We start from the raw sequence: 121,288 nt of genomic DNA, 5'->3' as shown, positions 1-121,288 counted from the left end.
AATGGCTGAGATATCCAAAAACAAGGTGAAACACAGAGATCCTAATAAAAGGCATGGCCTGTTGCCTTTTACTATTATCACCTTTTTTTTGATATCTCAGCCACTTGAAAACCAATTTTCATCAAATAAACGTTGAATCCTTCTTAAAATTACATGCTCTTTCATATTTCATAAGAGGTTTCTCATTATCTCACTTAGGAATGTTAAAAACATGAATCCCCACCTCAACCAGTACTGTACCGTCCCTTTAATATGTAGTTTAGTTTTCTTGGTGGGTATGTGGCTCCAAGTTCTGGGTATTATGCAAGTAAGAAGACCACCCCCCCCCCCCCCCCCCCCAACAAAAAAAAAGGGGGGATATAAGTTTGAGAAAAAAGAGAGCAAAACAAAGAAATGCACTATTTTACATTCACACAATTCATATACTCTTGGAAAGATGACAAAAATGAAGTGCAGAGAAGAGTCTATAATATATGTGGCATGATCTGGGACTTTTTATTCCAAACAATATTCATCCATATTTATTATATACAGTCTTCGTCACAAACTAGCTTTCCACTGACATAGCAACCAGAAGAGCTTCTGCAATCTTGGGTACAGGATTCTATAAAAACTCTCATAAATTAGTTTAAAGACACAAATCAGTCGTATTCACCATGACAATCATGAGTACTATTAATCTTAACCCAAAACAGTCAACATTATGTTGCACCACATGTACTACGATAATAACACAACACCTGTTACCGCTTCAACAATCCCCACAACAACAGTATACTGCTTCCTAACAGTTCTGTGGGGTAGATTATTCCTGTGACATGTCAAACTAACTTGAGGACCACCCTTTTTATAAGACAGATAATGAAGAAAAAATCAGTAAAGGAATCACCAATACCGGCAACTGTGTTAATTCATCCTGGAAAGAGATCTCAATGCCCCTAGCTGCTATGGACCATCCAGGTGAGATGTCATTTAACTTTAATAAGAGGCTACACAAATTAAACCCCCAACTCAAGACATCTCGCCTTTGTTGGGGATGGAGGCCTTTTCGCAAGACTCCCATTGCACTTGTGGATTCTACACCACCAAACAAACTTAATCAACCTGTATGGATGCAGCAACTGCTGCAAATCCACATTTACATAACATGAAGCAGTTTGCACATGCTAGTGTATGCATACACTTCTTTTCACTGTCTTCGCCAAGAGCACTTCCATTCTTTTGGTTAATGTTTGAAAAAAAAAAAGAAAAGAATCTCTTTTTCCTGAGGAATGCCATAATAAAGGCAAAATGACAGATTTTAGCATTTCATTTCCAAAGAAAACAAAAAATTGATGTTTATATTTATATTGATGTATATATCAAATAGCAAGAGAAGTGTATGTATGAGAGCGACAGTGGAAGAATAATTTTGGAAGAGTAATTAAGTTTCTTCTTTGCAGTGTAATGCTACACTATGTTTAGTTAGAGTTAAACATTCAATGCAACCTCTGCCATTCTGTTTGTGCAGATTTTACTTCACTCATCCCAGCCAATCTGCACATGGGGTGGCGCTGCAGCACCAAGCAATACCTTTGTCACTTCCAAATGCATTTAGTCATCATCCAAAGTGATATATCTGAAATAACAATGACTTTCTTAGGATGTGACACATTCTTGGTTGCCGGCTAATGCATGTCAAGGTTTTCGTGTGATTTAAAAAATGTATGTAAAGCACACACACTAAAAAACACCCAAAAAACAAATAAGCAATAACTCACATCAGAAAGGGATGATCACAGTATTCCGGGTGAATGCTACATACATTAACAGCACACAGTAATTGAATGACTGATTGTAGAATGCATTCCTTCTCTCATAATTCCGTCAGACAAACTCCACAGTGAAGACAACAAAAATACAAGCTCTACCAGTTTATACAATACACGCACATTACACAGTCTGCTGGTAGTGACAACCAGAGCCCACCAAACTGTGGTTCACAATGACGACTGACTGGTTTGCTGACATATTCAAATTCTATGCCCATCTTTCTCAGACCACAGAATATTTAGTGACTGCAAAATTGATTCCAAAGTATTGTAATAAATTGAGTATGAAATGTGGTACAGGTACCGAGTAGGTGAAAAAGCTTGTCACAAAGTCTTCAAAGGATCCATAAGTTTGAATACATAAATGTAAGGAAGGCAGCCGAACAGAATACGATGTACAACACAATTACTTTTAGCATTCCCAAGGTGACTTCAGTGAATACACTATACAACAGTTGCACTTAACTCTATCTCCTTGCTTCGCAAGAATTGGTCCAGAAACAATCTCAGAACGACACGATATCAACCTGCCATTGCAGAGAGTCCAACTCTCACTCCTAGTCTTAGAAGTGTTTTCTGAAGATACTCCTGCTCTCCCGCTCGAGTTTGAATTCCTCCCACTCTACCTGTTAGGCTCCTGCTTAAAGGAATGGTATAGTAATGGTGGAGATAGGATTGGGCTCTTAACTTTTTGCGAGATACCCAAAAACCACAAATGAAATAATACAGAGCATACATGTACCATCATAAGAGGAATTCAAAGTTTATTAGACGAAAATCGGTTTTAAAATGGCTAAGACATCCAAAAACAAAGTAAAACAAAGCAATGATAATAAAAGGTGGGTCTCACCCTTTATTCGTTTTGGATATCTTAGCCATTTCAGACCCATTTTTTTTTATCAAATAAATTTTGAATTCCTCTTATAACTATATGCGCTTTCATATTTCATAAGAGGTTTCTCATTATCTAGAAAATACAAAATCATCAAAAAAAGCTAGAAACCCAAATCCCCATCTCACCCAAGACTATACAGTCCCTTTAAGATGTAGTTTCTAATACGTAAAATTTAACAGTCTCCCATTCAATTTTAATTTTGCCAAACTGATTCAACAATAAGGCCAAGATAGCACCAGATATCATCTGCATAACCCCAGAGAAGTGCTTCTCAACTAGTGGGCCCTGCAGCTCTCACAGATGGGCCACGATGTCTCCCCAAAATGAAAATATATAAGATTTATACTCAATCTGCACAAAAACTGGGCCTCAAAAAACTTTATAGGAGCCAAAGTGGGCCTCGGGTTAAAAAAAGGTTGATAAGCGTGGCCCTAGAGCTTGAAGGGCCCCAAAGTGGGCACTGGACCCCTGCAGCAAGGGACGTCACACTTCGCATGTGCTATAATTCACCTGATCAGAGTTTCTGGTTTGCTAGGGGGTCAGATTTGAGAATATCACGTTTAATGGATGCTTAACCCATTGAAGACGAATCCCAAGTATACTCGAGTAGGTGTCTATGGTATATGTGTGTTATAGCAAAATCAGCCCATCCTCAACGGGTCAAAGTTGGAGTCTCTGCCATCGGCGGCACAAACCAAATTTGAAAGCCACGGTGAATACTTCGAGATCATTTCGCACGAGCTTTGAGAATATCACGTTTAATGGATGCTTAACCCATTGAAGACGAATCCCAAGTATACTCGAGTAGGTGTCTATGGTATACACACTGTATGTGTGTTACAGCAAAATCAGCCCATCCTCAACGGGTCAAAGTTGGAGTCTCTGCCATCGGCGGCACAAACCAAATTTGAAAGCCACGGTGAATACTTCGAGATCATTTCGCACGAGCTTTGTATGTACATATGACATCATCATTTATCATGATATCATCATATTTGTAGGGGGAAATAATGCACATCATCGCTATTTCTTGCAATAAATAAATCAGATGACTCGATGTTTACACTTGAACAGTTAAAACAAACATTACATGATTATATATGGCACCACACACATCAAACACGGATATACAAACAAAAAAATTACTTCCAAGAAAAAACAAATTCTATTAACGGGCAACATTTCATGCTATCGTCAAATCATAGAAGGTCTTTCAAGCAGTAACTAGCCTTTTTTTCCTACTATTTTGCCTATGGGTTGGGGGAACTTTTATGACAAACACTCCAGCACACATGTTTGTTTGCGTAGGAGGTCTGTGTCATTTAAAAACAAAGAAAGAGCTGACATGGAAGTAGAGATAGTGTAAGGCCCTATCAACACAACACATCCGCTTCTCTTTCTCGTAATCATCTGCCTTGCAACCAAATTCCAGACACAGCTTGGAACAACAAATAATTACAAATTCTTGGCACAACCTCTTTAGGGCAAACATTAATTTCTACAGCGTCACATTAAATAATATTCTTTCTTTTGTCTTTTCTTTGCAATGATAGACATGAATAGGGGTATAAAATGCTCCTGAACTCCACATCCCCTCCCCAACCTTCACCACTGCCAAAATGCAGAACCGGTGGCTTATAAAACCTTTTGCCTGCACTATCTAAAATACAATGTACAATGACAGACATGAAATGTATGACAATCTTTGTGAAGGGGCAATGATTAACCCTTTCTGTGCCAGGGACAATGGACAGTGTGTACAATGCTATAAGGCTGTAAGTGCCAATCGGCACAAAAAATGCGCAAACAGAAACACATTTCTGAATCACACCTTTTCATGAATTTTTTTAAAAAGCATGTTTAAAAGCCATGTTTTTGATCAAGACTACCTTTTATAAGCAAATATAAAGCTAGAAACATCATGGTTTCAAAATAATTTTTCTTGCCAGAAAATGTTGCTATAAACGCACCCTATGACAACCATGCTTGCACGTTTGACTGGTGTTGAAATTAACGAGGAACGTGTGCTTGCCGAATCACGTGTAGGGGTACGAACATCCACTGTGCTAACCGCCTCCGTACTCATTTATTTAATAGTGTCTATGGACAGTGGCATGACTGCAAAAATATATACATATATATATATATATGAAGAGTTTGTTCGCAAAAACCGATAAGTCCATTTTTGAAGATTTTGAAGTACGGTCTCTGTCATAAAGTACAAAATCATACCTTTTAAATGATATATTGGTCACTACATATAAAGGTACATTTTTGAAGTTATGGTCAAAAGAAGCAAAAATTTTCTTATTATTCTCTTTATTTTTCTTGACCTTTAATCGCAAATATCTCCATTTGGCAAATATGGACTTATCGGTTTTTGCGGACAAACTCTACATATATATAAATAAAGAAATAAAAAGAAGTGGCTTGGTTCAGTAGACAACGAGATTAAGCGAGAGAGCACTGGCATGCACGAATGCACACTCAGGAGACATGAAACATCCTTGGTACATACAAATGGGCTTTTTTGTTTGCATGTTGTATGTGTGTCCATGTTTGTGTGGGAGGGGGTGTTGCTTGTTTGTTTGTTTGTTTCTTCTTCTTCCTTTTTAGGGGAGGGTCTTTTTTATGACAGACCCAGTACCGATTAACCTTCCTTTTAAAAATGTTTAGTCACGTCTGTGGTAATACAGAATGATAGCCTGTTCCTTGCACTCTGCCTACCAGACTGTGTCCCTATAGAACACCAGCTGTCTTGTCAATAACCAGGGCAGATACATCATTTCCTTGTTTATTTGTTGTTTTTAAACAATAAATTCATCGTTCTTTTCCCTCTGTTTGCATGACTAGATATCCAAATACAAGTACATCAGCCTTACTTTAATGTTTCTGTGTCAGAAGCAGAATGTTCACATCCCTATCTCTGCCCTACATGCCAAATGAAAGAACAGTTATGAGAATGAAAGAGTGGCAAAAATGATGTGGCAAGGAGAATAAGAGGAAGGAGAAGAAGTAAGAAAAACAATGTCTGAGAAGAGGAGAAAGGGATGAAGAGCTATTGTACCTTCAATGATGACATTGCATAAAACTTTGCACAAGGGGTCATTATGTAAGAAAACATACATTCTGTTAGCACCACCACAAGCAGTGTAAAAAGAGACACAGACAGAGAAAAGACAGACTGACAGACAGACAGATAGAAAAAAGAAAGACAGAAAGACAGACAAAGAGACACAGACAGACACGGACACACAGACAGATAGACAGGGTCAGAAAGAGGCAAGGAGAAACCAGCGTGAATGAAAACTCTACGAGCTAAAATTTTCGCGTACAGATATTTTCGCGAATTGCTACTTGGAGGACATTTTAGCGTGTTGTTAATTACGCGGTTGCGAGGGTCTTACTGAATTAACTTATTCTTGCGTTATTATTTTCGTGTGTTGTTATTTTCGCGGTTCAAGGGCGATTCGCGAAATTTGCGAAAATAAAACCACCACGAAAATTTCAGCTCATACAGTTTTCATGGAATGCACTTCATGCGCAAAAAAAAAATCCCATATCTGACTCTGTCCATACACAGGATTCATACATTATTGTTTCTTTTTGGGGGAGGAGTTTCTTATTTTCATAGTCATGAAATGACCAAACTTATTAGTGTGCTAAATCTCTTGGGGTACTTTTGCCATCTCATTCTTGCTGCTTTTCTACATGTCATTATAACTTTAAATTGTTCAATTGATTTTGTCATACTCATTGTGTTTTTCCCATGATCAAACCATTAAAAAAAAAAAAAAATGACTACTGAGGCTAATGTGTGATGTCAACACAAGATCATGTGACTATTATTTTGACCATTCAATGTTTTGGTCATAGAAAGACACTTTGCTCAGGTGGTCTGTGGTAAATACTAAACGACAGCACCATTTCTGGTAAATAAACACAACTAAATCTGAATGAAATTATGACGTAGTGGAATCTGCATGAGTCAAAAGTCAAACTACGACTGCACCTGATTTCATTTCTTTTTTTCAAAAGACACTACGATACATTTGTAAATTACAGCACCACACAGCAGTATCTAGAATACATGGGACTACAGTAGTCATGATCTTCCAGTCAACTGACTGATACAAAAATTACAGCAATGCTCTGATGAAGAAGCAAATATATACACATTACAATCAAGCTACAAAAGCATCATTCCCAAACAAGGAACATATAAAAACATTCTGCAAATATACAATACACATATATTTCTGTGTGTATATAATATATAAAACATATCTCTGATATATTACATCAACTCATTAGAATGGAATGCTAAGAAAAAATACATAAGGATAGTGAAAGCCATTATCTTGAACTAGGAACTACAACCCCCTACCCAACACCCAACCCCCAACTCTCCCAGCCCCCCCCCCCCTTAAAAAACACACACAAAAAAAAACCCAGAAATGGTCAAAAAATGAATGTGAATATGAACTTTTGTATTTAAAAAAAACTAAAACAAACAAAGAAGACACTGCAAATGATAACATCCATGGTAATTCACCATTAACAATTTCTGACAGAGATTACAGCAAGGTGTGTAATTTCTCTCTACAATGGATGGTTTTCTTAAACCAGTTCAATACTAGTGTAGCCTGGGTATACAGTGCTGCATGGGTTGTGGTGGCACAGCCACTAGGCCTTCCAGATACACGTAAGCACAATGTATTACTGCATTCTATCATTCATTTCTATAATAAAGCAAAGCAAAAACTTGGACCAATAGAACGGCTTTCTTCCATCGACACATCCTGCCATTTCATGATAAGAAGAAAACCAATAACATGCCTGGTTAATGATTGGGCAAAGCCAGGGGAGCTTTTACAACAAAAAGCATAAAATTCTACATTTTAAGTTTGTGTGTCCCTTTGCAACTCTAAAAATCATACTTCTTTTTAAGCTGGTATATTGCAGAGGTATGTATTTCAGACCTTTCCTCCAAACAATGAAACTGGAAACTTCCTTAAGATAGGGGGAGGGGGGGGGGGGAATAATACTACAAATTTCAAGTGACTTTTAGTATTCGGACAAAAAACAAACAAACAAACAGTTATTCTCAGTACAAAAGGGAGCATATTATTGAGTGGCATGGGCTTAGGTTTTTCATTATTTTAGGTGTATTGCCATAAGATTTCAGACATGATGTTGAGATACACTATTTTTCAACCATGCAAAATTTTGTGATGTTTGCAAAAGGATAAATGACCTTTAATCTTGTAAGATGGATCTACTCTTGACTTTGAGATGCAGAGAGGATATAATATCTAGAAGGAAGAGGAGAGAGGAAGATGATACCATGAATGGTATGCAAAAATTGACTACAAGATGGACAATACTGTGCTGCAGAAAAACAGTACAGCCATTCAAATCAACAAAATAACCTTACATAATAATAATAATAATAATGATAATAATAATATGAAATAGTGATTGCACGAAAAGTCAAGGATGATAGCATTCAGGCCACCGCATACAAAGAAAAAGGCAAAGTAAAAGCAACTATTCATTGGAGAAACCACACATGCCCTAGAGGGTAACTTGACTATAAAGCTCTAAGCTTATATGGTAAACCAAGGTTCTTGAATAAAGATGGATCAGGAAGAAGAGGACAGTGTACTGCTTAAACACATTTTATATACCTTTTAAAGGGATAGTACAGTATTGGTGGAGATGAAAATTGGGCTTTAACTTTTTTGCGAGATAGCAAGAAAACACTTATGAAATAGTACAGATCATACCATCTTAAGAGGAATTCAAAGTTTATTTCATGAAAATCGGTTTTGGAATAGCTGAAACATCCAAAAACAAAGTAAAACAAAATGATCATAATAAAATGTGGGTCCCACACTTTATTAGGATCACTCTGTTTTGGATATCTCAGCTATTTCAAAATCAATTTTCATCAAATAAATGTTGAAATCTTCATGGAATTACATGCTTTTTCATATTTCATAAGAGGTTTCTCACTATCTCACCAAAAAATGATAAAAACCTGAAGTTAAGTCTCAACCAAAACAGTACGATCCCTTTAACTCCATGAATCAAACATAAAGAAACCCAATTTTCCTTCACATGCAGGAAGCATGACGAGGTCATAGACATTTTCGCGAGATGTTGTTTTCGCAAATCGACACCGACGCTTACGTTAATGCTCTATTAACAAAGCACATGGAGACATTTTCGTGTGTTGTAAATTCGCGATCCACCTGTGATTTGCAAAATTCGCAAAAATTAAATCCTCACGAAAATAACAGCTTATACAGCATTAGCATATGGTTGCTGTCATACTTGTTTGTTTGTTTGTTAGGTATTCCCTTTCTTTAGGCTTTTCTTGTGCTGAGAAAGAAGGGGGTATACATGTGCTTCTAGGAAATGAGTGGGGAAACAAGAGTATGTTGCATATCATAATATTTCTTTCTCTTTTCCTTACCAAATACGGTGTATCTTAATCAAATTTACCAGCTTAAACTGAAAACATGGACAAACGAACCAGGAATAGCATAAATCATTGATCACAACAAAGCTGTGACCTTCTTCCAATCTCTCAACTTTCCTCTTTTATGAAACATTTATCCCACATCTCCATCCTACCCCCCCCCCCCCCAAATGGTCATACATAAGCAGTTTGAAGCAATAATGTTACATGATCTCCCTTTTATCATGCCTGAGCTGTGAGTGAGGGAATTTTAAGAAGTAACGATCAAGTAGGATATTTTGCTGTAATCTTTCACACTGTGATAGATTACAGAACTTGTTCCTATAGAGATGCCTTTCGGGTAAACTCTGGAAATCTTCTGCATGAGATCACGACTTACATCATTACTTCTGCCTGTCCAACAACCACATATTTACCTTTGAAAAGCGCTATGGAACCAATTTGTGTAAGAGCACTGTGTAAATAAATATACCATATTATCAGTCTTATCGTCGTTGTTGTTGTTGTCATCGTCGTCATCATTATGACCACTATCATTTTCATCATCATGTATGAGGGAAGCTATACTGTATATTGATGAGTTTGTCTTCACAAAATAAATGCAGCATGACATTCTAATGAGAAAAGGCAATGTGATAAAAAAAAAGAATAATGATAAATAATATCAAACAAAATCACCATGATCTCAAGCAGTACTGAGCGGTAGGAATACACACATGAAATTCATTACAATGTAGAATGATATAAATCTACAGCTCCGTCACAAATCCTTGTGCCAGACGTCAATTCTGCAAACAGTCTGCAAAAATGTTGCCGAAATTACAAAAATTAGGTGAATACACACTTTCTCATCCTGTGAGCAGGTTGAATTGTATGCACAGTAGAATATCTCAAGTGTTTTTTAGTATATCTACTATTCACATTAATATCAATGTACTTATCACCCTTTCAATCTAACTTGGACACATTTTTCTCGCCTGCTTTTTAAAGGACCTATTTAAATGAACATGTCTGATCTCAGTTTGCTTTCACTATGCATCCGAGTTCCAAGTTCATATCTGGTACTTGCTGCTACTTTTGAATACACACATCTACTTGCACTTTAAGGGAGACAAAATGACTGAACCAATTGCAATTGCACTAGATATAATCAAAGAAAAAAAAATCAGTACTTTACAGTTTTTAACTTGATACTGCCTATAGCATTGCTTTTGACAACACATCTTCTATTTCATTTCATCATATCTCTGATATTTCACAGTACCAGCATGCCATGATAGACACAACTAGTAAAAAAAAGAAGAAAAAGAGAGAGAATAATAGCACACTGCATGTCGCATGTGCACAACCACAGAATACAGCACAGGGAATGCTCCAAGAATTAGCCATAGGTACAATGTACCTCTGCCTCCTCACATGATTGGTGAACTTGATGTTTGGGTTGATGAGGGACGAATTGCACCAACAAGATGGTCAAATCACTGGCACTTTGATAAAGATATAGCAGGCAAAAAACAAATCTCAGATTGCTTCTAAAACCTGCACATTCACCACAAGTTTCTCGCACCAAGAAATGAAGGAGACACAGTACTCTTAGAACACTATTTCTCTGACAAATCAAGCATTATACCAAAAGGCGCTTCGCCACAGGACATGAAATCCACACGCAGTGGTGGTAATTATCACCCGAGGATCTTAATCACGTGATGCAGGGCATACCGTCCAGGAATGCTGGCGCTTCGCGACATGGGTGCTGCGACAAATCGGGCCCAGCATCTTGCACAAATGACACCACTCGCTGTCCAAAGGTTGACTCCTGGACACGCCCCTCCAGTATCGCTCATCTGGACGCGCAGCAGAACATTTCTATTATCTGAATCTGGCTAGCCGTTCCCACTACTATTGGCGAGTGGCGAGAAGAGTCGGGGGCATGCGTAAGGCATTACCAACTGTAGTCTTGGGGCAGCTAGCGTTCTACCCTTCAAAAAAACTGTACGGCCAGATCAAGCATGAGCCAGAGAAAACTTGAGAAATCCCCCATTGTGGCACAGGATTGTCAGATTATCTAAACAGTGTTGTTTTGATAACTTCCGTTGCTTGTCCCGAATTCCCACACAAGCCTGATCCAAGATCACAACGATGTTGTCGGTACACCATTCTGAAACAAAAATTATGTAAATGTCACAACTCTTCAATCTATTCTATTTTCTTTTTGGCTGATAGTGCAATGGTTTGGTAAGTGTTGTCAGGAGAATATATGAAACATGATAGTCAGTGATTCAATGTATAGTTACACAGCAATCAATGCAAATGCTTAGCATTTTCATGTTCAGTTTATAGTTTAACTGCACTAAAATTGCAGTTGCATTTACTCTTTATATAAAACTCATCTTTCAAAACATCTATTTCAGTCTTGTACAAATGCATCTAATCACTACATCATAATAACAAACAGACTTTTTAACAGTTTCACAACTCAAAATAAGTACTGTAATGCCTTGATCATAAGTGACCCGCTACAACAAAAGGATCCTAAAGTCGCTGACGGCTGAGCCGAGAAAATTGAGTTTGAAGTCACACCATCAAACTTGGTCAAAACAATCGTATTTCTGTTTTTGGCATATACTTTTGTTGTCTAATGTTTTGTTTATCATCTGCCGAAATTTCAAAGCTAAATGATCAAAGGAAAGGCAAGAAATCAGCATTTTTCTGGGCCATGATTTTCTGACTTAAGTAACAGGAACGTGTCCGAAGATTTGGATTTAGCGCCGCAGCTAGACTACGCTCCTAGCAACGAGGGAGTGATCTTATTGGTCAGTGCGTGGCATCCTGATTACTGATTGGTCGTGCGTAGACCGCTAACACTAAGCTTGAATGAACATCGCAGAGGTCGCTAGGAGCATAAAGAGGTGAAAACTGTCTCGCCTCCCCTTGATCATGATAGCGTCGGAAGGAAAACTTTGAAGGCGTTTTACTCAAAACTCTGATTTCCACAACCACTTGACATGCGCTAATAAAATCATCGATATCTCCGGAACCGAGTACATTTATGAGTTGTACTATATATGAAATTAAAGAAGAAGAGTAAAGAAATAATGTCATGCCACTTTCAGAAAATTGTCCTCCCCGACTTTCGGATCCTTTTGTTGTAACTGGTCACATATTGGTTATTGATCCCAATAACTGTGGTATGATGTGATAAAACAGAGGCAACTGTTGGTTTGACTGTGAGCTGGTTTCTGGTTTACTTCTACAGTGTACCTTTGCCCAAAATAATTTCATACTGAATCATTCATTAGGCCTTGCTCACTGTTTCTCGTAATATTGAACAAAACAAAATGAGAAATGATTGCTCATTATCTTCAACTGACTCAGTACAAGGTGGTTCATAAAAAATGCAAGCAATACTGAATGGTTTGAAGGCCAGCCCACTGTCTAGAAAGAGAGATTGGTGAAAGCCCGCTTACAATTTCATGCGTTGATGTCAACTCCAGCTGTTCGAGAGCCTCTTGCGACAGTCTTTGGATCTCTTCCAACTCTAATTTCAGCTGGGCCTCATCGTCTGCATCTGTGATCATCAAGACAAAAAAAAATAATCACCGCAATGCACTGCTACATGCCAAGGCCATTCCCCATCTTGCCTCAATAAGATACTGTAAAGGCTGTTAATTTCATGTACAGGTATTTCCGTGAATGAGGAGGTCATTAAAAACAGTTTTGCAAGATGGTGTTTTTGCGATTTTGACACCGAGCCTATCGTAAGTGCACTAAATGCTTGTCTGTTCACAACATTTTCATCGGTTCTCATATATGTGGCTCAAATGTAATTCACAAAATTCATGAAAAATTACATAGGGCTGATTAAATTTAAAAAAAAAAAAAATCTTAAAATAAGAAGAGAATGAACATAAATTTGACAATTTGAGACAGACACAATGAATGTGTTGCCAGTCTAAGGAATAGAAATACATTGAAATATTCGGAGGTTTCTGCAAATTTTGCCACTAAATCAAGACACTGACATAATGGCCAAAATACAGCTCAAATGAAGGTGAATTTTTCATCTATCCAGTGAAATACTAGCAGAAATGATAAAAAATCATTATACAGTAGTAATAGTCACGGAATTGAACCCCACTGGAGTATGTATGCTCACAATTTTTTTTTTTTTTTTTCATCATGGCTATTATTCAAAACACTGAATATTTGGTGCTTACTTACATCGATGAAGAGTAATCGGGACACCATAATTTTTCTAAAACTAAAGACAACTCACTGTTGTTTGTTGATGGAGAAACACCCTCCGGAACATCAGAAGGTCCTTCCATCATAGGGTCACCATCTTCCCCTTCCTCTTCCTCCTCCTCCTCCTCCTCTTCCTCCTCCACCTCGTCCTCCTCAGGATCAAAAGCTGGGTTGGTGATGCCCTTCATACCATCACCTCTTGCCCCCGTCTCCCTGGCCTCTTCTCCTATTTCAATGTCAAAGGACCCTCTGGGTGGGTGACCCGACACCTGAGTTGTACCTGTGCCACACAGATCAAGTCAGCTGTAATCACATGCCATGCTAAATCTAATGATACAAATGCAGTCATTACCTATTCACTGACAACATGGTCAAGCTTACTTGCAGTGGTAGAAGGAAATATTACACAATTCACCGTCAGAACATCAGCATCTGATTGGTTCACTAATGAATAACAAAATCTTCTCTTGGCTCTGTGGAAGATACAGTGTAAATTAGGTAATATAAATTATTTACTTTTCAAGATGTTGTTTGTGCACCTATGATGTAATCTAAACTCTGAATCTGCACAATCCCTTCAAACTCTTTGTTCTGCACAGCTTGATTGTACTCTCTTGTACAGAGAAAGATAGATAGAAAGAGATATAGAGACAGAAAATATAGAAATAGAAAGAGATATAGAGACAGAGAAAGATAGGAGCAGAAAGAGAAATAGAGACAGAGAAAGATAGAAATAGAAAGAGATATAGAGACAGAGAAAGATAGAAGCAGAAAGAGAAATAGAGACAGAGAAAGATAGAAATAGAAAGAGATATAGAGACAGAGAATGATAGAAGTTGAAAGAGATATAGAGACAGAGAAAGATAGAAATAGAAAGAGATATAGAGACAGAGAATGATAGAAGCAGAAAGAGATATAGAGACAGAGAAAGATAAAACAGAAAGAGATATAGAGACAGAGAAAGATAGAAACAGAAAGATATATAGAGACAGAGAAAGATAGAAACAGAAAGAGATATAGAGACAGAGAAAGATAGAAACAGAAAGAGATATAGAGACAGAGAAAGATAGAAACAGAAAGAGATATAGAGACAGAGAAAGATAGAAACAGAAAGAGATATAGAGACAGAGAAAGATAGAAACAGAAAGAGATATAGAGACAGAGAAAGATAGATATAGAAAGAGATATAGAGACAGAGAAAGATAGAAGCAGAAAGAGATACAGAGACAGAGAAAGATAGATATAGAGACAGAGAAAGATAGAAGCAGAAAGAGATACAGAGACAGAGAAAGATAGAAACAGAAAGAGATAAAGAGACAGAGAAATATAGAAATAGAAAGAGATATAGAGACAGAGAAAGATAGAAACAGAAAGAGATATAGAAACAGAGAAAGATAGAAACAGAAAGAGATATAGAGACAGAGAAATATAGAAACAGAAAGAGATATAGAGACAGAGAAAGATAGAAACAGAAAGAGATATAACGACGGAGAAAGATAGAAACAGAAAGAGATATAGAGACAGAGAAAGATTGAAATAGAAGGAGACATAGAGACAGAGAAAGATAGAAACAGAAAGAGATATAGAGACAGAGAAAGATAGAAACAGAAAGAGATATAGAGACAGAGAAAGATAGAAACAGAAAGAGATATAGAGACAGAGAAAGATAGAAACAGAAAGAGATCTAGAGACAGAGAAAGATAGAAACAGAAAGAGATATAGAGACAGAGAAAGATAGAAACAGAAAGAGATATAGAGACAGAGAAAGATAGAAGCAGAAAGAGATATAGAGACAGAGAAAGATAGATATAGAAAGAGATATAGAGACAGAGAAAGATAGAAACAGAAAGAGATATAGAGACAGAGAAAGATAGATATAGAAAGAGATATAGAGACAGAGAAAGATAGAAGCAGAAAGAGATATAGAGACAGAGAAAGATAGAAACAGAAAGAGATATAGAGACAGAGAAATATAGAAATAGAAAGAGATATAGAGACAGAGAAAGATAGAAACAGAAAGAGATATAGAAACAGAGAAAGATAGAAACAGAAAGAGATATAGAGACAGAGAAATATAGAAGCAGAAAGGGATATAGAGACAGAGAAAGATAGAAAGAGAAAGAGATATAATGACGGAAAAAGATAGAAACAGAAAGAGATATAGAGACAGAGAAAGATAGAAACAGAAGGAGATATAGAGACAGAGAAAGGTAGAAACAGAAAGAGATAAAGAGACAGAGAAAGACAGAAACAGAAAGAGATATAGAGACAGAGAAAGATAGAAACAGAAACAGAAAGAGATATAAGACGGAGAAAGATGGAAATGGAAAGAGATATAGAGACAGAGAAAGATAGAAAGAGAAAGAGATATAGAGACAGAGAAAGATAGAAACAGAAAGAGTTATAGAGACAGAGAAAGATAGAAACAGAAAGAGATATAGAGACAGAGAAAGATAGAAACAGAAAGAGTTATAGAGACAGAGAAAGATAGAAACAGAAAGAGATATAGAGACAGAGAAAGATAGAAACAGAAAGAGATAAAGAGACAGAGAAAGATAGAAACAGAAAGAGATATAGAGACAGAGAAAGATAGAAACACAAAGAGATAAAGAGACAGAGAAAGATAGAAACAGAGATATAGAGACAGAGAAAGATAGAAACACAAAGAGATAAAGAGACAGAGAAAGATAGAAACAGAAAGAGATATAGAGACAGAGAAAGATAGAAACAGAAAGAGATAAAGAGACAGAGAAAGATAGAAACAGAAAGAGATATAGAGACAGAGAAAGATAGAAACAGAAAGAGATGGATTAAAAAGCAGAGACAGAGGGAGAGATATGAAGAGAGAGATGGAAAAAGACAGACATACAGACAGACAGAAAGATGGAGAGATTCTCACTTAAAACATTTTGATGGGCGGGGCTCCTCCCTGCTGAGGTGGAGGCTAGCGAGGACGGGGAGTGGCCCTGGTGCGCCCCTTGTGCCCCTGTGCCACCCCCTCCTATCGTGGGTACCCTCTCCCTCTGGTCCCCCTCTGAAATCAGCTCAAGATTAGCTATTGCACTGGCTAAGGATGATTCTACATATGGAGACCGGCAAGGAGATGCAAAGAAGAGGGGGGAAAAAATGAACAACTGGTGATTAAAACGGTGCTTAATTGCATCCAGAGCTGGGGCAAATGTAGTGATAAAAATATCATTAAATCCGAAAGTGGCAGATGGAGTTGTCTTGATTGTCAACCACTTGGAAAGACTTTCAGCCCACACACACAGGACATGTTAGATGGATGATATAGAATTCATCATCACTTGATGGTACAAAGATGATACCCAAATGGCTTTGCTTCATTTCTTAGCCACATACATGAAGAAATACATCGGTTTTCTTTCTAACAAAAACAACCTCATAAGCAGTGTCTGCCCAGTTTCCACATTCAATATCTTTTCTACTTTCATAGCTACATATTCAGGATTAGATCTCCATTTACCAAAAAAAAAAAAAATATGAAGGGCATCACTAAGGAAAGAAAACCCTTTCAAGTGACGAGACAGAAAGAACAAAGTAGATTTTAATCTCAATCACATTTCTTTACGAAATTTGATACTTTCTAAACTGTAAATGCATGCAAATTACATAAAAACAGAACTTTTAGGAAAATAATAACAAATACGAAACTTGTGTGTGAAAGATCTTGAATGGACCTAATTTGTACATTTTGTTTCCTGTTGATCATTTGTTCACCTTGACATAACCTAAGCTGAGCAATTGTTCATTCTTGACACTACCTCCATTGACAAATTGTCACTCTGGACATTACATGTACCTGGACTGACCAATTAGAATTGTTTACTCTGGACAGTATCTGAGATGACCAATTGATTACTCTAGACATTACCCAAGTTGACCAACTGTTCACTCTGGACATTACCCGAGTTGACCAATTATTCCCTCTGGACATTACCTGAGTTGACCCTGTCATTGACCCTGACGGTATCAGCCTTGTCAAAGTCTACAGCTATCGTGTAGCGATGCCGGTAGTCTGGGGGGAACATCATCTTGGGTGAGTCCGGCTCTAGGTTGTGCTGCCTCAGAAAGTCTCGCAAGTGTGCTATCTCTTTCTGCAAGGGTTGGGGGTGGGGGGAGGGGGGGGGGTAGGGAGGGAGGAGAAAGGGGGACATGAATCTCAGTCAAGCACAGGTTGGAAAAATCCTATGCATTTTACCTCATAACTGGGATGCATCTTTGAGGGGGAGGTAAGTGCAGATTCCAGAAATATTAATTACATTGCCAGAATACAAAAGTTTTATCAATTTTCACAGGAAAATGAGTGATCTCACACCTTGGCCACGCTACAAAATGCATTCGTGTTATGGCAGGATATAGTATAGTTTCAAAAATATCAGTGTAATTACAGCATTTTGAAAAGACACTGTGAAATGAACTGCAATTCAACAATTTAGAGTGCTTTTCATACAAAAACAGGGCTCTAGCATAGTGAGGAAAGAAGATCAAGTACATTTGTAATCTTCATAGAAACACAGCAACTATCCAAATAGGGAAAATCACATAACTGGACACGGTCACTCACAAGTTGCTGGTCACACTGAGATTGCAAGGCATCTGCTTGGACTTCGGCCTGGTTGCGGGCATATTTGACCGTCTGCAGCTCCGCTATTGCTCCTTCCCTGGCCTTGTTCACACCAGCTGTTGACAGGTTGACAAAATACCAAAGTACAGCCGGATGAAATTAAAACTGGTGCAGTAGCAGCATCTGATATCAATGTTTGCATTGTCTGCCTTTATTTATCATTCCTGCATTGCTGAATTTCACAGCAAGTACATGATGGTATGTACCATGTATGACATACAAGTATGTACAATTAAAGACTGGGCCCCAGTAACCCACCCATCCATATTTCCTTAAGACGTTTTAAGGAAATGTTTTCAGCTGAGAAAAAAGAAGGGCGATATCACGTTCTAAGATTTGAGCGTAAATGAAATGTAATGATCAATTTTCATGAAATACAAAGTCTATTTATTAAAAGTGAGTAGATTTATAAGCATTGTTCCAAATATGGGATAAAATGGTCTTTGTAGATCTGATTTTTTACATTTTACTGAAAATGAAAATAACCTATTAAGATTGAATATACCAAAATGTAGAGACCAAGTTCTACTCTGAGATAGCAAATAATTCAATACCCAAATTGCAATAATGCCCTTCTGGCTCTCAGCCGACAATTAAAAGCAAATGCATGTTAACTTGCGTTAGTACATGACACCTTCAAAAGTGACAATCAGGGTTATATGATTGAAATAGAAGTCAAAATGCATTTCAATTGCATACCTATGGTCCCTTTAAGACAGTGGTCTGACATGTGCAATAAGTGATATGTGTTTTACGTATGTGCATAACCTAATATTTGGTCTGCTTGTGTGAAAGTGAAATTCTTCTCAGACCATGTATTACAAAAATGATAAACCAAATAAATATAAAATATAAAAGGTAGAGATATCGGTGGCACCAAAAAAAAAAACAACAACTACAAAATAATGTGACGTGGGTAAGAACTTACGAAATGTGATATCTACTCACAAGTCCACATAATCATATCTATATTACTTCCTGTCTACGTTTCAAAGTCTAGAAATGTTCTACAGTTGAATTTCGCCTGCTTTCATAAGGCATGTTTACTAAGGAAGTGTCTTGAATTAACCCTTAGTGTGTAATCACAAACCAAAACTCCTGCACACTTAACTCCATTAAATCCTTCAAAGCCAACTTTCCTAAATCTCTGCTAATCCAGTTGCTGGCTTTATCTCAATTTGTGAAAAAGAGGGGGTTTTTTTTATTATTATTTGAATGAATGAAATAAGAAAAATGATACATCCTAATAGAAGCTTAGAACATGGAAGAGTTACAGATCAAATAATTACTAGGAAATTGATGTTTGTCAATCTTTATGGTGACAGGTCACTATGTGTAGGCCTACAATAATCCCAAATGGACATTCAGATTTCATCAGCACATTGCGGGTACAAACATGTAGTACCACCCAGATAAAGTTCAGTGGTGGAGCCTGAACAAATCTAGTCTGGTCTGTTTGATTAAATGTGACTCAACATCATTATTGGTCGGTCTCTTCTGCTTAATGGCTGATGAGATCAAGATATACTGTAACATTCTGACTCTGATATGTGTTATTATCTAGGGGATCACAGATTTTTCAAATAAAGAAAATAACTAATGTATATGATGTAAACATGCATAATATGTGTCTATTACCAGGGGATCTTGCATGTTGACATTTATCACATTTTACTGTATGTGTTCTAAGAAGTATGCCTGTAAAATGTGTCTTTGCTTTTAAATATCTTCAATGCTAGGGACCTAGTACCAGTCTCTCATCAACACACATGTACCATGACAGCGTCGTTGCTGGATTATGAGGAAACACAGGTTTGGTATTCAAAAGTCAAGTGGCATCAGAAATGATCCGGGGTTATATGGTCTGCACTTTAACTCTATAAATGCATTATGTGAAATGTTCTTCCCAAAAAGCAAATAGAACACATAGTAAGTGAGGCTATTATTCAATCATGCTAACCATTAAAATTTGATATACGATGACACATGCTGATATAGGAAAAAAACTCAGTATTACAAAGCAAAGGAATACAGTACAAATTCCCAGAAGGATTATCCAGTATCTCCATGAGGATTAAAAAACAAACAAACAATAAACAGCCCTCCATTCCAGGTAGGTCTGTTTTTTTCCTTCTCCTTCTCCTTCTGCTTAATAACAAACTTGTCTGATGATTTCATGCAATAACCATTTGTTGCGTGAAAATACATGTTCATGAACGGATGATAGTAAGTAGACAAATGACTGAATGATTGAGGAAATAGAAATGTATGAGTGAAAAAAGGGAACAAGTAATGTATGAATGAATGTTTTTCAGTCAAAAGTAAAGTGAATTACTTATTCAGGTAAATATACAAAGAGATATCTTTTATAGATTGCAAAACTAATTGAATGAATAGATTTACACACTGTTTAGAGGAAAAGAAAAAAAAACAGAAAGAAAATGTTTGGCATAGATGACACAGACCAGAATACAGAGGACACAAGTATCACTATACAACATTACACCTGTCACTTCATGTCAGTGAGTATTGCTCAATACAGGATTGTTTTAAGCCTTGCCAATTAACGATGACGAGCTATACAAGCACCGACAACAGTGACGTAGTCAGAAACAGGGAGAGAAAAAAAAGAATAAGAGAGGAGAAATGAATACCTTTTCTGAGAAAAAGCCTACAAAAAATCCTCCTACCTCTCCCTTGAGCAAATACTGGTGAACCCTAAGCATCCAAGTAGGTCACTTTGTCGAACAAGATCACGTTCCAAACACAACCAGCAGAGAAATAACTTTTGGGAACTCTTTATTGCAACAGGTGCAATTTATTCACTACAGTCACTCTGTAAAATTTCATTCATTTTAACATGTTTCCGGACAGAGAACTGTAGAAAGGCAAGAAATGTTTGCGGCATGAAATTTTCGCAAATGGAGGCCAATGGCCTTTTTGGCCCAATTAAATTTTCACAAATTTTCACTGGCACTCAATGTATATAGTGCAGACTAAAATTTTCAAGTGCATTTGAAATTCACAAATCTTGGCTCTCACAAAATTTGCAAAATTAAAAGGCACACAAATATTTCTGGTTTTGCAGTAACTCATTCACAATCCAAGTTGGGCTGAATGTTAACTGCTGTTTGCCGTAAGTTATGGGAGGTATCAGTGACTCTTAACACAACCACAAGCACTACCCCTGGGGGGCATTTCATGAAGCATTTTGTCTGACAAAGTTGTCGGACAAATTTGCTCTCAGCCAATCAGATGCAAGGATTTCACTAGCTTGTAACAGTTTGTCAGCAAAATATCCGACCAAAACACTTCATGAAATGCCCCCCTGGCCTCCATCCCCCACTAAAAACGCTCTATGGCCCTTGTGTTTTCTATGTACTACAAAACAGATATGAATGTTATCTACATTGTACAGAAGAGCTGCCAATTAAAGCTATACATGTCACCCGGTATTCCTCCTGGGCTCTGATGTATAAAAGATGCAATCAAACGTAAGTCAGGTATCAGCCAATCAGAACTGAGTAGTCAGAGACTTATGTTTGATTTTTCTGGCTTATATTTGACATCAACTTTTACGCAAAAGGCCCTAGTCATATCCTCTCTTGGCACTCATCATGAATTGATTTTTTTTTTACAGTCAGAAGCAACTTTTGCTACCAGGACACGCTTAGAATTTGAAAATTATAAAAACACTGATCTACGACCAGTCCGTGCCATCATCTTTGACTTACTTGCATATATGCCGTAGACTCTCCATAACCTCAGGGATATGATGTAGGTGGTAGCCTTGCACCAAGGCTTATTGTCCTCCACCCTGTCGCTCGCCAGGAGCGCGAGGTCGATGACGAAGGTGACGACAACAACGACGACATCAAAGAGCTGGTGGGTGAGAGGGGACGAGAAAAAAAGAAGAGGAAGACAGCTTTATTTAGTGAGCGATCAGATTAGAAATTGATGACATACATGTATGTAGCGAACTGGTGCAAGCACTCTGGATGTCCCTAAAATATCTCATCCACATGATGCTAATTGTCATCAGGGTGAAGTGGGTATTTCATAGGCTTGAAGACTACGTAATGACCTCATAGCAATGCGCGTCTAGCTGATCGCAGAATTGTCGGGCATACTAGCCTGGTCTTTGGGAGTCGTAAGAGGATCGAACTAATTTTAATTTTTCAAAGACTTTCTCCAGTCTCCAGCTGATCTTCGAGACATCTCCTTAGTCGCTACATAGTCACAAAGACTAATTTGTTTGCGATGTCTCCAAGACATCTGAGATCTTGCAGAGAAGTCTCCTCCAGTGAGATATGCCCTTTTGATTGAATGCCCTTTTGATCATAATGCCCTTTTGCATCAAATTTTATCTGAACTTTGACCCATTACAAGAACACTGAATCAAGAAAGAGAATTGTATTTCCTCTGATCATTCCTTGCTTTTTCTTTCTTTTGCACAAAGGATGCCTTTCACTCAAATCTAGAAGACAAAACATTTCACATTTCCACAATTTAGAAGACAACGCAATTCACTGCTAGATTAGAAAACAAGAATTATTTGCTTTTACAGTGTATCTTCTTTTTTCTCTCAAAATCCTTCACTTCATGCTTTTAAGTCTATTCTCTGATAAAGACAAAGATGCTGTATACGCACATTGCCAATAAGAATTAATAGCCATGGAAAAGAAAGCCATGCATACCAGGGAATAATTTACGAACTCAAATTTGATTAGCAATTTCAGCTGATGAACAATATTTCACACAGTATCCTGTACACTTCTATGTAAGAAAACAGCTATACAAAAGTTAGTTTGTGTAGCAGTGGTGTAAAAATGTATAGCAAATTGCGATGCGATACCAGGAAAATTATTCCCTGCATACCCTCTCAATTCCATAAGATGTTATTTGAAAAACAGTATGTGGCATTACATCAATAAATTCCACATCTATCTGATTCAAACAGGCCCTGTCTTCTATGGGATTCCAGTTACAGCAAAGTCAGATTATACAACATTTTTTTTTTTAATTCTTTATTCGAATTTCGTTCAATTTCATATCACAGAAACAACATCTCATCTCACAGAAATAACATGCACTCAAACAACAAAAAACTGGCAAGATGGTATTACAAGCTTTTACCTTAACTCACTTTATTTATCAGTCTGTCTTCTTTGTATCATGAGCATTTCCACATACTACTGATATTACTCATATAAAGATGAAAATTAGGTACTGTACGCTCATGTAGTCTAACAAAGATTATAAACCATTACTTTTAACAGCACTGGGCATTTAAACTGCAATGCAGAAGGAATTGAAGTGTCCTTCATTACACGCAAGATTGAAAGCATAGACTGCCCCATGGATTCACATTGAGGATGGTGTGAGGTCTCTTTGAGCATGTGGTTTCAATGGGCGGCGTATTGTATATCCTTGCACCTTCACAATCCTCAAAGTCATGGTCGAACTTGGCAAACAAAATACTGCACACCTACAATGGTACACACACACGCAAACCGCTCTAATGCTATTGAAAAGCACTGAGTGAAATATCGCGATGCATGTGTACGCTGCATATTGGCAAGGTGGTGTCAATCGCATCGCTCATGAGAACAAATATCACAAGTACTGTATTTGCATACCAGGAGGTCAGCCAATACGGTAACATCTCAATAAAGAAGAGGGGGATTCAAATCTTGTCAGTTGCACCTCCAGGTCGTATTTCAAGAAACTCTTGTTCAACCAATGTAAGTTCACCCAATATAAGTCAACACTATTCATGAAGTTGCCATGGCAACAGCTACACATTGGCCAATCAGCCCCCCAGTGGTTGTTTCAGTTGCTGCAGGCACTTCAACATAAAACACTGCCAGATGTCTTCGTGAAACTGGGCCCAGCACTAATGAGTGACATATTAACCAAGGAGTGTCCTACACAAAGAAATTTTGCTTGAATAAGAACACCAATAATCATGACAATGAAAGGAATGATGACTGGCATATATTCCATGTACCAGGCATTAGGATTGAATGAGGTTTCAGTACAGTTTGGGTAATAACAGTGTCTCAAATGATTGATGATTGATTCAAGTGTATTAAAGTTATTAAAGTTCAAAGGAGAATGAAACCAGAATATAATTTCATCATGTGAATTAAGGGAATGCAGTGTAATATTGATAGTAGAACATATCAGCAAAGTTTGAGGAAAATCAGACGATTCATTCAAAAGTTTTGAATTTCCAAAGCTTTGGTGCTGCCATAATACTGGATGAGAATACTAAAACACTTTTGGCATCATGTATGGAAAATGATATCAATAAAGAAAATTCAATATATTTTCACATTTCTCACATAATGAGAGAGCACTTGACTTTACCTCTTTCAGAAAGCAGAGAAAATGATATTACCCTTTAAAATATGTCAGTAACAAGTTGGGGGAATGTGTACTTTTTGTAAAAAATAAAGTTTTGTGGAATTCTCTTTATATTTTCCTTATATCGTTCACATACAAGACATCACAAACTGCAGAAGTCCCAACACGATTGTGACATGCCGACTTACATACATGTACTGGTATGCAGAACACAGTTCATGAACACAAGGTATTAATTGCTGTACTCCACAATCGCACAAATTGAACCGCTCAAGAATTTGTCGGGAGTCCCACTCATGAGAAATTAGACTCGCTATTATATTATGGTGTACACAGCAAAGTACCCTGGTATGTGAAACCCCTCTATACATTAATGGCAGTAACCCAACCCTCGTGGTCTCAACACCACTTCGAACTGAGTGCATTGCTAGCGGAAGACATAGGTTAGAGTCCTGATGACTGTTAGGAATTCATAATTAGGGCAAGCGATCGTCGAGACGTTTTGACTATCTAATGGATCAATTATGTTGCCCCACAACCCCATCCCAACGTTTACACATGTAACAATCAAAACATTTCCCCTGCATTAGCAGTGACCTCGGCCAATCTCACAGGTCTAGTACAGGGGCAGATGATGGCTCCCCCCCCCCCCCCCCCCCCCACCACCACCACCACCAGAAGGGACTGTTGGATCCTTGGTGAATTCAGTGGAAAGATAATAATATTAATTAAGTCATTACCCAAACTTAAAGGGAAAGTTTCAACAAACCACTATGAGCAAAGCCATCCTGATGCTGCCATCCAAGGTAAGCACAAAATGACAAAAAAAAAAAATCCAACATTTTTCAGCAATTTCTACATTTTTTCTCCCATTTCTCCATGACACACTGTACAACTTCTTTGGTATTTGCTGGTTGTTGGGCTTTCTTTTTTCCAATATCATACCTAAGATGCACTTAAACATAGGTAAAGTGAAAACAATGTTTAATATTGACTCTTTCCATATTATACGTGTACACTGTATGAAACACAAACATGTACTGTGTTTGCACATTTTCTTCTCTTTCGTTTTCATCATTTTTTTTTTCTTATTTTGCTCTTTTGGTCCTCTCTCTCATGCAGACAGTCCTTGAGGTCACTTGCCTGCAAATTCCCCCCACCCACCACACAAAAAAAGAAAAATCTCTCTTATTTTACACAGTGCTCGCTTCACAATGCATGGCTTCTATCTATCCACTCATTTTCTTATCTACAAATCATTTCCTCCCTTTTTTAATCACATTCATATTTATTGGCAATGTTCAAAGGAGCCAGCCAGTACCAAGTACAGCTTCCCTTTACACAGAAGTCATTCAGTCCCCAACCACACATTGTGCAATTAATGCAAAACTATGTCTATGGAGATGACACTATTTTTTGTTTGCACACGATGATGCCAGCTATCTATCATTAATGTAATGATAAAACAAACATCATGCACAAAAATGTACACAAAGGTACTTTTATTATGCACTTTGACCAACACACACAATGTATGCTGGCACACAGCCTGCAGCCATTCAAGCACTGAAACAATAGTTTGAACATCCTGAACACAAATATTGGTATGTACATATATTTGGACCAAGCTTTAAAGAGACATGGTGCACTTTATCCCACATACATGTATCCAGTCAAACAAGACTCTAACCCTTCAAGTTCTTAGAATTTGCAGGCCTGCTTCCTATCAGACAGAAACATGGAATTTCCAGCAGTTCCACTTGATTGATCATTTATTGTTAAATTTCAGCACTTTTTGGCAAATTCTATGGTACATGATTATCATACAGCTGCATAAAATTTCAGTCTACTTCTGCTTTCAGATTCATAATAAGCTACAACTGTAGGAAAAAAAAAAACTTTAGAAATAGGCATATAGAGAAAGATCAACATTTGCATAGTCATGCAAGCACAATCTGTCAGTTGTGGAGGACAGAACTTGCCATTCAATTCAGAGCCCCAAGGTGAGAATGCGCAAACATCTGTCAAGTTGTGTAGAGCCAACGGTCAAGTTGTGTACAGCCAACGGTCAATAAATCAATCAATCAAACATTCCAGTCTTGACCGAATGACAATATTGTGATCTCATTCTGTGGTATAAAAACACAAACATCTCAAGCTCTGTGTTTGTTCCTACTTTATCAACATGACAGACCACTCCCCCAAAGGGCTTCATCATTGACAGTGCTACAACCATCAATCTTTAGACCACTTGTAAAGTTTTGGTTTATAAAGCTAAGCAAAATTTACAAAAGTTCTATCACTAAGTAAAAATCACTTTGTTTCCCCTGTCATCACAGAACTGCCAGATTTGCATTACAGCCTCATCTAGCAATCTGAAATATTAGTAGTATTGTACTCGGTAAGCTGCATTCTTTTATTATTTTTTTGGTGGAGATTTGGGGGCAAAAGTTATAACAAGGCAAGTGCCATAACGTGTCTCGCCCATTCGCATACAAGAAATTGTACGCGAATGGGATATAACAGATAAAAAGAGATACAGAAGGGTAAAAATTTAAGGCAAAAAAGAAACATGCCATAAAAACTTAACATTGGGCCCTTAAAGTTTGTTGACCCCTGCCTGTGACCTTTGACCTTGTGGTGACCATCCACTCCCCAAGGGACATCTACCATCCAAGTTTGGTCACAAACGGACCTATGGATCAAAAGTTATGACCCATAATAGGAACGCGCCATAAAAACTTAACATTGGGCCCTAAAGTTCATTGACCCCTGTCTGTGAGCTTTGACCTTGAGGTGACCTTCATATATGGTAAAATGTGAAACTTTGTATGACCCCTCTTCCCTCGAAGTTTGATTGCAATTGAAGCCCAGAGTAAAGAGTTATTGAAGTTTTTGTAGCGTTACGGACGATGGACGGACAGACGCCGCAGGCGATCCCTTAGTCTCCCCGCACCTCCGGTGGGCTCGACAAAAACACACTGTCTTACATATTCAAGTGTTGGGGGAGGGGTAAAGGGTCAATTGTACCCCCCCCCCCCAATCTCTGGGTAGAACCCTTGGTTTTGTTGCGTGTGGGGGGGGGGGGGGGTCTGTTCTTTTGCCCGTTTCACTATTCACTATTTTTTTTTTCTTCTAAAAGCCCCCAGTGTGTGTGTGTGTGTGTGTGTGTGTGTGTGTGGGAGGAGGGATTAAGCTCTTCAAACCTGCCCCCTCCCTCCCCCGTAGCCCCAACTATCCACATTAGCACAGTTTCAAAGCTGGAAATTTGTCGACCCAACTTTCTACTCCAAACAGTCACATACATCCAACCATCCAATTAATGTATACATGATATCTGTTATCTACTTTTATGTATCAGTCTTTCTGTCCAGGTTCATCTATATCTAGCATAATTGATATGAAAATTTGTGACATCGGACACAACAGAGGAACAAATGCTGGAGTACATACACACACAGAGGTATAGACCACGTAAGGGCTTTTTACACTTGTGTTTCTTAACCCCGGACTTTCTCTGACCCAGGACTATCGTTAGTCCCGTACCAATTTTTTCAGCTTTTTACACTCGCCAATTAGTCCCGTACTATCTCTTGTCCGGGGCTAAGGAGAAAACTGACCTTTTTACACTCGTATTTCTTAGCCCCGGACTTTCCAAACCACATGAATATTCATAATTACGCTGTGTACTGTACACGTACAGGCACGCACCGGCAGCACTTGATTACCTCGTTTCTGATTGGTCAGTGAGGGTCGGACTTCGTCTCCGTCGCTTAGCCCGGGATTATTTTTTCGTTCTGTTTACACTCACTTGCTTGGCACCGCAATTGCGGTGCTAACCCCTGCTATTTTGCAGGGCCAGATAGTACCGTACTATTGGTGGGGCTAGCCCACTTTGGCAAAAACGAGTGTAAACAGAAAGTGGGCTAAGGATAGTCCCGTACCAACGGTGGGGCTAAGGCCCCCCCTTAGCCCCACCGTTGGTCCGGGGCTAAGCAAAAAATTGCAAGTGTAAAAAGCCCTTTAGGATCAATGCCGCTAAACTCATGCAAGTGGAATGCTCCCAACAAAGGCCTCAGTACACTAGAGTAGATCAGGATAATATTTGTGACTGATATGCCTCCAGTTGGCAACACTCCCTACTACACTGCACCTGTGAACACACATCAACCTACTTCTGTTAAGTAAATGGACCTATATTTTCAAGGTCAGTAAAAAATGAACAAAAATAAGTAAATTAATTAATAGGATATTTATAAATGTAATTTTGGGACAATTTCAAGTTTATGGCAATGCAGATGAAATAAATTCAAATCTGAATTTGAATTCAAGGATTAAGTTTAAATCTATACATGTTATGTATTAAAGTTTGGAATGACGCAGTTGTTTAAATAACAATAATAGACACTACAGCTGTATCATATCAACAGACAAAGAAAAAGCTAAAGTCTAGGGCTACACAATTAATCAGGTTTCTATTCTTAGCTTGTGTAATTCAGTTTCATAATTCCCCTTTTGAATGTATATATGAATTGCATATCAATTATGCAAGTGTACACCACGTTTGGGGAAATGCACCCTACAAGCAATGCTTTTAAATAGCATTCTCCCCCATCTAAGCATTTTTTCATATCGATACTCAAAATGTCTTTGTTTGTTTTTTTAATCTTCATTATCAAAACTATGTACTTATGAATTTTATCTATTGTATATCATAATGTCAATACATGCACTTTATTCTGTACACATTGATATCTTACATTGGTTTCTGTCGGAAAGGCAAAAGAAAAAATAAATGAATAAAATAGAGACAATTACTATGAATTTCAATCCAAATCACCATGCTGCTGTTCATCTTCCACTGAATAGCCAGCAATGGTTTTGATCCCTTATTGAAGCACAAACAGCATATTTATAAATTTAAATCAAAGAATCTTGTGTAGAGTTGTCCATCGCAACTGAATGACAAATGCCTAGCAATCAGGAGGTCACGGGTTCGAATCACACCCAGGTATGTATGCCAATGTTTTTTACCATGGCTATAACTCAACAACACTGGAAAATCAGTGTTTGTTTGTTGTTGTTGTCGTTGCTTTTATGTTGATGAAGAGTAATTTGTCAATCAGCTGCAATAAAACTACATCTATACTTAAGAATCATTACTTTGAACACTGCAGCCCTTCAGCACCACTGTAAATATGTATGACTCAGGGTCATTTAAAGTAGGCATTTTGAAACTTTCTCCTCAATTTGAGAGTATTTCTTTCCTGTGACTGGTCGATTTGGAAATTATGCTGATGACCACACAATTTGGACATTCGAAACCTTCAATTAAAAGTCAGTGTGAAGGTACGTATGTGTATCTTTGTAGCAGACTTATGTGGACTAAATAGTGTTGTGCAGTATATGGTGTACAGGGTAGAAAACCAATCATGTCTTTTTCATATAATGATATTTCAGAATAATAAGATAAGAAACTGCACGTGCTGCACGTCCTAACACACACTACACTAGGCAAAATATTGAGGGTTTGAAAAAAAAAAAATTAAATGATCTGATTTAGACTTTAATCATGATGCAGATCGTGGTAGGTCATGATAGTCAATGATCTTTTGTATCCACAAATGAGAACCAATTCTTGCAATGCATTACAAAAATTTGTTTTTGAAGACCATTAAAGGTCCTGTTTACCTTTGGGAGCAGTGATTTAAAAAATTTTCAAGATCACATTTGATGCATATGTGTACAACGCAGGTCTGTTGTATCACAAAACATCCCACCATATGAAATTTTTACAATAAAGCCTAAAATATACAGAGATATCAGTATTTTTCTTAATAAACCATAACTGTATCTACGGTTCAGTCTGGAAACAATTTCATAACTATTGTTCACATTTTGTGTAATTAAGACTACTTGATACGGATTCAAACTTTAGCAGTAGTGTTTGTATCCCTAACTCACATTTTAGAACTATTTTGAAGCACTAATGCTGGGTTTTTGTTTCATCTGCAAATGGTAAATCATGCCTTTAATACATGTATCTGGTGAGTGTGAACGAGAGTATTGCCTGAAGAAGATCATGGACTATCAGGCCAACGTCTTCCAGCTTCCCTGTTCCTGTCTGACCTTCCAAGAGTCAATTAATCAATTATTCCCAATTTCTGCATTCATTGGAGGGGGCAGCCCCATATGTGCTGGGCTAATAAGACCTGAATTAGTAATCACCGAACTGAAGTTCCACAAAAGCGATAGCAGTGTTTGGGCCCAACGGGCGGGCAATTTTACAAGACACTGCGTAATAATTGACTTTACCACCTTAATAGCTTGTATCAAATTAAACGGCTTACATTGTACACTGCGTGGAAGCTCTTATGGTTACAAACACAATGCATAAAATTGTAATTAAGCAAGCACACACACACACACACACACACACACACACACACGCATACACACAAACACATCCATGCACACACACACACATTCACTCCTAAATATGCTAACTTGACTTGGGGTATGTTTATGCTCAATTTGCGAAGGGAGAATCAGCGTTTTGAAACGCTGATTCAAAACGCTGATTCAAAACGCCGTTCACGGGAGCACTGTTTCTGCTCACTTTCTTCGAGCCTTGGAAAGAGCTTATGCAATTGCTTCGCTGACCTCAGCAGAGACAGTTGTTGGGGCGCGCGTTCTTTGAAAGTTCTGGCCTGAGTGTGTGCATTGTTCATGTTCCGTAGCATGTCTAATATAATTTCTATTGCTTAACTAACACGAACTGTAGACAGTGATGGAAATACAAGTTTCTATTTCACTGACAAATTGTTGACAACGTCGGAATGTATGATAATAGTGAGCTCTTCATGCATTAATTCATAGTTATGTCTGTCACCATGTACAGTAATGTACCAACAGGGAGCTCGAAGGATCAGCACCTGCAAATTGTGTTGCACAGCACGTAGAGTTATCGAAAGGTCGGCTGGCCTGGCGCGCTCATTTTCAAGTGAACCGGAAAGGTGATGGAGATGACGTCATTTAAATGCGTTTATGATGTGAGTTGCGTTTATGCTTCCCCATCAAACGTGATTAGTCAGAAACGCTGATTGTAAACGCACCTTTTTGTGCCTTTTAGATCGCCGTTTTGAATCAGTGTTTTTATCGAAATGAGCATGAACGCAACCGCGTTTTGCACTAATCACGTTTCAAAAGCCTGTTTTTGGCCCCCAAAATGGAAGCACAAACGCACCCTTGTACACACTTGTGGAGTACAAGAATAGCAACATGACTGCCTGTGCAAAATTCGCGAAAATAAAAAGCTCGCCAGAATATTGTGTATTAAAAAGCAAAGAGTGAAAAACAGTCATTTGCTATTTTAATGTGTTTCTTTTTTTTTTGATTATCACCATGCTTTGCATTCAAAAGGACTGCCCAATGCACAAGCACAACCTAAGAATATCTGCAGACATAGAAGAATATCTGCAAAAGTCTTGAGGCAAGGCTATTTGGAATACTGAACAGGTGAATTTGGTGATAAGTGCATTCTGACATTATCAATCATGCACACACACATAGCATCATATTCAAAGTGCACTCTGAGAGCTATTTTTACAGGCAAGACGTACTAAACTGGTACTCTGGGAAAGTCGCTGAAAGTTCAGATCGCTCCACAGCTGCCCTTCTACATAACCTCACTGCCTAACTATAGAAAGGATTTACCCCAAAAAGAAGCTCTCTGCAATAAAAGGTAACAATCCATAAAAAACATCATATGTGAAATTGAACCAATTAATGGCTTAAATGGCCTTAAAAAGTTAACGAGGCACCACAAGGGTGCCAAAACATCCCATTCAAGTATTAATGGGGAGATGACCAGACATTTCTTGTCTGATAGTGATACTATTCAATGTCACTGTGCCCAAAAAAAGCCAGATTCTTGTTTTTTTTTTTTTTTTTTTTTTTTGGGGGGGGGGGTTTCTCCTGAAGAAAAAGAAATTGATGGTCAGCATAGTGGATGACGTGTAACATAAGAACAGAGTGTCCCTGAGATTTCTGAAGTGGAGGCCTCATGAAGGATGTTTCTTGGGAGAAAATATGAAATCAGAGACACTGTGGGCTGCAGACAATTATTAAATATCACAGTCAGGAACCACTGTGTACATTTGATATGTCTGCTTTTGATGCATTACTAACACTTATAAACATGACATATTTCACAGTATTGGAATGGTCATGAATTTCAAACCCCACAGCAGAAATATGGCGACAAAAAAAAAAAAAACACCCAACAAACATGCAACTATTTTTAGCGACATCAAATAATGTTCGAACATGTACTCTTACTGCCAAAAATTATAAACAAGCAAAATTCACCGATATCTGCCTCTCCCTCACATGCTACTTTCCACATACAGTGTAGGCCCTACATGTATGTACAACTGTAAAACCAGCAATTTTTGCATGCAGTTTAATTTCATGAATTTTGCAAAAACCAAGATTTCTAAAATTACAATGCATGCAAAAGTTCTCTATGACACTATACAGTTTGCATTGAATGCCAGTAACAATTCGCCAAAAAAAAAAAAAAAAATGTCATGCCGCAAAAAAGGCTGTTGACTCCAAATTGTGTGAATTTCAGGCCACAAATATTTCTTGCAATACAGTATCTTATGGTCAAAATGTCCACTGTACAATGTATGTCCACTGATTATATAATGAGTCATATTCCTACGTTTCTTTTTGTGTTTTTATTTTCTTCACTCTTTCTGGAGCAAACATTGGATTAATTGAGAATATAGCTCGTTATTTCTCATTTTGGATGATCAAGTAAGAACTGTATTTCATATTCAAAGCAAATTATTTAGCAACTCGGAAATGAGCATTACCTAGCCCATTCAAATGTGTGGGAGTTACAAAGTGCCAGCACATGATTTTTCTTTTAACCCACTATAAAAACAAAAGAGCCTTTTTCTTTTAACAAGCCAATATTGCAACTCAAACCCCCTGAAAGTGAGTTTAATCATAGATTTTGAAAGACTTTAAGACAAATACAGTAACAAACTAAAGATTGTAATTTGTCATCACTGACAAATTAAGGTGATCCGATTTTTTTTTTTAATCAATGATTCGAGGTCTGATCGCAATAGGCAACACCATACAGGTTTCATCTGTGTTTAGAGACGTTGGTTGTGTGATGTTTGGATTCTCATTTAGAAAAGGGAGTCAAATCTGTCATCTTTGGTTCCAAATTCTGTATACACTAGATAACGAAGATACAGCAACAAATATATAATTTAGGCATGACCATACAGGTTTCATCTGTGTTTAGGGACATTCGCCGTGTGATATTCGGAATCTCATTTAGAAAAGCGAGTCAGATCTGCCATCTTTGGTACCATATTCCGTATAACACGTCATAATAAAGAGACAGAATGAACTTGACCACTGACCTCACTTTGCACAGCCAGGATGGCATCTAAGCAAAATGTGGTTATTTTGTAAAATGATTCTTGTAACATGGTCTTTGCGTGTGCAAAATATGGAAGAGACAGGACATGTATTCACTAAGATACAGAATGAAACATTTATGACCTTTGACCCTAATTTACATACCCAAGATGGTGTCTGATCAAGAAGTTGTTATTTTATGAAATAATGTACGTGACATGAACTAAACATGTGCAAAATTTGAGGGTGATAGATGCTGTTTTTCTTGAGTTATTGCAAAGAAAGTTGCAGAAAGAAAAGAAACATCTCAATACATTGAAGATAAGCTTTAAATTCAACCACGTTTTTTAACGTGATCCCGACATCGTATGAAAAAAACGAAGGGTAAAATACAATAGCCCAAAGTCTCAGCTACAACATATTAAGATCTGGGAGAAATTCACCGAAGCATAAGTGAGCTATTGCTCGAAAAAGATTGTCATAGCTTCATTCGCAGAAAAACTGCACTCCCATAGAGATAACACGTCATAATGAAGATACAGAAAGAATATATGACCTTTGACCCCACTTTGCACAGACATGATGGCATCTGAGCAAAAAGTGGTTATTTTGTGAAATGATTCTTGTAACATGGTCTTTGTGTGTGCAAAATATGGGAGAGATAGGACATGTATTCACCAAGATACAGGATAAAACATTTATGACCTTTGACCCTAATTTACATACCCAAGATGGTGTCCGATCAAGTAATTGTTATTTTATGAAATAATGTACGTGACATGAACAAAACATGTGCAAAATATGGGATTAATAGCCATTGTTGTTGTTCATCTATTGCACAGAAAGTAGTAGAAAGAAAGAAAAATAAAGAAAAAATTATGTTATTTTTATAGAAATTTGAAGGAGAAGCATGAAAAAATCAGAAAAAGATAAAGTTAGGAAAGGAGATTAAGACTAACTAAAGAAAAAAAAAAAGGAAAAAAAGTGTTCAAAAAAAAAAACTGGCAGGGGTGAGCATCGAACCAGGGACCTTAGGATTACGAGTCGGATGCGCTATGCAATGACCTATTTCATGCTCCATAGGCCCTGTGTATTAAGCAAAATGACGCTGCATCGAAGCCACATGCAATTTTTCAACCAAGTTTTTCGATGTGATACCAACGTTGTATGAAAAAATGGAGGTCACACCAACGATAGCCCAAAGTCTCAGCTACAACATACTAAAATCTGGGAGAAATTCACCGAAGCATAGGTGAGCTAGTGCTCGAAAAAGAGAGTCATGTCAATTTTCACTGCCAGAAAAACTGCTCTCCCATAGAGATAACACGTAAACTGGTCAAATTTTACAAGGATACTTTCAATCCATTTTTACGAGGTGATGACGTTATCCAATCAAAATGTTGTTACGACATTGATGAAAGAACATTTCATAAGCTACAACATACTGAAATCTGGGTGAAAATTGGCGAAATTTAAGTGAGATACGCTCGAGTGAATTTGAAATTTGATGACGTCATTTGGAAAATTTACTTTGTTTACTTTATTAAGAAATTTGTTATCTTTTCATCATTTTTTCAGTATCGCCAACCCATGAAATGACATGTACAACTCATCAGCTTTTAGAATATGTCAAGAAAATGGGGGGTCATCGTCCATCCTGACGAGTAAAATCCGATTTAAAATTGGCGGTTTTTTGGCATAGTTGCACAGTGTATCCCCATTGACGCACGCGCGGAATTTTGAATTTGACGGGCCCGTATGATGTCATATTGAGTCGGATCGACTTGAAACTTGATAGAAATATTCCTTGACATTGTGGACATCCGATCCGTGTGAAAAAACTGAAAATTTCTATTGCATATGAGCTGTGCGTGCGTATATGCGCGCGCGCGTACGCGTCCGTCCGATTTTTTCAATTTTTCAAAAAATGCTCCAAATGGTCTGAAACGTGTGCAAAAAAAATTTGAGCTCGATTTGAGCATACAAATATTTCAACGCGCGCGTACGCGCACGTACCAAGAGAAAATGTGAATTTTTAGAATATGAGTAGAATGCGCATAACTTGAAATATATGTGACGTAAATTTCATTGAAAAACTTCATTCCATTAATGAGATATGATTGAGAATGTGTTTTCATATAATGACGTCATAGTGACGTCACGGTCGACTGATCACTTTGATTTTAGTTCGATTGCCGTCTTTGGGACACGATACATACATGGTATAAGTTTGAACTTGATAGGCATAGTACTTTCTGAGCTAACCTCTGCACAACTTTTGGGGAGAAATAAAGAAAGAAGAAGAAGAAGAAGAAGAAGAAAGAATCCGTACAGATACAATAGGTGATCCGAGAGGATACTCGGATCACCTAACAACATTCCAATCATTATCTAGGGGTTTTTCCCAAACAATATGCACCGCAACTAGCAAATACATGAGACAAAAGCTCTTGAACATGCTGCCATGCTTTTGCCCACAATGTATAACTCTGTTGTTTACTAGAAAGATGAATGAATGCTTAGGCACAAACAACTGAAACTTTGCTTAAAGCTATTCATCTCATTCTCCTTTCAAACTTAAAACAGAGCCAACTATGCACTTCCAAGATTAAAATCTCTTTGATAATCATTAATACACTGCATCTCCTTTGATCTAGCAAATGACAAGCACTCAACTGAGGCAAGACACTGTGCACGGACCTTTTTGTGCGAGGGTTCAAATAACATGCATACTTCCTGTTTGAGGACATTTTAAATGACTGAAATCTAGCTGAGTTTCCAATGATATCTGCCTTTCACAGTAAACAAAAATCTTGTTTACTGCTCTGATATAAATTCTGTGCATTCTTCCTTACTACACATTATAGCTTCATTACCTACACTATGCCCCAAGGCTTGCCTGGCCAAGCAACAAACTGATGTACACAAATCAGCTTTTAACTTCTTGAATGGAATTTGAAGTCCAAAGGGAACATGTAGTCCTATGCACAGCTGACTACCCGGTACTGTACTCAGAAATATCCGTACATAAGTTTTAATACTGTATCAGACAAGTCTATAGATACAGTAATAATAATAATAATAATAATAATAATAATAATAATAATAATAATAATAATAATAATAATAATAATAATAATAATAACAATAATAATAATAATAATAACAATAACAATAATAATAGAATAATAAAATAATAATAATAATAAAATGATAATAAAATAATGAAATAATAAAATAATAATAATAATAATAATAATAATAATAATGATAATAAAATAAAATAATAATAATAAAAATAATAATAATAATAATAATGTATTACAACTTGTATTTATCAAGGGAAGCCTCTTCAGTGTTGCCTGGCTTTTAGTGGTCACCTGTCTGTCATACTGGCAGCTACTACTGTAATACAGTGACCACATACGGTGTACATCGATCAATTTAAACATACCAGTAGTCAAGTTAGTTTTCATAGACAATCTGTAACTTCTGCACACAGGTTTTTATGGGATGCCCTATCTTCAGTAGCTGACGTGCAAAATGTAGTGGACCTAAAATAACTTGAAACTTACTCAAATACTTGATTACGACCAGATTAGTAGTAATTGACATGATGAATCATGGCTTAATGGTCATGAATATTTAATAATCCCCCCCCCCCCCATGATACTAAGCAAAATGAGTTAAGACACAATACAAATGTTCTCCTCTTAACTGCAAAGGGGCGTTGGTAGCAGATTCTATCCAATTAAGCAGATTACGTGACTTAGGGGTGAAAACTTTTATTACATTCATTGGAAGTTTTAATTGAAATTCCACCCATAAATCAGGACTACCCCATTAACAGAGACACCACTGTACGTGGAGATTGCTGTCGGATGCTATTGCTTTCCAATACCAGAAAAAATAAGTACTAAAGCAATCTGTCAAGGTGGATTTTACATTATACCACTGCTTAGAATCTGTAGATATCATGAAATCATGAAATAACAAACACTTTTTGGCTTATCATATTTGATGATAACATTATATACAAACATTGCTTATTCAAAAGCAAGATGATATTAATTGAGTAAAACCTGTCACTCATTTTTAAGACAATGTCACCAATTCCCAATTTTTCTCAGAGAAAACATTGTCTTTCCATTTTTAATCTTGGACATGATACCCTGTACACACAGACCCAATTAGAGAAAGAAAAGTATTTTTTGGCATGATGTATAAAGCATAATCATGATATCTTTCTTTTTAACTTCACATAATTTTCTGGGCATGAATCAAAATGTTTCATCGTTTTTATAATAAGCTTGATGAATCAAAAATTTATATAGGTAGACCGTTTGTCTTCCAGATATAATGATTTGCCCAGGGGTAACAACAGTCTCTAAATATGTACCACTGAGAGAACTTCTATAATATAGGCTGAGACTGCCTCAACAATAAACATGGAAATGCAAAAAACCACAGCATTGGAGATCACAGTGTTAGATATTACATTCATGTGTCAAAGACATTTGGGCAGGAGTCCATAATGGCGTCACACGACTGTGGAAGCCAGTGGCGTTTCTGTCGGCAGAACATGTTACCATCAATCTGCGTAATTATAATTTGTTTTCAAGAAAAGGGGGGAAACCATCATTCATTCAGCACCGTGTTTGCACAATCAACTAGCGAGTCAGCACGGGCAAATAAAAAACCCACACCAGCACAGCACCAACCTGCTAATATGTTGGGGCACGCGTCCGACTTCACCAATCCAAGCCCCAAGCATCGTTGCAGTGGTCTTTCGAGTACCAGAGTTTGGTTTATTGGGAGATCTACAAACATTGGTGTGGGCAACAAAACAGTCTCTATGATCTCTATGAACAGTTTCTGCTCCCCCCCCCCCCCTCCTTTGTTTATCCATGGGTTTGTTGCGCAAATATCATTGGGTGTACTTTGTGTTCCTTGCCCAAGGAATTCACAGTCAATTTACATTCATATATTATGTGTAGAGTTGTAGGTTTCTTAACATAAACCATTTGTCGGGTAGCGGTATAGGAGGATTCCAAGTAAAACATTTACAAGCTTGCTTACAGGACTTATGGATTGCAAAATTGCCCATAAAGAAATTCACATTGTATCCAGTAGGCATGTATGCTTGCTTTTTCACAAAATTTTGTGGACTGCAAAAATACCATTGAAGAAATTCACCTTGTATACAATGTGAAATGAGAAAAAAAAAAACAGCGGCAGATTAGGAACAATTTGTATACTTTTGTACTATTAGTACGCCTGCATAGAGATTACAATTTGAATTTGATTCTGAGCAACATAGGTGCTGATAAATGAAGAGAGGGACTGAAAAGGATAATGAATCAAAGCAGGAAGGGAAAAAAAAAGAAAAATATGATCATGACTCAGCAAAAGGTAACCACATTATTCTTGAAGCATTTGGCTTTTGTTTCGAATGGTGACCTGTGTAGGAGTTTTGTATGTGCTATTCATGGGAAATAACAAATAGAGTAATCATGAATTCTATTGATATTTCTCAACAGCTTTTTATACCTTTTGGTTTCATATCTTTTGATAGAGAAAATACAAGGTGTTGATCAAGGACAATGCTTTAGAGATAACAAGTGGAGACCAATGACTTTGAGTTAATGACCACTGCCGATGGGGACTGAATTAAAGCATTTTGGTACAAATATTTTTTTTAAGCATCTGGCACCAACAGAACATTAACTTTCAGAAATCACAATGACATACATGCATCATGGATCCCTCAAATGCATCAAAACACGACACAGCTGCTCTTCCAGAAAAGCGTCTGATTGCGAGTTACACATCAGAATGGATACAACTTGCAGCTACCTACACAACATGCTATCATTATCTATCTCAGCGTAACACCATTCTGGCCAAAGCATGCAAAGTGCATTACCAAGCTAATATCTCAAATCAGTATTCCTAAACGCCAATGAAAACACAGTGGAGGGCCGGTGATAAAAAAACGGCCCACTGATTTTTTGTTTGGACAAGAAGCTGGAATGGACATGTATGCATTCTTTAATTGGCTTTCAAAATCAATTACTGGTACGAGTGGTAGACCAAGGAATAATGGCAGAAGGGTAGGGCGGATACAAGGAGTGTTTCCTTTCAAAATACATGAACATGCTCTGTTTGCTGATAAATTGTCATTGACGTTAAAAGTCGCCAACAATAGCTGAAAAGAATGCTCGAACAAAACACACAGTACAGTATGTAGTTTGCACACTCTGAAACATGTGAAAGGGGTGACTTTTTTAAAATCAATCTCCCACACGGCACAGCATCCAAAGGTAGAATTCATTATGGGGCAAACACATTTGATATCAACAGACATTGCCAGATCAAATATTAGGCAATGTATGTTCTTGCTTCTTCTGACGTTCTGTCTCCAATCGGCAGGGCAGTAGAATTTTTCAGGGAGTTTGGTTCAAAAATTAGATAGTGAAATCTGAGAGAGAAAGAGAGAAAAATACAGTTCTGACCGCTAAATGCAGTGTGTACATGCGCCAAACAAGTTCCTCTTGGAACTACATGTAGGCCTGTATGTACTAAAAGGGAACCTAAACCCAAAGAGAAATGTGGATTGAGTGAAAGCAGCAACATTAGTAGAACACATCAGTGAAGGTTTGGGGGAAAATCAGACAATCGATGCAAAAGTTATGAATTTTTAAAGTTTTGGTGTTGGAACCGCTGGATGAAGAGACTGCTAGAGATTATGATGTATGTGTGGACAACAATATTAAAGAAAATATAAAGGGAATTCCATAAAAATTCATTTTTATGAAAATGACACATTCCATCAAATTGATACCGACATATGTTACAGGTAGCAATTATTCTCCCTGCTTTCTGAAAGAGGTTAATAGTCAAGTGCTCTGTCATTATGATAGAAAAGATAATTTTTGTGGAATTTCCTTTATATTTTCTTTATATTGTTGTCCACACACATAATAACCTCTAGAAGTCTCCTCATCCAGCGGTTCCAACACCAAAACTTTAAAAATTCATAACTTTTGCATCGACTGTCCAATTTTTCTCAAACTTTCATTGATGTGTTCTACTGATGTTGCTGCTTTCACTCAGTCCACATTGCTCTTTGGGTTTGGGTTCCCTTTCAGTCTTTCAGTACTAATGTCCATTAGCCCCTGTACAACAATAGTGACATCTTGATTGGTCTTAGGAGGGTTTAGCATGACCTTACATTACTCTATAACCATAATGTCTACCCACACACCCACACTAAAACATACACACACACCACACCTGTTGAAAGCCAACAATACTGCACCTTGGTGAGCAAACACTCCATTTGATTGCTCCAAACTTCTGGGTATGTTAAAGGTGCTGTTTACCTTTGGGAACAATTATTTTTTTTTTTAAATCAAGATATGACATTTAATGCATATGTGTAGGTCTGTTGTGCCACAAAACATACTATCTTATAAAATTTTTGCAATAAAGCCTAAAATATAAGGAGATGATCTGTATTTTTATCAATAAACCATAAGTGTAGACAGTTTAGTCTGGAAACATTTTTATTATAACTACACTGTAATGTTCACACTTTGCATCTATATTTAACAATTAGTTAACATCGATTTTACCAATTAAAATCTTTACAGTGGTTGTTTCTATCCACAACTCACATTTTAGAACTATTCTAAAGCACTAATGCTGGGTTTTTGTTTCATCTGCAAATGGGAAATTATGCCTTCAAATGGCACAGCATTTTAAAGGACAAGTTCACCTTCATAAACATAAGGATTGAGAGAATGTAGCAATATTAGTAGAACACATCATTGAAAGTTTAAGGAAAATCAGACAATCCGTTCAAAAGTTATGAATTTTTAAAGTTTTTTTGCAGTACCCGCTGGATGGGAAGACTACTGCAGTGTATGAATAACTTAGATGTCACATGCATACAACAATATAAGGAAAATATAAAGAGAATTTCACAAAATTCCATCTTTTGAAAAAAGTACACATTCCCCTGACTCGTTACCGATAAATGTTATGGGTAATATTATTCCCCCTGCCTTTAGAAAGAGGCAAGTCAATTGCTCTTTTATTATGCGAAAAAAATGAAAATATGTTGAATTTTCTTTTATATTTTCTTTATGCTGTTGTACGCATATGACTCACAAGCTGTAGTAGTCTCCTCATCCAGCGGTTCCAACACAAAAATTTTAAAAATTCATAACTTTTGCATCGATTGTCCAATTTTCCTCAAACTTTCACTGATGTGTTCTACTAATATTGTTGCATTTTCTCAATCCTTCTGTTTATGAAGGTGAACTTGTCCTTTAATATGGGTGGGTGGTGGTTTTACATGTATTCCAGCATCCAAAGTGGGACTCTTCAAAGCCAAATTTCCCTTGGCACATGCTGGAATTATTACTTTAGCGAGTACAGGAAAATAAGTGAACACACTCCATGGGAATTTGAAGAAAATCACACAATACATTCAACAGCTATGAATTTCTAAAGTCTTGATCAATCTCATGTGCTGCCCTCTTTAGTGTGTGAACTCAACAATAATACGTAATGTCAAAGTTGGAGAATGATATACCTGGTAATCAAAATGTACAAGGAATTTCACTTATTTTCATTTCATAAGAAAAGTACACAAGTTCTCTCGCCTTGTTCCAAAGGCCTAAAAGGGCTAATATTATTCTATATGAATCTGATCTGTGGAGAAGAAAGGTCTAGAGCTCTGTCTTTATGTCCTAGAAAAAATGATTCCACACCCCTGATATAGATCCTATCCACAAATACATCTGGTATAAATGCCAACCGCACAGAGAAACACTCTCAAGAGTCTTACACATAATGCCAAGGGCACCTGCCGGGTTACATGAAATACATGTACTGCCTTAACGTTACGTATCAGCCAATGTACTCAGAAAATATATTGCATTAACACAAAGTGCAACACATCTCTATGTGTTTAAAGGGACGCAGTCCTCACGAAATTAAAAAAAATATGTTGTTGTTGGTACCTCCAATGAACTACTTTCATCAAAAACAATATTTCAAATTACCAGATAAGCTCGTACATTTCGGTTAAAAAAGTGTGACTCTGCAAATGAGCAAGTCTTGGCGGAGAGTCATACGTCATCGATGCACAACTCTTTCCAGCGGTGTTCTGCTCGTCATCCCTAGTTATTTATAAATACATGTTTACTATTTATTTTTATATTAATTGTATACAATATAAATAAGCTTGAAATATTTTGTTTGAAATAATAAAACCACATATTGTCACATTTTATGAAAAAATCAGATATGATCATTTTGAACACTTAAATTGGTTTTCTGAGGCACGGCTGTCAACTTACATGAGAGTAGGGCATCAATGACGTTGCACCTTTTGGCAGGCTCTTACACGATCACTTGGAGGAATTATTTTTTAAAAATGGCGTACGGAGACAATTTTTGATGTCCACGCGTATAAATTGGTGAAAGGTTATATTTCTTACTCTTCTTAATTATCAGTACAGTGAAAATCTCAGGACTGCTTCCCTTTAAGAAAAGTAAAGACTGTGATAGAATACAATTGTAATAGTAACAAGTTTCATACTTATATGTACTTCAAGACTGTAAAAGATGCATTTTCAAGGCAGATTGAATTTCTTGATGTTGGTAATTTGTCTTAAATTCTGAGGTAAATACAATGTAATTCCATACAGTAGAGGCATTACATGCAAATGTTCTTTCTCCATGAAATTTGGTGCTTCTGTTTGGAACAACACTACTTGCTTTTAGAGAGGAGGTTACTTTCTGGTGCGCAGATTTGAAGTATAGTTCTAACACCCATGTCTAGCACAATTCCAAAGTTTGTGAAGTCTTTGTGCAATGTTGTGTGGATACTACATTTCTAAGATCAGTCACCAGCTTTCTCTTTGTTTATAAACGGGATTTAGCAGTGTTGAACATTTTTTTAATGACTGTCTTTTGTGAGTATCTGTAACGTTATCATCAAGGTATGATACCGACGATGAAAATACTCTAATAATAGTAATAATTACCAGTTTAATCATGACCACTTTACTATAAATATCTTCATCATTATGATTACACACTATAATTGGCATTTATAGCATGGTTGGTTTTGACAACTATATTTGTGGTAACAATAGAAGTTACTATCAAAAACCACGCTCTTTCCTTAAATCTTGTATTCAGCTATCAAGCACGTAACAAGGTCAAACTCAGAGGTCACAGCCACCCGGCTTTGTTGTCTTGTGGTGTATTGTATGTACGTCATCGTCATGTTCACAGGAAGATTCATCACGCCGAAATGCAATTAACCCACTAATATCCAAACCAAGCCCTCATGGAAAACCCACAAAGGTGACTGGGGTTTTTACAGAGTAGAGGCAATTAAAATGTAGCACACCTAGTTCTTTTTCACAAGTACTGCCCCTTTCTCATGAAATCTCATCTTCAAATGGCAAATTGGCATCAATATATAGCACATATCAAAAGCTGATTTCAAACTCTAATTTTTTAACTACCGGTATCTCCCAAGTTCCACAAATGAACATTTTTAAAAACGGACAGATTAATTTTTCTTCTTTTTTGTTGCTAGTATTGGAAATTACATGTATGCTCCACAGAGGATCTTCATGATACCTAGATGAAACATCTTCTGATTTTCTCACCAAAACAGCTTTTTTTTTTATTTAAATATGTTTTATTGATTTCAACCATTGGCATACAAACTTTCATTTCTAACTATTGTATATAAATAACACAAGCAAGAAAAATAAATTTTGAGATAAAAGAAAAAGTGTTTTTTTGCACTTGAGGATTGGTCTTGTATCATACATGTACATGTACATCGTATCTTATACCATGTACTTTCCTCTTGAACTGTTTCTGCTGCTCATATCCTGAGCAAAGGTTTGTGATCCAGTGCTACTACCTCTAAAGACAAGGACATCACTGTACCATCCTCCCATCTAATCTTCAAAGACTCTACTTCCTACATGAGCCATGATTAAAGAAGATGATCTGATCAATCTTGGGAAAAATAATATAATTTCACTGGCATAATGCTCTGGCAATCTGCAGCTTAATAGGTCTGATTACAGGGAAACTTTGATCAATCCTAAGCTGCATTTCCTCTACAACTCTCACCGGGTGCAACCAAAGACACCCTTATCCAATAAATACAATATTTCCTCCCATCACAGAGGCAGACATGTTATAAAATGATGCTGGTGCACTTCATAAACGGTGACTTTAATATTGACATGTGCGTGCACAGGAAAAAATAATCCCATCACCAGTAAAGACCTTTCACAGGGCTGACAGCAATCACACATCAAAATCAGGGAAATTCAAAAAAGTTTTCAAACTAATTCCCAAGTCAAGAAGGCTTTGATATTCCACTGTGAAAGGATACCTAGGCTGTTTTCACACGTACCAAGAGTGTGTAATTTTAATCATGATTCTAATGACACATCAACATAATTCTGCTTCAAATTATTCATTTTTGCCGTGTCTTACAAACTGGAATTGTGAAGAGTGATTTGTATCATATTTCTAATCGTGATTCAAATGGCGGTCTGGTGGTGTTTTCCTATCATGATTCTCCAGACTAATTACGGAATGAAACAGTCAAGTGTACAGATTGACAGGTCTCCAAATCATGTTTTGTGGGATACGGAGTTTAATACGCTGAACTTTTTGCCCACTTCCACATAAAGTCGTCCCCACGGTCCTTACGGATATCCAACCCTAAATTCAATTAACCCTATCAATCTCATGAACTCAAAATATGCTGATTACAATGTACAATTGTATGTCACTGTAAGTGGTGCTGGTAGGATAAGTATCGTGCATGGTAGTTTACATGAGTTCTACTATACATGCATGTATGTACACACATGCAACAACATGATTGCCAAAAGGGTCCATTTATACGGAAAAACCCTTCCTCACTGAAACAAAAATAGCAAAATCAAAGAAAGCACATGAAAACAGGCCTGCTTGAATCCTTAGAGCACATTCTAACTTGAGAATTCCTGTCACTTTCAGACATGAGGTGCACATTTCTTACATGTTATCATTACACAGGCAGTCACGACAGCCACAACGCGTATCGAAGGTATGCACGCGCATGTGTTACGACCAGGCGGTGTGTCGCGGATACGGCTCATAAACCGGCAGTTCTCTCAATGCATCAGCCATTTCCTCCCTACCCTAAGAACCATGTTCACTAATAAACAAACATCACAACAACAAGGAAACATACCATTAATTTTCATAGCAGTCCTGTAAGTTTAACTCAAAAAGAAGATGAAAAGAAAGTGTAAAAGTAAGAAAATGTTGGAGTCTGGAAGTTAAAGTGATGTGCAAGAGTTTGGCATCTGTGGATATGGTAATTTATACTAATTTCCTGTACATTCTCCTTTTTCCTTTTCTTTTCATTTTTTTTTTTTTTTTGGGGGGGGGGGTGTGTGGAGGGGGGGTATGGCACTGAACAGATGTGAACTCAACCCAACCCTAACTTTCTCCAAAGTTTCTTTCTTATCATGCATTGTCATTGCAAGTTTTGGTGCAATTGACCCCTTCCTCCAAGCCCTCTCCTTCTTATTCTTTCTCCTCCTTCTCTTTCTTCTTCTTTTCCATCTTCTCCTTCTTCTTTTCCTTCTTCTTCTCCTTCTCCTTGTCCTCCTCCTCTTTCATCTTCTTTTCAATCTTCTCTGTCTTCTTGTCCTTCTTTTTCCACTTCTACTTCTCCTATTTCTTCATAGCATTTTTTGCTCATTTTTTCTTCTTCTTTTATCCTCTATCTTCTTCTTTGCTTTGAATCTTTTTTTCTTCTATTTCTTCTTCGTCTTTAAAACTACTACTATTTTTCTTGACAGATGCCCAGGATGATTGACAGCATCCATCTACAGTTGAACCTCTCGTATCCGGACAAGTCGGGACCGAGGCTCATCCGGATAAGGGATTTGGCCGGATACGGGAGACTCAATGCTTTATACATGTACATACATACACATGTACTGATGTAGCCCATTGTAGTACCACATGTAGTAATGTGTATACTGCAACCTTTTCATTGTTACATTTGGGGATGTTTGGGGATGTTGAAATGTCTGAAGGTAAGTAATTTGGAAGGAAATTTGATGTAATGTATGTTAATCATGTTGGAAGTAATATGTAATTCATGTGTGTTTGTATAGGAGTTCTCAAGGAGTTGGGAATCCCCCTTTCCTCCCGTAATTATTAAAACAAATCACGGCGAGATTGCGTCCGTATAATAGAGAGATCCGGATAAAGGGAGGCCGGATAAGAGAGGTTCAACTGTATCTGTTGTCAGAGGTGCCGCTGCTCAGCCTCATCGGTCAATCTCATCCTTTGACCACAAGGCTCAGCAGTGACAGGAGTGTTTGTCTTGTTTCAGCAGAGAGAATATGCATACATTTCAAGGAGTCTCACACTGGTCTATTCCCATCCTACCTGTTCTACATGTCTGTCGTACAAGAATACACCATGAATAATTGCCCTAGGTATACTTTTTGCCCATTTTCATTTATTCAACATTTAATATAATTACAGTTTGATCATTAATGAAAGAAACAAAGAAAAAAAAACATGGCATGCAGCAAGAAATATATTGTGTAAAGTATGATACATGAACCTTCAATGTGAAATCACAAATCAATGACCACCTAACAGTAATGTGCTCGTATACAATATCAGAGCAAAATCTGCACTGTATGCCCTGTTGTGCAATATATACATGTATGAAAAGGGAAATAGCGAACACCTTAAAGGTTGACTAGTATTGACAACACCTGAATGACTTTTCACACCTAGACGTCTTCTCTTCTTGTTTTGTTTTGTTCTAAATGTGTTTGGAATGCAACCCTGGACAGCTGCACAGGTCAGATGGTCAAACCACTAATACCACAATGAGTGCCAGACTGGACACTTGTCAAGACGATTCACATAAGCTATGTCTCAATGTTTTGTTTTCGCTCCCCTGCCCAGAGAATGTGAAAAAAAAAGAAGTACACAACAAAAATCCTTGCTGCTGAACTACACCAGTCCCACCTATCTCTTTCAGAGGCATTTGCCCATTTGCTGTTTGTTCACTTCACTGCCGCATTAATTGTGTAGTACCCAGCTCCCAGCAGCTTCCCTGCCCACTCCACTGTACAGGGCGAGCAGGCACGACATTTTATTCTGGTTCCAAGGATATCTGTATCCAGTCTTTTTATTAACTCTCTTTTCTAATGATGTGTTAGCAGAGTGTAGAACAGCTTCATTTGCATGACAAAGCCATTAGACAACATCCAATCTGTTTCAAAGGAACTAATCTCTGCCTTGGACACTTTCCTACATGTACTGTACATCACTTTATCGGCTGACTATGCACAGGTACATGATTGTACAATTGTGTTGGTTACCATTTTTGTCATGTGACATATAGAGAACACCACACAAGCCGTGACGGTGACTAATTGCAGGATGCAAAACAATTAATTCATCAAAGAAAAAGTCAAAACTTACCACATGTTGTGTAACATTTCTTCATACTATCTTTTAAAATCTGCAGGTCTGTTTCCTCTCAATTACACCCTTTTCATGGGAATTCCTCAATGCTTGGTACCATTTACATTGAAATTTAAAAACTGGTGATGTTTGCTAAAAACTGACATTTTTCATTGAACGCACAACTCTCCAAGTCTAGTGTAATTGTTTAATTTTATCTATTACGGCATTTTTATCAAAATTCAGACAAGCCATGTTGGAGTCAGCTATTTACTGCATTTTGGTTGGCAATTGATTGCTCAGCTGTGTGTTAGGGAGTCTGCAAAGTGACAGTGAAATATTTGCGCACTCTAGCTTGTACATCTGCCAATTTTAATGTCATGACATAAAAGTCTGAATAACCTGTGGTCAATTATCCATCTGACATCCACTAAAAAGCATTAATGATATGTACTGTACACCCTAAGACCAACTTGGCAAGACTTTCGCTGTTCATCACAGCTTCATTTCACCTCGGCGAACCTATTCAGGAGCATTTTCCATCACTTTTTCTGTCATTTTCTGCATGCTCCTGAAGTTTTAGATCTGTTGCAACAACTGCTGCGTACCTAAGTTGCTGCTTGATCAAACAGGCTCCCCGACGAAACTCTAGGATTGCAATGAGTAAGCCCTCCTGTGGTTTCATGCATGCAATTTGACTACATTGTCACAAAGGTGGAGTATTTTTAGCACAATGTTCAGCTTTTCCTACTCAGTGCTCATGTTCTAATGTACAATACTGCAGAACAAACTATGGAAACCACACCCTAATCCTTTTGTCTTCACACACATGCACACACACACCCCCCTCTTCTACTTGTCCAATTTCTGGCAGTGATGAAAGGCATCATTACCCACAGCTGGCCTTAGAGCACACATTGTAAGCCAGGGCAGCATTAGTCGGCACAATGGACTCCCCTCTTTGACAGGGACGAGGACCAGGAAATGAGGCAAAATGTCAAACAAGATGAGCTACCGATTCTGGATTCCACTGAGCCGGTAAAATGAGGACATTGGCACGAGAAACTGCGTCATGGGGTGCAATTATACCCCTCACCACCCCCCCCCCCCCACCACCATCAAGCTTGGATGACTGACATCAGATGGGAGCTTTTTATCCACACGCTTCACATGAACATGCATGGGAACGTTCGACTATGCTCTCACCAGAGTTCAAAACCCCATGATTTATTATTCGAAAGCATGGCATCAAGTTCATGTTGTACAATAGAACAGTTTGCCATCATGTCCAAGTCCTAGGTAATGAATCCAGAGCTGCTTTAAACTTTAAAAAAAAATGGAATTAAAGCTGCAAATAATTTGAAATTGTGTTTGCTTGATGACAGACAGACATATTTGATGAGAGCAGGGAAAATGAAAATTATATTTTTTGTGAAAATTGAATGTACATGTAGGTACAATGGTAAATGGAAAGATGAATAGACTACAGGATAAATTAGAATACTGGAACTTCCAGAAGGTAGTCTCTACCTTTAAGAATGTGAAGTCATGGTTTTCTAATTCACTTACCTCTAATTTCTGCTGCTTGATTTTTAATAATCCCAGACTGAGTACTCTTACTGTGACCTGAAGGATACAAAAAAAAAAACAACAAAGAAAATAGCTCAGCATTTTCAGTTAACATGATCAAAGCTGATTATATCATAATTAGGCTGCATTAATCAATTTTCCCACGTTTGAAACGTGTTTCAATACCCACTATCAAAACGCATTTACAGGTGCCTTTCAGATCAAGTTCCTAAAGTTACTGTATATGCTGTTATTTTTGCGTACAGATATTTTCGGGAACGAGGAGGTCATGCGAATTTTCGCGAGATGTTGTTTACATGAATTGACACAGAGGCCTTCATAAGCGCACTATTACCTTAGTGCATGGTGACATTTTTGCGTGTTGTTAAATTCACGGTCCAAATGTGATTCGCGAATTCGTGAAAATTAAACCCTCGCGAAAATAACAGCTTATGCAGTATTGCATTCATCAACTCCATCCGTGAGTCGATTGGGGGAGGCCTTGTCACAGTGCAGCTCCACTGCGCTGTTTGACTCAAGGAGTGGAGATGTGCAGTGTACTGTACTGTAAATGGCAGTAGTTGGCGTGGGCAGGACCAAGCTACTGTATTAACATGTTTCAAAACAACTTTGCACTTATCAACTCTACAGAAACATATTTCTGGCTCAAATGCATTTATCAACTCTACGGAAATGTGTTTCTGGCTCTCACTTTTTTGCCATTTCAGAAACCTATTTCAACCCCATAATCAAAACAGCTTTGCATATCAACGGCTCAAAACTCCCTGAAAGTTGTTTGGAAACCTTAATTCTGCGCCAGAAGTGAGTTGGAAAAAGCACCCTTACACACCTCCAAATTATTGGTAAATTCTCATGGATACATCTATGGCATCATATCTAACATACACACAACAAAAGTGTGGTACTGGTAGCCATGGGTGTATCTTTTTTTTTTCCCAAGTGCTAACAACAAATAATTTCCTCTTCCATATACAACAAACCAATTTGTTAAAAATTATTCATTAAACTTTCCTTTCCAAGTACACACAACAAACATACAAACAGACACACAAACACACATACACATGCCCACGCACACACACAGATTGTTTTATCTATCTTAGCTATCTCAACTTCGATATGACCATGTGAGAAACCTTATTTGGTACTACTGTATGTACACAGCTGCTATTAACAAGCAGGAATATGTTTGTTGAAAATGTTCTTAAATTCATAACATAGTCTTCAATCATTGCTAGAGACACGGTAAACATGTCCACTCAGGTAAAAATCTACGAACATAAGCTGCATTTTATCATCTTTCCCATGTTTGAAACATGTTTCAATACGGTATACCCACTACCAAAACGTGTTTGCACAGGCCTTTCAGATCATGTTTCTCTAGTTGTTTCTGCTGGTTTAATTCGTGAAAATATCTTGCTTCACGGTATACTACAGTTGAGACTTACGGAACAGGTAGAGAAATTTCAACAAGATCAAAACTTTTTACTTTCATCAAACATTTTTCAAAATCTTATAAGTTAGTCACATTATGTTCAGATTTCATCTACAACACGCACTACAAGGGCTGCGTTTATCATCTTTCCCCAGTTTGATAACGGCTTTCCATACCCACTATCAAAAGTAGTTTCCAAAGCCCTTTGCAAACGGCTTCCAAAAGAGGTTGCAGTTATCAACTCATTGCCAACACGAAAACCGGCCTTGTCACTGCGCAGCTGCATTGCGCCGTTTGACCCAAGGCGAAGGGGTCTTACATACAGTGTGTGCAGTAGGCTACATAGCTGTTTCAAAACAGCTTTGCGTTTATCTCGCTTCTTGAAACACGTTTTTCGCTGAAACCTGTTTCGGAAAGCAGAAATTTGTGGTTTTCAAAAAGGCTTTCTGAACCCCATAATCAAAACAGTTTTGCGTTTATCATCTCTAAAAAAATCCCTGAAAGCCGTTTGGAAAACCTGTTTCTGCCCAAAAATAGAGTTGATAAATGCACCCAAGGTGACTGATGGTAGTACTGTTTGGATCACCATGAAATTACTATCAAGCAACAGTAGCATTCAGAGAGCTGAAAAAACATTATTTCTCATTCCCATGTTTGCCTGTGATGTGTATTCTCTGATACCGCCATGAAAAAACAGATCTATGCAAAAAGGGCCTGGAAGAAAACGCCACGATTGAATGTCTGCACGAATAAGTCCTCAACCCCATGACCAGAATGAGGCTTTTGTGTCCAGCTACATTCAAATCCATGCATCGCTGAAGAACTAAAAGGTTATTGTATACAATTGCCAATGTGTTTTAGTCTAGTGGTTTTGTATGCTTGACTGGTAAGCAAAAGTTTTACATACATGCCACCCCCCCCCCCCCCCCCCCCCACCTTCCACCCCAACATCCCCACTTTACATTATGTACTGTAGCTGAGCCTGGGCCATAATAAGAGACCTTACAGCTCAGGAAACACTGACAAAAACTATAGCAAAACTTTTTATCTATTTCATGATCATTAGCAAGGCTGCTTCCAAGCATGCAATCACATAGATTATTAAAGAAGTTATAACCAAAGTCTGGAAAAGAATATAGCATATTGTAATTTGCATAGTCCCACATGTACACAATTGTTGTGTGATTGTCGTGGAAATGCAGGCAAATGGAGTCAGAGTGAAGTTTGTTACAACAATTAATGCATACATATATTCATGCTCCTTCAAAAAGGTCAACCCCAATAATAACATATTTCTTAATTGAGCTATTCAAGAGAGAATTCTGCCATATCGTATCTTTGATGATATACATGTACTATCACTATTTAAACTTTACTGCAGCTGCAAAGCAACAACAATTGAACAACATCCACTTTTTTTTTCTCCTTCTGCATGTTGTGGTAGTAGTCTTGCAAGGTGTATAATATGCCTGAATGATCTTGACCTAGCCCAGGTGAGCTGAGGAGAATCAAAAACTAGGAAGTAGAGGGTAGATTGTTCCATGGACCTAGGTCCATGATTGAATCTCAGTAATGAGAGTAGGAAGCAGTTTATGTTGTGTAATAGAAACCCAGAGTCTTTAAAGGTCCTGTATACCTTTGGGAGCAGTAATTTTAAGAATTTTCAAGATATCACTTTTGATGCATGTAGGTCAGTTGTATCACAGAACATCCTACCATTTAAATCATTGCATGAAAGCCTAAAATATAAGGAGACATCACTATTTTTCTCATTAAACCATAACTGTAGACGGTTTATAGTCTGGAAACATTTTTATTATTCACATTTTGTATATTTAACAATACTTTGTTTATACATCATCGATTATAATTGTTCAAATGTCTACATTGGTTGCTTCTATCCCTAACTCACACTTTAGAACTATTTTGAAGCACTTATGCTGGCCTTTTGTTTTATATGCAAATGGTATACTATGCCTTCAAACCCTATCAGTAACTCTACCATCCTAAAACACCAGGAACAGTCTATTAGAGGTCATTGTACCTCCGTTCCACCAATAACCCTGCTCACAACAGACAAACAGCCGTCGCCTGAGCTGCTGGACTGAGCACGCTTGCATCAAAGTTGACACCACACTTTTAGAGGCAACTGCATTGTGAATTCTAGGGCGGAGTTCCGTGAGGGCGGAATCGTGTGCGGGCGGCTGCCTCCGAGAGGGGGTGGGGCAGACTTAGCGGCCACAGAAACGGTTCCATTCCAAAAGTTTGCTTCCTTTCCTCAGACTGGTATTCTTTTGACTCCAAATGAAAAGATTGGGGGGGGGGGGGGGAGGTGGTATTTATAGGGGAAGTCCATCATATTGTTCGTATTATCTCTTTCTGTGAATTTTGGCGACAAGGATGGACGAAAGAATGTCTGATCCAAAATAGACTGCTCTCTTCCATTCACTGCCAAGGTCTACATGAGACGTATGAACTCTGGGTGAAATCTGCATGATAACGAAAGGAATTTGCCCTAAACTTAACCTTTGATTCAATTTAGACCCAAGGCCAGCATGCAAATATTAACAAATATGCTCGACTGCTGGCACCTACATCCCCAAAAATAAGGACATCTATTATTCTATCATAAATAATCGCCACAGTGGATTCTTCCCTTGATGCAAATGCTATGTAAAACTCATTTTCAGTTCAAACCATGTCATCTGGGTTTTAGTAAGAAATGAGTTCTGTGTTTGAGTCCAAGAGCATATTCTATAACAATATCGGATCATTAACGATAACGATAGCCCCGACACTGTACAGGCATGCTAACCTGGAAACATTGAACTGCACATTACTTGAATATGAGACCATTCTGAAGCAGATAATTTTCACACAATAGATATATAATGTACTCTTAAATGAATCCCACAAGGATTGGAACAAGCATCCCCCAGCATTCCCACTGATTCCCACTGATCAGTTACTAGCCATCCCCTTTAAAATCAATTCTCCATCAGCTTTCCTGATTTTGGAATATTGATCAAAATGACTATGTACTATTTGGAAGAGAAAATGGATACTAGAATAACAGATTTTGTCTAGAATTGCCTCACTACATTCATGCTTCATTCAACAACAACAAAAGAATGAAATGGAAAATACATTGTAGGTTATATGTTTGAATTGTTATTCCATACTTGCTGTACTACATACATTGTAGTCACAGCAGTCCAATGGTTTTTATTTACATGCATACGCACACACGCAATCCACAATTCACCTGAGATAACCTTTTATTTGTGGCTTATTTCTTTGTCGCGTGTTTCATGTTGGTTTGTTTGAGAGTTCATGAACTTCACTTCACTGCTTTCATGATGGTACAACACAAATATGGGCTTGGATGCTAAAAAAGTCTGGCACTACGCCTTTAGGGCTCACAAAGCCGATTATTTGTTATTCATTCAAGTTCCTCATTCAGCAACCTAAACAGCATTTATCAAGCTCTTTTATTAATGGTTATTTGAAGGTTTACAACAACAACAAAAATCCACACAAAGTTAAATCTCTGCAGCAAACATTTTGCCAGCATGCACATTAGTTTTGATACTGGTAAATATCTTAAAATCTATCCCCAAGTTTATACACAACAGAGATGCTCATGGCAGGTTAGTGCATGTTCAGAAATTTTTTCATTCAGTCGACATACTAATCTCTTCTCATTTATCATTTCACTATATTCATTCATACATTCACTAGAAATGCAGTGACACCCCCCCCCCCCCCCATTTCCGCAATTCTTTATGAGGATTGGGCAAGTAGAGGACAAAACAGGGTAAAAAGTGCCAATAAAACTTCAATACAAGTAAGAAGCACACATAAAATCTGAAAGCAAGGGTAGAGATCCCTAGATCTAGATGTCTCAAAGAAAATTGATGAATAAAGAGTAAATGTGTATCAAGTAAACGTTGGGTTTTTTATTTACTATTCTGTTTTTCTGTTAAATAATTTTCGTTTTCACCTCCGCCAAGGAAGGAGGTTAATAAGTGATCATCAGCCTCGGTTTGTCTGTTTGTTTGTATCTTTTCATGCCTACAAATCAAGAGGGCATCCCATATACAAGTGTATCTATTCAAGCATGTTCAACTTTACAGCTCCAGATCAGTAAACACTGATAAAATGAACAGAACATTGTAAATAAAAATCTGCCTGTCAACTAATTTGGTGAAGTGTTAATTCTCTTTCAACATGCTAAGTGTAAACTACGTTGTATAATACTGCAAAGCAAGATATATTTTCGCGGCATGAAATTTTCACAAATTGGAGCCAACAGCCTTTTTTTTTTTTTTTTTGCGGCACAACATTTTAGTGAATTGCAACTGACATTCAATGCATATCTTGTAGACAAGAACATTGCATGCATTTTAATTTCATGAATCTTGGCTCTTGCAAAATTTGTAAATTTTAAATGCACATGAACATTTCTGATTTAACAGTATCCTATTGACCGATTCGGGTTCGTTGAGGGCAGCAGACATTTTACGGCACAGGGCGCAGCCATAGTGGGTGTATCAGCCGACCCCCCCTGCTCTCCCCCACCCCGGGGCAACATGTTTATCACGCACTTGTGACAAAGGTTCGCGCACAAGCAAGCATTCGCGCACTCAGTACGAGACGCCCATTGGCTAAAGCAGTTTTTCATTCTGCGCGCGTGCTAATGTAGGGAGAGGGGTGGGGGAGTGCGGAGGGGGGGTCGGCTGATACACCCACTATGGCTGCGCCCATGCCAAAAATACACATAGCGCGTCACAGAATCGGTCAATAAACACAAATATTATGTCTTTTGCTCCTGGCCTGGCCACTGGACTGCCTGAAGAGCCCCTCACTACATTTTGTAGCTCACTGCAGGACTGTACTGTAACAACAGCTATAATTAGCCATTTAAAAGGGGCGCAGCTGCTGTGGTATGTGAAAAAAAAAAAGGCATCTGAAAAAAATATATATCCATTCTTTTACAACAGAGAATACACACACACACAAACATATAAACACACACGCGCACATTGACTTTCTCACATTTGATTTTCTGAAGAACAGATTTTCTAAGTGACTGCACAAAACATTTCATCCTTGATCTAATTTTGAGACAAATCAAGAAAACAAAATTACTATGAGAAGAAATGGTTGACAAATGAAAAAAAAAAGGGGTGAAAGAAATCTTAATCACAAGAACGTCCTTTCGGTATACTCGTTCGACTAGATTTCAGATGACTTGTTCATTCCATTTGAAAACTACTTGCAATCTCTCTCACCACAAAAGGCGTCTGACTAATCAGTTACACTTGTTTCATTGTCTTCATTCAGTCAAGTCAATGCCTTGTACATCGTGTTAAATTTCCTTGTGCATGGCATTCAACTGCCGAGTCCACATTGTACCCCATGGTCAATCCCAAGTCACGGCTGACTGACATTTGTCATTGAAACACACCTAATCCACATAGCAAGTCAAGTGTGGACTGCCTAATCTTTTTTGAGTCTGTTTTAATGTTCCCTTGATCTCTTTCCCCTCACCTCGGTCCCTCCCTCACCCAACCCCAACCCCCTCCACCCCCCCCCCCTCCCCATAATGAATTAGTTTTAGAGAATACTGTCACACTATGCATTGCCAAGAGGGAACGTACAAGAACAAGAATTTTCAGAGCCAGCTTTGAGGCTTTCCTGACAACGTTCCAGCCCCACAGGCCAACTTTTCAGGGGCTCCATCAATACATGACCACAAGTCAATTTCAGATCTACTGTTGATACACAGACATGGTCAATAAAAGAAAAAAAAATCAAAATTCTATATATCTCCTGTAATCTAGAGTATTCACTTCTCATTCCACCAGTATCTAAGTCCATCTTCAGAGAGTGTATTAAACACTTGTATTCTTCTTTTAAGTTTTTCTTTTAAGGATTTGAAAAAGAATGCCAAATAATGAAATTACATTTAAGAAAGAATGCTATGTGATTTTCATTTTAATGATTAAGTCCTACTGAGACATAAACCTGGATTTTCACACTGAGAAAATGACTTGGGAGAAATTGTTCAAGGCATTTTTATTTTGCTTTGTGGAGCGAGATCAAACCATTACAAACTTGTTTCTTTCCACCTGTGCAGATTTAAAGTATGATTTGTGTTTTTCCAAATCGCACACCCTCACACACACACACACACTCACACACACACACACACACACACACACACACTCACACACACACACACACACACACACACACAAAGAATCAGTTCAAACAAATCTCAATCACATCTCACTGCACGAGTACCCTTTTGACATCTTTACACAACTATTCTCATAAAAATAAAATGCCAAAAATTAATATCTGACCTGGCAGCCAGCGTAATACTTTTAAAAGTATGATTCATTGGCACTTATTGTCCTACGAATTTAACAATCAAAGCCGACCGCATACCACGTCAAATGCATCTCTTGTGTTCCAGTGCTAAAAATAGAATTGTTTGAGCCCTCACTGATGGTAGTGAGTGTGAGTGGGAGATTTTTCCTCGATACAACCCATGTCTCATGCAATACATTGTTCCATCTCAACATCAGCAAGAGCTTAATATGCAGGAACCATCGACTGGATTACAATGTAAAAACAATAACAAATAAAATCAAAAGAAAACAGAGAATTTCAGGTGATAATCTACAAAGTCTAATTCCTCAGGACAGATGCTGGATACTACTCTCAATATAATACCAAAAACGTTTGTTCTCTTTCTTTTTTGGTTGAAACTCGGATCTATGACTCTACCTTCTTTCCACATCTTTCTACTCAAAGCAATCATCCTTCACCATCAACTCTATCACAAAGTTTATCTACATACACCTTAAACTCTCTTTAGACTGCTGTCTTAAAGGTCTTAGATCCCTTTTGCAAAAAACACACAATTTTGCATGCTTGAAGAATAATGTCTCAAAACATTGTGTCTGAAATCGTTGGGTAATACACCCCAGAGTCTTTGAAGAAAAAAACTACAAACCCAACGTCACTCGAGAATACACGCCTCTTTTGTACCAAGAATAACAATCTGAATTTTTTCGAGGCCGAATGTATTAAATGGGAATCTATAGTACACATTTAGTCCCTCTCCTTCACAAAGAAGTTTCCAGTTTTAGTGAGGAAAGGTCTAAATTGCCTACCTCTACAATATACCAGCTCATGAAAGGAATCTTATTTTCAGGGTTGCAAAAGGGACACATCACTGACATAATCAAGGTGGTATGCAACAGTTGTTGTCAGAAGTCATGACAAAAATAAGTCTCTACATGGCGCTACAACAGGTGTTAACCACAAAAATGGTTCAGTTTGTGACGAATTGAACGGAGCACCTACCTCAACTAAAAACAGGGCAAGAAAGGCTAAAGTTGTTGCAGACAGGGCTGTCTTGACTTCTTCTCTTTTCGCTGCAATAAATGAGACACCATAATGCAGTAACAAGCAAGTATAAAGCATCAAAACAAAACAAAAACAACAATTTCATCTGACAAGGATACAGTTTCTTCATTCACATACTAGAGTACATTTGTGCCTTCTTTCTCTTCCTCAATCTTAACTTTCACTTCACCATTCCATGCAACATTGAGTATTTAACTTAATCCTGTCCTTTAACAGAAAATAAACAAAAATATAAAAAATGTGGATAAGTCAGAGTAAGGCACAGCACCGATAACAAGGATTGAATAGAGTTGAACTCAGACTAGAAGTCTATTTGAATTACCAAGGATCTCGGTCTACCGACTTATACCCCTTTTCCACTGAAGGAAATCTTCCCCGGGTGCACCCGGGTGCACCAGGGTAACCCCGCAGTATGAAACGAAACTCGGTTGAAACCTAGGGGAAGCCTACAAAGTTGTAGGTGAAACACCGATTAAATTTTGGGCAATTTTTACCCTAGAAGCGTCCTGGGTAAACACCGATACTTCAACGGGAAACCACCGGTGGTTCACCTACATGTAGGAACGCCCAACGTGAAAGGTCGTCGCGGTGAAACACCGTCGTGGTGAAACACCGGGCGAAATATGCATTATGCATACAGTATATGCATGTTTTGTTTCTGATCATGCACACGTTTTTCGCTAGCTAGCTCACGCTCCCAAATTAATCCACACGTAATGCGTGTATGTAAACATACACACGACTAATATGTCGGTCGTGTGACGTACACCGGCATTGTATTGGATCGTGGTGTAATGTACGCATGCCGTATACAAATAAGTGCGGCGCAAAACTGAGATTAGTACTTGACTTGCAGTGTCGTTTGTCCTGTTGAATTAACTATTTTGGAGTTAAGTTCTGTGAGGTAGAGAATTACGAGTACGAACCACTAGTGAAGTATCATGTTCAAATTAGTGCACGAAATGTCACGCCATATTACACAATTCCGCTGGAATCGGCCGCGGTGCAAGCAGAAAACACGTCTAGGGGAAAGTTGCAAACACATTCACTGAGAGCATCGTCGTAGGTGTGAAAAGACGGCACTGAAAATTTCACCAAAGGTTCCCCTGTGAATTCACCGGGAAATTCGAAGGCGGTTCACCAAGAGTGGCAGCGGGAAAGGGGTATAAGACTTGGTGAGTACAGCCTTGTGCAGAAAACAAATTGGGTTAAATTTCATTTCCTGAAAGGTTCAGATTATGTCAAAATTTAGTTTGTGTGGCAAGCACCTATTGGACATCACAAATGGAATCAGCCCTCATTTTTGTTTTATCAGTGCCATGTTAATCACTTATTCACAAGAGTTTGCAAACAACAGTTGCCAAAGACACAATCTCTGTTGACCAACAGTTTGATAATCACATCATGGATACACCATGTGCTGAACAAAGTGTACACAGGTGTTTGATGTGAGAAAAGAAGGCATTGAATATATTCAGCATTGAAAAAGTCCCCCTCACAACCTACACTCAATACAACACAACGGAGCAGTTGCATTTTACCTTGTACATATTGCATTCAACCTTGTGAAATCAAACGTTAACCAATGTCTATCTTATAATGTGTGCAACAGTAGGTATGAGGAACTGCTCAGGCTTCATAGTTTTATTAACATTTGGTTGACTATCATGTTATGAACAATGCAGCATATCAAACCATTGATCAAACTGTGTATGAAAGTGAGGCTACTGCATATAATCTAAATCAGGATAACAATACTCCATCGCCCAGTCCAAATATAAATCAAATTCTAATGACAAATTAAATTTGCAGACAGTTAAAAGTGTTCTTTAATTACTCATGAATAGAAAGGAACTACACAATGCAAATGCATGATGACTTGTAACAAATCATGGTACCCTCAACGGCACCTCTATGGCTAAATGAATATCTAATTACTATGTGCCATGATGATATTACATAAAATTGTTCAAAATTTCTCAAAATGCATATCAATACAAACATCACAACATAAAAGTTTCAATTTTAAGGTCTCAATGAATGGATTTCACGTATGTAGACACAAGATGTCTGCACCTCACATCCTAAACATTCAGAAAAGTTCGGTCAAGAGCTTACCATCGTCTGTCATTAAGCATTCATTCAGGGATATTAGCAGCTCTACAGAGACGATGATGCAGATGAAGAGGACCAGAATAACGATGACAGATAAAAAGACAGCCCCGTTGATGACTGAGTCTAAGTACTGGTGGAATCTGACCAAAGAAGATACAGAGATATTTGCTTTTATACATGAATTAATCCTTTACTTCTGACATTTTGTAATTCCTCATACAGTCAAAACATGGCACACACACTTCTACTGCAATGTACATATTGTATGTTACGGGTTAATCATGAACAGTTTGATATCAAAGTATACACTTAAGCAAATTTATCCCAAACAGCTGTGGAAGTAAACAAGATTGCAAATATTTTTTCATGCAATGCATATTATTAAACATAGCATAAAATAATCTGATCTAGTTCATCGAATATAAGATATTTTTAACACACACAAACCAACAAAACTTCTACAATATCTACTGCGAATAAAGTACATCATTATGCTAATCCTGAAATGAAATCAAATCTCGAAATTGGATATTGTATTGAATCTAGGCAGTCACACATTTTTATTACTTGTCCGAGATCTTATCAAACATTTAGTTTAGGAAAAATAATATGCCATAAACACTATTATCTCAAGTAATCTACAGATAATTGAAATAAACTGCCTAGATATAGGATTGGCACTTGATGAGGCTTGTGTAAACTCTTAGCATCTCTTTTAGGGGGCAGGTTAAAGTGGTTCCTCTTTTTTTCTGTGATCTACCGAATGTTTACTTTTTCTTACATAAACAGGATAATAATAGACACAGCACATTTCTCCAGTACAAATAAGGAAGACTATCCATGTATGAATTCATATGACTGTATTGTCTGGAAGCCATATCTGCCAAACTACTATAAAACCAATAGCAAAGTGTGTGCTTCATTTACACTGGATGATACTTACGATTTAGCTGAGTTTTCTGCATCCATGGACCCCAGTGCATCCCCACCCGGGATCTCTGACTTGAAGCTACTCAGGCTTCGGAGGGGGGAGTCTTTTGATCTAAAAAATCCAAGACAAAAACATATTTTGTAAGAGCCAGTTGCCAAACATATATATGTGTAAATTCATTTTCTGAAGCAGTACCGGAAATAGCAGCAACCACCATAGCAGTAAGAAATTTGGAAATTCAATTTCTGTAATTGTCATTGTGGTTTTAAAAATTCAAATTTCAAGTTTATAAACTTGTCTGACACAAACACACACTTACAATGTACAATTCCCACATATAAACACACACATCCAAAAACAACAAATTAACATGAATATAAACATGTAAATCAGTGAAGACGGTATAAAGCACCAGGCTGTTCTGTGGGCGATAGAACTGATCAAAAAATGTTCAAGTTATGCCTACAACATACGATGTATCTCATGACATTGTCAATCTTGAATGATATGCTACAGAAATAGAAGCAAATCAAATTCCCAGATTTCTCATCACCAGTAGTTGCTGCTGTTAAGTATTACTTCAGAAAATATTAATCGAATAGCTGCAACAAACTTGCAATCATTACTCAGACACGCTCACTATAAGACAAACACACTGTCATTTAATATATATTTCTGACATACCCATGTACATGTACACTTGTATCTCATCCACAAATTACACAAACTGTAATAACAGTACCGTCGTTGGCCCTTACATTTGTCCATACAAATTTGAAATGAAAGGATGTAGAGGATGACACTGCACAAATTTCTCATGCACAAAAAGAACTCTTCGTTCATTTCTGGTTCTATTTGTGTTATAATTTTTTGTCAGCAACAATTACAAATAGCAACTTATGACCCTAATTACACATATTAACGTCGCATGTTTGTTCACACACGATGGCTATCGCAACCAGATTAAGCAGGCAGTGCAGACAGAGTGTAAACAGTCCTAGAATCTCTGGCTGTATGACAAGTAAGCAGGGGTGATGGCAAGGCCTGATACACTTCAACACAAAAGGCACTAGGCCGCTGGTCTGTATGTACCAGTACTGTCAACATCTCTCACAGCCTGAATGACATTTGGGTTAAATCAGAGAGGAGTAAGCTCCCTTCTTGCTCGTTTATACTGTATACCCTTTCTGTGCCAGGGACTATGGACTGTGTGTACAAGGCTATGGAGTTCTCTGTGCCGATCAGCACTCACAGAATACTATTACCGGTACTAAGGGTTTAAATGTACAATGTCGATACAGAACAATTTAATGGGTATGCATGTCTTCCCCAGCCAGCTGCTCCACAATTTGCTGCCCTAAGTAATATACACGAACAACTAGTTCATATTCTGCATCATTTCTCCCAGAGCCTAAGCAAATGTTTTTATAACACTCCAAAGCTTCACAGCACAGCCCCCAAGATACAGATGAACAGCGGTGTGGATGACACAGACTTATTTATGAATTCTCTTCTCTTCATAGACCACTGCACACTCGTCTCTGAAAAGCGCAAGCCATGTGGTGTCTTCCGCACTTTGGGCAACCCCCAACTGTCACAAGGTTGTAACTTCATTATGCTCGCAAACGCGAAGAATCCTTCCGCAAACATTATTGTGAGGCAGACATCCTGTCAGATGTACTTTACTCTTTGCTGATGCGAGGGGAAAAAGAAACAGAGTTTGACTAGAAGTCCTTATCTCATTCCCAGAATTCTATCCCCAACTCATCCTGTCTGAAATCCGATTTTCTGTCACATGAAACCTTCTCAAAGCTCTTTATAGCATGTGTGCAGTAACTGATCTTGAGCATCATAATGCCCTTGAGCAATATGGTTGCGTCAAAAAATTCTGTCTGATAGCCAGAGACATCAATACAATGCAAATAGTTGAGTTTTGCTTTTAATTTCGTATACCTTTTACAAGCTTTGGTGTTTTCTCCAATATAATATGTGAGCTTCTGACTGGTCAGCCCAACAGGATTTTTATTTTTCTTCAATGAACTAATGGTACAAAATTCCACCATTTAGCACACAAGAGTCATGACACCAGGGCAGCAGCAGAGGATGTCGCAGTACATGACTTTAGTAAACCTGATAATTACCCCAATACTGGCTACCTAAAAGGGGGGGGGGGGGGGGGCAGAGGGAAGTAATATTAATTGCACCTTGTTCTAGTACGAAAAACACACAACTGTATACCAATACAACAAAATCTTGATAGAGTAGGGTACCAATGACCCGCAGTCCGCCCTCCCACTAAAAAAAAACAAAAAACAAAAAAATCCATGGTCCCTAACCTAGTTGTGAATATTCGTTCTACACAAAATGTACAAAGTACTAAATGTAAAATCCAGCATGTCTTTATCTTTTTAATTTAGTCAGAATGAACATAGTACCAGTAGGTTGGGTGAATTGTGGCTGTTTCAAAATGAATGTCTTGTCAAAGTGTGAGGATCTCAATCCACAACATTTTCTTTAGAAAAAAGTTTCCTATTCTGACAGATACACAAGGCCAGAGGGCCCCGTTTTATTAGAATATATAATCAATTTTAAATTTCCTTTCCACACAGGCTGTCATAGACTTACCACAGATATCAACTATATAATCAATTATAACTTTTCATAAAACAGGGCCCTGTTTTATCAAAAGATAAACTCGATTTTAAATTTCCTTAACACACAGGCTGCCATAGACTTAGCATAGAAATCAACTGTGACAATCAATTATAACTCTTCATAAAACAGGGCCCAGGCCTATCAAAAATCAGTACCTTGACGATCTTCTCCTACTAAAATTCACAAAGAAATCTTTGTATCGATGTTTGTTATCTAGCAGAATTTTCCTAAGTTGTCATTGTAGAAATACAAAGGGGCTATCATAACTTTACAATTCACCACATGAGTCTCCAGGATAACAAATCAAAATAAAACATTACTTTCAAATATTAAACTCAATCACCCTTTTCTTTTCAAAAAAAGTGTTTTGCGAACTAGTGATTTTGATTTGGAACATCAACATTATGATCAATTTAGAGAGAAGGTTTATGGTGTTTGACAACAAGTTTGTAATAGGAAAGACTTCCTAATGCACCCCACACTAATTTTGCCATACCATCTACTACCCTACCCTTGTTAGCTAAAGGCGCGTAGACCCGGTAGTTGCGGGGGCGCTGTTGGATGATAGTGCCGATCACCATAGGCATTGATACGAAGATTGCCGAAGTTGAGCTGTCATCAAGAGTAAAGCGCATAGGTGTTGCTAGGTAATGTTGCCTTCGTTGTCTTCTCTGCGCATCACGCACTCTGTAGTGATGCCAGAGTGCGTGCTTATAGTATGCTTCTTAGTATGACGTCACAAAAGAAGTTTGCTAAAGCTGTCATCCCCCTCAGCTGAATCATGAGCCGAACTGTGATCGGACCACTGACTACAGTGGATCAGACTTCCTCCGACTCATGGAAATGGGTCAAAGCGTAAGCGCTAAAGAGTCGATAGCACAGGTCTCTGTAGGAAACTTGCGCCGTGCACCTGCGTACGCATTCGACTAAACCACCGGGTCTATGTGCCTTAAACACTATGATGCACACTGCTCCCACCACTTGCCAAATCTGCATGCATGTGTGCCTCCATGCATAGGTATACCACCGTTGGTTATAAAGGTAACAACAAGGTTAGGGTACCTAGTGTAGAGTGGTATAGCAAAATATGGGGGGGGGGGCATAAGGAAGTTTTCCCAAACGTGTGCATTCGTACTAATTTCTGAATTTCAAAAGAAATTACAATGTACTTGAGTATATATGAAACAAAACTTGCAGAATGCCATTCATTTAGCAAAGTAGAAAATGTATCTTTTGTAACAGATACAGAGAAACTCACATTCATTTGCCACCTAATTGATGACAGCATCTATACAAACTTTGGGTAATCTAATGATGGCTAGAATGTAAGGCAATCATATACTTTTATGAATAGGGACCTATATCATTAGTATGCGATGATACCCTAATCAAGCAGTGCATCTAGAGTACTGGTACCCATCAGGCACCGTAATGATTGAGGGCACGTGTACCGGTACTGTGAGCTTGGATTTCATGATGGGATGTGTTTGTGTGTGTGATATGAGCAACAATTATCGTACGCTGTGCCATTTCCATGCACCATGCATTGCATGATCAGCTAGCAGGGACCGGATCTGACAGTGCAGTGAAACTTAACGCAACTAAACATACTCAGTAAACCTCAGGGCCGGTGGAACCAGGGACTTGCCCCCCCCCCCCCCCCCCACACACACACACACGCACACACACTTTTTTTGTACAATACACACATTGTAGGAATACATAGGGTGTAACTACTGTGCCCCCCCCCCCCCACACACACTTTTATCACCCCGTAAGTGGCATCAGAAAAAAAAAAACAAACAAACATAGAATGTGGTTTAGCTTTTGACGTTTGCCAGCAGATATGGCTCAGGAACGCCCCCCCCCCCCCCTTTTTTTTTTTTTTTTTTTCTTGTTAGCTGATGAAACCCAGAAGTGGCAGCAGAACTACTAGAAGTTGCTGAGGGCCTTTTTTTTGTTTGATTTTTTTTTTTTTTTTTTGCTTGTCAGCTGATGAAACCCAGAACACGAACAGAAGTGGCACCAGAAAATATAAAGTGGGCCCCCGCATTTTTCAATACGTGGCGCCAGCCATGAACCTTCACATAATTTTGAATGCATGGATTTTCACTACCGGGTATAGAACCGGGCTAGAGCAAGTCAGAGAATCACTAGTTAACTTATTGAAGAGTAATGAACACACTTGTACAATGACATGTATGTCCACTGTCTTTGGCTTGGCGACATTATTATTTGAAAATAACGAGAATGAAAAAAAAAATTAACACAAAAATTTTATCCTGATTGTCGATTCGATTAGTCTTATCACCTGTCAAAAAAAGCTACAGGTCAGGCAGCCACCATGCGTACACACGCACACGTACGCACACACACACACACTGATTGCCCATACACACACACAGCCTGATGTGATGGCCTCGGCCTCGCCTGCATGATATAGAATAGACGGAATTGAGGTTGTTTGCCGCGGCAGCAGATGAAGGAAGGAGGCACAAAAATATCTTAAGGCTGGCTTCCAATGCGATCATATAGAACCTACATACCGGTAATGATTTTAGCAACTTTACATGTCAAATTCACCAAACAGCATTCCATGGCATTAAACAACAGTGAACAGAAGCTTGCAAGGCCGCTCATACACTCAACATCATCACTCCATCAGTGCATGGACCATGGATCATGGTGGTTCATGGGATGCCACTTTGGCATATATGGATTGAAGTACCAATTAATGGTTCAAAAACACCCAACAGAACAGTGTGATTTTTAAGCATACAGGACCGCGTATGACAAATTGATTCTTGCACTGTTGATAAAGAGTGCTGCATGCCCTGTACTGCCAGCTGCCCCGTCTGTGGCCATGGCCAGTGGCATGCACTGTGCTGTGACGGAGCCGCAACATGACAAGCCCTGTCCCTACAGCTCTGGCGTTCTCCCAGTTCATATCCCCGTACTTCCCTGCGACATCTCGAAATATGCTATGTACAGTGCCTAGGTACGTTATGAACACACTCATAAGAGTATCCCTCTATCTTATCATATGCAGCTTGCATTCTGTTTGAAAACATCAAACCCCGCAATACACATTTGGGTAAACTAAGATAATCATTTTAAGACACTAATCGATAGCAAAATCAATTTCTTGTAATTTATAGGCCTACTTACTCTACTGTCGATGCCATTTTTCGCACACCATTGTCTCTTCCCGCACCACGCACGGTCCACTGATTACTAACAACAAAATACTACAACTTTGGAAGCGAAGCACCCGCGAAAACCGTCCGTGCGCTTTGTCTGCTCCTAAATTCTACATGCTGTGCACGGTTCGCTCAGCGCTGAGTTGTGGCTTCGCATGTACACCGAGGATGTACACACACACTGTACATTGTACTTTTGTGCGCGTGCGTGTGTGCAAAGGTAATGGACTGGGAAAGGACTGTCAGTCTGTCCGTGGAATGCAAGGTCCGTTGATGGGCCAGTGTAGCCCCAATAGCTCCATAAAGTATGGCAATGACAATGACAATGACATTGTGTGGTTGTTGTGTTTTTTTCCCCATTTCACCCAAATATAGGGTATTGGAGAAAATAAAATCATGGTATAGTGTAACAACACGAATTGAGAAAAGAAAAAATATAATTTACAACTACATGTATTTACATTATTTACAAACCAACAGAAAGCACAAAATATGCCTATATACCTTTGTTGTAATTGGTGAAAATCTTGAACGAAGAATAGGCCTACTATGTCATTATCCTGCAAAACTACGCAGTTTTTATTCCTAAAAGCCATTTCATGTTTATTTGACCTTAAGAAGCAGAACTAAGTTTCATTGATAAGTTAAACTCGGAATGTTTACGTGAAAAGATTTAGCATGTTTTCACTAAGCAGCAAAATATCGGGCATCGGGAATTGATTTATATAGGTGATTTAGTGCGTCTAGCACTTCAAGAAATTCTATTGATTCGTTTGAAAAAAAAAACCACTGTCATAAAAACACACTTTTGTTTGATGATTTGGCAACTGCAACCCCGCCTAAACTTTGTATTGTCTATAAGATGCGTGTATTCTCTTTCATTCTCACTCTTTGAAAGCGTCCCTGCCCCAATCTCGGGACTGCCCCTTTCTCCGACTTTTCGCAGGCATTTCCTACCTTGGACACGCACCCCCTAAATGCGGAACACTGCTCAGTGTACTCCCCCCCCCCCCCCCCCCCCCCGGCTACCATCCCCATCTTAGGTTTTCCTTGGAAATATCACGCGAAGCTTATAAATCATCCCAATTGATACACTGATATGATCTTACCATGAATGTGATTGGTGTGATTTTGCCACGATAATCTTTCATATAAAGTTTTCTATGATTTCAAGATACTGTAAAACTCCCTTTTTAATTTCTCTGGGGTCCAAAGACAGAAAGGGAGGGGGGAACCACCTTGTTCTTTAAATATATCTCCTGGTGACAAGTTAAATACACCATTATTATTATTATTGTTATTATTATTATTATTATTATTATTATTATTATTATTATTATTATTATTATTATTATTATTTTATTATTATTATTATCATTATTATCTAAAACGAATAATTCTCGCCGGATTTCGTCGACCCCCTAGAGAGAACACGCGAGCCGCGGGCGCATTGTCAGACCCTACAGTCAAAGAGTGGGGGACGGGTGCTGGACTACTATGTGACAAGTATATCATCCTGTCCACTCAAGACAATGTCAAAAAAGGGCCGAAGCTTTGACGGAGACTTATGCACACGTCAAACCGAAGATTTGCGACTTCACGAAACAACATCTCATTATAGGCCTAGTTGGGACAAATATTAGTTTCGTGAACCATGCGACACTTTGTAAAAATTTTCCACCGTTCCTCACCTCATATCTGATTTTAATTAAACTTTAACCGTTCTGTTTCGGTCTGTCTAAAGGACAGAATGTAAAAGAAATATTTTTGCATATGTCGAAGCCAGTTTGGTTAATGCACTCCCTGCAAATGTTCAACCATGTGTCATTTCATAGATTTAAAAAAAAAATGATACAAAGCCTTTTATAAAGATTCAATTATTGATTTCCAACAGTGCTATGCACATGTATAATTTACGTTAAGTTACTTGTCATCAATATACTGTCGATGCCTGTAGTGTACAATATTACCTGTAATTGTATTTTGTATTTCCATACAGAATGATGGTTATTATTACTGGAGGCCGGGCGCCTTTGGAAAGCAATTAAAAAAAAAGAAAACTGAGCAGAAACAACCTGGCAGTATCAAATAAATAAAACAAAATAAATGAATCCAATAATGATAACAAAGGCACACTTGCGTTTACAATACTTGCAAAAATGGGCGTTTATGAACTTGCATTCATCCGTGATATGGCTTAATGATTATATAATCCATTTAGGTTTACAGTTTACAGCTCTTATACAATGGTAATGAACGGGAAATGCTTTAATCCACCCGATGTAAAGAAATCATTTCAGAGGGAATCTAATCAAAATTGCGCAGATTCTAACTGAAGGCATCAAGCACCAGCTATTATAGCTATACAGCATGCAGAAATCAAAATGAAACTGCAAAAGATCTGACAGCAACTTTCGTAAGTTTCAAATTCCCTGACCTGGACTGAAAATCTGAAGAGTTAATGAAGATTGCTGAAATGTATAGCACTCCGCATAAAAGAATGTTCAATTTTGCTAAACTTTACTTTTTGTCTGAAAACAGCAGTTCCTGCCGACATCCTTATATGACAGAACTTCGTCCCACTAAACTTACCAATCTCTGCCCAGCTAGGCAACCTTTGATTTGACATTATAATAGGCATAGCGATATACCTGTTTGAGTTCTCGTAGCTCCTTTCATGTAGGCTCCTATACATCAAGATTAATCCTTCAAGAGTAAACTTCATCCGAACGCATTGGGTGGGGAATGCATTTGTCTCAAACGTGCATGGCAGAACCGTAAGTTTCCTCAACACCAAAATGACCAATTTGTGATAAAACAGTATAGATGTTAAAAAGTATAAGATGGATATACAGATAAACAGATAGAAGGAAAGCTGGATGGATGGATAGGTATAACGAGTCGATGGGTGGATGAATACAATTTCCAATGGACAGACAGACAGACAGACAGATAACGAAATAAATAGACAAATAGGAAGATTTCAAGATCCATGTGATATTAAATATTATATTAGCCATTTGTTTGTCTTCAGAATGGACCATTCTGTCGACCAAAATTTTATACAGTCTTTTTCAAAACAGACAGGCCAAAGTTTCGGACAAGCCAACAATAATCTTTCTTACTCACCTTTTGAAGAAAGGACACTTGCCGCATTTCTTCCATTTCCACACACTTTCCATTTTCGAATGTTTTATCCCAACACGAACGACACAGAAATAACAAGGAAATCACACGTTCATCAAGAAACCCGATCAGAACGAAGGTGGTGGGGTAAGAAAGATGTAGAAATTAATGTCGACCATCCTCCAACGCCGCGACAATAATGTTGATAAACACACTCCAGCTGACTAGAAGTACTAGTAGCGCTAAATGGACGAAAGGTTTTTACTAAACCTAACAAGAGAATAGAGGAGAGAGTTTGTATAGGTTGACGTCGCAGTCGAGACACAAGGCCAAAAGATGCGCGCATCATCAAAAACCATGAAACCTCGCGAAGGGAGACAGTGCTGTCTGCGAATTCAACACGTGCCCACGAAACTGTTTCGCTTGGAGACCGAGCTCCTATACGCCGTGCGGGTAATAGTAATGAACCAGACTTTCTTTACGGGTTTTTTTTTTTTCCCAGGGCTAAAAAGAGACTCAAAATATGATCAATATATTCATTCAGGCGTAATCCCTATTTGTCTGGAGGCTATTTAGTCTTTAGAGTTGAACTCGTCACCCCGTTGCACAAGTTACCTCTAAGGACTTTGTTGTCTGTTTGGAATTTTTTTTTTCTCTCTCTCTCTATCTATCTATTCAGAATTTTATTATTTGATTCGGATAGCTGTCTTTTTGAGTGATTCCACTTGAAACTGAAACGTTTGGTGCATGAAAAGATTCGGCGACGCGAGCATAAAGAAGCCAAACCCTGAGCCTTTTTATCTTTTTCTTCTTTGTTTCTTCTTATCCCTTCCTTTCTGAATGTCTGTCTTTCTTTCTTCAGAACGCTTAATGAGCCATTAAAAGATCCTGACTTTGTGCGTAACAATCAATACAGGAAGCAAAGAAATAGTCCACATTCATTTAGAGGCTGCCTTTGATGAGACGGGGTCAAAGGTCAAATCAAAGGCAGACAGGCTGAAGTTCCATTCAATTCTTTTGACTAAACTCTTTTCAAATTTCACCCTTTGTCAATGTTCGCTTAAAAATATAGGAATAAAATGAAATCAGACACGGTAGAAGGTTGGTTGAAATCAGATGTAAAACAAGAAGCTCATTGGATCTTAAAGTTTCACATGTTTTAATGGAACACTGGTAGAAACACAGAAACACATTTTGTGCTGTTACACAAAATTTGCTCCTGCGACAGTTGCTCCGATCTTATTTTCTCCTAGGACTTATATAGGGTTAGGGTTAGGGTTGTGATAGGGTTTTAGGTTTAGTTTGATGTGAGGATTAGGATTAGGGTTAGGGTTATGTTTGTGCTGGGTAGAATTTACGTTTGGCTTAGAGTGCAGATATTTCATGGGAGCAATTGTCGCAGGAACAAATGTCATGGAAGTTGGAACCAATCATGCATCTTGTAAGAAGTGATTTAATGTCATTGCTTCACAACAAAATTTGATTAAATCAAAAACAAATTTGTACCCTAACAGACTGCCTAAGAATCAATGTATTGTTCTGCTCTGAAAAGATTGTAATGATCTTTCTTGACAGAATTGTAGTTGCCACACACACACACACACACACACACACACACACACACACACACACACACATACACACACATATACACATTATCTACTCAGTATTCATTTTATTAATTTACATCGGTAACGTAGAGAGGGAAAGAGAAATACAATACACTGTTGGACACAGAGGGCGGCAGATAAACATCCTTTATGACACATCACAACTCCTCCACAATCCTCCACACCCTGCAAAATATATTACGAAGTAACACATTTTCTACCACAATGCCTTATACTGTATATTTTTGTGACCTCAAGAAACCCCAAACCAACGATTACAATTCTCAAAGTATCTCTTTCTCTCTCTCTCTCTGTATATGTTTATATATTATGCATATTTACATATATATATATATATATATATATATATATATATATATATACTGTATACAGTTGTACATCTCAATAAACGACCACTGTGAACACAGAAAACATGATAATAAAAACTTTAGGCTCACTCGAGAATGAAACTTTCTAAACAGGATAAACTGAGCATTATTTTATTTACATGTACTGTACCTGATGATGGGAAATTGTACTATAAAGTCACCTCAAAAAATCATCTGTCTAGCACAATGAGTGTAGAGTAAAAGCATCAGTTAACACAAGTGAGAACAGTAATTCTACCTACATGCACTTCTTTCAAGAGCTTTGGAATAGGCTGTTTAGCTATGAAAGAAAAGTAAGATAGACTTTAAAAAAAAAAATATTCTAACCATGAGAAAAAAAAATTAATATAAGAGGTTTTAACCCTAACCAGGCTGTGTTTTTTGGCCTGTTCTGTGGCCGGGGGAGGGTGAATTCAACCCCCCCCCCCCCCCCCCCCCCCGAGATCTCGGCCATCAATCGCGCGATCGCCCTGAAAATTGGCACATACATTACTTGTCGTGTAATCTACCAAACTATATAACAAAAAAAAATGAATTTTTCATTCTTTATATTTTATATTAATTAATATGCGTGAAATCATAAATTTTGCTCTAATTCAGAAAATAAAGCTAATGGCATCCTAATTTTTGGTGACATTATTCCTTGTAGCATTCCTAACATTGTACCTGAAAAAAATCTGGTATCAAAGTTAGTTTCTTATGTATTCTATCGTTTTACGGATTTTTTCTGTATTTCTTTGTTTTTCAACTTTTTGTTTTTTCCATTTTTTTTTACAAAATTTATTACAGAACCTATCTTAAGCATAATTATGCTAAAATTAATTGATTTCAGCCATTGAAAGTGAAAATAATCATATCTTTTTTGATAAGGTGAGAAAACTCTTTTTGCATAGACTTTGTACACAAAATCACATTTTTGAGCCATTTTTGGTCTGACAAGCATGTCCAAAAGGTCGTGCAGCATCGTAACGGTAGGAGCATATGTTCTATTTTCGCAAAAATAGTGTCACAAGATGTGCGAGACTTGAAAGTAAAAAGTCAGCAAGCGGCGTGGTAAAAAAAAAATCGCGCGGCAGAATGGTTGCAGAAAAATGTCGAGGGGAGGGGTTGGTTCAACCCCCCCGCCCTTTTATGGTTAATCATTGATGCCACTAGTCCGTGTAGTAATTCTAAGAATATCTTACACAGCAAGACTTCTCTGTCATATGTTTCACTACACACAATTTTAGATCAAGAAGAGTATGGCACAATGACAACCCTACAGTCTGTAGGAATTAATAATGATTCCCACCTGCAAGTTAAAAATGTTTCTTTAGAAACTGTCTCTTTTTTTCTGGTTTCTTGCTCTTTACTTATAGCTCCACAAGACTTGCAATCTACTCAAATGCATATGCCTCAGCATTTCCAATACGTTGTAGCATAGTCAAGTACAGTTTCAACTACAAAAGTGGAGTTGCAGTAATGTAGGCACAATCTACAAAACTAAACTACCTTTAGATACAAAAGTACACAGATTTTATCCCTTGATATCCTGTTTGCTAAGGAATGTGTACAATAGGATACAATGTGGTTCTACACTGCATAATCATGTCTTCTTCAGTAGGGCATAAGTTATACGTGTGCCCAAGAGAAAAATGTAAGTCACCACATCGAAAGAGAAATGGACAACGTATCTGACAGTTTATGCCAGACCACTGCCTGGCTACGCAATGCTATAAAAGGTAGAACAGAAATAACAATCTATATTATTCATTTAACAACACCCCCCCCCCCCCCCTTTCAAAAAAAAAAAAAAAAATAATAATAATAATAATAATAATAATAAATAAATAAATAAATAAATAAATAAATAAAATAAAATAAAATAAAAAATAAAAAATAAAAAATGAAAAAAATAAATAAAAAAAACAAAATAAAAAATAAATAAAAAAAAAGAAAAGAAAAAAAATCGAACTAGAAATGTCGCTATGGCGACTGATGCCTCCGCCATAATGTATGATTCTCCCAATTCTTGCGGTCGGCTACACGTCACTTCCGGTTGACTGGAGTGAAAACAAACAGCTTGCATGCAAGCGCTAAGCCTGCATAATGCGCATACTGCATGCTGTGCATGTGCGACGCGTACACTAGTAATGTGCAACTCTACGCAGACATGGGGACTGTTTTTCATTATTCATTTTGTCATTTGTGCCATCATTCATGAGATACATGCATCATGTCTTGCCAGCAATATTCTAAAAATCTGGATCCTGTCGATCAATCGGTCCCGGTATTTTGCCAAGTTGAAGGCAGCCGGACTGGACCTGTGCCCGTATGAAATCGCGGCAGGACTCTGGATCAACGACCCGATAAAATGGCCAGATGTGCAGTAGAACCTCTTTGAGTAGGCCCTACCCCGATATCTACGCTTACTTAGTACCTCATAGAAACTTCAGGTAGGTCTATAGGCCTAACGTTAGTACCGTAGTACTTAGGGTAGGGCCTAATTTAGAGTAGGCCTAGGGCCTAATCCTACCGCCCGCACAGCTACAGTAGCACAGCTTGCGCTAGCGCTATGCTCGCGGGGCGCCCCGGCAGAAAACACGTACAGCGTTACCACTCCAGGCTCACGCGACTGTAGACTATGGTTTGTTTTCACTCCAACGCTATCCATGACCCCGTGACACGCAAAATACCCGGATGTCCGACCATGAGAATAGGCATATAGTACAATGTCTTCACAGTGTGTGATCCATGACAATTTCACATAACTGGCAAAATATTGATATGACAGGTTTGTCAGAAATGACTTGAATGTTCACTTTCCTTGAACTGGGTTTGCTATAATTGTCGAAGAGTGCAGGTACACATATTTGGGGAATTGAGAATTTTTACTTGAATTCTGACGAACCCTTTTATAAGTTTATGCATTGAGTAATTTCCAAGGTATGAAGAAAGAGTGTAATTACAGTACAAAATAGATTTTTTTTTTTTTTGGGGGGGGGGGGGCATTGAAACCTGGCCTTTGACCCTTAACCTTTGACCTTTGACATTCTGGCTGGAAATTTCCTGGAGAATCTCCATTAGGTAATGCATTTGTATATATTAAGTTTGAAAACTAATAATGCAAGCATTTCATATACTAGTGTATGAGAGAAATAGTAAAATTTTGAGGAGTTGACCTTGACCTTTGACCCCATGACTATTGACCTATGACCCCTAAATTCCCTAGATAATCTCTGGCAGTCAGTACATGCGTATGTACCAAGTTCCATGAAGATACATTGAATCATTTGTGAGAAAAGTGATATTACAACATTTTCACCTAACCTTTGACCTTTTGACCTTTGACCTTATGACATGAAACTCTCTCTGGAGAATCTTTACGCAGTAGTACATGTCTACACCAAGTTTCAAGAAAATACCTTAGGGCATTGCATAGATATTGGGGAAATAGCAACATTTTTAGCATTTGACCTCGACCTTTTGACCTTTGACCTCTTGCCAATGTCACTAAAATCTACTCAACTAATTGTCCCATCATACATCATCCTTGGACCAAGTTTGGTGAAAGCTGCTTCATCCAGTTTTGAGTTATCACGTAAACAGACAAATTTCAGGATTTGACCTTGATCTTTGACCTTTGACCTCAATCCGATTTTACTAAAAAACTAAACAAGTAATTGTCCCATCATACATCATCCTCCGACAAAGTTTGGTGAAATTTGCTCGATCCAGTATTGAGTTATCGTGTAAACGGATACAATTTCATCATTTGACCTTGACCTCTGACCTTTGGCCGATTTCACCCAAAATCTAATCAACAAATTGCCCCATCATACTTTATATTTGGACCAAGTTTGGTAGAATTCAAGTCAACATTACTCAAGTTATCGCGTAAACGAAAGCGGACGGACGTACGGACGGACGTACTGACGGACGGACAACCCGAAAACATAATGCCTCCGCCACCACTTCGTGGCGGAGGCATAAAAATAAATGAATAAATAAAGATAGATAATAGATAAATAAATAAATAACAAATATAAAATTCAGCTGCTTACTTGAGGCACAGGGAATGCATGTAAACAGAATGGACACCAAAGAGTGACACAGTCAATCAAACAAACTGCAAGGCATTTTGAGAATCAAAACTATTTCAGCTGATAACTAGTGAACTCTCATCAATGACGATACACTTTATCTCCAGTGACATCACAGTTAAAGGGATGTAATAGTTTCGGTTGAGATGAGGCTTAATGAGAAACCTCTTATGAAATATGAAAGAGCATATAATTCTACAAGGAATCCACAGTTTATTTGATGAAAATTTGTTTTGAAATGGCTGAAATATCCAAGACAAAGCAATCCCAACAAGAAGGTGGGACCCATCTTTTATTACTATCGCTTTGTATTACTTTGTTTATGGATGTCTTAGCCATTCCAAAACCGCTTTTCATCATATAAACTTTGAATTCCTTTCAGAATTGCATGTTCTTTAACATTTCATTAAGTGGTTTCTAAGTATCTCGCAAAGAGTTAAAAGCTGAATCCTCACCTCAATCAATACTATACCATCTCTTTTAAGTTTCTTTTTCTATTCTTTGTTGTTCCAGAGCCTGTCCACACAATCAAACCCAAACCTATTATTAAGCACAGTTGCACATACTGTTTTGTTAGCAAATAAAATTCCTGCTGATTCCTTTCCTATAATTCTTTAGAAAAAAATATATATATTTTGCTCCCTTTTAACAGCAAAGGAAATGGTGTTCATACAAAAGTACAGACAAACTAATAAAGACAAATACCGCTACTTCAAGTCCTTGTACAGGTCCACGTTCATTAACTTACAACAGATCCATCCACACTGTCAACAACTTTTGTTCAACTTTTGCATAGTCGGCCACAACATTTTTCATGGTTTTCCACGCTGAGCTGGCAAACAAGGTGTCCTTTGGTTTAAATTTTCAGCATCTATTTTTGTCACATACACATACTGCCAGACAAAGACACACAAACATACAGTGGTTTAAACTTGGAGTTCATCCATCAAATAAAAGTCAGTAATCAACACGTATTACTCACTGGCAAACACCATGCACTATGTCAGGTTTTGCGGTTACATGCCAAATACTTATAAATGCCAAATACCAGTGAAGAATGATTTGGTCTTTCGTGATCATAGAGGTTTAGACACATTTAGCCGCTATAAGCCACTATAATCCACAAACATATGTGACCCGCTACAACAAAAGGATCCTAAAGTCGCTGGCGGCTGAGCCGAGAAAATCGAGTTTGAAGTCACACCATCAAAATTGATCAAAACAATCAAATTTTTGTTTTTGTCATAATTTTGCAGTCTAATGTTTTGTCTACCATCTGCCGAAATTACAAAGCTAAATGATGAAAGGATAGGCAAGAAATTAGCATTTTTCTGGGCCATGATTTTCTGACTTTCAATTTAACAGATACGTGTCCGAAGATTTGGATTTAGCGCCGCAACTAGACTCCGCCCCTAGCAACGAGGGAGTGATCTTATTGGTCAGTGCGTGGCATCCTGATTACTGATTGGTCGTACATAGACCGCTGGCGCTAAGCTTGAATGAACATCGCGGAGGTCACTAGGAGCATACCTTCTATTGTCAAGCGGTGCAAACTGTCTCGCCTCCCCTTGATCATGTTAGCGTCGGATGGAAAACTTTCAAGGCGTTTTTCTCAAAACTCTGATTTCCTCAACCACTTGACATGCGCTAATAAAATCGTCGATATCTCCGCAACCAAGTACTTTTATGAGTTGTGTTATATATGAAATTAGAATAGAAGAGTAAGGGAATAATATCATGTCATTTTCAGAAAATTGTCCTCCCCCGACTTTCAGATCCTTTTGTTGTAGCGGGTCACATATCATTGACATAATACAGAGGAGATGCGTTGAGGCAAACACTGAAATTGTGATGATGACTAACAGGTATTAAGCATAAGCTTAATCACTTTTGTATTTGCACATCACTAAACAGTCTTTAGTCAAGTACACTATGTGCAAGAAGCAGTGTAAAACTGAACAGTAAACCCACCAACATACATGTGACATACAATCCTACATCTAAATGTTACTTCGTCTTTTGATTTGGTACACATTTAACCAAGGGGTTACGACGAAGATGACAGCAACTAATATAACTCCAATAAATCAAAGCTAAACTCCTGCACAACAGACATGAGTAATGATTTCTTTGCTAGCTCTTGGCTGTAGATACATTAGTAAAGCTCCTATGTCACATCTTGAACCAAGATATGAAGTTAACCCTTATTAAGCAAGGTCCTTATGATGGCTTTTACATGGAGTGCCATATAATGACATATTACTTGAAGTGGACCATATGTATTCGCTTGCAACATTACCAAGCTATTTGTTTTGGTTGCTTCTTAAATGTGCAGATTACATGATGTACGACAACGTACAAAATTTTTACTGACCACACATGCCTCCCTTTATATCAGCTGAAAGCTGAATTGGGGGGGGGGGGGTCATAAATTGCCGGTGATCAGAAAGATATATATATATATTTTTGGTCTACATATCAATCTGGCATGGCATTCTGGAGGTACGCAACTAGGCACTATTCTTGCATCTTTCTCAGCACATACGGATATTTTGGCAGTATTCTGATACATTATTAAACAAGCTCAAGTAAACTTTCATCAAAACGTGGCAAAAACTCATTCCCTGTACATATTTGAGCACATTCCACTCAACTTGCTGAGCTACTACGCTGGATTGGCATTACTTTAGCCATATCTTTCATAATACTTGGCAAGACTGTACAACATCAGATAACATCGGCCAAATGTTGCAAACAAGGCTTTTCACAAGGTTGCAACACCTGGAAACACAAAACACAAAATGGGAGACTTTCTGCGGTTGCGAAAAAAGTGTGATCCCGTGTTTGTCGATGAAGATTCCCCCCCCCCCCCCCCCCCCCCCTCCCTTGATTTCCCACTCCATATTTCAAGGTCAAGGTTGATGTCCCCACTTTGGTCTATGGACATTCCCATCTCCCTTGCTCGGTGTGAACCTCCCCAGTCACTTGGTTACGCTCTGGGGGTGGAAGACTCTCAGAGATCCGAGACAGAGAGACCATGTTGCTGACATCCAGTGGATTCACTCATCTTGCTCCCACTCCTGCTCGGTGTGAACTGAAAATCGCTGTCCTTAGCAGTCAGATAGGCTTGGTTACGCTCCGGGTCGTGCAGCCGGTGGATGCGGAGGAACCTGGATCTCCTATGCAAACTTGAAACTACAGAGATCCGACTGTAGTGGGCAGAGGGGGCAGATCCCATCATGAAATAGGGATGCTACCATGGTGTCCAAGCATGAAAATGTACACCCTTCTAGGGTCTTATACAAATCACACATTCAACCAAACACTGCAAGTTTTAGAGCATTTATAGAGTTCCTAAAAGAATTCAAAAGAAGATGATGTATTTACGCACGACGCACGACGGACGACGCACGACGCACGATGCACGACGCACGACGGACGCCGGACGAAGGGCGATCGCAATAGCTCACTTGAGCCTTTGGCTCAGGTGAGCAGTATGTATGTACAGTGCATAATGCAACTTTTATTTCCCAATTGCCAGAATTGCCATCATGTACAGCACGCGGGATTGCTTAGTTCAGAGAAATAGAAAAAAATCCCTTGAAAAATGTTATCCCACAAATCAATGGAACTACTGATTTTGTAAATAACCTCCCTACCATAATAATAATACACACAAACACACAAACATTCAACATTATTTACACACAAATATTTGGTAACATTGCTTCCAAAATGCCTCTAGTTTTATAACTTTCTACGCAATTATTCTAACATGATTTGTAGTTGCATGTACTCATGGTCAGACTATTAAATCTGTTATGCTAGAAGGATTTATATTGGCATGCGTAATCAATAATTCAAAAGCAATTAAAAATTATTTCTTTGAAGAATATGGTTTGAATTTTGAGTGAATGCAAGAAGCCCTCAATTTTCATGAGCTGATAGCAAGTTTGCATTCTCTACTATTAAACTCATCAAACACTGGTTAAGCAACAGACACAGCTACACCTGGCATAAAACATCACACACAACACATACACAAAGAAAACCACACAAGCATGTTCAAACACACAAACCTTTACATCTGCCCCTTTCCCTGCCACAACTTAACATAAGATCATAGTCTGGTACTACCATGTCAAAAGTGTGTGCAAACATCATTAGAATCACCTTATCAGCACATGCTCAAGCACATACACAGCAACTGTCACATACCCCTCTCTGTTTCTATTTGTCTGTCTGTTTGTCTGTCTGTCCGTCTGTCTCTCTAAAGGAGCTAAAGCACACACACACACACACACACACACACACACACACACACACACACACACACAATCTCTCCCCACTCTCTTTTTTAAGGAACTGATGCGCACACACACATGCACACGGACATAAACACACACACAACAACATCTTTGCGTGTAATGGTGGAAAATGTGCCAGGAATACATAGCCGGCCAGACAGGTAAGACAGTGACCGTTGCAACCTGTTACAGCTGCACTAATATTACAATCACTAACATTGCAGACATCTAACGCCCGGCGCCTAAACACAACTTACCTCATGTCTTGCGGGGTGAGGAAAATGAACTGGCGATATGACTGATCCTTGGCAAACTGCTGCATCATTTCCATACAGATTCTCCTGTTCATCATGTCCTACACAATCAGAGGATAAAGAACAGACAGATGTAATGGTTAAAGCACGTCTACAGAGAAATAGCAGCTGATTACTGTAAAAGTGGAAATTTTCGCGGGGTTGAAATTTTCACGCATTTCGCGCAACCAAAAAACTAGCGTGAAAATAAAAGCACACGAATATTTTTGCTTGCCATATGTTCCTGTGCGTGATGTCTTGATACCGCGGAACTAAAAACACATGAAACTCTTCTTGCCCGACCAAGCGCGAAAAATTAGTCGCGCGAAAACATCCTTTTTAACAGTACTTTATTGGAAACAGCGACCTTTTGATTACAGGACAATATCATCAATTTCAATCATACCTCAACTCCCATCCCCCCACAATTTCCCTATTGTCTAACTATATAGACAAGGTTAGGTAACAGGTTTGTACATAAAATTTGAACAGCATAAAACTCCCTTAGCACTGGTTCAATTCCTCAAGACACAGGAGAGAAGTGCAAAATCAGCAATCACAGTGAGCGATGGAAATACATATAATACAACACCTAAACAGATTCTAGCTATCAGATTGGTCAACTGCTCATCACATGACAAGCAGTTTAACATACCGTTGCACGCTGTCACTGTTTAGCGTCCAGTTTTTGTTGATCAATTTTGGATATTGCACCCTGACTTCATTCGTTTAAATTTGCTCCCATGGTAGGCTCATAATCAACTCATACCACTGCACACCTCTGGTGTCATGTTTCATACTTTGTAACAGACAGTCAATCAGCTGCAAACATGCAGTCAATCACTACTTTACTCTTAACAATTTCAACTAATCGTGGTGGCACAACTGTGCAACAATACAATTTTATCATACAAGGCAAGTGCAAAATGTGTCTCGCCCATTCACGTAGAAGAAATTGTTTTTCTAAATCCAGGAGGTTTATTGACCCCGCCTATGACCTTTGACCTTGTGGTGACCTTTAACTCCCCAAGGAACATTTACCAAGTTTGGTCACAAACAGACATATGGATCAAAAGTTATGAGCCATAATTGAAATGCGCCATAAACTCTTAACATTGGGCCCTAAAAGTTCATTGACCCCTGTCTGTGACCTTTGACCTTGTGATGACCTTCAACTCCCTAAGGGACATCTACCATCGAAGTTTGGTCACAAACGGACATAGGGATCAAACGTTATGAGCCATAATCGAAATGCACCATAAAAACTTAACATTGGGCCCTAAAAGTTTGTTGACTCCTGTCTATGACCTTTGACCTTGTGGTGACCTTCAAATTCCCAAGGGACATCTATCATTCAAGTTTGGTCACAAACAGACATATGGATCAAAAGTTATGAGCCATAATTGAAATGTGCCGTAAAAACTTATCATTGGGCCCTTAAAGTTTGTTGACCCTTGTCTATGACCTTTGACCTTGTGGTGACCTTCAACTCCCCAAGGGACATCTACCATCCAAGTTTGGTTACAAACAGACATATACATCAAAAGTTTTGAGCCATAATCGAAACGCGCTGTAAAAACTTAACATTGGGCCCTAAAGTTCATTGACCCCTGCCTGTGACCTTTGACCTTGAGATGACATTCATGTTTTGTAAAATGTGTAACTTTGTATAACCACTCTTCCCTCCAAGTTTGATTGAAATTAAAGTCGTCAGTAGAGAGTTATTCAAGTTTTTGTAGCGTGATGGACGGACAGACGACGGACGGACGGACAGACGCCGCAGGCGACCCCTCAGTCTCCCCGCACCTCTGGTGGGCTCGACAAAAATTTTTCCCCTTTCAGGAAATAAGGATGCCGTTTCTAGCTGTTCTACATTTAGAATACGGCATGGACCACATTCGTTGATGTCAGAGGTGTTTTATAAAAAGTGTATGGTCCTTACTCAAGCAGAGGAATATTTCGCACTCGATAGAAAGATGAAGTGCACTATCTAACTCTGTTTTGCCTCGTTGCATAGCATGCCTCATCTTTCCTCTCATGCAAAAGCCTTACCCCACAGCACTCCTAAAGATTCGCTGTCTGTATACTGGTCTAAACCGAATGACGATGGCTCCTACATCGCTGTGCTTACCATGAAGACGTCAAACTCGTCCATGACCCTGAAGGGTGACTCGATGGATTCCCACAGCGCCATGATAAGACAGACGGTGGAGAAGGAGCGCTCCCCTCCCGACAGACTCCGCACGTCGGTGGATGACGTGTCCTGTCTTCGACCCTTGAGAGCCTTACTCTGATCCGAATCAACCTGGTTTTTGATTTGCAAATAGAGAAAAATAGAATTTCCATCATTTTCTCATCGACTGAACTGACATGAAGTGATTTATACAGAAACCTTGCTATAAGGACGTCACCATGAATGTTGATTTTATCTTGTTATAGCCATTACCTTGCTGTAAACATACCAAAAAAGAAATTAACTAAAACCAGTAATGGTAAACTGGGGGTTCCATGACATTTGCACCTGTGACAATTGCTCCTATGAATTATCTGCATGCTAAGCTAAAAATAAATTCTACCCACAAACATAAGCCTGACCCTAATCCTAATCATCCCATCAAACTAAACCTAAAACCCTATCACAACCCTAACCCTAAGACCTCAGAGAAAAAAATAAGACCGAAGCAATTATCGCAGGAGCAAATGTCGTGTCACCAAACCAGGACTGCCAAATTCACCTTGTTAAAAGTGGTACCCATTGTGAGTGAGCCCGTTTTAACGAGGTTTCCCTTTTATAAGCTAAGAATGTTCACTGCCACAGAGTGCCAATGTATCTCCAGAACTGACCAAAATTCTATGTATACCATTCATTTGAGAAAGGAATCATGTGGGACATCAAACGTCTGGGGTCTGAAAGTTAGAATAATAGGGCTATCACAAAAAATAATCAGCAGCAAGACTGTCTAATCGTACACCTCCACATCAAAGAAGAAATGCGGCTAGTACAGCGCAAACTAGAGATGTGACACCATAGCAACGGCATACAGCTGCAGAATCCAAAGTATCCTCTGGTGATTTTCTCTTCCAGGGGATCCAACACCCTACATCCATCCAGCCACGAATTCCCTCACATAACCATCACTCACAATCAGGTTGAGCTCCCCTGCCACGTGGTTGAACTTGATCTGACCGGAGTAGCCACGAGTGGACATCATGGAAAGGAAGAAGTACTTTGTCCGTTTGGCAATGTAGCGGCGAAGGTCGTTCAACCTCACGATCCTCTTGTTCAGCTGATCTTCCAGCACCTGAAAACAAACAATAGCCACAGGCATTTACAACACATAATACAGTGGAACCTCTTTACAGCGAGGTCGAATACAGCAAGATACCTGATATAATGAGGTAATTTTGTAAGTCCATTTCTTTCATATTTGATTGTTTTTATCCCTGGAATAACAAGATACCTGATTAAATTGAGTTAATTAGCAGGCCCATACCTGTTAATTTTTTGCTTTTATCACTGATATGAGAAGATATCCAATTTCTGGAGGATAATCGAGAGGTTCAAAGCTGTTCATTATACTGAGGTTCCCCTGTATTGGGAAGTTGCAGTGATGATGATAATAATGATAAGAAATCATGATTTAACTCCACCTAGCAAAGGCAGTCAAGGGGCAGGTAGAAACAAGTCTACCCTAAAAAGAAGGTCCTTAAGTGCCATACATTCCTCATGGCTGCTTGATCTTTGATACCTCAAGCAAACACGTGCCTGAGGATTAAAGAAACCTTACATTATGATTACAGTTAGGTGCAGAATAATGTAAAGCTAGCAATAACAACACAGAATGTAATCATATATAGAACAGGTAACCTATGAAGAGATTTTAATGGTGGAATGAAGTAACGACATGAATATTTCTTAGTAAATGTAGCAATATAAAGCTTTATTTGTAATCATGAGCCATGAGTCCATAGATTGCAAGCTGGATTGATTTTGTGCACAGTTCAAGGATACATAACCTGGGTTAATAGGGGTGGACTATTGAGGGGAAATAGAAGGGGAAAGAAAGGGGGAATGGAGAGGGCAAGGAAGGGGAGGGGAAGAGGAAGGGATTGCAACCTGTACTCATCATGGCCGGCAGAACCGGGGGGGCTGGGCTTGGGGCCCCCCACTTTTTTTTTGCACTATACAAAGGAATACATAAGGTGTCACCACTTTGGGCCCCCCACTTTTTTTACCCCAGAAGTGCGTAAGTGACACTCGAAAGAAATAGATAAAGACCTTGAAGTGTGAGCGTGGTATGGTATTTTTTCGGGCTGAAGACCTTTTTTTAAATTTTTTTTTTTTTTGCTTGTCAGCTGAAGAAACCCGGAAATGTAAGGAGAAAGATGGGCAGAAGACCTTGTTTTTGTTTTTGTTTTTTCCTTGTCAGCTGAACCCAGAAGTGGAAGGAAAAAGAAGAGCTGAAGACCATTTTTTTTTTTTTTTTTTGCTTGTCAGCTGAAGAAACCCAGAAGTGTGGCACTAGAAGTTGCGTTGAAGGCCCCTTCTTTTCTTTTCTTTTTTCTTGTTAGCTCATGAAACCCGAAAGTGGGCCCCCCCCCTACTTTTGAAAATGCTCCGCCAGCCCTGCTCATTTTGTGCACAGTGCACAGATTAGTAGCCAGGATTGAAGAGGGTAGATTTATAGGGGGAGAGAAAAAGGAGGGGGAAATGAAAAGGGCAAGGAAGGGGAGGGGAAAGGGAAAAGGAGGGAGTAAGTAAAGGAAGGAAGAGGCAGGGGAAAGGGCAAGAGAGGGAGAAGGAAAGGGCAAGGGAGGGAATCAGGGGGCAGAAAGAAGGGGGAAGGACAAACCAGACAGGATTCTCACTCTTATCATCTTCTTGCTGCTCTCAATCTGTGTCTCAACTGTGGAGTACTTTTGTTTCTTCTCATTGTACGCCTCTGTGATTATGTCTGGATCTCCTTGTCTGAGGAAAAAGAAGAAAATTTGGAGTTTTTGCCTGTTTCAAAAGCCCACTCTCCATTTTCATTAGATGAGTGCTAATGTACTGCAGTAACGTAAAACATGATATATTCGCGGCATGAAGTTTTCACGAATTGCCTCTGGCATTCAATGCATATAGTGTAGACAAGAACTTTTGTGTGCATTTGAATTTCGCGAATCTTGGCACTCGCAAACATTACTCGTTTTACAGTAATGTTCCTCTCTGTCCTACACCAAAGGGACAATGTCTTTGCCTGAAGACATGCAGCCCTCACTCACTACAGTCAACTCTACATAAAGCCATTTTAACAGGACTGAAGAAAATGCATCAACTTTAAAGGCATAATTTACCTTTTGCAGATGAAACAAAAACCCAGCATTAATGCTTCAAAATAGTTCTAAAATGTTAGTTAGGATTAGAAACATCCAATGCAAAAATCTGAACAAGTAAAATCAATGTTAAGTACTGTTAAGGGTCTATGGCAATTACCCACCCCAGACCCTTCCCCTGGCCCTAATCCTAATCCCAATCCTGAAACTAATCCTAAAACCCTAACCCAAACTCCTAACCCTAAACCTAATCCTAAACCTAACCCTCATCTATAACAGTGTCCAGTAAATTCTCCACTACAGAAATTGACTTGAATGTACACTTTTAATGTTTCCATTTCATGTCATTATGGACTAGTTAAAAACACAAATGTCTCTTTAAATCACTGAACATTCCTCTTATTTAAGTCAACATCATGTACAAGATGTACCCTGAGACAGAAATTATCAAATGTGTTTACAAAGCATTCTGGAGCAGTTCAAAATCGCTGTAATAAAAAAAAAGAGTATAATTTTAGAAGCACAACAAAAGGGGGGGGGGGGGGGGGCAGTGCCTTTAAACCCTCTACCAAGACTCACAATTTCTTCTCCTTCCGGATCTGCTTTGCCAGCTGAGCGACCTCCCGCCTGATATTGTCTGCCCCACGGGTGAGATCCTCCGGCCTCTCCGGACAGATTTGGGTTGCCTTCTCCAGTTCCTCCTGTTGGATTTGCAAACAATACACATTAAGTTTTTTTTTTCATGTGCCGTACTGGTAGGCGTGATCATGTCACCCCCTTGCTGAAGCAGCTACATTGGCTACCAGTGGCACAACACATTGTTTTCTAAATCTTACAATTGTGTACAAGCGTCTTCAATGGAAAGCTCCTATCTATCTTAGATCTCATATCGTCCCATACTACTCTGCTCGACCTGGATTACGTTCAAGTACAGATAGCACCTTACTCCACGTACCCAAAACTTTGTGATGGCTGCACCGGGATTGTGGAACGCTCTACCACAGTTTGTCTGTATTTCCCCATCCTTTGATGTCTTCAAGAAGAATCTTAAGACTTTTCTTTTTTATACCAATCTGTGACTGAATTTTGTTGTAAAGTGCTGTGAGACCAGTCATTGACTTTGTAAGAGCATTATATGAATGATCTGGCTGTATTATATTGTATTGTATTGTATTGTAAGTTTACAAATTTCAGGAAGAGTATTCTCTCTTTGTTCAAGGTATCTTCCCACTTTGCAATCTTTTCCAGGAATCAGGGAAGCAAAGACTGCCAAAACTGTTTGATTTGGATCTCACCACATGCCTAATCACGTATATGCACAGATGCGCACAGGACAGACAAACAAACAAAATGAAGCCTTCTGACACAGCAGGTTATAGTTCAGTTATGCCTTCCATTTTGTAAACGAGAAACCTACTTCTGTATCGCAATGGAATGGGTACAATCATCCAGACTGTAAAAGAAGCCTTAAACCAACAAATTCTTTTTCAGGATTTTCTTCTATATAATTTTTACACACACCCAAACATGGGAACAGGAGGCTCTCTTTGGCGATCTTTATGGTATGCGCGCTTACATTCTGAATGCACAATGAGCACATTAAAAGTAAATAGAATGGCATCTGAACACTCTTCCGATAAACACCTGGGTAGTTCCTTGTGACATCAATTTGACACACATCCTTTAGCAACTATGAAAAGCCTATTACAAAAGTGGAAATGCTCGTGCAAGCAACTCTCTGTGCTCAGCCGGATAAGATGAATTTTTTACATATACACGGTCAAAAATCTGTGCGCTTTTATTTTCGAGCTGGTTTCTTGTTGTAAGAAATAACAAAAATTTCCACCTTTCCACTACTTAAAGGCCATGTTTACCTTTGGGAGCAGTGATTTCAAAAATGTTCAAGATATCACATTTGATGCATATGCGTAGGTCTGTTGTGCCACAAAACATCCTACCATAAAAAATTTTCGCAATAAAGTCTAAAATATAAGGAGATATCAGTATCTTTCTCAATAAACCGTAACTGTAGACGGTTTAGTCTGGAAAAATTTTTATCATAACTATTGTTCACGTTTTGTAAATTTAACAATACTTAACATTGATTTTACCGATTAAAATTTTTACAGTGGTTGTTTCTATCCCTAACTCACATTCTAGAACTATTTTAAAGCGTTAATGCTAGGTTTTTTGTTTCATCTGCAAATGATAAATTATGCATTTAACTCTTTATGTGCCACCTTCGCACGCCCACCTCAGTCGACGGCATGCCAAGTTCGCATATTCTGCTCAAACGCAGAAACCCGCCCAAACCTATCTATAAATTGCCAAATGCCACAATGCAATGAAAGCGTTTCTCACGATTCCGTTCCTCTCATATTTAGCTTGCATTTCACGTGGTGATTGACTAGCAATCGGTGTTCCCTACTGGATTTGCGTGTAAATTCTAAGTTTCTGCCACTGTTTTGTGTGCAAAAGTCATGCTTTTACAGTAATTTAGCTACTGGTCACTTGAAAGAAAAACAATCAAAGATTTGACATACAATTTACATCATAGCAAAGCTTGCAATTTTCTCTACAACTTTGTGCACTACATGTCCAGTTCAACAGAAATCTATAAAAGTTACATAGATATGAAAAAGAGAATGTTTTCTCAAAGTATGACTACGTTGGTGTCTCAAAATAATGTGTAGCACACAGGGGGTTTCCACCATGGCACATGAAGAGTTAACTGATGGTTGTGGGCTGTGACTGTGTGTACATACATTGACTCTCTCCATCTCCTCAGCTAGCTGCCTGCTGAGATTGGCAATACTCGCCAGCAGCTCCTTCTTCTTGTCCTCGTAATGTTTGCGAGCCTGCTTGGTACCCTCGACCTCCAGGCTAGCCTGGGTCATTTCATCCTGAGGGGATAGAATCAACACACAAGTTTAAGCCATCGAGTCCTAGACACAACATATCTATGGTTTTGTGCTGTGTTCTTTAACCCGTTGAGGATGAGTCCCGAGTATACTCATGCAAGTGTCTATGGAAAATGCATGTTGTAGCAAAATCAGTCAATCCTCAACGGGTTAAATGCATACCATATATTTCATAAATTCTCTACTATTTTTTTTTCTTCAGGGTGTTTAAATACTCCCACAAAAAATAACAACCTATCTACAACAAGAATCTGTCCACGACATCATCTGTCAATGACTGCTAAAGTACTAATGGCATTAACAAAAGATTTTACTGTTATGGAAACATGCAAGTCAGGTTGTCTTGAAGAAGGAGCATTTCATTTGTCAGGCACTACTGAAGTACTATAAATGTGATTAACAAAATGCATAACATGGAAAGATGCAATTTATGATCTGTGTAAAAGAAGGTGCATTCCAGTGTCTTTTGTTAATCATATTTGTACTTTAGCAGTAATTGACCCTATCAGGGCAATTACCCCGTTAGGGCAATGACCTTGTGGCTAAATACTGGTTAGTGATAAGGTTAGAGTAAAGATTAGGGTTAGGGTTGGGTTTAGGGTTAGAGTTTGGGTTAGGGTTAGGATTTGGTTCAGGATCAGGATTAGGGTTAGGGTCAGGGTAAGGGTCTGGGGTAATTGTCCAGGGGGCATTTGCCCTAGATCCGTGATTGACAGATGTCATCAACAGATCTTGGTGCAACATTTTGTATGTGTGTGTGTGGGGGGGCGGGGGTATCTCATTAATCTCTTGGAAAATATTAGAAAAATTACTATTAAAAGCAGCGCACATTCATACAAATAATGAGCAGGGCTTATAAATCAAGACAGGCCAACATGTATTTGTATTCCATAGTCCTTTAAACATTTTCTCCATATTAAGGCTCTTTTCATGGGTGAAAACATATGGTTTATATACCAGCAAATGAAGTAAATACAGGGAATGACACACTGCAGCTGCCATTTAAAACTCACATGATAGTAAAATATTGTGACAAAATGGCACCTTTGAATGTTTCTATAGATAAATGACACTATATAAATGCTTTTTATGACCATCATCATCAGAATCAGAATCAGAAAAAAGCTCAGATCCTTGGAATCTACCTAACTTCACTATCACTTTTACTACTGCCGTGACTTGGGCTGGAGGCATTTGTTCCCATCGAGCAACTGTCTTGTTTAAAAAATGGTCAGAAATCTAGTCATCCTTTAATAGACTACACAGAGATCAACATGACCACATATCACATGTTACCTGCACAAACTTAAAGAATGTAAAGTCAATCCATAAATTTAAATGCACCGGACACATAACTGTTCTTTAATTTACAAAAAAGGTATTACTGTGCATTTGTCTCTAGGATGTTATAACATGGTCATAACAAAATTCTTGTTAAAATGAACAAAACTTCAGGTCCCAAAATTATCACCTATATATCTTGATGTACTTTAATTTCTGCAATAATGAAAAATATCACTGAAGGTGATTAATACCCCCGCCCCGTGACGACAGTCTTACCCAAGGAATGATCTTTCCTTGATCTTCTGCCATTTAAATGCCGTTACCATGGCAATACAGCTTCCGACACGTCCGAAAAATATGTCTTGCACATCTTCCCACCAAGACTATTGTGTGTGCCACATTTCATAAGCTTTTGTCAAAAACTGAGGAAGTAGTTCAATCCACAAGATCTTTCCTTGATCTTCCGCCATTAATATGCCGTTACCATGGCAACGCAGCTTCCGACACGTCCAAAAAATATGTCTTGCACATCTTCCCACCAAGGCCAATGTGTGTGCCACATTTCATGAGCTTCAGTCGAATACAGAGGAAGTAGTTCAATCCGCAAGATCTTTCCTTGATCTTCTGCCATTTATATGCCGTTACCATGGCAACGCAGCTTCCGACACATCCGAAAAATATGTCTTCCACATCTTCCCACCAAGATCAAGGTGTGTGCCACATTTCATAAGCTTTGGTCAAAAAACTGAGGAAGTAGTTAAATCCGCAAGATCTTTCCTTGATCTTCTGCCATTAATATGCCGTTACCATGGCAACGTACTTTCGGGTACTGTCAAAAAATGCGTCTTGCACATCTACAACCAAAGGCACACATCTGTACCAAGTTTCATGGAAATTGGGCAAAAACTGAGGAAGTAGTTTGCAACACAAAATTTTCCATCATTTTGGCTCATAATATGTGAGCTGTTACCATGGCAACATACTTTTTGTCACTGTCAAGAAATGTGTCATGCTGACCTATATCCTAAGACAAACATTCAATATGAATTCCATGAGAATTGGAAGAACACTGATGAAGCAGTTTTGCCATGAAGCATTTTGCCCTATATTTTACCAATAACATGCTGTTACCATGGCAACGCACTTTTTGCCACTGCGGAAATATGTGTCTTGCACATTAACATATTCAGATGAACATCTGTACCTAATTTCATAAAAATTGATCAAAAACTGTGGGAGGAGTTCGCGACGCAAGATTTGTACCCATTTTTGCCCATAATATGCCATTACCATGGCAACGTACTTTTGGGTTCTGTCAAAAAATACGTCTTGCACATCTACAACCCAAGGCACACATCTGTGCCAAGTTTTATGGGAATCGGTTGAAAACTGAGGAAGTAGTTCGCGACGCAAGATTTGCAACGGACTGACCGCCCGACCGACCGCCCGACCGACCGCCCAACCGACCGACCGCCCGACCGTCCGCTGATTCCTATATACCCCCTTCAAACTTCGTTTGGCGGGGGTATAAATATTGACATACAATGTCATGAAAGAAAACTGCCATTCCTGAGGGCTTTGTTATAACATGAGTCGCCTGTACATCATTTGTTTGGTTATCACAAAACTTTTATAAAACAAAAGAAAACTGTCAGTCCTGAGGAAGGGAGTTGATTGTATCATTTTTCATGGTCCTTGTTACGACGGTTTTTGATGTCAAATGTTGTACCTTCAGAGGATCCAGTCGGTTGCTAATCTCCTGAATCGCTAGATCGATGGCGTCGTACTGCTCAATGGCCTCCTTGAGCCGATTGCTAGCCTCCCTGAAGCTACCAGCCAGCTGCTCGACTTTCTGTGTCACCGTGGTTATCTGTTCCTCAATCCGCCACACCTCTCCCTCAAGCTCAGCCAGACTGGCCTCCTGCTCCCCCTCAGCCTCGCCCTCTAGCTCCAGGACTTGCTGTTGCGGTAGGAAAAATTTTTGCATCATCACATTGATAGCTCCATGACTTTTTCTTGTGGTAGGCAGAATTTTTACATGAGCACATTGATAGCTCCATGACTTTCTGTTGTGGTAGGCGAAAATCATACATCATCACATTGATAGCTCCATGACTTTTTCTCGTGGTAGGAGAAAATTTTGCATTATCGCATTGATAGCTCCAGAACTTTCTATTGTGGTAGGAGAAAATTTTACATCATCACATTGATAGCTCCAGGACTTTTTCTTTTGGTAGGCAAAGATTTTACATCATCACATTGATAGCTCCACGACTTTTTCTCGTGGTAGGAGAAAATTTTACATGATCGCATTAGTAGCTCCAGAACTTTCTGTAGTGTTTAACAAAAATTTCCCATCATCATATTGATAGCTCTGGTACAGGACTTTCTGTTGTGGTAGGCAAAAATTTCACATGATCACATTGATAGCTCCAGGACTTTTTGTTGTGGGAGTAAAAAATTTGACTTCATCACATCTACGATGCAACAGAGTGCATTCTTACCATGCATGGTGATGTGAACACATACTTTAGGTATCAATATATTGCCAATTACAGTGCATTCCCATTAAAACAAACACGGTTATAACATAATTCCAGTTACAACCAGTTATCAAAATAAAAAAATTTGAGACAGTAGTAAAGAGGTCTTCCATTGACACAACATAATCTTATCTTCTTGTAAAAAGAAGTTAGTGACGTAAAGGGCAATGCGTGAAATTGTGACAAGCTGGCTGCCACAGTTGTAGCAATAAGAATAAATGTGGTAACACCAACAAACACACAAACCTACATTATCACAAGGCATTATTATGTGGGTATTGTGTTACTCCACAGCATGGCTCATAACAACTTCTCAGAATCAGCCACTAGCTTCCAAATGAGTCTACATACATGTACTCCATCCAGAGTTCGGGCAAAGTCCAAATGGCGCCCTCTACGAAATGACTCACATTGTTGACGCCACCGATGCGGTCCTGCAGCTGCGATCGCTGTCTCTGGGCCCGCTTCTTGAGACTGTCGTTCTCCGAAATGATTTGCTGCAGACGCTTCAACTCTTCTCGGACTTGTTCCTGCTCCCGTGTCTTATCAGTCAGTTCCTTTTTGGTGTCTCTATAATACATGACCCAGAGCAGTATATAGTCTAGACCAATAAATCTGCCTCTTGTTCGGCGGTCTCTTGTTTAAGAGATGGTATAGTTTTGTTCGAGATCGGGATTCAGGTTTTAACTTTTTGTGAGATAATTAGAAACCACTTATATGAAATATTAAAGAGCATATGAATGTAAGAGGAATTAAAAGTATATTGGATGAAAATTGGTTTTGAAATGGCTGAGATAACCAAAAAACAAAGAGGTCCTAATAACAGGTAGGCCCCACCTTTTATCAGGCTCACTAATAATGATGACAATAGAAAAATAATATGTTAGAATAAACATATCAATATGATAATCAAGAACTGTATCAATATGATAATCATGAACTGTATCATCATGGGAATGTTGAGTTACACATATCTCCCCTGTAACAAATTATTTGGGATGCATTCTTAGTTATCTAGGTTTTAGAAAACTTGATGTAGTGACAAACCATTTCCAGGATTGGGGGGCGGGCATGGTGGGGAGAGAGTTTACAGACCCCCCGAATGATTCCCGAAGAAAATTAGAAACAGACATTAACTGATAAATATTTACTACAATATCTCTGATGTCAATGCACACTTTACAAGTCAAAAAAGTAATTAAAAGAAACTCAAAAATTCTAATGTATAGGATCGCAATAACAAAGTGGGACAACTAATTTTTTCTCTATTTTTAAGAAAACTTTGGTCCTCGTCCGCACCGAATCTGACCATCGATGTTCCCCCGTAGGATGCGGGCCTCCTTCTGCATGCTGGCATAGAACCTCTGTTCAGCCCCGGCGTAAACCTGGTCCCCAGCCATAGTGAAAGCCTCGCGGCAGTTTGGCGGCGGGGTGTGGCGGAGGAACTGCCTGGCATCCTGGCTCCTTTCGATCAGAAGGATGTTCTCTACTCTCCGCTACATGCATTTTAGATGAAATGAGAGCCATAGCATTAATCATCAACACCATAAGCAGTCAATATGTCACATCTTAAAATGGTGATATGGATCCTAAACAAATGATTCGTCAAGAGCTAACATGTGACCAGTCTTTCATTCTGCCTTAAGGCCCACAGAACAGGCCACAGAACAGCCAAAAAAGCCCGGCCTGGCGAGGGGTAAACCAAGGCCCACTGTGGCTCCTACAAAGTTTTATTGAGGCCCAGTCATGCCGCAATGTGTGCGAATCACAAGAAGGTATTCAACATTTCTCTTCTTTGTTCTTACCTGGTCCACTAGGGTGTTGAAAATGACCGGATTGTTGACTGCCACAATGTCCAGGAAGGCAGGGAAGGCATCAGTTTGCACAGCAGCTGCTTGTATGTCATATGGGCGTGACTGCAACAGTCAAATGAAAGCAAGTAATGATTGTTAAAGTTCACTTAAACTACAAAATTTTACACCAATATCACACACAACAATGTCGGGCAACTAATAACTTAAATGCAAACTTACAATTTGAAGTTTAATGGCTATGAGTAATATATGATTTCTCCTATTCTATTTCCAACAACCATTTACATAAATGGTAAGATCACTAAACCAAGCATGGGAGTGACCAAAAAACATTGTTTCAAAGTGTAGCTGCAGTCACATATACATGAGACCAAACAGTCGGGTACCAGGTAAGTCAGTTTCAAATGCAACAGAAACATGCAACATTCAATATTACATTTCAAAGTTCAAATCAAGACTCAATTTTGACATTTGGGCTGGAGTTAACAAATATACAAAATCTCTATTTACATGAAATTCAAACAATCACTTTAAACTTAGTCTATATCCAAACATGTAGAGCAGTTGTTGGGTTTTCGTTGTTCTTTTTTGCTTTAACCCTAACTTACCTGGGGGGGGGGGGGCCATAATGGCCCCCCCTCGACGAATTCCGCGACCATTCCGGCGCGCAATTTTTTTTGACCGCGCCGCTCGCTGACTTTTTACTTTCAAGTCTCGCGCAACTTTTGAGACCAAATTTGTCGTGCCCTGGCATACCGTTCCGAAGCTACGCCCCTTCAAAAAATTTTCATCAACCCCAAAATTGCTCAAAAACGTGATTTTGTGTACAAAGTCAATACAAATTGTGTTTTTTCAATTAATTCATATAAAGATTCATATTTTTAATTTTCAATGGCTGCAATCAATTTAATTTAGTATAATTATACTTCAAAAAATGTGTATGACAAATTCTGCTAAAAAAACACAAAAACAAAAGTTCGAAAAAACAAGGAAATACATAAAAAATTGATACAACAATAAAAAACATAAGAAATTAATTTTGATACTGAATTTTTTTTTACGCACAAATGTTCAGAATGTCACTAGGAATATTCACACCAAAAATCAGCATTCCATTAGCTTTAATAAGCCAATTACAGACGAAAATGAGGTTTTTTGCATATATTTGCATAATTAATTAATTTAAAATAGAAAATGCAAATTTTTTGAAAATTTAACTTAACAGTCTTGTAGATTACATCCGGCTTTATGTTCCTGCAAAATTTTGCGGCGATCGCGCGATCAATGGCCGAGATCTGAAGGGGGAGGGGGCCATAATGCCCCCCCCCCCATGAATTAAAGCTCGCTAAATAGCCCAGGTAAGTTAGGGTTAACATTAAAGACTTAGGGTAACACAGTCACAGGTCACAAGTGTCCTGTAGCTACTTTTAAAATGTCTACATTTAGCTATCGAGGCATCAACTGTGACGCCATATTTGACGCTCAGGATCAATCAAACCAAATCAAACTGAATAGCCCTCTTGCCTCAAACCTGGCCGTGATGATGGCTGGCTGGGATTTGTCCGGCGGGACGACGCGCCCCATGATGCGCTTGAGAATGCGGGCATCGTGCTGGTCGTGGCAGCAGAATGAGAACAGCAGTGTCTTCAGGCACGCCTCCACTCCGAGCGCCCAGCGATCGTTTTTCAGTGTCAGAAAGGTGCCTGGCAAAGGAAAAAGGTCCATTTTGCTGCGATATTAGTGAAGCGTGATGCAGCTACATTTATCATTGATGTACACAACATAATCAAGTCATTTCTATAATTATGTAGTTTCCGCCCTGTAGAGCATATAGAGACATACAATGGTGTACTTGACACTTATGATGTGAATCACTATAAATCATGTAGAAAACATGCTCCTGCCTCTCTCAACAAACTGGCCGCCAATCCTCTTTCGCAAATTATCATCAAGAGTCCTCTGCACAGATTTGAGCCTGAGAGATGTCCCCACACCCCCTTTTAGAATTTTTCCATCACCTCACAATGGCTTCCGCTTTCACATTCATCTTTCATGATGACTCTTTTTCTCTAATGTTTGCTGCATGTAAGGCTGTGACTCCATTTTGGAAATTCATTACAATGTCAACTGCAATTATTCATAAACTTATGACAAGAAACAGTGATCATACGGCACGGTAACACTACATGAAACTATACATAGTTTCACCGCCTGCTATTTTGCTTTGCGTACACATAGTTTGGGCAGTGTGACCACAAACTTCTCGAGAAGTTACCAGCGAAACTTCCTATGAAACTTCCTGCATGCACTTGGGAAGTTACTCACTTCTCGCGAATTATGCGTAGTTTTGTGTAGTGTGACCACGCATGGCTGAAATTTTGAGAAATTTGTGACATGATAGCAGATCCATTCATGTTGTTTAAGCACATTGTGCATTCCTTTGTACGTTGTTGCGCATTTGTATATTTTCCCGTTAGACCTTGAACCTACAGGGAGTTTGGTATCACTGAAACTATAAGCAGTTTTGTCTTGTCGTGTGGCCGTACACTCAAACTTCTGTAAGTCATTGGGAAGCAAACTATGCATAGTTTTGCGTGGTGTGACTGCGGCTTTTCTTACCAATGGGTCCAAGGGGTTTCTGGTTGAACTCGCGGGCGGTAGCACATCTGTTAATCTCAGTCTGCAGGGCGGGCACATAGTCTCCAAACAGCTTTAACCTGTTCTTCTTACTCCCTTCGAGGTCCGTAAGCCGCTGCCTAATGGCCCTAATTGACTGGAGGCTGCCACTCTCCTGCAACCTGGGTCAGGGTATTATTGGAAGAAGTGAGCTGGACTGCAAATTATGACCAATTGTCTGTGGACTGAGCACTGCAATCTATGATGAGCACATGCTGGGCCCAAGAACCGTTTCAAATTTTTGGAATCTTTTGGAATTCTGTTATACCCGTGGCCTTGGCCATAACTGGCTGAGCTATATTGCATTCAATCAATTAAAGGCACCAGAAGATTTTCCTTGACGCATGTAAGAACTAGAAATGTTGCTATGGCAACTGGTATGCCTCCGCCATATCGCCTGGTTCTCCCAATAGGTCTAGCGTACGTCTTGACAATGTAGATGACAATTTCACATAATTGGCAAAAACTTGAAATGACATGTTTGTCCCAAATGTATTGAGTTTTTACTTTCCTTAAACTAGGTTTCATTCGGATGGATGGCTAAATCGTTAAAAAAGGCAAGTAATTAGAAATTGAGCATTTTCAAAATCGGTTTTGAAATGGCTAAGATATCCCAAAACAACATTCCATGCACCTTGGACAAAAAGAGGATCTTGCTCAAGGTCACAAGCACAGTGACACGGCTTGAACCCTAGCCCTTTGTCTTGACAGCCCAAGGTGCAGAAAACCACTGGACCAGAACACCTCAACGATCGTCGTCGGACTGCTGCTGCTCACCTAAGATCATAAGACTCTGCCCCGGCCCTGTCAATGGCTGCTTTGAACTGACCAATCTCCCTGTCCGAGTTCTCTCTCTGAGCCTCAAGCGTCTTCTTCTGTTCCTTGAGGTCATCTATCTTCCGTTCCCGTGCCAGACGTTTCTCCTCGAATTGGGCCTTGTCCCTGCACCGTTCCAAGAGTCAAATTTGCTCATGAAGTTTACAGAGTTCCATTTCCAACAAAAACTCAGAATTTCATCATTCTTCTGCATTGTCAATTACAATGGAGACTCCTCACAATGTCCAACATGATTTGTGGAATGTACATTTTTTGTTTTTTTCTGGCAGCATTCCTCTTTTGCAAAGGTTCACAAATTGAAAGGATGTAGATCAACATGTGATCTAAATTTGAAAGGATGTAGATACAGGTGATCTGCTACTTTTTTCTTTTACGGGGGTTTCACTTTAGGATTTTGAATACACCTGAAGTTATTTACATAAGAGATATGCAGATACACTTCAATCAAATGTATTCTTACATAACATTTTTTTATTTCTCCTAGGATGTGGTAACTGTATCATATATCATGCCTGCAGCGGAATATACTCACAACAGAAAATTGCGGGAATAACATAGGTGAAATGAAGTTCATGAATTTATAAGATTTGCTCTTAGAATATGAGAGACTTGAAAATGAGTTTGGTAACACACTATGAATTTAGAAACAAAAAATCCTCTTGCTTATGAGCAAGCAACAATGGTTCGTTCATTCATTCATTCATTCATTCATTCATTCATTCATACATACATACATACATACATACATACATACATACATACATTATACATACATACATTCATTCATTCATTCATTCATTCATTCATTCATTCATTCATTCATTCATTCATTCATTCATTCATTCATTTATTCATTCTATTTCACCATGGTACAAGCTTCAGCCAGGGCTGTTCTTCAGAATGTCCATGCACAAATATTTAATTTAAAAAAAAAAATCAAAGACACAATGATATAAGTTTACAAAGTGATATAACATACCAATGGTTCTAAGTCCCCCGTGTAGGACTGGGCAGTGAGGGAAATGGGTCTTGTCTATGAGCCTAACTACAGCTGCTGGCGGGCTGGAACCTAGGGCCTTGTGATTCAGAGTTTGTGATATTTTCCCCTCAGCCACAACAACTCATATCTTAAAACCAAAAAAAAAAATGGAAAAGGATTCTGTAGGAACGCTCACTTCTCTTTCTCCTCTTTGATCATCTTCAGAAGATCATCCCGGTCCGCTTCCAGACCTTTCTTTTCAGATCTCTTTTGCTTCAACTCTTTCTGTAAGACAAACGATAACATTCTCTTTTTTTATGTGCAAGAGCCCAGTATAGATCAGGTAACAAAAAATGTGGTTTCAAACAAAATGGAGAAGGAAATCTACCATGTTAAGCATCAAAGTTAAATTCCACTCCAAAGATGATATCAACTATAATGAATGAAATCAAATTAAACACAAATAATAGGTGGAGTTTTACTTGTACTTAAATCAGGTATAAGATTACAAAGTAATTAAAGGCCAGGTACTGTAAAAGTGGAAATTTTCGCAGTGTTGAAATTTTCGCGTGTTCTGCACAACCAGAAACTAGCGCGAAAATAAAAGCACGCAAAAATTTCTGCTTGCCATATATATTCCTGTGCGTGATGTCTTGATTCACGGCAAAATCAGAAAACAAGCGAAACTCTTTTTACCCGACCAAGCGCGAAAAATTAGTCGCGCGAAAATATCCACTTTTACAGTAGTGTGGGGATTTATGAGTGGCCCGATTCATTCGCTGCCCACTGGGGTACATTCAAAAACCAAGAATAGCGCTGGTCAGCGAATATATGTGAATCGAAGCTCACCAGCCACGGTGGCTGTGTGTGTATTTATGTAGAGATTGGTGATAAAAATGTACACAAATCATTACGAGGATTCTCAAATATATCCCAACCAGGCCAGCCTTCCCACTCCATGGCATCCCCTCACTACCTGGTCGTTATATTTGAAGCTTCACATTTTTATGAAATTGATATGCAAATTAGGTGGAGTGACAAGTTAAAGGGGCATTCCGGACGATTTTCATAATTTCACATCATGTAGTACATAAATCAACAGCTCCATGTATAGATCCGTGGAATTTATTGTGGTCCTTGAGCAGAGAAACCAATAAATTGAAAATCTTAAACAAATTACACTGAACAGTGATGATGACATCAGAGCCTCATATATTTCAGAAATGTAGCAGTGTAATTCCATTACAATACCGCTTGCTCAACAAGTTCACCTGTGAAAAATCCATGCATACCTTCTTCTTTTGTTCTGCTTCCTTGAGCCCCAACTCATGCATTCTTATGGTGAGGCTGTCATGTCATCATCCTTGTTCATTGCAATTCATAATAAATTTTGAAAACATTCTCATTGCTTATCCCAATCACTATAAATTCTGAAACTCTGTACTCAGTTTGACTAATTTATAGTTGTTCAAATGTAAAAGTCTGAAAATCATCCGGAGGTCCCCTTTAATGTCATCGCCTCTCAAGCCTCTCATGGACCTACTCACAAATCTTTACCAACTTTCCTCATTTTAGAAATGAAATGAAAGATAAATAAATTACTTCTTTCTCATAAAAAAATAAAATGATAGAATAAATTAGCAAATGAAAACTATCAAGAATAAGGGTGTTTTTGGTAAATCATACCATAAGGATCGATTTCACATGTTTCAGTACAAACCAGTGGGAGAGTTGTGGGGCTCAACTTCCTTCTACAAAGATACCCTCACAGCAAAGACAAGAAACTAGTTAAATGCTAAGGTGACATCAGAAGGTTACTCATGTCATGTTACTCACTATTAGCAGATTGAACTGAGCCAGCAAGGGTGCCAAAAGATGGAAGGATCGTGCATGAGTTTTCATTTAATACTAGTTATCACTACGTATCAGATAATAAGGCGTCGCTTCAAGTGAGTTGAGAGATCCAACATCCTAAAGATCCTTCAAAGACATTCTCTCTGATGAAATGAGTTTTTGTTTTTGTCTTCTCCAACTGCCTAGAGAGCGTACGGCTCTCAGAAATCTTCTGTCAGAATTGCTCACCTCAAAACCCTTAGCCGTCGCCTTGAGAGTGCGTTTGTTGTCTAAGGTAGCGTCGTATTGTGGCTTCAAATCCTCCATACTCCGTCTGAAATCCTCAATCTGGTTCTGGAGTTTGGTAAACTTCTCTTCAGCCTCTAGTACTTTGGCCTGCCAAGAAACATTTAGAGTAGCATCGTAGCAATGATCATTACTTGTCATCACATGATGTAAAACACATACCGGTAAAGCCCATTAATGTTAAGTCTACTTCACTGACATGTTGGGGTGTGATGTATTCATTTGATATTGCCAGATCGGATCATGAAGAAGCTTGGAGGTACTCTAAAAGTGGTTTCTTTTGCGTACAGATACTTTCGCGGTTTCCATTGGTGCCGACTTTTTCGCATGTGTTTAAATTCGCGGTCGACAAAATCTGTGAATTCACAGTCAGCAAAAACTGTTTTATTTTGCACATGAAAACCCAAACTATAATCCAATTATTCTTTTATTTGTTAAATAGAAATTGAAATTAAATGCAGGCTTACCTGAAATCCCGTCTCTTGAGTACGTTATAACATGCTTGTACCTACATTGCGCGGTATTGCTGTGTGTGTGGACCATTATACGCACACAATGCGCGGAGTCTTCATGTGTGCATGTGCCCAATAGCGTTGTAACAAGCGGCGAGTTTAAAACATTTTCGTGTGATGTTAAATTCGCGGTTCAACCTCAAAGTGCGAAAATAAAACCACCACGAAAGAAACCACTTTTACAGTACTGTAAAAGCTGTTATTTTTGCATACAGATATTTTCATGAATGACAAGGTCACACTCATGTTTGCAAGATGATGTTGATTTGACACCAAGAGTATCGAAGTGCACTTGGGGCTTTCTGGTCTTTGAGTTGATCAGTTTGAGTAGTTGAGTAGATCAGACATTCTGAAACAAAGGCACACCACACAAATCTGACTTTTCTTTCCTAAAATGGTGCATATTCATAATTATAGCCTTACCTGCTCTGTTTTGATCTTGTCGTCAAATTTTGGAGTCCTGCTTTCCTCTTTTTGTAAGCTCATCTGAACTTTATCTCTCTTCTGAAAGACAAAAACCACACTTCTGTTAACTTTCTCATATTTGGGGGCCAAATTTAGTGAATACACACACACACAAAAAAAAGCAGACCACAATGAAAATATTATTTAAAGTAGCAACTATATCAAAAAAAATGCAGAGGATAAATCAATAGGAAAAGATGCAACCAACCATTTTCTGTAAACACTGAGAGAAGAGGTCTACAAATATTTAAATGAAAGGAAAAGTGGATATATATTTTAGCTTTAAAGTCATGTGCAAAAATGGTTTCCCTTGAGAGAAATCATTAACATTTCGTTTGTCTAACAAAGCAGTCGAATACCATAAATCGGGTAAATTTCAGCTGTATCTTTATTTTTGTGAATTTCCCAATTTGACCGATATTTGCAAAATTTAACAAATTATGATAAAAATTGCCTTCCATTATACACATCCACTGCAAAACATAATACAAGGAAGGAACTCATTAACTTTTCTCCTGAACGGAATGATACACACATGCACATCTCATTCTGTCACTGTGGCTAGCAGCAGAGATATTGTCTAAATTTGCATAATATATGGCACATGCAGTGATGGTCTTTAAGTGCCATCACAGAAGTATAATTATTTTTACAAGTTCCCACAACCCAACTACCTAAGCAAAAACATTTTGCCAGAAAGTTAAACAGCTGTCCAAATCAGATTAATCTGATAATGAAGTTGTGTGTGTGTGTGTGTGTGGGGGGGGGGGGGGGGGGGCTGGAGAGATGAAAAAGCATTGGGGTGAGGGGAATTTCCAGTTTTTGTGATACATGACAAATGAAGAGTGCAATCGCAAAATGGTGGTCTCAACACCATTTTTTAACATTTTTTAGTAAGTCCATCACAGGTCGAAGTGGTCCTCCTGCGAAGCAGATTTTTCCATGCCCTCCGCTCATCTTTGTCTGCTGGGAACTTCACCCATGTCACATCCTTTAACTATCCACGGATATTTTCAATAATTTTGTCATGTGGCATCAAATAGAGCAAAATAAAACTTTTCCAGTGATACCTCACTTGTGACATAACGAGGAATGTTCTTGAATTATGGTGAAAAGTATCCCATATTTTCTCTCTCTTTTTAGCAGCGTTAACTCGTTTTGTAAACAAACCCTTACCCCGTTGAGGACGGACTGATTTCGCTACAACACGCATTTCTCATAGACACCTGACCAAGTGTACTGGAGACTCGTCCTCAAAGGCCCGAATTCACGAAGGGGGTGCAAATGAAACCATGGTTTAAACCATGAACAAAAACCATGGAGCGCAAAGTGTCGCACGGAATATGTGGTTATGAAAGCAGTCATTTCGTTGATGAAATGATTATTTTGTAACGAAATGACAAAATTTTGTTACTAAATGAACATTTCGTCCATGACATGATAATTTCGTTAACGAAATGGTCATTTGGTCGAAGAAATGACCAATTTCGTAACGAGATATTCTGTGCGACACTTGGCGCTCCATGGTTTTTGTCCATGGTTTAAACCATCGTTTCATTTGTACCACCTTTGTGAATTCAGGCCAAAGGGTTAAAATGTGGCTGACCTGCTCCTGTTCCATGACAATGGCCCATGCTTCCTGTCTCAGCAGACTCTGCTTCTTCTCCTCGAGGTCATGGAGACAGGTCACAGCCTTGAACTTCTGCTCCAGATCCAGGACTTCCTTCTCCAGGTCAGGCAATTGCTGTGAAGCATGGATGGAGGCACAGAGGGGATTATAAGAGAAGGAGTGGTTCTGCTACTGTACCTGCTACAATTTTCACATGGTTTCATTGTCGTGAATCTTGCCAATCGCCTCTGAACCACGAACCGAACAATGCACAAACATAACAATGTCAAGACATGCCAGTGCTGGATCATGCGCAACTAATAATTATCATATCCCTCACAAATTATTTCTTGTCCTCTGATTGGTCGAGGGCATTAAAAGTGACAAAACATATTCCCACTATGAAAATGCTAGTCCAACTATTACCCTTGGGAAAAAGTATTTAAAAAAAAACTATATCAAAATCATGCTGTCATGGCGATATTTGCTAAGCGCAAGCGCACCACTCATGTCACAAGCGTGTATTTTAGTGCATGAGACATCATGTCACAGTATGGTTTTCCACCAAACGCACTGCGTCTACGCTTCGCGAGATAAAGGGCATCGTGCAGTCGATGCATACACTTTCACATTGTAATTTTGTGCGTGAAAAAAAGAAGAAGATAACTTTAGATCAGTCAACATCCACACATACTTTGCAGTAACTCCTAAAATTCATTGGGAGGGATATAAAACAAATATACCAGGCCATTGTTCGAGGTTCTGGTCAAACCATATGCCTTCGGTGACTTGCACGTAGTACTATTGAAGTCACTTTACACACATAGTTGCAACCAGAACCTCTCAGGCCTGGTATATTGGTATAGTGTAGGCCTAGCACGCTGCATGGACCATGATGTAGTGATATCTGGGGCACAACAACACACTAGTACAGCACTTGAATGCAGAACACACTACCGTTACTTGTTCATGTTCAAGGAATCACCTAGTGAAAACAGACATTATGGGTATTGTTGCTTGTAACTCATTTCTATTTTGTTGTTGTTGTTGCTGTGAAAAGTGAAATAATGATTACTAGACCCTCACATCCCACGTGCATCATGTGCAAAATGATTTAAATCAAGCTCACCTCTGACTGCATCTTGATTTTATCCTCCGCCTCTTTCTTTTTCTCGGCAATTTCGCTGTAATGCCTGGAGATTTGATCCAGCTGAGTTGCTTTCATGAAAAACTGCATCAAAACAGAGTGATGATGTAAAAAGTGAGAGAGGAGAACAAAAGGGACCAGGAGCAATAGCAATTATATCGTGAGCATTATCATTACTATTAAAAACACTGCTACACATCCAAGCTGACTAAAGTTTTTAATGAGTCAAATAAACTGAAGACTGAAAATTTCATTAACAGTGGGACAAAAACAGAAATGAATAGAATATGTACATCATAAGTCTACCATGTAAAAAATGCACATCAAACAATTACAAATTTAGTTAATGTCAGTCATACATGAGTACAGTAAAAGTGGAAATTCTTGCACATTTCGGGCAACATTAAAGGGATGGTACAGTTCTGGTTGAGACCTTATTTCAGGTTTCTAACATTTTTATATGAGATAATGAAAAATCTCATGAAGTATGAAAGAGCATGTAATTCTATGAGGAATTCAACGTTTATTTGAAAAAAAAAAATCGGTTTTGAAATGGCTGAGATAACCAAAAAAGAGCGATTCTAATAAAGTGTGGGACCCACACTTTGTAAAGATTGCTTTGTTTTACTTTTTTTTTGGATGTTTCAGTTATTCCAAACCCGATTTTCATCAAATAAACTTTGAATTCCTTTTAAAATGGTATGCTCTGTGCTATATCATAAGTGTTTTCTTGGTATCTCGCAAAAATTTAAAAGCCTAATTCTCATCTCCACCAATACTGTACTATCCCTTTACACTAGTCTATGATTACAATCACACAAATTTTTGCTTGTGATATGAAATAATAATTTACATCTTGATTCAGCAGAATTATAAAGACATAAAAATTCATCTTACCCAGCTAAACGTGAAGAATCATTCTGCACACAAAAAAGTCCACTTTTACAGTATGAGAACAAAACGAAGTGATGGCATTAAGACAACGTTAACTCTTTATGTGCCATGGTGGAAACCCCCCATGTGCCACATTATTCTGAGACACCAAAGTAGTCATGCGTTGAGAAAACATTCTGTTTTTCGAATCTATATAACTTTTATAGATTTATGTTAAATTGTATACAAAGTGTGCATAGTTGTAGAGAAAATGCCAAGCTTGGCATTGATGTAAATTCTACGACAAATCTATAATTGCTTTTCTTTCAAATGCCAAGCAGCTACATTACTGTGAACGTATGACTTTTGCACACAAAGCAGTGACAGAAACTTAGAATTTGCACACAAATCCAGTATGAAACACTGTTTTATTAATCAATCACCACATAAAATGCACGCTATAGACGAGAGGAACGGAATCATGAGAAACGCCTTTATTGTACTGCGGCATTTGGCGATTTATCGATCGGTTTGGGCGGGTTTGTGCATTTGAGCGGAATATGCGAAGTTGGCACGCCTTCGACTGATTCGGACGTGCGAACGTGGCACATAAAGAGTTAACAACTCTCCATTACTTTGTATATATTTACATTTCCTTGGAGGGAATACTTCAGCTTGTAAACTCACTACAAATCAAAGATATTCTGATGCAAAGAATTTTGATATCTCCCTGTTAAAATAAAAAATAATTAATGATAATAATGAAATAAGTGACACCTGTGAGTGTTTGCACCTTGTATTTGTCACTGGCCTTTCTGGCCTGAAGAAAGTTCTTGCTCGTCTCCTGGGTCATGATGGATACTGGGTTGTCTACCTGAAAACAGAGGGAGCAAAACACACACAAACAAGTTTGTTTTTTTAAGAAAATGGCATTTTACAATAATTCTGGTAGGCTTTGACCTTGCCCTTTCACCTTTCACCTTGTCATATCAGGTATCAAATTGTTTAACATCTCAATCTTCGTACCTGATGATATTACTTCTGCACATTCTTAGTTGAAGTACTACAGCTGGTAAATGACAGTAAAAAGCCAAGTTTAATGACCTTTAACCTTGGCTTTTGGTAAACTACCACCATCATGTTCATGCAAACAATTTTCAACTTATTACTGATGTCACTGATACTATTACGACCTGCATTACCACGGGAAATTTCCATGCAAAAGTACATACCGGTAGACCTTTGATCCTGACCATTTATGACAACAGCATGTTCGTGCAAGTAATTGTTTTCCTTCCTTCCAATACTGTTACTACTGGACAATTCCATGTAATATGCAGCAAAAATGTCTTTTTTAGTCACGTTTTAGTTCCCTCTGACATTACATGATTTCATCCAAAATCAAATCAGCATTTTTTTTTCTTTAAAAAAAAAGAGAAAAAATATAGTAAAACTAACACTTGCCGTGACAGTGAAGTATACATGCATATAGTCGCCATAACATGTCCTGCACACAAATCCCCAACAAATATCCTCCTTAAACTTTGACGTAACTTTGCGCTATTATTTCTTTTTTTTAAATATTCTTACCTGAATGTTGAAGAAATCCACAATACTTGACAGCTCTTCACGCTTCGTACTGATGACCTTCTCCGAGGATGACATCAGCTTGTAGGTGGAGCCCCCTTCCTTCCGCAACTTTCGCTCAACGATAATGGAGTCCCCATACTCTTTAGGTTTGTAGGCAAAGTCGCCACGGTTACGCAGTGTGATGCGGATCTCTGCAACACTGAAAGAGGGAGGGGGACACGATGGGATAATCAGGTGGAAATATGGTATGTCCTAAAGATGAAATGCCAAGTATGTTGAAAAAAAAATGTAAATACAAGGCTTGCAGCAAGGCTACAAGTACATCATATATAGACATCATTAAAACCAAAACAACAACAACATCTGTGAAGGATTTCAGTCAACAAGCTTGTAACAATATCCTAGCATACACTATGAATCAAAGGGTGAGGCGATCTACAAACCTGTGTACCTCAAATTTGAGTCCACCAGAGTCAAATTCTTTCAAGATTAAATATACTCTCTTTGGTAAGAGTATAGAATCGTTTCAAGATCACTTTGGCAGAATCATGCATCTGAATCTCAAATCCTCACAGCTTCAACTGATTAGGAACAAAGAACAAATGAAATTGGGGGAAAAAAAAGAAAATGGAATAAGGAGTAAGCAATCCCAATATCTGAACCTTCAGAAAGTGTGATGTGATACTTACCTTTTTCCCTCTTTGATGAAATTCTTGACAGAACTCCCACGAGTTGTGGCAGTTGCTTTTCCTCCGAGGCCCACCACGATTGCCGTGAGAATAGCACTCTTGCCACCTATGATTTAACATGGATAGAAAGCAACTGTTATTTTCTGTCCTCATTTAAATATCTTGTATACTGTATCAAAGAGCAAGGATAATGTGATACTTATCTAGGGCAGCCGTTTCAGAGCTAGCACTCATCTTTAGCAGGGCCCTGCCATTACAGGCGAATCCTAGTTTTATAGTAAACATGGACACAAAAAGATTTTGTTGGTATGGGAGAATTTCATTGGTTAAATTGTCATTATTTCCCACTATATCTACTTCAACAAAATTTCATTATAACAAGAAAATTATTGTAGTTCCGACTATCTGGTTATAATGGGGTTCACCTGTATCATTACATTAACATTACCAGGTACTCATTGTTACACCTGGGTGAGGATGGGGTACACAATTCGTCAATATTAAATTGTGTGAGCTTCCACAACAGAATTACAGCATTTCCTGTTCTATCAACTGCACCCACAATTTACTTTCACCCCTCCCCCCATCCCCCCCCCCCCCAAAAAAAAAAGAAACAGTTCTGACCAATTCATCATAACATTGAAATTATTCTAACACTTGTGACATCTGCATTCAATATGTACAATTTGTATATCCCATGGTCTTGCATTCACAACAATCAGAATTAGTTCAGTTTTAGTTCATTTATAAACACGAACACACAACTTCTGCCTTTTCCCTCTGCTTTTCTGACTTGTGCTGCACCAATATTATGAAAGAATAGCTGATTCTTCCCATGTTTCCGTTTGAAGCACTCCTGAAAAGGTAGATATTGAAACACCGGTAATATGCTGGTAGATGTGTCATTGCTTGCAGTTTGCATCTTGTACAATGTAGTTCAAGGCACCAAAATGTTCTCAAACTGCAACTGGCAGTATGTGCATATTGTGTAGACAAGGCCTTTAGCATGTATCTTAATTTCACCAATCCTGGCTCTCGCAAAATTTGCAAAATTTAAAATGCACACGAAAATTTCTGGTTTTACAGTATGTAACTGGTTGGTGTCACAAATAGCTGTGGTGTGATGTGGCATGAGTACTGGTACATTTTGTGAATCATTCGAAATGACAAAGAGGAGTAACTTACTTCCATTTCGGCCAACCACAAAATTTATGTTTGGGCCGAAGTTCATGGAGAGTCTGCCATGGCAGATGAAGTTCTTCACACACACCTTCTCAACGATGCCATACTCTGCCTCCGACTAAAATTTGGAGCAAATGGGGAAAAACAAAATAAAGCCAACTCATCTGTCAGATATCAAATCCTAAAATCAAATAATTAGAACAGTGCATTTCCAGTAATTTTTTTTTTTTTTGCTAAACTTACAACCACAAAATGACCCTTCAGCAGAGATTTTTTTCTAATATCTTCATTTCATTTTATGTTTGTACTCGATATACTACTACAATTACAAAATCTTGGAAAGTGAATATCATTTGCTCAATGGAAACAGTAAGATTCTCTATAGCTAGTATTGCAAATAACTGCCTGTTTGTGGTCTGTGCAATTTACCTTTTTCATATACAAGTTGAACTTGTCAAGTTCTCAATTTATAGCTTTCATAGGGACACAAATGTCAAAACATTGGCCAAAGTAGCAGCACGCTCCTAATGGACATTTCAAAAGGACGTCTTCACATTCAGCTCCCTGTAATTTGGTGCACCACCTGACTGAGAATACATTGCCATTATGATGTTGCCTGAATTGAATGTCAAAGGTACACAGCACAAGATTCAAAGAGTACCTGCAAGTGTAATGTCAAATATCAGTTACAGCTTTGTTCAATCAAACCTTCGATGAAGTAGAGTCTACAATGCAAGTCATTCTGGATGGTAGTAGAACTCCTATTCTTCAAATCTAATTGCAGAGAGTAGTTCCCGTTATAGCGAAATCTTGTTTCAATGAAGCAAATTTTCAGGTCCTACATTATAATCATCAATCAAGACATCAATGTTTATGTACTTTACCATACAGCTAAAACAAAATTTCATTAAAACAAAAGAAAACCACCAGTCCCTAGGACTTCTTTATTACGGGAGTGCACTGTATTTTCTTTCTTACACTGTTCACATCGAAATCAGCGCTTTGGGAAGCGTTGAACGTGTCATCCTGGGTTTCATCCTCCTCTCCGCTGCGCTGGGACTTGAGTCGTGCCTTCTTGGCCTGCGGCTCTTCTGAAGCGTTTCTGCTCTGTTTCTGCTTTGGCATTCTGGCTATTCTTTTCCTAAAACATCAAGATAAGAAAACAAAATTTTTTCAGCCTTTGCTGAATGATCAATTTCTACTCAAGATTGGTCACTCATCTCATTACCATAGATGTTTGTTAGCTGGTCCATTAGAACTATACGTGATATTTGAGACTGCCCCCCCCTCCCCCCCCCCCCCCCCTTTGCAGGAGCGGATCCAAGAATTCACTAAAGAGGGGGCGCCCAAAATTAAAGGAGGGCACATGCACCCATACCCCATTTTTCTTTTTATTTCTTTTGTTTCAACAAAAAATAAAGGGGAAGGGGCGCGCTGAGTGCGCTCCCCCCTGGATCCGCCACTGCCTACTATGTTCTACTACTACTACTAGTGTCGGAATGCTTGTATGGTAAAACATTGTGACAATAGACACAGAATGACACAGAAAGGGAATGGAACATAATTTTGCTGCATCACATATCATGTGACTTTTTGTGCTAGTTTCCGAAACAGGCAGGATTGATTTGCATGGTCCTTTGCGACTCTACCGAGCAGCTGTAACTACTTTTAGCATGTGGTCAGTTTGCACTCACTCAGGCCCACGCACCCGGGACTCCCTGAGGGAGGGGTCAGTCACCAACTTTAAGTTTTAGTTTTACACTCGGACTCAGAGTAGTCAGACTCGCAGTGACACTCACAGCGTCTTTAGTTAGACTACAATGTATGCACAGCGTCTGTTGCTAATGACAAATGAGGTGAGGGCAATCACGATTCATGGACGGAGTTAGCCCGACCACACACCGTGCGAAGCACGGAACACGTGTACAGCTAAAGGGCTGTGCATGTATGATGGTTGATCATTAGACAGAAAGATCCGTCTGTCCGGAGGACTCTTTTATATTTTGCCATTAACGCTGTCCTCCGTAGACATACGGAGGGGATCCGTGAAGCCAGACGCAGTCTCCGCGGAACATTCCCCGACGGACAGATACAGACCGATCTTTCGGTCAAGTTGATCATCAGCTGATCATGGGACATGATGTTGGGTCTCTCACTCTCACTGAGTCTCAGTCTCAGTTAAGTTTTCTTTGGTTAGAACAGAAGAAGACTAGCTTACGTTAGAGATAGGTTCTAACGTTAGAGGAACCTACAACCATGACAACCTGTGATTGTGAACATCCCCTGCCTGCAGGGAGCTAACCGGGAGTGCAGCTCAGCTGCAGAAACAGGTTGAGGCTTGGGCCACACCGCCTACCTGTTAGTTTTGGACCTCTGTGTTGTTTTGAGACTCCTCTCTCTTGTATACAGTGGACTCCCGTTATAACGAAGTCCTCGGGACCGGCAGTTTTCTTTCGTTATAACGAAATTTCGTTATAACCGAATGAATAAACAATAAAAATACAGTCATAGAGTTGATAATGTTGCGGCCCTAAATTTTATTTCGTTGTAACCGGAATTTCGTTATACCCGTGTTCGTTATAACGGGAGTGCACTGTATATTTACACCGGTTAACACGGCAATGAAGTAGAAAAGTAAACTTTAGCTGGGCCTACCTAACTGAGTGAGACCTATTTATTACCCCCAAGCATTTACCATGCATGATTGTTTACATGCCTCACTATCACTGCACTACGACTACGAGTGCGCGAGACACCGTCCATGCTAACATAACAATGTCTAACAACATGGCCATCAGAGCAGACTAAACTCGAGAATATCTTTTCCGAAATGGTTCTTTTCCGTTCTCTCAAATCGTCCATCGTCTCTAACGTTAGGCCTACTGAACTGACATTTATTGTGCATTAATTGGCGCTCTGACAATGTGTAAGTCTGCTTTTTTTACCTTTCACTCCTACCTAGCTCGGGTACGTGTTTCCAGGGTTGATTTTGAGGGAATCCCCACCGCCTCCGGATCCCACGAACGACGTACACAACAAGCGCGCCGCCGCGTAACCCGCCCGTCACTCGCGTCAGCAGGTAGTCAGCAGCACAGCGCAGGATTCTGAACGGCGCGGCAAGAGCACATCGATGATTTGGATTGTGTACACTTGTACGTGCAGCAAAATCCGCGAAAAACTCAAATTGAGAGATTTACCGCCCTCAACGGTTTATTACGCACAATGTCCGTCTAGGCGCCATCACAGATCGAAAATCGAGTTCTGTGGCACGCGTTTCATGAAAGTTGTCGGCCCTGACAAGTTGTCAGTCTCTGACAATTATATTTCAGTCAAACCCTTGGTTTTGATTAGCTGAGAGGCTCTGGTCACTGACTGTTGTTATGGTAATTGTCAGAGACTGACAACTTGTCAGGGCTGACAACTTTCATGAAACGGTGCCCAGATTCACATTCTCATTTTCTTTCTATTTCTAGGATGTTTTGATTGTTTGATTGTTTGTTTGTTTGTTTGTTTGTTTGTTTGAAGTAATCAATACCCTTTATTTCTGGGCAAAGTGCCGATTACTATGTCAGTTGATTCTACTCACGTGAAAAGGGAGATGCAAAGTTAACAAATCTGTACAAATCATAAACCACTGACCATAATTCAAACATCTCATATCATAATTGCACGTAAACCAACAACATAATACTTAGGCCCCTATAGATTCACCTATTGAAGGTCATTTCCATGAGCAATCAAGACATGGGAAAGACCTATGCAACAAAACACAATGTGATCATTTATTTGGGTTCTTCATAGCTATCATAATGTTTACATGTCAAATATTTTCCATATAAAAACTTTGACATTTCATTTGCCACAAGTTTATAGAATGAATTATCATTCACTAGGTGATCCTGACATTCATTTTTGTCACTCGATCTTTCACTTCCATCGGTTTTGATATACAAATGATTTAGTTTTTATTGTTGTTGTTGTTGTTGTCGTCGTCGTCGTCGTCGTCGTCGTCGTCGTTCGGTGTAGTCATATTAACGTGTTTGTTTAATTGTTTATTGTTGTTTTATTTCATCCTTTAAGGTTTGTTTGTCTTTTTAACTACGAGACTATAAAGCTACCGTGGACCAACTTAGTGACCGGCACGGACGGGAAGTGAATCTCACTCATCGTCATGATGAGTGTCACGTGTCATGATGACTTGAGTGGTCACATGATCGTAGACAGTGATCAGTCTTCATCTTCTTCTTCTTCATCTTTGATGTTGCTATGCTGCTGCTGCTGCAGCTGTTCCTGTTCAGTGTTTTGATCGTCAAATATCTTAATTCTCCCGAAAGAAAGACACACACAACTTTCTACAAAAACACAATACTGACATCTGCACTGTCCTGGTGTATCACTTGAAAAAAAAAACAACAACAACAACTATAGCCTACTATAGAGGGCCTAATAAAGAATTGAGATTTTTGAAAGAAAAATAATCATCTCCTTTCTTTCTCCCCCGCTGCAAAAAAAAAAAAGAAGAGAAAATCCGTTTCAATTGTTATCTGTGTCTAACTTTGAATCTATTTCCAATTTCTAAAATTAATTCTCAGGACGATCACGTTTAAAGTTGTGCTTAAAGATGACGCAAGATGGCGCTACAAACCTCTTCCTTTCAGTGCCGTATATTACGGCACTGCTTCCTTTTTGGCATTTCCCGTTTCTCCTCAGCTAGAGCCGAGGAGTGAAATCTACTCCGAAAAGGGATTAAAAGGAAGAGAAGCAGGAGGAAAGAGAAGGGAAAAAATCGTGGGAAATTTCGAGTGAAAATCAATGAGACACATTTCAAGAACTATGTACCTATAATTAATTCATTGCCAATATGTCAAATATGAATATGAGTATCGTCTCTTACCGTCATCACAAAGTACCAGTTGTCATTTGAAATCACGTGGTCGTGACGTTTCACTGGAAAGTATTTGGCATTGAATACGTGTAATAATCCTGAATATGTTAGAGCAATCATTTCACCCATGTTGTATCATCGGAAGAATGTTTTCCTCTGTCCACGCTTATGACAAATCGAAGACATTGCACTTTTTTTTTTACATATAGCCAGTCGAAGGAGAGTCACCACGTCACGGCCTTAACGTAAACATAATGTCACACGACGTTAATTTGATTTTGGTAAATGTGCACAAAACATGTTGCTAGGGTTTCACCACCCAAGATACGTCACTGCCTACTTTACCCCTCTCCTCATTTCTCCTTTTTTTTTAGCTCTATGACTTAAACAGTAATAGTGCTCTAAAACAATGTCCCATTATTATTCATGTTTTAAATATCAATATGTTAACAATAAAACCACCAAAAACATTAGTTGTATACCGGGCAATATAATGAAACTCGTATCTTGTGCATGGTAACGGATGGTTCGTTGTTTGAGATTAAAGAGAACTATTTGCAGGACGCTTCATCATGGCGATCATGTAGGCCCTACTGCATGATATCTTCGGCTTGTTTCCCTTCCTTACCCGTATATTCTTTGTCATTCCCCCTCCTGAAGCGTCAAATTTTTGTTGTTGTTGTTGGTTGTTCTTTTTATTAAAGATAAGGCTAGGCCCTTGGTATGGGGGGAATGGCAGTCGCTTTTCTGTGGCTCAGTAGACTTCAGCAGGCAAAGGATCTGATATCTGAGACAAACAAAGAAGATCTCTTGTATTAACAACTCGTGAAGGGTGAGGGGGAAATCTGTAGGTTTCCTCTCGTGTGTCTCGGAGTTGTCAAGGAAAGTGTAGTAATATTAAACGGCCGATCGAGCGTGAGATGTTGTCGGCGAACCTCATGGGAAAAATGGGCCGAGTTGTAATTTCCGCAAATCCCCTCTAAATAAGGTGTCCCCCGAGAGCGCGGGAAGGGACGAGCAGGTTTTCCGCTAATGGACTTGAGTCGCGGGTAATACGATTAGCGAGATGGTGGGCTGCGGAGACGCCGACCTTCTCCCGTGCCAATCTTGCGATTCCTCGCTCTCCCAGTGAAGCGAGCTGGCGGGAAATCGTCTACGCTTCACTGACTCGAAATATACGCGCGAAGTGAATGCGCGCAAAGAAGAGCATCGAGGACAAAAGATAAAAAATAAAACAAAAACAAAAACGAAAAGGTAAAAACATGACGAGACTTTTCATCGTCACTGCTTTATCCGTGTGTGAGAGTGATGTAGGTAAGGTGTGTGTATCATGTATGTGTGTGTGCGTGTGGGCGTTTGTGCGGGTGTGTGTGTACATCACTACATGTGTGATTTTTTTTTTTTGGGGGGGGTCAGTTTGACGAAAGCTTAGAATGGATGTAACTTTTGTTACATCTACGGTTGCCATAGGAATCGAGATTGAGGATAAAAATATAAAGTGAAGCGAGGAAGGAGGTGCAAAGTGAGAGAAGAAGAAAAAAAGAGGAAGTGGAAGGCTGAATGGTGGGAAAAATTGAAGAATGAATGGAGGTAAAGATGGTGCAAAATGTAAGGTGACAAAGGAAAGGACGAATATATTTTTGAGGGTTGGGACAAGCAGTCATTTCCAAAGTATTTCACTTTCACTGAAATGTCAACTAAAGCTTCCATGCAGTCACAAACGGTGTGATGATACTGCAAACGATCACTCTTACACAACTTATCAACAGGATGTTTAAATGAAATATGTGACCGAGCATCACAAAATGAACAAAAGTCGCACGCAGTGATTTTGTGCGAGGACGGAAAATAGGTGAAATGGGTAAACCTAACTAATCTTGAGTTTTTCGTATTTTCTGAAAGAGCCAGTCTTTTTCTATATCATATTAAAGTTTGGGATCATAAAACAGACAGAAACTTGTGTTTTCAGCAGTTTTTTTCTCGAACAGTTTTTGGTAGAATAGTGTGATTAGTTGTGTCTCATAGAACCCCGCATTAATCATCTACAGAATGTGCTAATGAAGCATACTTAATCTAAGCTTAATTTGATAATCCCTTCATTGTTGTTGCTCTGGTGGTCAACATCCTGTGTTTTTTTTTTTTTTGTTCCATTTATCACATAGCTAGCATGGCTTGGTAAAGATTTGAATACACCCTGTATACTTCAGAGCGTGTTTTCTCAGTTCACATTTTCCAGAGTGTATCCTTTCTTTTCAATATTTAGATAGGTTAGGGGAGTCCATTTAAGTTGAGTTATTCGACATCATTTTTTAAGCTTAGAGTCTGCTCTTTCAGAATTTGCCCCGAACTAAAAACCCATGTCTGGCGACTTTTTGTTGGTTTTGTGATGCAGGGTCGGTTTTGTGATGCAGGGTCACATATGCTTGTTGATTCTTTCAATTAAAAGTTTCATAATCAACATGCCTTCAAGATGCATCATTTTTGTGTCGCAATTCATATAGGCCTATGGGCTGTGATTGATGTTTTCAGATGAGTGAGGTGAAATCGTTGCAGAATCAAAATTTGTGTAAAATATCATGTAGATTATTCCTACAACGATGACGTCCACACTTAGACCCTTGTAGACCCTTTTTTCTCGTGTATTTGAGTATACAACCTTGGTTTCAAACTCACGCGCAAGCTATTATTGTGTGTTCTTACTCAGCCTTTAGACAAGTCCCGCTTGCTGTTTATGGGCGAGCCCAACCGAGAGCTCGACGCCCCCATTCACTCGTCCTTGCACATTAACCGCAGAGGGCCTTGTCAAAAGGCTAGTTCTTACCGCAGCGGCTATGAATCACTACTGTCTTGGATTGGGACGAATGGCACATTAATGCTGTGAAAAACAACATTGCACTAAACCTCAAGATATTCGGGAAGGTTCCTTCCAAAATTTTCCCCATCCCAATAATGGGAAAGCTACACATTAAGTGATAATCAGCTGCCTTTGGTCGTAACCTAACACTGTATATATAATGAATGATCTTGATTATACTGTCCGGATAATGTTACTTCATCCAGTAGTGTAAGCCTTCGTCTTTCGTATAAAGCAGAATATTGAGAATTCAATGATGTTGTTCTTGTTAAGCGTCTTTATACCTTTGACATTTTTACCCTTTACAATTCTCCCTGACATTTTTTTTTTGCCTCTGACATTTTACCCTGATCTTTTGACATTTTTACGGCTGACAGTTTTACCGCTGACATTTTTATAACTGACATTTTTACCCGTTACATTTTTTATCCCCGACATTTTTGCCACTGACACTTTTACCCCTGACAATAAATTCTTCCCCTGACATTACCCCTGGTATTTTCACCCCTTACATTTCTACCACTGGTATTTTTACCCCTAACATTTCTACCCCTAATATTCTCTCCTGACATTTTTACCCCGACCCATCTTGGTACCCTCTCCCAAATGTAAAGTACTCATATCATATCAGTTATCAACATGGGTGGGCAGAGGCGTCTCACGGCTCGCTAATCGATCAATCAATGATTATAGTTCCATGCATTCAATTTAAGGTTAGTATTTATAGATTGATTGGCTCCGCCCATGATTTCAGTTTCAACGCATCTCGAATTCACATTATCGCTTTCACCTTCAAAAGAACAAAACTCCGGCCCCTCTGCTCGCTTTGCTTGAAAATAGTCGCAGCAATCATGGCATCATTAAGTTCGATCCGTTGGGCACATTAATGTGAATTAGCCCGCCTGATCTAAACGAAAATGCCAGGACCTCGTTATTGGTATGAGGGCGGGGCTATTCTAAATGCGCGTATAAGATGAGAAGTCCATTGAGATAATAATGAACCAATAACTCAGTCTTTCCAGAATGCAATGTCCTCGACTCTGCCAAACTATATCACTTGCCTGCGAAGGCGTCGTCTTTGTTGTTGTTCTTTCTCATTAACCCTTGACTCGACATGTAGACGATAAAGAGAGAAAGAAGACAATCAAAACAACAAGTGTCAATGGCAGAGACATTTTTGTTCTGATTCGGAAATCAGTTTAGATGCAACCTAACAAGTGAAATGGACGCATCATCGAATAATTACACGTGGGTAAGTATATATGGGACGCGCGCTACCGCTCGGGTGAATGAGCAAATGCACTAATTCGCCCTTCTATATCCCCAAAACGCTCAAATTTGTGAGACGAGTAGCTGAAGTTCGCTTGAAACAATTTAGGCGTTTCAACGCTGTTTGGTTATGGCACTGAAGCTTTTGATAATCACCATTACGACCACGTCCATCTTTATTGATTCTACACGGCCAATCTGCTAGCTAATTGCCATCTCAAGGAGATGCCATTTTAAGTCACAGAGGAAAAAATGATAATAGGAGAGCAATATTTGAACATACAAATTTTAGGTCTTTCTCCATTATCATTCTCTAAGTTGTGAAAACTCTAATATCACTATATTTAATAGCTGATTGACTTTATTTGTGTATTTCCTCTTTGTCTTTTTGTAAAATAATAACATTATATACTTATAAAGAATTCAAGCAATCACCTCGATTGTCATCTATCTAAGCATTTACCTCGAAGAAACCACCTGCCATAGGTTCTAAAGCAATTTCTATATTTTAAAAAATTATGCAACGAAGTATAGGCCTACTCTGCAGTTGCTCTCTCTGTCACGTGCTATTAAATTTCTGACCTTTTTGGAGGGGACGATTTAAAACATACATGGCTTTGTATGTGACGATAGTGGTATCATGTAATTTTGTGCGCATACATTGTTTTTTAAATGTCGCAAATCATCAATCTTCAAATTTTACTTGAAAGTCCGTTTTTCGTTATTATCTCCCCATGAAACTGATACTCATTTCTCATCACACTCCTCCCATCCTTACCCCCATACATCAAAGTTTTGTCGCTAAAAAGGCAAGACTGTTATTTTTTTTCAAATACTATGCTTTTTGTGGACTTTAGTGAGTGTGATGAACGGACGTGCACATTATATCTTTTGACTTGATTTGATATCTTACTTCTAACTGTCACAAATTAATTCTACGATTCCACTTTGTCGCTGATAATTTGAAGTTCGTCGGACGTTTTATTTAATAAAACGTTCTTTTGCTTGTTCGTATTCTAATTTTGCATTGGGAAAGAACAAATCCATTAGTGTCACGGCATGAACCGTTTTCAGTTCATCAACTCCCTGTTATCCTTGTGAAAATGCAAAGCTTCAAATTAATCCAGGCTTTCTAGCAAAGTTATAGCAGTAATTTGCACCTACAAAGTGAAGTTGAGGAATTGTCATGTTTTTTTCTCTCTGTGTGTGTCTTTCTTTCTTACTATCTTTCCGCTCTCTGACTGCCCGTTGCAGTGTTAGTCAGTTAGTCATCCGTGGAGCTCTCAGGAAGGGAAAATCACGGAAAAATCTCGCGGAATTGAGGGCCTTTCGGCGCAAGAGCACTTTTCATTTGTCTGCCCGCATCAGAGCTAAGTGGCTTAAGCACCTAATTTGGCGTACATCATTACTGCACCCCCATTCATTTATAGTGCTTGTTAGCGTTGATGGATAACTAATGTACACCAGCTCTCATAATGCCTGATCTTTCCGCTTGAAACCTACCTTTTTTAACCATTTTTATGAACTTAATGGAGGAAAGAGTGAGGTATGAATAAAAGCAGCGCTTCACCGGTGTTTTCTTATCTATTTTTCGTCACACTCGTGCCGTGTACGCCGGCAGCGCCTCACCGGGTCGTAAACGGCGCTTCTATAGATTTCTGATTCTCGCTTTGTTGTGTTGGTCCATTTCTTTCATCCTGCGCTGCAAAATAAAGCAGGAAATTAGAAAGAGAAAACTGCCGCCTCGTGGCCGCATCTCTTCGGAAAGACACCCGAGTGGCAGAGCGCCAAGAGAGATGAGAATTGGACGCAGGGCCCTGGCTGGACAGTATAGTGCTCTTGATTGTAAACAGTCATCATATCCGACGGTAGTTGGTAGAAAGTGTAGATGCGCGTATAGCCATTATCTCATCTGTCGTCACTTGCGAAGCTGAAATGGATATGATCGCTCGAAAGTTCACGATTGAATTTCCGCCAAACTGAGGGGGCGTACTATGGACAAGAGACGTAATATGCCATGGAAAGAGAGGGGGGGGGGGTGAGAGACTTTTTCCACACATTTCCAAAGCACAAATGGATATG

At 38.7% G+C, this 121,288-nt stretch overlaps 2 protein-coding genes and 1 pseudogene across 2 annotated transcripts; 1 reads left to right on the top strand and 2 right to left on the bottom strand.

Annotated features, from left to right (window-relative positions):
* Positions 1–10,875: 10,875 nt before the first annotated feature.
* Positions 10,876–60,862, bottom strand: LOC139717082 (uncharacterized). Its single transcript, XM_071628590.1, has 10 exons — positions 60,853–60,862; positions 58,852–58,922; positions 50,016–50,072; positions 21,821–21,968; positions 18,027–18,142; positions 17,400–17,556; positions 16,338–16,517; positions 13,470–13,718; positions 12,661–12,761; positions 10,876–11,037 (listed from the first exon to the last, which is right to left on the bottom strand). Exons 1-10 carry the CDS (start codon positions 60,860–60,862, stop codon positions 10,876–10,878), a joined length of 1,251 nt encoding a protein of 416 aa, XP_071484691.1.
* On the top strand, positions 14,188–16,031 carry LOC139716954 (uncharacterized; annotated as a pseudogene).
* A 19,173-nt stretch (positions 60,863–80,035) lies between the features above and the next one.
* LOC139717081 (structural maintenance of chromosomes protein 6-like) lies at positions 80,036–113,205 on the bottom strand. The gene is made up of 24 exons (XM_071628589.1): positions 113,144–113,205; positions 111,177–111,339; positions 110,202–110,316; positions 109,017–109,122; positions 108,328–108,526; positions 107,531–107,611; positions 105,847–105,948; positions 104,715–104,852; positions 103,067–103,147; positions 102,075–102,221; positions 100,189–100,277; positions 98,954–99,118; positions 98,120–98,298; positions 97,025–97,203; positions 95,492–95,602; positions 94,986–95,182; positions 92,873–92,957; positions 89,704–89,841; positions 87,518–87,639; positions 86,492–86,591; positions 84,766–84,924; positions 83,754–83,927; positions 81,587–81,684; positions 80,036–80,231 (listed from the first exon to the last, which is right to left on the bottom strand). Exons 2-24 carry the CDS (start codon positions 111,321–111,323, stop codon positions 80,036–80,038), a joined length of 3,108 nt encoding a protein of 1,035 aa, XP_071484690.1. The 5' UTR covers positions 111,324–111,339; positions 113,144–113,205.
* Between the last annotated feature and the right edge of the window lie 8,083 nt (positions 113,206–121,288).

This window comes from Diadema antillarum, unplaced genomic scaffold (genome assembly GCF_040938485.1).
Source record: "Diadema antillarum isolate AM-2024a unplaced genomic scaffold, OU_Dant_1.0 scf00000071, whole genome shotgun sequence".
In the NCBI taxonomy this organism is placed as follows: Eukaryota; Metazoa; Echinodermata; class Echinoidea; order Diadematoida; family Diadematidae; genus Diadema; species Diadema antillarum.
Note: the sequence above shows the minus strand (reverse complement) of the source record. Positions and strands in the feature narration are given on the sequence as shown.

What these genes read in the sequence shown, in the direction of transcription:
- LOC139717082 (XM_071628590.1), bottom strand. An exon ending in AGTCTACGGCATATATGCAA is followed by an intron (nt 18,143 to 21,820) that starts GTAAGTCAAAGA and finishes ACCTGTCAACAG; the next exon opens with CTGGTGTGAACAAGGCCAGG. An exon ending in CTCAGTGTGACCAGCAACTT is followed by an intron (nt 17,557 to 18,026) that starts GTGAGTGACCGT and finishes CAACCCTTGCAG; the next exon opens with AAAGAGATAGCACACTTGCG.
- LOC139717081 (XM_071628589.1), bottom strand. Translation starts at nt 111,323, where the DNA reads ATGCCAAAGCAGAAACAGAGCAGAAACGCTTCAGAAGAGCCGCAGGCC. An exon ending in CGACGGCTAAGGGTTTTGAG is followed by an intron (nt 100,278 to 102,074) that starts GTGAGCAATTCT and finishes TTTGTCTTACAG; the next exon opens with AAAGAGTTGAAGCAAAAGAG. An exon ending in CAGGGGAGCTCAACCTGATT is followed by an intron (nt 83,928 to 84,765) that starts GTGAGTGATGGT and finishes ATCAAAAACCAG; the next exon opens with GTTGATTCGGATCAGAGTAA.